Source organism: Alexandromys fortis, unplaced genomic scaffold, assembly GCF_014885135.2.
Source record: "Alexandromys fortis isolate MF-2015 unplaced genomic scaffold, M_Fortis_MF-2015_v1.1 scaffold_97, whole genome shotgun sequence".
NCBI lineage: Eukaryota > Metazoa > Chordata > Mammalia > Rodentia > Cricetidae > Alexandromys > Alexandromys fortis.
Genome location: NW_026067981.1, coordinates 311,433 through 455,611, shown reverse-complemented (window position 1 = coordinate 455,611; position 144,179 = coordinate 311,433). Strand labels below are relative to the sequence as shown.

Below are 144,179 nucleotides of genomic sequence, written 5' to 3'. Positions count from 1 at the left end.
TCAGGGAGCGTCCCTAAATCATGAAACCAGACCAAGGACAAATTCTCCACAGAATGGTGTGATCACAGAGTACACACAAGTTAAGTCTTTGGAGCCAAGTATTGGAGAATCCATCTATGTAGTATGGAAAATGTCTCGTGGAAGTCTCGGGACATTTAGTTAATGGCTACTAACTGGAAAATTAACTTTAGGAGAGAGAACACTGAGAATAGAGCCCTTCAACATACCAATGGTTAGGTCATTGTGTTTTCTATAAACCTTAGGTGAGATTCAGTTGGATTGGACTAAAACAGATCCTTATAGATTTCCTGAGTTACTATGAAACAGGGTCTTATCTAACTTCAAGCAGAGGAGGTATTTTAGATCACCTTTCCACTCTGTGGGAGTTGTACCTCCGTCCCAAAGAGCAGCTACTCTTCTGAAGTCAATTGTCCACCAAGCCGCTCCATTATAAGAGCAGCATGCTACAAAGGATGTAGCATGCATTCTTTCAAGCCTGTCTCTTGAACAGAGGAAACCAGAGAGTGTAAGTCATTCTCCATCAAAATCAACTTGAAGTTTAGGTTCTCTTTCAGGTGGATGAGCTTCAAAATGACCTGAGGCAAAGTCTGGCCGTAGCCAACCTTGCTGAAGCTGAATGCATTGTAGCCAGAGACTACTGCATTTAAGGACCTGGAGAGGTAGGGACAATCTCGTCAGGTTGAGGCACATTGTCTGAGTGGTTGAGGTGTTCTTTATTTGTAATTAAATAATTTATTTGTTTTAATTAAGACCCCCCCAAGTAACTCCTACAGTTCGTGTATTGAAGATTTGGTCCCCAACACAGCAGCATTCAGAGTGTTCAAAGATGGGACCTGTGGGAGGTAACTGGATCATAAGGGTTCAGATGTTATTAATGGTTTGATCCATTTATGGATTCTTAATGGAAATTGAGAGGTGGTAGAAACCCAAGGAAGTATGGGAAGAGAGAAGCAGGCATTGAAGGCATGAACCTGAAGGGTACATTTTACCCCTGCCTCCGGGCTCCAAGTCTTTTTACTTCCTGGCCAGTGGAGATGAGTAATTTCCGCTGTCCTATGCTTCTGCCGTGATGAGCTACCTCACTGTAGGCCCAGAGCTTCTGGGTCAGTCATGTGCTGAAAACACTGAAATCATGAGCCAAAATAAAGCATCCTGTTTTAAAGCGAGTATTTCCTGGGTGTTTTGTTACAGCAACAGAAAGCTGGCAGACACTGGCATTTTCCTCCACACTGACAAAACAGACACATTTGGCAAATCTTTCACACACACCTGCTGTGAGAGTTCCTGATACTACACTTGAGTAGTACTTTGAGTGGCTGCTAAGCAAGACGTTGAACTAAGAGAATTTTGTAGCCATCAACCTGACAGTCCTAACAGTTCCTCGTGAATAGCGAAGAGAACTAGGCTTGAAACATATAAGGCTGTGAACTATCCAGCCAAAAAGGCAAAGTGGCCCCTCAAGCTAAAATGCAGCCTTAGACAAGGATCTCTCCAATTATGGCTAGCTAGGCACGCTTAAGATGGTTTCCTTAGGAGAGCTTGTTACTGGTAGGCGGGATGTTCGCTTCTCTACCTGAATGCCTATCACAGAACGTTCCAGGAATAACCCAGTGGGCAGCTCTACTTTTAGACGTTAGACAAAAAGAACCCAAGAAATAAATTTGATCCCAACTCTATCATTAATTGCACAGTCTGTTAAGAAAAGGAAGTTTTTATTTTGTTGATTATACCATTTGAATTCAAGAATAAGTTGAGGTAGCCAGGTGGTGGTGGTAGAGGCAGGCAGATCTCTGAGTTTGAGGGCAGCCTGGCATACAGAGCTAGTACCAAGACAGATGGGACTACACAAAGAGACCCTCTCTCAAAAAAAAAAAACTAATAAATAAAATTAGTTGAGGCTTCTCCTAAGTGCCAAAATTTGCCTTGCAGGCTTCAGTGAATTTGCAAGTGGCAGAGGGGAAGAAGAAATTGAGTCACTAACAAGGAATGACTTATTCAAAGTCTCTGGGTAGAGGGATGTCAAGATTTGAACTCTTTTATTAGTCAACTTCTTATAACTATAACAGATGCCTGCAATATCAGTGTGTAAAGTTGTCTTGGTTCTGTAGCTGATTGGCCCCTGCTGCTCTTGGGTCTCTGGTGAAGCAGTACAGCATGGGCTAGAATGCACCCAAGAGCAAAACTACTCATCTTGTTAGCAGGAAGCAAAACAGGAAATGCAAGGGTTTGGCTTCTCTAGCCTGTCCAAGGACGCAGGCCTCAGTGGCCTAAATGCTTCTCATTAGGCCTCACTTTTTTCAACATCTCACAATTGCTACCGCTCTGGAGACTAGATCTTTAACACACAGGCCTTTGAGGGGAGTTCAAGGCTCAAGCAACAGCACTTTCCATGGAGACTCACTAGTGTCAGCAACTTTTCTATGCCTATTTTCTGGAACACTCATCCTATCTCCTAAGAGACATCAACTGGAATAATAGTACCCTAAATCTCCTCATGAGGTAGAACAGTTAGAGCCTAAAGAATGGTAGCCAGCGAGACCTGTCCACATGGCCTAAGAAGGTTAATGGGGGAAACCCAGAACAAGGTAAAGCAGGAACATTGTATGTATGTATCCTTTTTTCTTTAACTTTAAAAGAAAACCCAGCCTGTGAGAATAGCACTAGTACGCTGTTGTGGACTTGAACCTGAACCACTTAGACTTGTGTAGGGATCTTAACTCAGCTGCTGTTCTTGGATCTTCTAGCATATGCACAAGGAGACCACGCTTCCTGGAGGCAGCCCCCAGCCACGGTCTGATGAACCATGCAGGGACCATTAAGGCCCACTCATTCCATGTAAGAGGACGGACTCTCCCCATAGGTGAGTTTGGCTTGAGAGCAGCCTATCAATTTGACCAAGAACTGTTTTTTAGTTCAAAGATCTTTCTGACTTCTTCTCTTCCTCTGCCCTTTCTAGGTTGGTAAACCTGAGATCATAGTCTGCTTGCTCTATTTACCTTCTCCTGTGTCCCACCCCTCCTTATCTCTCTCACTGGCTTTGATTCCAATAAATCTCTTACACACTAAGAGATCAACTAAGAACAACTTCTCAGAAATCTGAACTAACATATTCAATGAAAACTGTATGATTATCATCAACAATAATCTAGTAATTACATTTTTCTATAAAAGATACTACCAGAAGTGAAGAGTAGAGAAAGAATATTAAGAGATACAGATCTTGGTTCCCACCACCAGAAAGCCGTTCACTGACTAGGTACCATGAGTCCTATAGATGAGCAATGATGAGCAATAGAAAAAACGGGGCATACTTCTTTTAGCATAGTGTCATTACTTGTTTTCACAATACCTGTATCTCAGCAAGACTAATTTTTTCCCAACTCTAAGATGCACTATTTGGCTATGAAATGATAGCAGTGAGTCACACGAAGCATCATTTAAAACAAAAAAAGAAGATTCTAGAAGACAGCATGTATCATATGTAATATGACAGTATGAAACTTTTATATGTGCACATTTTAAACCATCCACACACATATACCTGGACAATGGTTTACATTGAAAAATATGCTTGTTAGGTCAGTTAAGAACGGAATCGCGGGTTAGCCCGTGTGCTCCTTACAAGCAAAGGCAGTGATCTAGGGCTGTGTCCCAGCAGACTCTGAATAGCTGTAGGTTCTCAACAGTTATTTAATGATGGTGTTTGCTGAGTAAGGAAAGAGAAAGTCATCTTTCTCTTTAAGAATAGGCTCCATTTAGAAAAGTAGAGGAAGAGAAGGAGGAAGGACATGCCAGAGCTATGACATAATCGTAGACTCAAAGGTCAGAATACTCAGGTCTTTTTCAGTGAACTGGAGATTCCACAAAGTCGGTGGATCTCTAGATTAACTAATCTATCTGTACAGGGAGAAATTAAGGAAGGAAATGGTGGTCAGAAATTAATGTCAAAATGACCAGTAAGCTTCCCCAAGCATGATTTTTTTGTGATGAAGTAATTAAATAATAATGTAAAAATCACATACATGCAGAGTTGGGGGGTTCATTTAAAGATCTCAACCCACATTTCTTTTTAAGATTTTAAACATTTTTACTTTATGTGAATTAGTATTATGCCTTCATGTATATAACTACACCACATACATGCAATGCCTTTGGAACTCGGAAGAGGGTGTTGGATCCTCCTGGTATTGGAGGTATGGTGGGTTGTGAGCCACCATATGGGTTCTGGGAGCTGAATCTTGCTCTTCTACAAGAGCAGCAAGTACTCGTAACTGCTGAGCCGTCTCTCTTGGCCCTCAATTCATACTTTTGTTACAGACTTTTCATTTCAGACATTCTGGGAAGCAGAAACAGAGAGGCAGCAATATCTTCACCTAATAGATGGCAGCGAAGTTTCTTAATTCTGCACCCCCGAAGTGAGCCAAGTTAGACAGCTGGTCTGAAATGTACTTACTCTACGTAGGCTTCCTCTTCTAGAGCCCACTGTGCCTGTAAACGTGTACGACGCTGCCAATTCCTATTCAATATAACTATAGGTGTTTCTCTCTTTTCCAAAACTTAAAAAATAAATTTTATTTACTTAATTATTCTCAGTGGGCGTGGCTTAAGTGCCGCTGTTCCTTTGTGACAGTCGGAAGACAACTTGTAGACATCACTTCTCTTCTTCCAACATGTGGAGCACTGGGAACTGCTTTCATATCCTATCACCAAGGTTGGTGGCAGAAGCCTTAACACATCAAGTCATCTTGTGGACTTCTAAATGTTTATCTCTTGCCGGCAATTAATTGTGATAGATTCAAAGTCATGTCATGACCTCATCCCTTGGGAAGATGGGCTGATTAGATTCCTTGTCACAAGTGTTTCTCGTGGTGCCTAAAATTAAATCATAGCCTTTAAGAACTAAGTCATGGGCTGGAGAGATGACTCAGCAGTTAAGAGCATTGCTTGCTCTTCCAGAGGACCTGGGTTCAATTCCAGAACCCACATGGTAGCTCACAACGGTCTATAACTCAATTTCCAGTGAATCTGACTTCCCATGCAAAGACATGCAGGTCAAGCACCAATGCACATAAAAATTGAAAGTTAAACAAACAAACAAACAACAACAAAAAACTAAGCTAGAACCAAATGATACCTAAATAAATATACACTATGTTCTTATATGTCCACCCTCCATTTTCAGGCACAAGATGTGATATTGTGCCAGCAGTTCCCTAGGCTTACCCCAGATGATAACATGCTCTTTCTTAACATATTCCAGGTACGATACTTAGAATGTTAATTCTCATGTCAACCTTGTAAAAGAGGACTATTAGTCCCACTTTATATGCGTGAAAAATGGAGCTTAGGAATGATTTGTATATGCTTAGGCTCAGAATTAAAGTTCAGATCTGACTCCAGGCTGTGGCTCTCACCCCTTTGTCACAGAACTCTCCTTTCCTCCAATTATGCTGCACGCATATCTCAAAGAAGGGGACAATACCTTTTATTTCTGTATTTCCAGAGTCTACCATGGTACCTGGAATGTATTGGCTGCTAGTAGGTACTCAGCATTGTGTTTGGGGATAAGAAGTAAATACTGGGGCTAGAGAGATGTCTCAGGGATTAAGAGCATTTATTACTCTTTTTTTTTTTTTTTTTTTTTTTGGATTTTCGAGACAAGGTTTTTCCGTAGCTTTTGGTTCCTGTTCTGGAACTAGCTCTTGTAGACCAGGCTGGCCTCGAACTCACAGAGATCCGCCTGCCTCTGCATCCCGAGTGCTGGGATTAAAGGCATGTGCCACCACCGCCCGGCCTCATTTATTACTCTTATAGAGGCCCTGAGTTCCATTCCCAGCATCCACATGGTATCCCATAACCATCTCTAACTCCAGCTCTGGGGATCTGACATCTTCTTATGATCTCCTCCATGAAGCATCAGGCACACACATGGTGCACATACATACATACATACATACATACATACATGCAAGAAAAACACTCATACACATAAAATAAATACATTTACAAATAATGAAATTATTTTTAAGAGGTGATAGTAATGAACTGTCACACATGGTTATGAGAATGCATTACCAATCTCAATGCACACTTGTTAGCTCTGCTGTCTATTTGGCAGGACTGATTAAGCCTGAAAAGGAAAGATAATTCAAAGCCGCCTACAAGAGAATATTCTGTGACTAGAGCAGGCATGATTAGATTAGACTTAAATTACTGCACTGTTCAAAAGCAGGTCGAACGTCCATTGGAAAAATAAAATAGACTTAGGCAAATGGTTTTAATTCCCAGGAACTCACACTAAAGTCTTAACAGAGGTTAATATTCCACTGAGGTCTGTTTAGACAAATAGGTTGATGGCTTACAAAGCAAACAAAGGATTCCAGCGTGACCTAAACTTCCTTACCAGGCAGGCGTTGCTTAGAAAGCAGGTCTGGACTCAGGACAAGCTGGAAACGGTTTCTCTGTTGAGGTAGGAGGAAAGAACAGGCTGCTTTTGATGGCAAAGATAAGGCTGGGGAAAGTTATTAACCCATCCCCCACCCCCACCCTCAGCCATAGGCACAGAAAGGTTCAATCCATGCCGGAAGTGACCAGCTTCTCAGAGATCTCCTCACCTTCCTGGCGGTGCTCCTTAGATGGACAGGGCAGGCTACAGGCCCCCAACTCTTCTTCTTGATTCCTTCATGAGCAATCAAATCAGAGATATTTCTTGTTCCTTGGGGAAATTTTTCTTACAAAAAAAGAAATTAAGCTTGTGTTGACTTGCATGAAATTTGAATTTCCCACCACGGCTGAGGACAGTGTCTCATTTCTGACACCAACTTCTAGAAACATCAAGCACAAATAGACCCTAAACCGACTCATGAAAATCTCATCCCCCCATCCCCCACCCCGTTGCAAAGCAGGAGGGAATGTGTCAACTAGAATTGTCACACTCTCCTAGGGCAGAAAGCTCATACCAATCTCATAGCTCGCTGACAGCCAGGACACCAGAGCGGTTTGGGTTTTCTCTCAGTAGGCATGTCACCAGGTTGTCTGTGGCTTTTTTATGTCTTAGGTGCAGATTAACCGTCCTTGGTGTTCTAATCTAATGCTTCTTAGTCTGCTGTCGGATCTTTCAGCTTTTCCGCAGTAGATTACAGTAGTCTTAGATGTGGGTTCCAGGATCACAGGCAATGGTAAAACTAGGATTGAAGGTGCGGAAGAGGCTGACCTGGTGGATCTGTGGGAAAGAGGTGTCTGAGGATGACTGAAATCACTCGCTTAGTTGCTTAATGTTGATTGGCTCTGCACTATGTACTGGGCAGAGTTAAGGGGAACTGAGAACGATACATAAACTTGTCTATAGGCCAAGTGGGAGGAGGGAAATCATCGGTCTGAGAAGTTTGTAGTGTTAAAATGGGCATTCTAAATCAGAACATGTTTAACCATAGAGGTTGCCTGCTTGTGGGATCAAATTGTTGCTGTGGGGTTTGTACATAAATGCTTTCCCCCTAATAAACCCATGTAAAATTTTAGAGAAACTATACTGAGAAGTTACTGGGATGTAGGATGAGTGTGGTCAGGCCAGCATATTATTTGCTAGGGAGATCGCTTGCTGAGCGGCAGAGCTGGTATCCTGATAGTTCATTTCTGTGCTGAAAATAGATAATATACGAGAAAGTTCCCTTACATCTATTGTCACACATGGACATAAGGAGAGCCGTGCCCTAAAAGCTATGACAGTGGCCACTCTAGTATTCATAACTGGATATGAGCCAGGACCTTTGACTGCTAATATTTTTTCCTGTCACTATCAGAAACATCTTACAGAATTCTCTTGATCCTTTAAGCTTTAGGCTTCTTGGTTGATGGAATGTGTTGTATCTAATCCGCTTACCTCACAGAGAGGTTGGCATAAAGCTCAGCTCCTTGACCTACAGCGTGACTGGTTGTGGGATCACTAAGGATCTGACAGTAGCAAAGGGTGTCTGAAGTTGAGGGAACTAATTCAAACGTGTAATGAATCTAAGGTGTCTCTGGTGGCACTCTCCGCTGCTGTTTCCTGTGATGTCAGTGCAGTCCTGGTTCTGCACGCACTGCATGAGCACTGTGTACCGTGCCAGCTGTCATGCCATGCCAGAGCAAGGCTGTCTTGTCTCAGATGCAAGACTCTGATAGTTATAAATTTTATTTTTGCATATAATAAGTTTTATATTTTTTATTGGATATAATACATTTTAATAGAAAATTTTAATGACAGAAAACATGGCCATTTTCTATCATTCCTTGGTATCAGAACTTTTGGACTAAAATGTATATATGAGTCTTTAAAATTTCTTTCAGACTTGTTAAAAACCTTAATAAAAATAATTAAATAAATTTTGGGTTGAAATTAAGATCTAATTTCCATAAATTTCTGAAGTAGCCCTGAAAATATGTCTGCCAGTTTGTCCTATGCATTTATGTAAAACAGCATTCTCTGTGTTGCTAATTCTAAAATCAAAATATCCACCAACTGTGAAAAATTTTGAAAGTGCTGTTCCGTAGAGTATCAAGTATCCAGTCAAGATTTAATTCTTCATGTAAAAATAAACAATTACATCCATGTTATTGTTGTCCAAATTTGCTTTCATCTTTAGTAGACTGTAGAATGAGATATAAACCAAACAATTATTTGAAATAAATTTATTTGTGATTTATTTTCAGAAAACCCTTGATTTGTATACCTACTTTATATACTTGGTGCTGTCTAAAAATCACTGGGTGAAAGACCTCACAAGGCTGAGATGATTTAGTTGAAGTGTTTGCTTTGCCAAAATCAGGGCATGAGTTCAATTGCTAGTTCTACAATTGAATATATATTGGCACATACTACTAATCCCAGCAGAAACAGGCAATGAAGATCCTTTGGGACTTGCTGGACAGCTAGTCTATAGTGCTTGGTAAACTCCAAAATTGCCTAAAACAGATGGATGATGCTGGAGGAAAGACACCCAAGGTTGTTCACAGATCTCAATGTACATGCTCACTGTCATGCACATCTGTATGCACATGTGTCTAGTGCACTGGCATGCATACATACACACACGGACAGACAAGGGGTTACAAGTGGGTAAAGTTTAAGAAGCCCTGGGATAAAATATCAAATGGGAATTGGACATGGTCATTCTTTTCCTCCTACCCCAACATTGCAAGTCCATTACCGGGATCCCATTCCGCAAAGCACATGTTCGGAGAACGTGAGGTGTCAGGAAGAAGGCTACTTGGTTCTGGCAAACTGTTGTGAAGAAAGGTAAAGAAATGGGCGACTCTGGTTTCATCAGCTCAGAGGGCCTCTCAATCTAAGGGGCTCGCTCAGTCACCTTTGTTACAATAGAAGCAGGTTTCACTCAGAATCCCTAACACAGGTCCCTGCCTCTGCCTAGAACATCAAACACTCATTGTCTACCCCATGAAAGACACTGGGCTTCAAAGACAAAAAGGTGTAGTTTCTGTTTGCAAGATGTTTCGGGAAGGAAGATCTAGACCATGTAATAAAAGAGAGCTTTATTGGATACTTGGATCAGGACCAAGGTAATTTCCAAGAACATTAGAAGTCATATGTGAACCAAGGCTAACCTATTATCCTAACACTTGTCAGGAGGTAACAGGTGAGCTACCATATAGAAGGGAAAAACAAACACCCAGTGTGCTAGAGAGCCTTGCCTACTTTGAAGACACCTAGGATTTTATTCCTGACTTTCTCAGATGTGAGGTTTTGCTGTTGTGAATTCAAGTTCTAGGGTGTGAACAATCAAAATTACAGTGAGATATAATTAAAAATAAAATTGTAGTGAGAACTAGAAAAAAATAAAAACAGGTGGTTGGAAAACCACAAGGTAGTCTATCATCAGAGAGGTACCACAGGTCACTATATCAACTAAGAAATAAGCTGTGGACTCATTTTGTTGCAAAAAAAAAAACTATTTTCCTCAAGTATAGGAAAAGCTTGAGCTTGTGGCTCTTTTTAAATGAGGAATTTTTCCTCTCTGGCACACACACTTGCTCCTAAGCCTGATGATCTGAGTGTAATCCCTGGAGTCCACATGGTGGAAGAAGGGAACTAGTTATTAGAATATGAAAGTGACCTTAACAGAAGCCTGTAAAATCCTAACCTTGAGATGCACGCCAAGGTTTGGCCAACGTGTTACCGACTCTGAATTTTCTTTTAAAGTGCTTGTCACAGGCCCACAAGACTCTACAGTGAATGTGCAGCTGACAAGTTCTTAGACCCACAAGTGTACAACTTATGGGAAACCCGTTTTTGCAGAGCTTCGGAACACTTATCTTTTGGATAAATCGCTGTCAATTCTGTAGAAACCTTGTGAAGCCATGACTCTTCTCCCCTTCAAAATGGGATTCACCCCCAAATACCTCAGCAGAGGTTATGGGTAACAAATGACCTTCCCTCATTCCCCCACACCATGGTCAAATCTACATAAAGTCAATCCCCCACAACTACCTTTGCTAATAGACCATGTAGGAATTTTAAAAAGATAGGAAGATTATCAGGTATTTCCCCTCGGATGCTGGCCCTTCCTGAGTGGTGTCACCTTTTTCTGGAGTGTTCCTTTGTCAGGTTCCACCTGTTTTTTTTGTTTTGTTTTGTTGGGTGTGTGTGTGTGTGTGTGTGTGTGTGTGTGTGTGTGATTCTGAAATGCACCTTCAGATCCAATATAGAACTCTCAGCTACTTCTCCAGCACCATGTCTGCCTGCATGCTGCCACACTTCCCACCATGATGACGATGTACTAAACCTTTGAACTGTATGCCAGCCTCCAATTTATTGTTTTCCTTTATAAGAGTTGCCATTATCATGGTATCTCTTCACAGCTGTAGAAACTCCAACACAGTATGTATAATAATAAAAATTTTATACTTAATAATAATTCTATATTTGTAAATTATTACAAACATAATTATTATTTTATAGATCTGAAATTTTTCATCCAGATCAGCCAGTAATTTACTACATTAGGTAGCTCGTATTCGGAGTTCCATCTGTTCAACGCCTCACTAGATTGCTTGTTCTTTTGAAAGAGGTTTATCCGGGTAACAGGAAAGAAATAATTTCATCTTTCTTTCATAAGGAGAAGGCTGTTAGGGGAAATTTCTTTTTCTGTTAAGACATAGAAGATAAGAGGATATATATGAGCCACTGAGAATGCAGCGGTGGAGATGGAGGTGGGAGATACGCAGAGATCAACTCTGGTTTGATGGAAACATGCTATCGGGGAGATGAAATTCCCCCAAGGAACAGAAAGGGCTTTGGTAGCTGCCGCAGTAAGTACCTTGCAATGCAAGAGGAGAAAGAAAGTGGTCTGTGGACTTGACGATTAGGACATAGTGTTGTTTGAAAAGGAAGTCAGCCGTTAACAAACGCTCTGCTGCTCGCGAGTTACCTACTTACCCTGTCGGGCAGAGTCAACAGCATGCACTTGTCATTTCTAATCATTCTATAGAAACGGATTTAACAATTAAAACTATCTGCCTTTATTATAGAAAAACAACTTACGGAACTCCTTTTTGCTAAGGAGCTGAGCATCTCTGAATAGTTACATAAATGGAACTTTTTGAAGGATCAGAATCTGAACTGAGCTGGTTTAGGCCAAAGGGGACCCACAGCAGATTGGCTGGGTTAGAGCTGCTAGTCTTAGGAGGGCCGGTGATACAGTCTCTATCCACTGCCCTTGGGTAGTCTCTTGTTTTGTACATGGGGAAAGTAAAGAACAGGAATGTTGGGAGATTAATTCACAGGGCTGGTGAGGTGGCTCCTTGGTAAAGGCACATGCCACCAGATCCAATAATGCTCTTCGTCCCGTCTCAGGAACCCACGTGGTGGAAGGAGAGAATCGACCCTCATAAACTGTACTCTGACCTTCAGATGTACACCATTGCACGCACACACACACATACACAAACACACATGCACACACACACATACACACACACTAAATAACTGTAAAAACTTCTTTTAACAAGAAAATTACCTCAAAGAGTCTGAGTCAGAACTAATAACAGACTCAGATTCTTTTTTCCAACTTCGGGGCTAAATCATTCTAGATACTGAATTAAACGCAGGAGTTGGTTTCGGTTGTAATTGTTACTGGCTTCCAGGTTGGCTTCTTTATAAACTGAGGTGTCTGATTAGAAGTTCATTGCTGATTATATCCTCAAAAAACCTCTGGGCAGCTCTGAGCCTATATTTAAAAGCTAACTTCTTTCTTCTCACAGAAACTCACAGGAAATTCTCCTTGGGCCAGCAAGCTTCTGCTTGCCCCAGACTTGCCTTCACCTGGATTATTCATGGTGATCTCAGGGAGAACCCCACCTGCAGTGTCATAACGAGAGAGCAGGGGAGGAGGAACTCACCGACACAAACCTCTGTGCTATCCTTTCCTCTGCCACGCTGGATTAAATAAAGGACCTGTTTCCTCTGCAGCCCCGAGGAAGAATACAAACATCTAGATACTTTCAAATAAGGACATCCTGCTTTCGCTCTGTATCTCTCAGCTTTAGCTATTATAAAAGTATTGCTGGGAGTCAGTAGCTGGCATCTGGAAGTCCATTACTTAGAAGCCTGAGGCAGGAGGATTGTTGTTGAGTTCCAGTCCAGCTGGACTCCAGAGTGAAACTCTGTCTCAAAAACAACAAGGCAAAAGGTCCTCAACATGTGGGTCATGACCCCCAAAGGGTTGCATGTCATATATTTACATTCTGATTTATAATGATATCGAAATTACAGTTATGAAGTAGCAATGAAATAATTTCATGGTTGGAGGTCCCTACAATATGAGGAACTATATTAAAGGAACACAGCATTAGGAAAGTTGACAACCACTGATCTAAGCACGTTTCCTAAGGTCACATAAGAGGCGAGTAGCCAGCCATGAGTTCTGAAAAGTCTAGTCTGTCATTTTAAAATATTATTATTATTATTGCATGTGTGTGTATGTGTGTGTGTGCCACAGCACATTGCAGAAGTTAGAGAAGAACCTGTGGAAGTCAGTTCTCCTTCCACTGTGGGTTTCAGTCCTCAATTGTCAGACTTCTGTGACAAGCACTTTGCCAGCTAAATCATCTCACCGGCTGATAGGCCAGCTTTGTTTTCTGATAGCATAATGTGCTCCTTCTACTACCTCTGCTCTCTCCATTTGTCAGTCAAAGAGCTGCACCAGCGTTTAATAATAAGTGACAATAGAGTAGAAAGTGAAGAGAATAATAGTCTTTCACTGCTTTGATTTTTATGAACAGAAAAATTATATACCATGTCTAGAAATAATAGAGAATAAAAAATCCATAATTGAAGCTGCAAAGAGACAAGATATAAAACCGTCTGTGTCCTTTGGTGGTGGTGGTGGTGGCGGTGGTGGTGGCGGTGGTGGTGGTGGTGGTGTGTGTGTGTGTGTGGGTGTGTGTGTTTGAGTTGAGTAGTGTAAGCAAACTCACTGCATTGTAGAAAAGCAGGGAAAGTAAAACACGCCCATTTGGATTGCAGGAGGTACAGGGCCGGCTAGCTGTCTGCCCCTGGAGCTTTATTTACACGAAAAGCTTTAGGTACTACACGACCGAAAGCAGGTTTATCTTGAAGAAGCACTCTCCCCAGTGATGTGAGAGGGTCACGGAGCCATGTGTGACCTAAAGATAAGCTTTCCTCCACAAAGCTGGCTGAAATCAAGAGGCGTTTGCAAACTTCATGTGAAATGCCCTTTTCGCAAGCACAGAACTTTGGAAGAAATATAGGGTAGAAATGGTGAGAGCTTTGACCCCAAATTAAATATGGATTGAAAAGGAGGAAAAATGAATTATACCTGTGCACATTACTTTAATAATAAAGCTAATTTCATATCTGTATATTCCTTTCACGGGGGCATGGCTGTCTGGAGTCCATCGCTTAAGTCTCCTCCTATAAGGGCAGTAAGGGTGGGACTGCCTGGCCTTCCACTTCATTTTTAGGACAATGGCACTCAGTTCTGTAATTGTTTTATGCAGCCCTGATAGTGTTTGGATATTCCAACAAGCACACTTAGAACACAGCAAGCATGCTACGGAAGAAACACTTCTCTCTAGCCCCACTCTGCCTGGTCAGCTGTGGTGCTAAAGGAAGAAGCCAGCGTCTGCTTCCTGACTGTGTTTCAGTTTCTTAGGCAACTCTAACAGGAAGGCCTGAGGCCTGACTATTTCCTCGGATATGTTTCTTGTTTTTCCTTTTTTTTTTTTTTTTTTTTTTTTTTTGGTTTTTCGAGACAGGGTTTCTCTGTGGCTTTGGAGCCTGTCCTGGAACTAGCTCTGTAGACCAGGCTGGTCTCGAACTCACAGAGATCTGCCTGCCTCTGCCTCCCAAGTGCTGGGATTAAAGGTGTGCGCCACCACCGCCCAGCACTTGATTTTCTTATCTGCTAACTATTCTAGTTAACAGTTCAGCTTCTATCTCATTCCACATTTTTTTTCTGTTTGTTTGCTTGTTTTTCTTTTTTTTTCAGTTTGTAGACTTCTTTTCTTTTCTTTTTTTATTATTATTATTCAAAATTTCCACCTCCTCCCCTCCTCCCAATTCCCTCCCCCTCCCCTCCCTACCCTTCCTCCCCTTTCTCTCTCTCTCTCTCTCTCTCTCTGTCTCGTCCAAAAAGCAGTCAGGGTTCCCTGCCCTGTGGGAAGTCCAAGGTCCTCCCCCCTCCATCCAGGTCTAGGAAGGTGAGCATCCAAACAGACTAGGCTCCCACGAAGCCAGTACATGCAGTAGGATCAAAACCCAGTGCCATTGTCCTTGGCTTCTCATTCAGCCCTCATTGTCTGCCACATTCAGAGAGTCCGGTTGATCACATGCTCCATCAGTCCTAGTCCAGCTGGCCTTGCTGAGCTCCCATTAGATAAGCCCCCACTATCTCAGTGGGTGGATGCATCTCACAGTCCTGACTTCCTTGCTCATGTTCTCTCTCCTTCTGCTCCTCATTTGGACCTTGGTAGCTCAGTCCAGTGCTCCAATGTTGGTCTCTGTCACTATCTCCATCCATTGCCAGATGAAGGTTCTATGGTGATATGCAAGATATTCACTAGTATGGCTATAGAATCGGGCCATTTCAGGCTCCCTCTCCTCAGCTGCCCAAGGAACAAGCTGGGGACATCTCCATGGACACCTGGGAACACCTCTAGAGTCAAGTCTTTTGCCAACCCTAAAATGGCTCCCTTACTTAAGATATATACTTCCCTGCTCCCATATCCAACCTTCCTCCATCCCAACTGTCCCATTCTTCCAAACTCTCCCCTTCCTCCCCTTCTCACTTTTCTCTCCCCATCTACCCTTACCTCCACCCCACCCCCACCCCAAGCTCCCAAATTTTGCCTGGCAATCTTGTCTACTTCCAATATCCAGGAGGATACCTATATATTTTTCTTTGGGTTCACCTTCTTATTTATCTTCTCCAGGATCACGAATTATAGGCATTTTTTTGTTTGCTGTTTTTCAAGACAGGGTTTTTCTGTGTTGCTTTGGAGTCTGTCCTGGAACTCTTTCTGCAGACCACGTTGGCCTCGAACCCAGAACTCACAGTGATCCGCCTGCCTCTGCCACCCGAGTGCTGGGATTAAAGGTGTGCGCCACCACTGCACGGCTCGGGTATTTTTGATTCTGATTATAGTATTCCTCCCCCTAACTCCTCCCAAAGCACTCATCTATAAGAAAAGAAAGAAAAAAAAAAGAATAAACGTTCACACCAAAAATTATCCATTGACTGCTGCTTGCCCAATCTATGGTGACAGCAAAAGTCACATAGCTCTTCCCATGGTCATTAGGCTGCCTTCTGCTACAGATTGATCCTTCAAAAGGCCTCTCATCTGAGTCCCTGTGAAGGAGAGAGAAATGGCTCCTAGGTCCCCGATAAACTCAAAGCTAGAGGCTTGCCACATTCATTATCCCAGCGCCAAGCTCTCTTGTCTTTCTGTCTCTTGTTCGTTCGTAGCCCACCCCCTCCCTTCTCTCTTTGTATCCTTTCATCTCAACAGATTTCTGGTGTTGTAAAAATATTAAGAAAGAACATCTAAGCATTCTAGTGACCTCTGAGCTTTGTGATGCTGGTCAAAATGCCAATAAAATAAAGAGCAGGCCCCAGGCTCAAAACTGACCTATTTCAGTAACAGAGCTGGCTGGGACTTTTCCTTCCTAGGAAAAGCTACTTTCCTTCTTTTCTCCTGTATGTATTTTTCTAAAGAATGGTCTGATATTTAAGCCCAGCAAGCCCCAATTCCTTCTGCAGTTTTCAGCTCACCAGGGCCTTCAAACATCAGCCAAACCCCAGATATACTTATTTCTTGTTTAACTTTTGTTCTCTTGTCATGTACATGTATGTTCTCACAGCAGAGTAATAATACAACCTGGAAATAAAATGTAACTCTGAAAAGCATCTTTGAGTATCCAGTTTTTCTTCTCTAACAGACGTATTTGTGATCACAAAAGTAGACTTTCCAATACCTTTTCCAAACAAAACACTAAAGATATTTATACATCCTCCTTTTTATACATTTGTGGCCAGACACATACCAAACTTATGATGACTGATAATTTGTAGTTTTGAGATGACAGAACTCAGAAGTAAACATCAACTGTGTTAAAAAAGTTTCTTTCTTCCCTCTGTTCATTTTTCCCTCCTTTCTTCTTTCTTCCTCAATTTTCTGAGGAAGAAAACATCTGAGGATTGCAATGTATAAGCGTTATGTACATTTGATTGGGTAGTGTCTGTTGGGCCACAGATTTTCAGTCCCAGAACTGTTTCACGGTAGAGGGAAAGGCACCTAGGCTCAGTGATCCTGCGTGGTATGCATCGCTTTCCCACTAAAGTCCCAGCTTGATTACTGAAATAGGTCAGTTTATAGCCTGGGGGCTGCTGCTTATTCTATTAACGTTATGACCAGCATCAGAAAGCTCTTTCGGGAGTGTCTGCCTCATTGACGTTTACATTCTAGGTTGTATATTATAAACACTGAGAGAAAGCTTTTGCATACAAAAGGACAGAAACACAAACCAGGGTCAACAGAGGGAGCTTGGAAAAAGAGCAGAGAAAGAAGGGATATTAGACTCTAGGGAGAGAAGCTTGGTGGGAAGAGCTTCCTAATATCTTCCATTGGTGTCTGCTAAACTAGATGCACGAGCCATGCTGTTTGCATCTTGGTAGACAGAACACTCTCCAAGCAATAACACAGGGAAAGGACTGTGTCGATATCATTACCCTGAGCTTCTGGCTTACAGGCTTTAAACTTTGATTTATTTAAACTAACTATCACGCAGTTTCCATCTCTTGTGCACCTATGAGAAGCATAAGTAAACCAGAAAATAAGAATCTGGCCTAGGTTGCTGGGTGATGGTAGCGCACGCCTTTAATCCCAGCACTCAGGAAGCAGAGGCAGGTGTCAGAGCTCTGTGAGTTCCAGACCAGCTTGTCAAACAGAGGAAATTCAGGACAGGTTCCAAAGCTACACAGAGGAACCTTGTCTTGAAAAACTAAAAAGAAAAGAAAAAAAGAAAAAGAAAAAGAAAAAAGAAAAGAATCTGGCCTAGCACTTTACTTGATGAGAGAAAGAGACCCAGTAGAATAGTTAAGTGGCATAAATACTATAATACAGCAATATCTGATATATAACTAGATGGAATCTCTATCATCTGTGTATCATCATCTATGCTAGGCATTATCATGGTTATATATATCATCAGATGTTATAATTCCCACAGTGACATATACTATGTTCTGTTTTTCCACACCAGAATGGGAATACAAATTGTCCCTGTGGCAGAACTTAAACATTAACTAGAATTAAAACAGAAAGAATTTTTATCAGGTTTCTTACAGCCACACCTTGAAAGCAGTGCAATAGAGATACCTTATTTCCTCTTGTAGACACAATGCATCAAGAAGGGTGTTCTAGAACAGTTTCTAAACATAGCCGACAATAAAAGCCACCGTAAGGTACAGATCCCAGAGTTCTTTCTGGAGTTGCCTGTTCTGTGGCTACAGCATAATGGTAATGGTAAGGAACTGTGTGAAGACGGATTTGATCTATGTAGAAGAAATGCCTTGTGGTATGGGGAGGTGAACGCACAAAGAACATTATATGCAAAGACAATGCGCTGCTTTGTGAACCTTTCCCAATCCCCTCTACGCTGGCAACACTGCAGAGAGGTATAATTAAAAAAATTTAAATGTCCTGCTCAGTTAGGAAAATATTTCCAGCAGCTGTGTTTGATTTAAAAGCAGGCGCGGTGAATTGCAGTTAAGCAAATACATGCATCATATTGAATTTCTCAGCATATAAGTAGACCCTGGAAGTGGTAAAATTAAAAACACACAAATTTTAAAGTTAACCAAAATGATCTAAAAGATAAATTGGGACTAAAAATTCAATTCTGAGTAGAGGGGGCTGAAGGGATGGCTGAGAGCACTTGCCGCTCTTCCAGAGGACCTGAGTTTGCTTCCCAGCACCCACAAGGCTGGACGCAGGCACAGGCACCTGTGACCCCACTTCCATGGGGATCTGATACTCTCTTCTGGCTTTTGCGAGACCCCCTCCCTCATGTGACATGTACTCACATAGACATGTACATACATGTAGTTAAAAAGAAGGTTTTAAATTCTGACTAGGAAAAAACTACCATAAAAGGGAGAAATAAGGTGCTGAAGAAGCAAGGTGGAGTGGACAAAAGTGACTTGAAAGTAGAGAGGAGGAGGAGGTGGAAGGAAAGGGGATGAGGAGGGCTGGGGGAATGGAGAAGGAACAAAAGCAAATTCTGCTTGAAAAATGTGATCATGAACTCTGTCACTGTATGGTAATTAAAAATGTTTCATTGAAAGTTAAGTTCTGAGTTGGGCAGTGGTGGTGCATACCTGTAATCCCAGCACTTGGGAAGCGGGAGTAGTAACTAGATCTCTGAGTTTGAGGCCAGCCTGGTCTACAAAGTGAATTCCAGGACAGTTAGGGCTAATAGAGAAACTCTGTCTCAAAAAACCCAAAACCAAATTAAAACAACAAAAGTAAGTTCTGTTTAGTGATGCCAAGTTTCTTTCTCATTCCTATACTTGAGAAGTAAACTTTTATGTTTTCTTTCCGTTTCCTTTTGACACAAAGTTTTACACTGCGCCTTACACTGGCAGGGAACTCACTAAGTAGCTGAGGCTGGCCTTCCACTTCTAACTGTCTTCCTGCCTCCACCTCCGGAACCCTTGGATATTTAAAACTTCTCAGATGAAATTTGCTTTCCAATATTATCTTGGAAGATGAAACTAAGTGCTGGCAATCATAATAAAAGCCAAATGTTTCTGAAAAGTCCGCTTTTAATGTTCCAGCTCACAAACAACATAATGAGGATTATATTGCTTGGTTGTATTTCTCCACTTCTCGTTTTTCAGTGAACACAAAGCTCCAACTCAATATCACACATACTTAAGACACAAACATGCCTCTCTCCAAACTGCCATCATTAGCATTCTCCGTATAGGCTTGAGTGAATGCCCCTTTGTTCAGGGATAATGCAGAGCACTGTGGGGATACAGACGTGAGATAACATACAATCCCTGCCTTTCCGGTTGAGGATACACTGACCAGAGTGGAAGGATGTGATGATTCATAGTATGGAAGCTCACAAAGTAGAGGGCTTGTGAAGGAGTGCTCTGTCAGAGGGGCAAACCTTCTGAAGAAAGTGGCTTTTGAGCTTGCCAACAGATCCGATTAAAAGGCTGTGTTGCCAACAGCCCTCAACCTTGCTGGAGAGCGTCACTGTTACTCTTCATCAATTATTTAGTGATGAGAGATAATTAATATTTAATGCTTTCCTATGGACCGGACTTCCCCAATGAATTCAACTAAGCTGTTTGAGTCACTTATGTGTAAGTAAATGACGGCTGTAAAGTAGAGAGAAATTGCAAAGTAACTCAATGCCAGTTGACCTTGAATATCCTCCCTTTCACGTTGACGCTTTAACGCTTACAGATGGGCACACTTTAACACCACATAATCTTCCTGGGAAAAAAGATAAGATGAAATGGCTGATCCATGTAATGATGGTTGCAACTTAGGCCTCAAACTGTGATAATGACTAAATTGCTAAACCCGAGGGACTTTTCCTCAATCACCAGCTAAATACTTAACCGTTAGAAAGACTGTCAAAGATAACAGGCAAGAAAGGAAACTTAAGGCTAGTTGAAGTTCTGAAACTACATATGGCAGTGAGAATTCTAAAACCCTAAAATACAAGAGTCGGTAGGGAAATGTTCCTTTGCTTCACATCTCCACTTGATTCTTGTTTTTTGTTTTTCAAGACAGGGTTTCTCTGTGTACTCTTGACTGTCTTGGAACTTGCTCTGTAGACTAGGCTGACCTGAACCTCAGGGATTTACCTGCCTCTACCTCCTGAGTTGTGGGATTAAAGGCACCATTGCCTGGCCCACATGCATAGTATATGTATATAGCAGATAGTATGGTTTGTCCCACATACTCAGTACAAAGGTATACAAAGATGGAGAGCATTATTAATATATGAACTTATTTTTCCATAAATAGCAAGACGATGACAAATCATTCTCCTAAATTTGGCTATATATACACCTAAGAATCAAATCTTTCCAGTAAGATTATAAAAAATGTTTCTTAACCTTACCACTTCTCACTGTTCAACTGCTTTCATCTCTTATAGTCAATAATTCTGATATTTGCTCCATGTCTTAAACAGTAGCTAATTATTCCTTGTTTTTGTGCTTTAAATTGTAGACACTACTGACTTCAAGGTAGGCAGATGTGGGATTCCCTTCTGTATGCTGTGAATACCATTGGTTAATAAAGAAGCTGTTTTGGGCCCGTGATAGGGTAGAGCAGAGCTAGGCGGGGAAAACTAAACTGAATGTTGGGAGAAAGAAGGCAGAGTCAGGGAGAAGCCATGGAGCCCCTGCAGGAGGCAGACACCAGACAGAACTTTACCCAGTAAGCCACATCTACATGGCAATACACAGATCAATAGAAATGGGGTAAATTAAAATGTAATAGTTAGCCAATAAGAAGCTAGAGCTAATGGGCCAAGCAGTGATTTAATTAATACAGTTTCTGTGTGGCTATTTTGGGAGTCTGGGCAGCCGGGAACGAACCAGCAGCCTTCCTACAAGAGGAGGCCAAGGATTTGCTTTTTCTTCCGTGGACTAGTAAGTCCCATGAGATCTGTGCTCTTCCCCATTCCTCACTTTCTTGATGCAATTAATCACAGTTCTGATGACTGTTCAGTGTTTATATTGAGTATGTCACTGGTATTCACAGACATACTTGTCATGCAGAGCTGTTTTCAGATTATGTTTGTTTTCTAGATGGCTGCTTCAGCGGTCTGATTTTCTTTTCCACACCTTGTTTATTTTTTTAAATATTTATTTATTTATTATGTATACAATATTCTGTCTGTGTGTATGTCTGCAGGCCAGAAGAGATCACTAGACCTCATTACAGATGGTTGTGAGCCACCATGTGGTTGCTGGGAATTGAACTCAGGATCTTTGGAAGAGCAGGCAATGCTCTTAACCACTGAGCCATCTCTCCAGCCCTCCACACCTTGTTTATATATTGAAATCCTAGTCTTCAAGATGATAGTATTTGTGTATGGTTCCTCAGAAGGTGATTAGGTCTGTCTGCCTCCTCAGGGGAAAAAAATCTCTTTACATGTGTTTTGTGTGTCACTATTCATGGGAAGATGTGAATAAAGGTCTACTCACCCCAGAAAAGGAACCAATGACACACTTAAGTAAGGATATCACCAAAGTCCAACTTGGTGAACCAATGAGTTTTATTGGAGTTGCTTAGAGAGCAGAAATTATTCAACGACAACTTCATCACCAAAAGCCCACCCCGACATGGGTGATGGCCCATGAAACCTGGAAACTTGGAGAGATGTGTAGTTTGTAGGTAGTTCAACAACTGGAGAGTGTCCTTTTCTACTGGACTGAGACTCTTGTTGGCTGTCTAGCTTGTCTGAAAGTCTTGGAGGCAGCTGAACTTATACTTTGGTGTCTCCAGTAGTCCTTGTAGATGGAGACTGCTAGTTTGTTTCTGGCTATCCAGACATGAAATAATCACGTAGAAACAATATTAATTACAATACTGTTGAGACAATTAGCTCATGCATACTTCTAGCTAATTCTTACATCTTGAATTAACCCATTTCTATTAATCTATGTATCACCATGAGGCTCGTGGTTTACCAGTAAGGTTCTCAGGCGTCTGTCTCCTTTGGCAGCTACATGGCATCTCTCTGATTCCTCCTTCTTTCCTCCTCTATCTGCTTGGAATTCATGCCTTAATCTATTCTCCCCTTCCTTGGGCCAAAGCAGCTTTATTCATTAACCAATAAAAGCAACACATATACAGAAGGACTTCCCACACCAAATCCTCACTGCTTAGATTTGCTTTCAGGGAGAGACCCAGTGAACCTAAAGATGCTCACTGACTATCTCTGTGAGTCAGCTGTGACATTTGACTATGGCATTGCCTGGAGAATGAACTGATTAAAAAACATCAGATCTCCATGTCTTCTCTCTCTCTCTCTCCACCCACCCACCAACACCTTGGAATGATCATATATCCTCAGATAAGCTTTCTTCCAATTTCCAACATAAACCACGAGTCTGGCAACTGATGAAAGATGGTGGGAGGTCTCCATGTGTATACAGAGGTCAGAGGTCAGCTCTCCTACTTACACCTCTTTATGGGCTCTGGGGGTCAAACTCAGGCCCACAGGCTTGCACAGCTACTTACACCTCTCTATGGGTTCTGGGGGGGGGCAGTCAAACTCAGGTTACAGGCTTGCACAGCAAGCACCTTTACTTGTTTAGCCATCCTGCCAGTTTCTACAGTGTTATCTAGTCCGGTAGGTGGGGGAGGAGATTTACCAAGTTACAGTTTGTTCCCATTGTCATTGGCACCAAACATGTGTACGCACACAATTTGGTCCCATTCCCTAAACTGGCTTTGTGAATATTCCATGCCACGTATCGGATCAAAATTTTCCCTTTTGCTAAACTGGAGTTCTGCTTTCAGATGCCTGGTGTATTAAAGATGACTATATTGCTTACTGTGCAAGCTGGAGCATATTTGAGAGTAAAAGTTGGCATCATTATTAGTTATGCCAGAATTATTAATAGGGTAAAGCGGGCTTGCCAGAGCAGCATGTGGGCACTTTAGGGACTCTCCACTCCTTAATCGCCTTCCTGCTTCAAGGGTGTATTCTTATGGTCCCCGTCACCTGATCTTCCAACTTTGAAACCTTGTGTATTAAACAACAAAACCCATGTCCTATATATAGTTTCGTGGGGCTTGTGAGGTAATTACACAGGTTCAATGAATGTACTCTTTTTCTGACCTTAATTATCTTTAACTTACTTTGGATTCCTTTGTAAGGGCCACATTTTTTAATTTAAATATTTTTGTCTATTCTAATAGAAGATGGTATCTTTAAAACCTTCCTATGACCTGAAGTCTTTTATGCAAGGTACACAATAAATGGTGTATTACTGTTCACCAGCACTATTTCTTTCAAGCAATAAATATCAAATAGGTACCAACAGACTGAAATGAAAAGGTTTGTGATACAGATGATTGAAGTTGTCTTGTGTTCAGTTCTAAGGCTGACTGACCCCTGTATCTAAGAAACTATATTATTTGTATTCTTATCTCTTTGAAAATCCTTGCTTGCTTGTTCCCTTGCTTCCTTCCTTCCTCCCTCCCTCTTTTCTTCCATCATTTCTTTCTCTCTCTTCCCCTCCCAGCACTGTGGGTGGTGTGTGTGTGTGTGTGTGTGTGTGTGTGTGTGTGTGTGTGTGTGTAGGCTAAAGAACAACTTTGGATTTACTTCATTAGGTGTCACATCTTCCCCCCCTCCCTGGCCCCTTTTTAAATTGAATTTCTCACTGGCCTGCGAATGAGTAGGCTAGGCTGGCTAGATAGTGGCCTCTAGCAACACCGCCTGGCTCTGCTCCCAGTGCTGGAAGACAAGCCTTGCCACACCACTAATTTCTGGTTTTGAAAACATGGGTTCTGGAAGTCAGGTTCAGCCCTCATGATTGAAGTCAAATACTTTACTGTCTTCACTGTGTCTCCAGCCCTGTACTATCTTTTATACATCCCATCTTTTTATATAGACCATCTTTTGTATATCCCAAACATATATCTACTTCTTCCCTCAGATAAAATGTAAATTCATTTTTTCCCTTAGCCTCATGGCACTAGCTATTAATATCGCCTTTATTCAACATGTCTTTTACATCTCATTTCTTCTAGTGAAGATTTTCACATTATTTTGAGTGCAATCCATATTTAGACGTATTTTACATTGCAACCCAGTTTCATGAATATATATAACAGAACACACACACCACTGAAATAGGAGTGCCAAGAAAAATCATCTCCATTACAAAGATGTACTCTGATCTTTTAAAAAATGATAATTTTATGCTTTTGAATTGTTTTTCATTCTTTAATTCCAGCTGATCCAGAATTCATTTTGGAGCTTAGATGGCTTCAGACTCTCAGGCAATCCTTCTGTCTCATCGCTGGTAGCATATGTTGTGGCATGAACCACCATTCCTGGCACCATTTACTTCCTAAAAAGTGCTGCTAGGCTTCCTCAAAATCGACCTCTTGACCCTCTAATGAATTGTGACCCAATCTGTTGTAAAGTTTCTTAATTTGAGACATGTAAGCATCCTTTGCCAGTCTAAAAACTTGGGTGAAAACACAATTACACTTTCACTTTCACTAAGTTCTGACTAAAATTTACACTTTTGTTTTATTATATGAATGTAGGTAACAGGCTGTGGCAATATTCTCAGGATATATATTGTCACCAATACAAACAGTACACATGTTCACACCACATGAAGTATATTGTATCCTGAAATATGCTGCTGCTGGATGCTGTTAATTATGCATTAGTTCAAAGAATAGTTAGTATACTGTGGATTCCTTTTGATTATTGCATTCCATGATTGGCTTTTCTGTTATGCTATTCATTCTATGCCTTTATAAACTTTATGCAATTTAACTTCACTAAACCACTATCCAGAAACATGCTAAGACTCCCTCTCTATAAGCAGGTCTCTGCCTTAGTATTTTTTACATAAGGAAGGATCAATAAGTATTTCTTAAACAATTTAGTTTTTCGTGTTGTACAAGGGTAACTGGAACTCAGAAAAATCTAGCCAAACCCAAATCAAACAATATTATACAAATAAAACCTCATGGTCATTAGTAGAGGAAGAGCTAGTTGGCTGGGTAGGGCCTCTGGGAATTAGTAACATCTTACTATTTCTAAGAATTTCAGTAATAGAGCAGATTATATTTAGTATGATTACATAAATCAAATAGTTAAGTAAAAAAGATTACTTGTGCTCTTGTTAAAAAAAGTTATCGTGTTATAAAATGCACAATCTCATAAGAAATTTATGCGCTGTTTGCGAAGATAGAACACAAACAAATGAACATTAGATAAAATGGTCTTACAAGGGCCAAGTATTTCGTGGCATGGAAAACAGTTTGCTTCAGTGAGAAAATTGAGTTTTAAAAGGAAAAAAATGGTAGATAAGTCTTGAACCATCAGATACGTTGAATTATAGAAGGCCTTGAAGCAGGCTTTTATTTATTTATTATTGGCCATTTAGGCCAATAGGAGATTTTGAATGAAATCAAGGCAGGATAGAGCCAAAGTTTTAGGAAGCAATTACCTGTTGTGCAGGAGGGACACAACAGAATCTCCAATACGTACCTTAGCATCACTTTCTGCTTTCTTCCACTTCCTCCTGTGTACCTTGGCATCACTTTCCACTTTCATCCACTTCCTCCTAATCTTATTCTGCAAAGTTGTTGCCAGATATTTCCACAGAGCCTTAAATTTAGTACTGTGTTTCAAAACCAAAGGAATTCTCCTTACAAACAAAGTCTGTATGTTGGAAACTTAATCTCTAGTGCAACAGTGTCTGTGTGTAGGATTTAAAAAACAAACAAAAATCAACAACAAAAAAAAAAAACAAGAAGGAATATCAGGAAGATTGCCCTCGTGAAGGGTTTTATGCCATTACTGCAAAATCAGATTCCTGATAAAGAGCTCTCCCTCTCTCCCTCCTCCTTCTCCATTCCATTACCTCTCCAATCCCTCTCCTGCCTCTCTCCACTTTTTACTCTCTCCCTCCCTTTGTCTCTGCCAAGCTGTGACACAGAGAGAAAGTCATCCTTGGGTCCTCCCTAGAGCCATCAATTGATCTTGAACTTCTCAGCCTCTAGATCTGTAAAACACAAACAAAACAAAACAAAACAAAAAAACCAAATATCTTCAATTTAAAAAACAGTTAAGCCTAAAGTATTCTGTTAGAGAGGCACAGAGTTAACACAGATAACCTGGAGCTCCTGGTTTTTATATCAGTGCTCCCTTTTCACCTGGAAGCTGTACGTTGCTTTCTCCCTCTTTATCACCCACGTTTCCCCTGGTTACTTCCTCTTTGAGCTTATTAAACCTAGCCATCTAAAAAGCACTCATATGTTAAACTTGGGATCTAAACTTGTGAAGCCTGAGTTTGGCATCGTAAAACAAAAGTATAAGGTTGAGGCAGGGCGATGCTATGCAGTTCAGACTGGTGGCATGCTCATAATCCTCTGGCCTCAGTTTCCTGGGTTTTAGGATTCACAAACTAGCACCACAATTGCAGGCTAAATTTTTTCAATGCACAAGTGGTTTTGTTCTTTGAAAGATAAACTGAACTCTACAGAATTAAAATAGAAATAGAATTTCTAACCTAGAAATAGAATTTTTTATTTTATTCCCTTCTAAATTTCACCTTTTCCTCCCCAAATAGTCAAATTATACATGATACTAAGATAGATTGACAAGGTAATGTAAGTTTTTTTTGTAATTAAAAAAAAGTAGCTAAATAAAAAAGGTACATAAGGAAGGAAATTAGGTGGGGACAAATAATAAATTCAATTGTACTTATTCATACATGAAGTTTTAAGTGCTGATTTCCACACTCACCCTTTCTACTAATGGTTTATCCTTTACACTCTGGCAGTTTTCACCCATTTCCAAGCAATTTCTGGCCTAATTGGCTTCTCACCATGGAAGCATCAAATCACACTAGGTAACAACTATACAGAGCTTTCTTAGACACAGACCTCTCAGCATTTTGTTGGCAATAAAAGAAGCAGATAGAGTTTCAAGTCAATCAAAATACGTCAAAGCTTGCTGATCAAAAAACACCTCCTTAAATGGGACAAAACAGCTCTTTTCTTGAGCTTCTTAGGTATGACTGATATGTGAGACAAAGAACAAAGTGGCTGGGCAGAAGGTGCTGGCTTTCTTTCTGAGGTCTCCCTGTTCTTTCTTACCACCAGGGAAGACTTTCTGATCTTTATCAGGGCTGGGGCCTGAACTCTACATAGTTTCTGTGTAGCTAACCTTTGGGGAATGGCTGGGCTTTTGTTCATCGTACAGCACAGCCCTTCGTAAGTTCCAGAATAATCAAGGACCGACAGGGAACATCAGTTACCATGTGTAGGTGTGTTGTTAGGAGTTCTAGACTTTATCGAATTGAGAGATTTTGTTATATCTGATTCTCTTATAAAAATTAAAAAATAAAACAAATAATCCAGTTAAAATATAAGTGAAGACCTAATGGACATTTCTGGAAGGAAGGTATACAATAACTACATGAAAAAATACTTTCACTATTTCTTAGGGAAATGCAGATTAAAAATAATATTATAGAAACTTACTCTAGTAAGAATGACTACTATAAAAAGGACAAAAACATCTAGCTAGGGAACAGAGAATGTGAATTCTTATAAACTCTTCAAGGACATCTAAATGTATAGAGTCCACGCTGTCTTAGTAAGTCAGTAAAGTGAGACAGACTGTGGCACTATGGGAAGTCGGAATGTCTTATATTGTGATGTTGGCCTTAAAATGAGATCTTAAATAAACAAGAAAAGTTATAGTTGAATAGGAATGTGTTTGTGTATCAAGTTGACAAGGAGTTAATTGTCCTCATTGTTTTCTATTTGTTGTTCCTGTTTTGATTTATTGTCAGCTTGGCACAAGCTGGAATCATCTGTAAAGAGGAAGCTCAATTGAGAAAATACCACCATCAGATTGCGTGTGGGCAAGTCTATAGGGCATTTTCTTAATTAACTATTGATGTGGGAATACAGGAATTCCCAGTTTACTGTAGGGGATGTCAACTCTGGGAAGGTAGTTCTGAGCTGTATAAGAAAGCAGGCTGATGGACTGGAGGATTGGCTCAGTAGTTAAAAGCATCTGTTATTCTTGCAAAGAACCTGGGTTCAATTCCCAACACCCAGATAACTACTCAACACCTCTATAGGCACCAGGCACACATGTTGGTACACAGATATACACACAGGGAAAGCACTCACACATACAAAATAATAAGTACTTTTAAAACAAAAATCAGACTGAGACAGCTGTAGAATATCAATAAGCAGTGTTCTTCCACAGTATTTGATTTAATTCCTGCCTCTGGCCAGGTTCCTGTACTGACGTTCCAGCTCTGATTTTCTTTTGTAGTGGACTGACTGTAAACCAAATAAACCCTTCCTCACCAAATTGATGTTGGACATGGTAATTTATTATAGAAATAGAAATCCTAACTAAGATACATGAAAACAGTATGATGCTTTCTCAAAAACAAAGCAAAACAAAACAAAACAACAACAACAACAACAACAACAAACAAGTAGGAGGCTAAGGAAGGGAGAAAGTGGAATTCAAGACCAATCTGCACTACATGGCAACACCATGTCTCCAATATGTAAAAAACACTTGCATACTAATAATTTGGTTTTGTTTTTGAGGTAAATGCTGGTGGGCTGTGGGGAATAGACAAAAGGTTTTTACTGTCATATAACTAGAAATGGCATCAACTGTTAACTATTTAATTGACAGATAAAGGTAATTTAAGGAGAACTCTTCTGAGGACAATATTAGCATCTTTCATAGATTTCCTAACATATGGTTGTATTATTTCCAAGAATTACTCGGTGGGTTATTTGTCCTCTGGAATATAACAACTCATTCAACTTAGATTCTTAAGGTAAACACCATGTCTCAAAAACGGTATTCATTAGGCATTTTCCTTGCGTTTTTCTTATGAAGGCATGAATAAGTCTCGTCACTTTTAAGCCGCCCACCCTACCTCCAATAACAGAAACAACTATATTATGCCCTGAGACAGATAATTGACAGTAACCCTGTGTCCCCTTCCTCCACCTTGTTGAACAGCTTTCTTCGGAAAGTAGTTTTGTCTTGCAGTAGGAAAAGGCAGTAAGAGCAATAAAATTGAGTTGCACTTCTATATTTTGTATCCAATAAAAGAAATATCTATCAGTAACGACTAGTTTCTATTAGTGTCAGAGTAATTATTTGTACTAGTAAGAAGTGTGCCAGCACAGACAAGGACAAATGTTTCTTCCAACAGCCGCGTTTCAGGATCAGAAAGCTCCATAAAGCATTCTGAAGTTGCACGCCAGCGTTCCCTAAATTATGATCCCGGGTTCTCAGCTCCGTACACACTTGGGGTCTCCACGCTGTGAACATCAAACACTGAATTTTCTTTTTGCCCAGTTTACAGCAAGTGTGTGGAGAAGGCGGCTTTCCCTGCTTTTGAGGTACCCTAGGATGCTGAGCGTCTGTCTGCAGTGCCTGTCTCGTTGCAGCGAACCCAAAGCCCGAAATAAAGACAACAAAAACGAATTCTACATCTCAGGAATCTGGTGGGCAGATAGGAATGAATTCTCACTTAGGTACAAGAAAAAAAAAAAAAAAACCCTCAGTCTCCCAGTCCCAGCCAATCCTATGAGAGGAAACCTCGACACGCCTCTTTCTATCTTCCAATCAGCATTTACTTCAATAAGCCAGACCCAATTCCTTGGGTAAACCGATTTTTAAATTACGTTAGTAAGGCTTTCTTCTGACAGTCCCCAGTAATTCTAGGCCATTCCATGACTGTACTCAAAGGAAGAAAACCGGACGTAACAATAACGAAACTAGTCAGCCTGAGAAGTGATAACTCAAAAATTCTAGAGTCTAAGGTTCTAAGTTCTAATTCTAGGTTCTAAGGAGCTAGAAAAGGGGTTCGGGTAGGAGGACTACAACCCCCAGACGGCCGTGCGAGGAGGCGGCGCGCGCAGCAAGAGGGGCGGCCCATTCAAAGGCGGAAAGCCGAGGGTCACAGGACTTCCTGTTCGAACGCCAGCTAGTGGGCGGGACCCGCGTAGGCTGGGCGGCGGTTGAGTCGCTCGGGAGCTTTGTCAGCGGCGGGGGCGTGGCCCGCGCGGAGCCTGGTGTAGAGAGCGGAGAGGGACGTGGGTGACGCGTCTCCTTCCAGCTCAGCGGCGTGCGGGGTGTCGGGGCCCGGGCGGCCATTGGCTGTTGAGAGGCGAGTACGCGGCGGCCGTTGGTCGCTGGCAGCACGGAGCGAGGGCTCGAGCGGGTGGGGCGGGGATGGGGAGGCAGTGGCGGCGACGGCCGGAGGAGGCGGGCGCGGGCGAGCGGGCGGACCCAGCGGCGGCGGCGGCAGTCTCCGGAGCGTCCCTGTGAAGAAGCGTCCCTGTCTGCGCTGCCGTGGGCCTTTCGGGGAGGCCGGGCGGGAGGCAAGCCACCGCGGAACCGCTCCCCTAGCGCCACAGCCCTTCGGACTCTCGGTCCCAGCCTCGCGCTCCTGCTCCGGCTCCTCCATCTTGGCCTCGGCAGTGACTGCTGCGGGGAGGATGTGCCGCCTCCTGGCAGGGGGAAGAAGGAGGAGAAGATGAAGAAGTACCGGCGGGCCTTGGCCCTGGTCTCCTGCCTTTCTCTCTGCTCGCTAGTCTGGTGAGTAGGGGCGACCTCGCGGGACTTTCCGTGGGCACCATAGGGGAGAGGGAGCAGGTCGGGTCACACCCCCAAGTCATCTTGGCTTTTGGGGGTTGCGGGTGCTCCTGCTCCCCAAGCAGGGGACACAGCGGCCACCCGGCTCCTCCTCTTGAGATGATCGAGTTGTGTTTTGGAATTTACAGAGTCCGACGGGGGGGGGGGGGGAGAAGGGAACAGAGGGGGATCACTTGGTGCCTTTGTGCTCAGGTGCTCCCGCGCTGCAGAAGGGGCAGTTTGGGTAGTGTTTAGAGAGCTGGCGAGCGACTAACTCGGTTTTCCTGGCAGTCATTTGCTTTCCTTATGAGGTCAGGGCATGGGCGAGTCAGGTGTGATGCGTTCCGGACCTGTGATTTTGAAAACGTGAGTCGGCATGAGGGTAAGAGTACCGTATAAACAGTTGTTCTTCTGGTCAGTTCTCGCGCAGTCTTGACCAGTGGTCTCTTTTGGGCTGCTGTTCTTGAAGCACAGGTCTTATGAAGCCCTTTTCTGGTTACCTTGATGGAGAAGGTATCACGGAGTGTCTACCGTAGTTTTCGGTCATGGCCTTTGGTACTGGTAGAGTAAACTAATCAATCTGCTACCTGTTCCGTTCTTTGTCTCTGAAACTTTTAAGTTCGTTTTAAGCATATCTCTGGTTTCTGAGGAGCAGAAATAGCTTGCGAGCCAAAGGATTGCCAAAGGTGTACTTGGGAAAGCCAGTCTTTCTGAAGGAATTCCTGGGAGAATTCCTTCAGCGTCGTGACGTTTGGTGACCGAAAGGATGGCCTTTCTGTTGAAGTGATTTTGTTTCTTACATTAAAATCTAGATAGACTTTCTTATATAGCTTCTTCAAAGCACTAGCAACAATTCCGTTTTATGGGTGTGTAATGGAATCCAGGGACTCTGAAGTTGTAGAGTTTTTGCTCCTATAGAATAATATATTAATAAGGGTGAAAAGAAATCTCCTGTTTGAGAAAATCTGACTGGAAGGGTCTGTATTTTGGAGAACAAAATGTTTGGTCTCCTGTTTGTCATTCTGAGCCCTTTAAATACTCGTTAACAGAAACAGGTATCTGAAACGGGTGTGGGGTTAGACAGCAATTTCTTAGAGTTGATGAGCTTCTCCTTGTGGCCATTTTTCTCCTTTTGTCCAGAAGTTGTCTCCAAGTTGTGTTACCCACTTCTGTTTTGTAGATGGAGTGTTGAATGTTCATATTACCTCTTTACCTTCTAGTATTACTCATTTTAGTCTGATCTTACACTGTCATCGTTTGATAGATTGTGATAAACCTTTCTGTTTTTGTCTTTTCTGCTTAGAGTATTATAGATTTACCTTAACAGAAAAACAAACCCAGCCTGTCCATCTCATTCATAATGGTTGCCTTTTTTTCTTTTGCACACTGTTAATCATAATTCTTGGATACGTAGGACAATGTATTCTAGGTGTGATTGTAGCATAGCTACAGAACAGCAGTGGTAGCCAGTATTTGTCAGCCATACCAGGCATGTGGCATGTGTACATTTTAGCATCTTTGTCAGCACAGCCCACTCAGGTAGGTAATGGTAACTTCATTTTGCATTTTACAGATGAGTAAGTAGAGAGGCCGAGTTAAGCTTGTAACTGAGAAACATGGTTAAGGTTAAGCAGCTACTTCATTCTGGATCTTAGATTTGAACCTCTTTTGACTCTAGGAAATAAGGCCTGTGTTGTAGACAGATATGGTGCCATCACTTACTAGATACAACCACTCCAACATGTTATATAACTTCTTTGAACTTTAGTCATTGGAGTCTCAGTATGATAAAATTGATCCATTTGTATTCAAGTTACTAGAAGTAAATGAGGTAACACATAGGCCACTCTTTATAGTAAACAGTAAGGACATCGTATTTATGTACTTCATTACTAAAGCATTCAAAGGTGTTTTCTTATGTTACTGTGTAGTAAACATTGTGACTCTTAAAAGTGAGCAGTCCATCTTGTTTTCAGTACTGAAGAGATAGTGGCTAAGAAGCCCCTTTGTTAGTTCCTACTGCTGCTGTAACAAATTACCAGGAATTCAGTGGCTTACATGTAGTTATTTTATAGTTCTAGGGTGTGTGTGCAGCAGTCCAAAATCAGTCTTGCTAGGCCAAAATAGTTAAGAAGCAATAGCTGGTTGGTTCATCCTGGGGGGGATAGGGGATTCCCATTTCTTTACTTTAACTTCTAGGGGTTGCTTGTATTCTTTCTCCTGTCTCACATCACTTCAACCTCTTTCTTCAGCCCTCAACATCTGCTTATGACTCATCTTATTGCCTCCTCTTTCTCCTCTAAGGACTTACTATATTGGGTGTACTCCTGGTCAAATCTAGGAGACTCTTCATGTCTCAGAACTCTTAATTTGCTGAGGTCTTCAAAGTCTCTTACAATATAAAGAAAAATGTTCAGATGCTAGAGATGCAGAACTGACAGTCATTGGCATGGGAAGTTGATCATCTCACTGAAGTGGAAGATGTGATCCATGCCTTTGAATAGATGTTCTAATTACTAAAACTGTGCATGTGCCTTTAAAATGTGTCTAATTTTTGTAAGTTATATATGTGTGCTAATATGACATAGTATATTAGTATAAATAATTACATAAGTTAGGTATTTAAGAAAGTTAAACATTGTTTTAATATTACTGTTTGTTTCCATTAAAGTTGTAATTTTCAATGAGATCTGTATGATTGACTAGATTATTTTATATCAAATGTAGATGAGGAATGGTTTATATTGGTTAGTCTTCTTAGCCTTTCTATTTTCTTAATGGCTTATGCTTGTAATACTATGTTTGTTGACTGTTTTTTGAAAAAAAAAATGTTGTAAGGGTTTATTTAGTTAAAACAAGATAAGATAATCCTTCAATCTAATTAGCTGGACACGTGTAAACCACAGTGAGTGAATCATGGTATGCTGGAGGTAAACCCCACTGCTTTTGAACTTCCATTCTTCCTTTGGATTTCTGGCTATAGGTCCTGCAGTTTTTGATGTGTGTCCAGCTAGCCCTTAAGATGAATAAATTCGTACATCAATCTTAGTAAAGTCTTGTTTTTAAATAGTAACAGATCTCTCCTGTCTGGGCCTCAAAGGATGATCTTGGAAGAGCTAATATTTAGACCAATGAGAAGAGCTTGACATTTAACCAACTCTGATATATTTGACAAAAATATAAAGGTACATAGAAAGGACATTAGAAGCATCAAATGAAGAATTTGTATTTTACGGTATCCTTCCTGTTATTCTATCATAAATTATGCCTTTGGGTCAGTTATTTCTATGAACCTCAGTTCTTGCCTGTTTATATTTTCCAAGGTGAATAATTCAAAGAGGGAAACTTGTATTACAAGCAAAGGGAACATTTTTGTGAGGTTATCTAGTGTTTAGGAGGGATGTAGAAAAGTCTAAAAGGAATGTTAGAAGTAGATTTTTGAAGAGATTTGATTACAGTGCAGGTGAACTCTGATTTTAACCAGACAGTGAGCAAGTGAAGTAGGTTAAATGAGAACAAAAGAGGCAGGCCATGTTGATATTTTAATTAGATTACTAGCAAATATAAAATTGATTGACAGACTTTGGAGGTGGTAGGTCATTAATGGAGATGCAGTAGGAGAGCATTGGGAGCTGTGTAAATTAAGATGTGACCTTAGACATATGTCAGTCTAGTTTTCATGGATGGAAGAGGTTTTTTTATTTTCTTTTTCACTTTTCCCCCTTGGGTTATGATTCTATTTCTGTATTCTTAATTTTTTCCTCTCATAATTTTTCAACGTCTTATTTTTGTTAATATATGGACAGAAAAACAAGAAACATGAGCTATGTGTAAGCTTTTTCTCTTTTTTTATTTGTATAAACTTTGAAAATTTCTGTCTGTCTTTTACCTGGAAATTTTTATGAAAGATTGGGAAAAAATTGGGGTTTGTTCATGTATAGTCGGAGAATAGCATGTGGTACTTGGAAGCGGTGGTACATCTTTATGAAAATCTGTAGCATCTGTGTCCAGACACAAAAAGGCAAATGACTCTTTTAATGTTCTTTGGATTATTTTTAGGAGCTGGAGATGTGGTTCATGTTGCCCTTTAAGGTTAGACATTTGAAGATATTTTAGAATGTAAGTAGAAATAAGCTTGGCAGATAATGAAAAAAGAATCAAAGATATTAACACTTTATTTATCTTTGAGCATTATCATTTCATATTTGCTTGTGACTAGTAAATTATTCTTTCACGTCTCAAGCTGAGCAGAGAAATGAACCCAATACATGTAGTTAACGTTCTTGCACTTTTAATGAAAAGCTAGATGCTTAGAAAAGTACTAAATTGCCTTTTTCCCCCTCTCAAGTCATGTTCAATTATGAATATTATACATATAAATACAATATACACACACTTATTTTGTAGCTTATTTATATATGGAAATAAATAAAACACCCTGCTTGAAACAGTGATTTACACATTTCAAATTGTTCTTTAGTGCCAGCTACCTAATACATAGAGCAGAAAACACAGTTTTTACCTGCATTATCTATTTTGTTTTCAAGACCATATTATGAAGGGTTTTCACAAAGTATAATTCTACACATGTCACAAGGGAATGGGAAATTGCCTTTGAGTATTTTCAGTATAAAAATACAATCCCTTGGGTTATACTTGTTTCATAAATGGAGTGCTTTTTTGTTGTTGTTTTGTTTGCTTTTGAAGGACCTGTCTTTTTGTGTGTGTGTGTATAAAGCCTTGGGGTTTCTTAAGTGCTAGACAAGTACTCTACCTTGTTCTGCACCCCAACCCCATAACTTTGTTTTTGTGATGAATTACTAGCTAAAGTGATTTTTTGTATTTTACATACAAGTAAAAGTGACACCTAGCTTTATTTATCAATGTTTTATAATGTTGACAGGGTTCTTAGGTATCTTGTACTAAGTACTATTATTATGTCTGTTCTGATTCATTCCCTCTGGGTACTTTGGTAGCTTATTAAATAAAATAGGAAAATAGGAAAGGCTATAGATTAGTTTTATTGTTGTTTTTTTGAGACAGGGTTTCTCTCTGTAACAGCCCTAGCTGCCCTGGAATTAGCTCTTGTAGAACAGACTGGCCTCGAACTCACAGATATCATCCTACTTCTGCCTCCCGCGTACTGGGATTAAAGGCGTGCGCCACCCCTACCTGGCTAAGGCTATATATTAGGATTTAGAATATTCCTCATTTTTTCACAAATTTATTTAAAGTAATTATTTGTTAGCTGCAATATATTTGGTACAGAGAGGGAAGCAGTAAGTGTGGGACTTGAGCCTTGTGTACAAGTTGCTTGTCATAATACAGGTAGACACCTGTATTAGAGTAGTGGAAAGGGTCTGGTATTCATTTTATAATCATTGCAACTCTTGTGAAATATACAGCCTTTTAGTATGGACATTTTCATTTAAAGATGGAGAAGGAAGACACATGGACATTAAGCAACTTGGCCAAGTTTTCTCACAGCTAATTTGGGGTGGATCCAGAATCCAGGTAGCTATGAGTTGTGAGCCTGTGTTCTCTTAACCGTCATTTTCTGCCTCTGTGCCAGTAGAAACTTGGACTAGTTTCTTTGCCTCCTTTTTTGCAGACAGATTTCTTATTGAAAAGGTGCCTGGATGAGCCAAGAGAGGATTTAAGAGCAGGAGTTAACAATCTGAAACTCTTTTGAAAAGCACACTTTCCAACTGGGTGGTGGTGGTGCATGCCTTTAATCCCAGCACTCAGGACGTAGAGGCAGGAGAATCTTTGTGAGTTCGAGGCTAGCCTGGCTAGAACAAGTTCCAAAACAGCCAGAGCTGTTACACAGAGAAACCCTGTCTTCTTTGGGCTGACGAGGGAGGGGGACTTAATTGGGGGAGGGGGAGGGAAATGGGAGGCGGTGGCGGGGAAGAGACAGAAATCTCTAATAAATAAATAAATAAATAAACTAAAGGGAAAAAAAGAAAAAGAAAAAAAAATTCCTTTTTCCTAGGATTCTTACCTTATGGGTATTTGTGTTTTTGTATTCAATTTAATGTTACTGGATTAAATAAACTCAGCTATTTTAATACAGCCAACATTCTAGAAATATGATTAGAATGCTATTGACTTGTTCAAAAAGCTGAGTTTCATAGTAGTTATTAAATGTAAAAAATAGGACTGGAGTTGCTAGGAAGGCTTGAATGTATGTGCCGGTTATAAACTCTCGTGTGTGAACAGGTGCTTCATGAGCTGAAATAAGATGCTCTGATGATGCTAATATGAATGATGGCTTAATCTGTATGTACGTGTTTCACTGCCTGCAGTGAGCAGGTGGTATTTAATTGTCAAGGGGAACGAGTATGGGTAAATTGATAATGAATGGATAGAAGTGGTAATGCAGTTAAGCCTAAGAAAAATGGCAGATATATTTGTGAGAGTATGATAAATTTTATAAGTAAAGCCAAAGAACTAATGATAAATATTCAACAAGGGAATTTATTTTGAGAAGGTTTTTGTTTTGTTTTGTTTTTTGACATTGTTGTGCTAGATGTGTTTCAGAAGAGAGACTTAACGAGAACAGGTACTTTGAAGCACAGTAATTGAGTTTGCCACAGCAAGAATGAAGAAAGTAAGTGCATTAAGCACACATTTTATGGAAGTAAATGATCTGGTTATGTGGTTGTGAATTTGACCCGTAGTGCAACTGTAGAGTGAAAGTCACAGCATTAAGCTAGTATTCAAAAGAACTTCGTAGTTTGTGTCTAGCCTGCTCTTGTTGAGCACTCCTTTCTGTTACTCATCTCACCGTCAGCAGATCTACCAAGGCTCCTCTGCGTTCTTTGTAGGAGTCTGCCAGACAAGAAAAGGTAGTTTATTGAAACATGTAGATGAGAACATAAACCCTTATATCTTTTTTTTTTTTTTTTTTTTTTTTTTTTTTTTGATTTTCGAGACAGGGTTTCTCCATAGCTTTTGGTTCCTGTCCTGGAACTAGCTCTTGTAGACCAGGCTGGCCTCGAACTCACAGAGATCCACCTGCCTCTGCCTCCCCAGTGCTGGGATTAAAGGCGTGCGCCACCACCGCCCGGCAAACCCTTATATCTTAAATTATCAATTTATGAAGAGAGAGAGAGAAATGTGTGTTTTATGTTGGTGGTGTACAAAAAGAAATGGAGGAGTTAATAAAAGATTGAAAGAGGAATGATCCGTTAGTTGGAGGGGAATGGACTAAACCCAGAATTGTGTAAGACTTAAAAAGGCAGGCCTGAGAGATTGAAGACTGGAGTTGTCTTCATAGAGGAAATTATTTTTAAAGCGGAATGTTTGACTTTTGAAACATTTTGAGCTTCTTAGATAATAAGAGTCAAAAATGACAAAGAAAGAGCTTTGAAGACCTGGTATGCTGCTGCCTTCCTGCAATCCAGCACTTGGTGGGAGGGAGGACAAGCAATTCAAGGCCAGTCTCTGTCACACAAAACAGTCCAAAGATAGGAAGGGGGAAACTGGAAACAAGGGTGGAAAGACCTTTAAGATCACTTTGTCCGCAGTTAGTGTCCGATAAGGTTGAAAAGTCTGAAAACAAAAACACCTTGTTTTTTAAGAGGGAAGTGTTGATAAACTTTTGGGAATTGAAAAAGATGATGTTTGGGAAGTGGCAGACATGCATTCATACATATTTGTTTGGTAATCTGAAGGAAAAAGAATTCTTAGAATATTTATCACAAAAAAGTTAATGGCTACAGTGGCCTTACACTTTTTAAAATTTTTTTATGGTTTATTTAACTTTTTATTTTATGTGCATTGGTGAGAAGTGTCAGATCCCCTGGAACTGGATCTTCAGACAATTGTGAGCTGCCATGTGGGTGCTGGGAATTGAACCCCAATCCTCTGGAAGAGCAGTCAATGCTCTTAACCACTGAGCCATCTCTCCAGCCCCAGCCTTACACTTTTTTATTTTAATTTTTAAAAAGGATTAATTAAATTTTGTATATATGTGCGTGTGTCTGTGTGGGTATGTACAGTGTGAATGCAGTTGTATATGGAGGCCAGAAGAAGACATGGAATTCCCTGGATTTAGAGACTGTTGTAGCTATGCAACTTGAGTTTTGGGAACTGAACTCTGGTACTCATCAAGAGTAGTATGTACTTTTAACCACTGAGCCATCTCTCCAGCCCCATACTTCTGATATTTACCAGTCCCTTAATGAAATTCTTTTAAATATTTACCTGAGGATGAAAATTTGAAGACTTAGTCTCGAACCTACTTTTGAGGCTTTTTATTGTTCTATGTTTAGATTTCTGTTTTGTCCAGACTATACTGTTACCCTGGCACTGATTTATTTGGGAACTTTATTTGTATTTTGAACTGAAATTACTATAGAAAAATCACTGTGTTCTAAATTTTATATGATAAATACATCTTGCACAATTTCTTAAAATATGCCATTTTAACTATGATTAGTGTCTGTTTATTTTCAGTAGCTTAAAGAAAAATTTTATTGGCAAAATTAGTAATGGTAGGTTAAGGTATAAGACATTGCATACCTTGCTCAGTGCTTCTTCATGATGGATTACTGAAATTATAGATCAATCTTTAGTCATCAATCATTGAATAGATTTGATATATGGAGTATAGTGACTTGAGAAAATCCAAGACCAGTTCTTGAGTGATGGCTAGTAATTATCTGAACTTCTAGATTGAGAGGTTTGATTATCAGCAAGCAATAGAACAGAGTTTTCTCAGCGTGAAAGGAGAGGGGACACGTTGTGCTCTTACCTACAAAGAGACTAAGAGACCAAGCAGAAGCAAAGCAGTTTTTAAAGAACCCCATATACATATATACATCCATATCTATATGTGGATGTATTTTAAAAATTTAAAACCAAGCATTTGAAAGAAAAAAAGTTTGTGCCTATTAAGCAAGACTCTGGAAGCCAAATGACAGTTTGGAACTATTTCATCACCAGTGTTTAACCAGCATGACTTCCGTGTCATTTACTCTTTTCTCATAAGTCTTGTATTACTTAATAGAACTTTGTAGTTAAAAAAATAATTTAAGTAGTAATGTTAAAGAATAAAACCTGTATTTTTCACTGTTAACTTGAACCGTACTGCCCTAAATGAATGGCCAGCACTGTATTTCTGTATGAAGAATGAGGTGTGAATTTGGTATTGGAAGCATTCTTTAGCATGAGTGTTAACTACTGTTCTACATAGTGTAGATGATTAGATTCCTTTACATGCTTCGAATAGTTTAGGTATTTAGTCCTTGTATGGTTATGGCTATATAAATGCTGTTCACAGCCGATTTATGTTGTATAATCTGATAGTTCCCTTTTTCCTATCATCTCCCCAGAAGTACTGACATGCTTTTACTAAATTTGCTTTTTTTTCTTTAAGTACAAAATCTTTCCAGTTACAGTGTATACTTGAGACTTTCAAAGACTGATCATTAGGTATGAATTTTACCTTCTGTCAGGCTCATGACCTTCTGATAACCTTCCATCTAGACTGGTTCCCCTGCGTTCCTTTTTTTAGCTGTCGTCCTGAAGCTACTCTTTCTAGACAGAAGATAGAGTCCCTTTGATCCTTCTATCTCAGAACCATATTGCTGTAATTGTAGCTTCATAGGTTAGTCAGTCCTTGTGTGCATTAGAACTGTCTTTACTAGCACTAGCCTACTTTTATTTTTTCAAAAGGTATCCATCCTTGTAGTTTCTGGATGTGGTTTTAAAATCTACCTTATATGTCAATATTTTGAATTGTGTTAAAAATGACATTTTTTCAAGTAAAGCAGTTGTCTTGATATTGGCAATCTCAAATAGTTTGATTTAATAGTTTTCATGTTAAGTTTCTATATTTATTGCAAGTAAGGACTTATATAACATTTTATAACTAGGAATGTAATTTTTAATATCTAATTTGTAATAGTTAATTCCTTTATATTTTACACTTATGTGAACTCATATGTATATGATAAACTTATTATTTGTAACTCATAATAATTTTATTGTTACTTTTCCACTTTGGTACTTTTTTAAAATTGAAAATAGATATTCCCCCCATACAGTATTTCTGATTATGGTTTTCTCTTCCCTTTTCTCTTTCCCAACTCTGCACCCACTCAATTCCACCCCTTATCTTTCTCTTTCTCATTAGAATACAAACGGACTTCTAAAAAATAATAATAATATAAAGTGAAAATAAGCAAACCAGAATAGGATGAAACATAAAATGGACTGGGTAGTGATGGCGCACACCTTTAATCCCAGGACTCAGGAGACAGACAGGCTCAAAAAAAAAAAAAAGATAATAATTAAAAGGAAAAAGAACCAAAGAGAAAGCCTAAGAAGCATATGCAAACACATACGCACAGAGAGAAATCCCAGCAAAATTAATATATACACTGAAACTATAAGAGGGGAAAAAAAAAAAAACAGTAATGCCCAGACAAAGCTGTCTAAGACAAAATGCCATTGAGTTCATTTTGTGTTGGCTATCTGCTGATGGGCTTTGAGTCTGTCCTGAAGAGTTGTTATACCCAGTGAGATTCCATTGGGGAAAACTCAGTTTTCCTTTGGAAGCGATTATCAGTTGGAGATAGCTTCTGGGTTAGGGATGGGAGCTTGTGTTGGCTTATGTTCACTTCCCCTCTCAGTGCTGGTACCCCATCTGGCTTAGACCTGTGCTTGCTGCTACAGTCTCTGAGTTCATATGAGCATTAGTCCTTCTGGTGTGTAGAAAGCCTAGTATCCTTGATGTCCTTCATCTTCTCTGACTCTTATAATCCTCTTCTGAAGGATTCCCTGAGCTCTGAAGGAAGAGATTTGATGGAGGCCTCTCATTTAGAGCTGAGTATTCCAAGATCTCTGACTCATTCACTGTACATTGTCCTGTTGTGGGATATTTCTTTTTTTTTCTTTTTTAATTCTTATAGCATATGATACTAGTAACAGTAGATAGCGATGCTGGTCTTGTTTCATGATTATTTTTGTTTTTTTTTTTTATACTAACTTTCTATTATATGGCATATATGTTCCTATACTATATATGTGTGCTTTTCATTTGAAGAATCTTTATAGCTGTGTAAATTTATCCAGTTGTCTTTTAGTGGGAATGGTGATGGTCCTAGGTATGCATTACAAATAAAATAGATTTGTATCTCAACCAGTTTGACAGTCTGCTTTCTAATTTGTCTTAATTTAGAATGAAAGTAACATAAATACTAGGCTAAAAATTTGGTAGAGATTTTTCTATTTCATTGTTATGAGGAACTCCTGAGATTATTTTGACATTAAGATAGCTCAGAGATGTTTGTGTAGTTATTTTTGTTGATTGTTTTGAGCTAAATAATCATAAGGTATTCTATTCTTCCTTGCTAAATTGGTAGAGAATTTTTTGCTTTAGAAGAGCTGTATTTTATTTCATAATATTATCAACCTGTAGTATTTGTACTTATACAGTTTCTGTTACTTCTGGCTGTCAGAATTCTTTATGTAAAAATAGTTACAAGTTTTACGTCCATGCTTTGGAATAATTGATGCAGGTTTTAGAGTTATCTTTAAATATTTGTAAATGTCTTTGACATCTGGACACTTTCTCAGGAGGCTAACTCTGATAACTTTCTGTACCTGCTGTGAGAATTATCAGATGCTGCTTTTGTGAGGTTGTTTTTATTGCACTCTCTAGAAATATTTGTATTACTTGGCAGTGATAGCAATAGAATTATTAGCTTTTTTCCTTTTAAGATATTCATACTCTAAATTTGTGTTCTTGAGATTAGAACAAGAACTTGTTTTTTATTGCCTCAGGTTGTAGTCTATAAGGAGTGTATGTTAATTTCCTTTCTGTGTTGTTCATTGTTGCTGCTGGTTGGTGTCTGCAGGCTTCCTAGTTGGCATGTGTGCTGTAAAGAGAGTTCTTCAGCTTCAGCATCGTATTATCCTCAAGACGACAATTGTGCATTAGAAAGTGAAGACGCACAGTCCCAGAAAAAGGTACCTTAAATGGAATTGACAGTCTTGCTTTCCAAGACTGTCTTAATTTAGAATGAAAGTAACTTGAGAAATACTAGACTACAAATTTGTTGGGGATTTCTGTTTGTTATGAGGAGCTACCAAGGTAATTTTCACATTATGATAGCTCAGAGATATTTGTGTGTTAATTTTTGTTGCTGTATTTCAGATTTTGGTAACATACCATGTTCTACAGTAGGGAATAAGAATGATGTATATTCAATAAGATTGCTCTTTTATTGCTAAAGAGAAATATACTTTTATAAATTAAAAGCTATCAGCAGTAAGTGCTTAGAGAAGTTGTAGTTGGAGGCTTTGTAGTTCCTTAGAAATAATTAGGTGCAGTGAATAGATTTAAAATACCTGATAGTTTTGAAATCATTTATAACTATTATTTCAAATGATAAAGGTAAATATTGTATTTGTCTTTTGCATCCAATTCTGTGTATTTTGAATTATAGAAATAACTAAGGCAACTATAAAACAATCCTCTTTGTATTCCCAAAGGAACTTTAGTTTACTGCTTGTTGTGAATGTTCAGGTGTTTTCCTGTGGGTATAGATATACATTTAAATAGGAACACCTTTCATTTCCATTGAGATAACAAAAATGCTCCACAGAGTGATTTCCTTCTTTTTCCAAGGTATATCCTCATGCTCTTTGATCGTTTACTGTTTCTTCAGAATGGCTACATTTTCGTTTTATTATATAGATACATGAGAATGTATCTTTTTCTTCAATGGATTTTTGTGTTTTTCCTCAGCTTGCCTGCATGTATACCTATATAGGCATGTTAAGCATATGTATTATGACATATTTTTGTTTACATATTTGGAAGCTTGAGATCTGATAATTTGGATAAGATTATTTAATTTTTTGAGTTGTATAAAATTTATTCCTGGGATGGATGATGTAAACTTTTTGAAAATTTGTCTAAATCTTTAAAAATAAAACATAAAATTTTATGCTTTTGTTCAGAGTCCATAAAACTTGTCTTTAACTTCTTCTTTGATAATATATTTAAATATAAAATGGTATAAAATGAATTAAGTAAACATTAAGTGGGGAAAAATTATTTCCGGAAACATTTTGATATTTTGTATATATTAGATAAGCTCAGCTTTAAAAAGGTGAATATAACTTTCCTTTTATGAAATGTGTATCCTAGGAAACATATTTAAAGGCACAGGTGTAGAAAATTTTAATGAGCATATCAAAAGAGAGGTGAAATAAAAACATGTATATTCCATGTAATTATGAAAGTTTTACGTTGTGTCTGATACATACTACTTCGTGATGTTTATTAAACAGCCAAATGAGGTTCTTAAATTCACATTTTATATTTTAAGTGTGGTGGCAAGGATAGGGATAGAAGAAGATAGAAAATAAACATGTAAATATAGTTGAGAATCAAACGCATAGAAGACTGGTTCTATAGCAAAGGAGGAGATAGATTTGATGGCTGATTTTTTTTTTAATAAAATAATTTTCTTAGTCATTTCTTTGTCACAATGTAGGATGAAAGAAAGGAACCTAGTAATGCTGAATTATCAGGAAAATTGAATTCATATTTACCTATCCTTCCAGAAGAAAATAAATTAAAAGATGACTACACTGTGGATGTACAAGTAAGCTTTATATTGCTGTTGCTTTTTATAATATACCTTTGTTATATAGGATGGGATGCCTTTGTTTTCTCTTTCTTTACTCTAAATTACCATATAGCAGAATGTAAAATTAGCAATATAAATAGTAGTATTTGTAATAGTAGTACTGATTTTGAGAAAATGTAAAATTACAGATTTAATAATAAATATGATTGTTTTCTTAGAAGTAAAATTTGAGTGAAAGTATTCATTTCTTCCTTTGTTCTATTATTTAGCTCATAAATATTTTCTTATTTTTAGGTACCGTAATTTTTTTTTCTGACCTGCTTTATTTTACAACAGTAGTTGTATGTAGAAGAACACAGAGCAATTTTGATGTCAATATTTAAATTTATATAGGATGCAAAGTTAAAAGAATAGATTAGATAAAATGTTTTACCCTTTTTCTTCAGATGATTGTTTTCTATTTTATGCACCAGAATTAATGGAAGATATTAAAAACCTGAATAAATATATTGTAAACCTAGTAGAATGCTGATACACCTGTAAACCATTTAATTCAACAGTATTTGAAAGAACTGGGGATATTGGATTTGTAGACAGAAAGATTAAGAAAAAAAGCAAAACATCTTACATATTAAAAAACATGTTCATCACAGTATGAGGGAGTTTTGCTTTATTAGCTTTTGGAAAATATTTGCCAAATATTTATTCACAGACTAAAAAACTGCCATTTGTTTCCCTTCAATTACATGAATATTTTGAAGCATATAGAACAGCAGTTCTCAACCTGTGGTTTGCGATCTTCACAGGGGTCACAAATCAGATATTTATATCACAGTTCATAACAGTAGCAAAATTACAGTTAAAAAGTATCAACAAAATAGTTTTATGGTTTGGAATCACCACAACATGAGGAGCTGTGTTAAAGGATCACAGCTTTAGAAAGATTGAGAACTATGCTCTAGAAGCTTTTATCTCTAATCTTTTGAAATTTTACTGTTAAGTACAAAATACATGTTGAGTTTTAAGGACTTGGATTAAAAAATATAAAATCACTTCAGAAAATTTTGAGTATATGCTGAAATAATGTAGTATTTTATAATGTTCTTTCCTAAAGACTTCCTGCCTTAAAGAATAAACCAGTATTATTTGTGATAATTTCTCTGCTACTCATTCTCCAAATGATCCCACACATTGTAACCTGTTACACTGTCCAATGTCTTTTTTTTGTTTCCATACTGGCTCACCTATTTGGCAAGGCCTACATCATCTAGTCTGAAATAGTTGATAGTTTTCCTCTTTCCTTGAACTTGATATAAATTCTTCTCACTTGTTATTCTTTGTTAAACCTTTAAATGCATTGTGTGATAGACGCTGGGGAAATTAAAGTCAAAAGAATGTTTTCCTTTTTTAATGCACTTATATTATAATTGAAAACAGGAGGGAGAAAAATAATAGCAATTGAGCTATTATGGATGTAATAAGTCTGAGTAGGTAATAGTGGAAATAGAAAGGATGGGTACTAGCTAGTTCTATTGTAGCCGGTTTGGGGGGCTGATAAAGGTTTTCAGATATGAGAAATGTTTGATCGATTTCTGTTTGGGAGGGGTGAATGACCTAGAACATTCTAGACTGAAAGAAAAGCAAATTATTTATTGCATTGTAATACTTGTGCATATGCTATATTGTTATTTAACTGATAAACATTTTTCCATAAATTTTTAGGGATATAATTACTGTATCATACCATTTTATATTTACATAGGATTCTTTTTTTAAAATATTTATTTATTTATTATGTATACAATATTCTGTTTGTGTGTCTGCCTGTAGGCCAGAAGAGGGCACCAGACCTCATTACAGATGGTTGTGAGCCACCATGTGGTTTTGGGAATTGAACTCAGGACCTTTGGAAGAGCAGGCAATGCTCTTAACCTCTGAGCCATCTCTCCAGCCCCCTACATAGGATTCTTTAGTTACTGCTAGTATTCATTAATTAAATAGAAGTGGGATTACTTGTAGGACCTGATATAAAATAGGAAGGAGAATGGGCAAGCTGTGCCTGCTGTATGAAAAATGCACATGTTCTGTATTAGAGTAACAAATTTATTAATTTATGAATAAATAATACATTTCTTAGGGTAGTAATGTTGGAAGAAAGGATTTTGTGTGTGTGTAAAAGTTTTTCTTTGGTAATTTTCTTTTTTTAATTCTGGAGAATTAAACCTAGGGTTCCAGGTCTCATGTATATTAAGCATTTACCATTGGACTAAATACCCTTAGATTGTGAACATTATATAGTCATTTTTCAGCTTTCTATGAATTTTTGTCCGTCAAAAAAATGATTAATCTTAACAGTTAATAAAACCTTTAATAAAACAGAACGTGGAAACAACAAAGTCAAGTCTACCTGTGGTTGACTCACTCCCTACGGTTGATTTACATGAAGATTCTTCCAGTGTAGTTGTGGGCAGTGAAGACATTGAAAATAGCTCCAGCTCATCTACCTCAGAAACGACTCCAGTCTCAAAGCTTGAGTAAGTCTTTATGAAGAGAAGGTTGGGTTGGGAGAGAAACCAAAACAACAAATTAGAAAGATTCCATAATAGGACATCTTAATATACTCAGGGTTGATATTTGTCCTAAATAACAGATAAGATTTTATAGTGTCTAATTCGTGTGTACTGAATGTAATCTTAATAGTGAGCTTATTTACTTAGCTGAGTAAATGAATAAAATCGATTATGGCCCGGCCATGAATCTCTACAAAGCACAAGTTCTACTCAGGAGAATGTATGTGTTTGTTTGTTTGTGTTTTTTTTGTAATCTGTTTAGTTATTCAAAAATTAAATGTCAGTTTATTTATTATTACTAGTTTTCAGTAATAGTTGTGACTAGTTATCTTTTTCTAACATAATAATATTTGGAATATTTAAGCTTAAAAGTTATCTTTAGTAAATCAATTTTGTGCTTTTGAGTTCCTTCAGCTGTAATGCAGAAAGCAAATCCAAACACCATCTCTTAATATTACGTTATGTATTTACTCTATCCTAAGATTGACAATAGTAGGTAAAAGAATACGTAAGAGCAAATGTTATTTATTGCCACTTTAAAAAATTTTATACTGCCGGGCAATGGTGGCGCACGCCTTTAATCCCAGCACTCGGGAGGCAGAGGCAGGCGGATCTCTGTGAGTTCGAGACCAGCCTGGTCTACAGAGCTAGTTCCAGGACAGGCTCCAAAGCCACAGAGAAACCCTGTCTCGAAAACCCTCTCCCCCCCAAAAAAAAATTTATACTGCTGCAAGTCGGTTGTTAGTGGGCTGGTGAAGTTGTACACAAAGATAGTGCCAGTTTGGAATAAATGTTGCTTAGTTAAGGAACAGAAAGCGTGTTGAAAAAAAAAAAACTAGATGCTATTTCAGAAACAATTTAAGACCAGGATACTGTTTATGTAAACAGTAGGTTCTTAATTCTCCCATATTGTTAAAAAGGATTGTGAATTACAAGTAAGGCAGGAGAAAATACTGAAATATTATCACAGTTCTTTCAAAAGTAAAATTTTAAAAGTGCAGTAAAACTTTAGCAGAATGGCCTGAGATAATTGGTAGTTTTGCTGTATGTAACACTATTAATAGATTCAGTATGAACAGAAATTGAATGTTAGAGAAGATACACTTAGAAAAATAACTTAAGGTCTTATTTTTTATTAGACCAAATACTAATTTAATGTGTTTTAAAATTCAGTAGTGTTTTAGAACTAGGTACACTCACAGATGGTTGGTTGTACATGATTTAAAATAATCAGCCTAGGCTGGCCTTGGCCTCTCAGTCCTGTTTTAGCCTCCTAGGTACTAGGATTAAAAGCATGTGCCATTGTGTCCAATTTAAAAATAATTTTTGAAAACATTCTATAGATCCACAAAAACATTCTTCTTTTGGAGGCTTAGGTTATGTTTCAGTGCCACTATTAGAATTTTAAACTTGCATTAAGTCAATTAAATTATTGGATTATCGTTTTTTCTTTCCTCTTTTAGTGAAATAGAAAAATCTGGTACTTTATCTCTAGCCAAGCCTAGTGAAACGGAGCAGACTGAAGTTGACTGTGATGCTGGTGAGGCTCCTGATGCAATTGCTCCAGTTGAACAGCCTGCTTTTGTCAGTCCTCCTGAAAGGTGAGTGTAGGCATTTTAGTACAGTTCTTTGTTGTTTTCATTTTGTGTTTTAGCATGACTGCATCTTGTTGTGTAGACCACTAGAACTTAATGTAACCCAGGTGGGCCTCACATACAGGATACTTCTGCCTGGCTCAGCCTTCCAAATGCTGGGACTCCAGACCTGCACCACCACATCTGATTGTGATAGGATTCTATAATAACTACTATTATAACTGGAATTTTGATAATCATAATTGTATAAAACTTTTTATCCAGCTAAAATGTGTTTAATATATCTTTTGCTTTTAAATAGCCTCGTTGGCCAGCATATAGAAAATGTGTCATCTTCACATGGCAAAGAAAAAATAACAAAATCAGAATTCGAATCAAAAGTTTCGGTGAGTGAACAAGATGGCAATGATCCAAAGTCTGTGTTGAATGCTTCAGTTACTGTAAAAAATGAGGTGAGTTATAACCTTGACAGTCTCCATCCATTATGTAATGTACTTTAGTGGAATCTTGAAAAAAATTGCTAACTATATTTGTTATAAGATTAGAGATATTATGCATAAAGCTGATATGAACTCTGCTTCTATATATAACATACAGTTTCTATATAATCTGACTAGTTTTTCCATATATAAGTGTTCTGGTATAGATTCTCTTTGGTTTTATATATAATTATACATCTTTCTGCCCACCATCTCAGCTATTTGGGGCCATATAGGTAAAGTCCTCACTTAAGCAATGTTTTAGAGCTATAATAGATGCCACGACCATTAAATTGAAAATATCATTTAATTCAATAAGGGCAAATACATGCTTCTCAGCTAGAATATTTTAAGGGCACATTTTTGTTACTTATGTGCAAGTTGCAGCTAGATTTTAAACTTCAGTCTTGAAACATTATTCTTACAGTAAGGAGGGACTTTATATAATGGTGAAGCAGAGATGAGAGCTTTTCCTCATCTTGAAAGCAAATTAAATTGAATGAAAGAGAAATTTAAAGTACCACCCACTCATTTTCATTTATTCCTTTTAGTTTGGGATGTTCTATTCATTTTAGTGAATTTTCATTTAAACTTCCTAACCTATATTTCAGAGCTTTATACTATTGATAGGACCAGATGTGTCTGTCTGTGGTGCTTCCTGGAAACACAAGAACTCAGTTTTCTGTAGTCCAGGTTCTTAAAAGAACTCACTTTAATTTTTTCAGTGGAACCAGATCATCTGTTAAGGTTCTTTTGTCAAATATCACACCCCTCAAATAGGCAAACATTAAAAATGTCTCCTTTGGAGCTCTTTCAGTATCAAATACGAATTGAAGCCTGGCAGCCAGCTCTGTCCTAAATTTACTTGTTTTCAACTAGTAGCCAACCCACAGAATCTAAGGCCTTAGACTGTGAACTTGTGCTAATAAGCAAAAGAATGAAATCTTAATTAAATGTATAATTACCTCCTGAACAAATTAGTATCCCAGAAAGACTGTTAGAAATAACACTAGTATTCAATTCAGAATAATTTTGCCCAGTTAAGTTCATGTGAGCCACTTGGGTTTCCAATAAAAGCAGCTCTTTGCAGCAGCTGTTATTTAAGATTTGCAGGATAGTGACACCATTAGACACATAGTGTTTTAGAAAGTGGTTCCATTTGTAGACAGTGCATTAGAAATTGATTTTATGGTTTTGTTAGATCTGTTATTTGGTGAGAGGAACTTTGTTACGTAGAACTCAAAGAATGTACATGCTTTTTTTGTTTTTGTTTTGGGGGCTTTACTATCTCAGCCAAGTGACTTTTTATAATTAATTATTTACCAGAGCTAGTTTTCTAAATAGACTTTGTTAATAGGCACATTAAGGTTTTTTTTTTGTTGTTGTTGTTGTTGTTGTTTCTGTAATACCCAAATGGATAAAACATGACATGACTAGGTAAGTAAATTACTCTGCTTTAGGAAAAGAAAAAAAAAAAAAAAGAAGATCGTGTGCCCTTTCCTGATTATAGCTCCTCTTCAGACCGTGCTATCATACATTTGGGGATTTTATAATTTTTTATTTGAGGACTTTGAAACAGAGTGTTTTGATGTTCTTGTCTTTATATGGACTTTTACTCAGTTTTGACATTGGGATTTGTCTCTTGTGCTTCTTGATTATTCTGTTACAATTATTCACTTGAGGAATATTTAAGTTTCTGTTTTCATTATATTAAAGTAGTGTTGCAGTGTGTAATTACACATGTTTAAAAAATAACATACGAGCATTTTTACTGACAGTGCACAGAAGTGTGAATTAGTGGGTATATATATTTTGCAAATACTGTTTTTAAGATTCCTTCAGCAATCTGATAGATTCCCCATGATGCATTAGATATGTCACACTTTGCCAAGACTGTCACACTGTAAACTGCCATCAGATTGGTAGGATTTGTGTATCTGATTTTATTAGCTTTTTGTGGTTATTTTTATGATTGTATTTTCCTTTTGCTGAATTTCTTGCTTCTATTTCTTCTGCTTATTTATTTTCATTCATTCTTGACATGCATTTATTTGTTGGTTGAAAATACTATAAATCACTCTTGAGGCTTGTTTCATGCAACTTATTGGCATAATTTTATTTTTAATTTTTATATAACCAGTGCATGGAGTTTTTAAAAGTGCATTTCATGCATCAATTTTTTTTTTGTTAAACCCCTTTACTAGCATGAGATATAATCTTTTTTTTGTGTGTGTTCTTTTAAAGTAAAATAATCTTGGGGCTTTTAAAATAACATTTTAAAATTACTTTAAAATTTTTGAGCCTATAATACTTGTTACTTCTTATAAAAACAATGTTACATCTAAAATTACTCCTTTAATAAGTAGGTGTGTACGTCTTAGATTTATTTGAAGGTGGTTGTATTGCAAGTAAATATATATATGTATATATTGAAAAAGAAATATTACTCATTCAAAATACATTTTTTCTTTTTGAATAGAAATATTTTTTGAAAATATATTTCTATTCCATTCAAAAGAAATATATATGTTTTTTGAATGAGTAATGAATTTGCTTAGGATATAGAATTCTGTTTATTTTTTAAGATAAATTATGTTTATGTCACTAACATGTAAAGGAATGTATTTTGTAATGCTTGAAGTTTCATTTCTTTTATATGAACTTGAATTTTTAAGTAAATTAATATTTCATGTTAAAATAGTTTTCATTACAAAAATTAAACTTTAATTTACTGTTGGAGAAACATTTGTGCTTACACTCATTATTTATTAATCTTTTTAAAAGATTAAAGTTTGTTGTTTTTGTTTTGGCGTTTTGGCATTTCTTTCAGAGCTCTGATTATACAAAGTTGGGAGAAACTGACCCTGCACCTGTCACAGGTCCCAAAGATCCAGAAGATATACCAACATTTGATGAGTGGAAGAAGAAAGTTATGGAAGTAGAAAAAGAAAAAAGTAAGGAAGCACTGGGATTTGATTAACTTTTTTCTAATTTTTTAATTATTTGAGGGAACTCTTTAAAAATGCTCTTTTCTAAAAACTTCATCAGAGAGATTCATCACATGGTAGATTACCTGCCATTTACTGGTAGTGTACAGTTTTAATCTTAATTAAATTCCATTCTTAGAGATTATCCACTGATAGTAAAATAAGAAGGAATAATGATATCACTTCCGATTTATGGGAAAATAGTTTGAATGAGGAGAGTTTGGTCAGAAAGCTTTAAACATTTTGTATAAAAATTCTGAGTTAAGAATTGTTGATGTTTGAGTTAGAAGTAGAAAAGGTAAAGCATAAAAAGTCAGGCTTTATTCTCATGGATGATCTTCATTTTATGCTCTCAGACATAGCTCAGGTAATGTGGATTTTTGTAGTTTATTACAAATATGTTAAAGCACTTTGAATTACTAGTTAGTTAGTTTTGAGATAGGCCCCTGTGTGACCTTGGTCAGCCTTGAGCTAACAGTGAAGTAAAGCTGGCTTCACACTCATGGCAATCCTCTTTGCATGGCATCCCAAATGCTGGGATTGCACACATATGCCACTATACCTGGCTTGAGTTTCCTCATTTATTTTAAAGCTGTATTTCTAAGAGTTAAAACCTGTTCATTTCTGGAAAGCAGCCTGTTTGCTACTTTTGAGATCATTGTGTTGCTTGGGGGATATTTTCATCATAATTGTTACATATATGTTTATAATGAGGTTTGTCTACAGGTCAGTCGTTGCATCCATCTTCTAATGGAGGTCCACATGCTACCAAAAAGGTCCAGAAAAATAGAAATAATTATGCCTCAGTAGAATGTGGCGCTAAAATTTTGGCAGCTAATCCGGAAGCCAAGGTATTTATAGTATATAAGCTTTTTAAAAAGAAAATACAAGAAACTAGCAACCTTTTAAAAACAGACATTTATGATAACTGTCTTTTAATGCGAGTTATTTTACAACTTTATTAATTAGTACATTATGCTTTTAAATACTTTGTAGTGTCGATTTTTGGTTATATTGGTTGATAACATTGCACCTTTAAAAGTATCATTTAATAACCTTATTTAACTTTTAAAATAGCTCATAAAAAGTTATTTTTCCTTTATAATAACAGACATTGTAAGTTTCAAAATGATAATTAATATAAGGCTAATTTAATGCTATAGCCTTAATGGAAAATTTTAACCATTTAATTTTTTTCTACTTAAGTATTCCATCATGTGCTTATTTTAAAAGCCTAAAATACAGGAATCTCGCAAAATTTTAGAATTAAAATATTTTAAACTTTTTCTTTAATATATATTCTTTGCCTTGAAACAGAGCACATCTGCTATTCTTATAGAAAATATGGACCTTTATATGTTGAATCCTTGCAGCACTAAAATTTGGTAAGTAATGTAAAATTTTACAAAGTGTATTTTATATGTGTGCATTTTTTATTGGGGTAAGATTGCTATATTTATTAATTTAATGAGCATTTATGATTTATTAGTATTGATATCACTTCCAAATTGAGAACAAACTGTTTTTCCTTTTAAGGAGATAACAGAAGTGCTAACACTGACAGGCCTGATCATAAGTACTGTTGGAGTTTTCTAGAAAAAGAAAACTGAAGGAGAAATTCTTAAAAGAGTGTAATTCCTTTGCTGAATCTTGAAGGACACATAGGCAATGGTAGATGACTGGATGACTATATAGAAGCAATTTAGTAGTGGCAAAAATAAGAGTGAAATTATGTATGACAAAAAATATAGGTATTATTATGATGAGGTCAGAGCATTAGTCTAGCTACAATCAGACCATTTGGTGCTTGTATGTACTCAGTTTGACAATGTGCATGCCTCCCCCACCCCACCCCCTATGTGTGTGTGTGTATGTGCTTTACTCAAAGTCTGTGTGGGCATACATGCTTGCTCTGGATGGAGGCCTGGTGTGTTTTCTTTATTCATTCTCTACTTTAGATATTGAGGCAGGGTCTCTCAGTTGAACCCAGAGTTTGCTGATTCCATTATCTAGATAGCTACCTTGCTCCTCGGATTTTCTGGGATTATTGGCAGTTCTCTATATACTCAACTTTTACCTGAGTGCTGGGGATCTAAACATTGGTCCTCAAACTTGCCTAATACTTCCCCATTAAGCATTCTCCTCCAGTTTAACAGTTTGTAAGACCTGTAGGCTAACATTTATTTTAAAGAAGTGACATTATCTCATTAGCATTTAAAAAAAGAATGGCCTACAGGAAAATGCAGTGGAAATAGAGAAATGAGATGGAAGGCTGTTCTCACAGCCTTGCTCTGAAATCACGACCTTGAGCTATATAATTGGCAATTTGAGTACAGAAGAGAGCACTCTTATCTGAAATACATTTGAGCAGGTAAAATTGACAGCTCTTAGTAATTTGGTATGTAGAAGAAAAAGCCATCTAAGAAATGCTCTATTATTTTGGCTTTACAGCTTTATAATTCTTTGATTAATGAATACTATAGACATGGGAACAGATTTATGGGGAAACAATGCACTTTTATTACAATTTTATTTATTACTTATTTATTTTTGGTTTCTTGATACAGGGTTTCACTGGCTAGCCCTAGCTATCCTGGAACTTGCTCTGTAGACCAAACTCACAGAGATCCACCTGCCTCTGCCTCCCTAGTGCTGGGATTAAAGGCGTGTGCCACCAGTACCTCGCATATTGCATTATTTTTTATTTCTAAAAGCCAATTGAAGGGACTGGAGATCTGACTCACAGCTTAAGAGTGCTTACTGTTTTTTTAGAAGACTCAGATTTGGTTTCCAGCACCTACATGACAGCTCACAATCATCTGTGACTCCATTCCCAATGTTTCCAACATCCCCTTCTGGCTTCTGGGTAGCAGGCAGTGTAGTGCACATAGACATACATATGTTACATATTGTTACAAACACTTTGCCAACTAAGCCATCTGCCCAGCCTCTCTATAGTATCTTTTGATGAAACTTTTCACTTGGTTTTGATCTCTCTGGAATTATTTCTTACATTGTGTTTAGAAAGAATTCTTTCCCAACTTCCTCATTTTCCTCTTGAGATAATTTTTTATTCAGTACTTTATTCTGTTTCTTAGCTTCAAAACCATTATCACAAAGTTTCCTTACATGCACTTTTGTTAAAATGCTTCTGTCCATTGGTCAGTTCATCATTATTTGCATCAATACCCTGTATAGCCTTACAGATCTTAATATCTAATAGGGTAAATTATTGTACATTAGGACTTTTTATTCTTTTGCCTCTTATTAATTACTGTTGTTTTTAACTTTTCTTGTTGAACTCCTGATTTCCATTTTATTTTATTTGAAATTTTATTGAAACTTTAAATGATGGCTACTGAGTTTTTCTACCAGTAAATAAGCATCCTTATTGTTTAACATATTTAACCCTTTTCCATAACTTTTCTGAATTTTGTACCTCAGCAGTTTTTTTGTTACTATTTTAAGAACCTCTGTTGATGGAAGTTTCTTTCCTTCCTGGTCCCACAGCCATTCAGTATCAACAAAATACACAGAGGCTTATATTAATTATAATCTGGTTAGCCTATTAACTCAGGCTTTTTATTAATTAGCTTTTATGACTTAAATTACCCATAATTCTTATCTGTGTTTAGTCACATGGCTTGGTACCTTACTCAGTGAGGAATTCCTATCTTGCTTCCTCTGTGTCTGACTGATGACAGCAGACTGAGCCTTCCCTCTTCCCAAAATTCTCCCAGTCTATATTTCCTGCCTGGCTACTGGTCAGTCAGCATTTATTAAAACAATACAAGTGACAATAAAGTACCTTCACAGGGTACAAGAACATTATCCCACAGCAAACCTCTAAAAACTGTTATATGTAGAGATACAATTAATCTATTATACATAATCTATTATGTATAGACTATATTATATACTATAATGCACAATATTATATATTATTAATATTATATATTATATTAATGCACTATACATAATCTTATGTATAGACTATATTATATGCTATGGTGTACAATATTATATACTATATACTACATATATGATATATGTTTGTATATGTATATATGTATATGGAGAAAGAGAGCTGCCTTTTTTTCTGTTGCTTACAGAAAGTAGTCAAGAAGCTTCTATGTAGGGAATTCTATATAGTGTTACTATACTGTAAAGTAATCTTTTAAAACTTTCCAGTTCTCCTTATCACGTTGACCTTTTCATCATCATGATGATTCCACCTTGAAAATTGTTGAATAGAAAGTGACAACACACATTCTCAACTCATTCTGTATTTTAAAGGCAGTGCTGCTAACTTTGCACCTCTGTTATTGTTTTTAAGATGTCTTAGGAGTGTTTTGCCTGCATGTATGTGTACCACATGTGGGCCAGGTATCCTCAGTAAGGCCAGGAGAGGGCATTAGAGCCCCTTGAAGTGAAGTTACAGATGTTTGTGGGTTACCCCACGCTAGCTCTGAATGTATATTGTAGCCCAGACTGATTTCATACTCAAAAATTTTGCCTTTTCTTTTTATGCACTGGGATCATAGAAATGTACTATTCTGTCTAGGTTATATTGTAAATATTTAATTTTTTCTGACTAGATTTTCTGTTCTTCTTGAGTCACCTTTTGTGGTAGTTTCTCTTCTGTAATATAAAATGCCTTAAAAAAAAAAAGCCAAAGGAGGAAGAATTTAATTTCACTTCATTGTCCAGGAAGACCATAAGTTTTTAACCTTTTCGGCTTAATATTTATTAGGACAGACATTTTTGCTTTTTTTCAATAACCTTTGCAAAATGTTAATATAAAGGTGACATTTGGGGCAGTGTTGCCTTCAGATAATTTTAAAGAGTATATTGCTGAATGAAAGACTTTCATACTCTGTATATATCAGATTATTCTTGCCAGTTTATAATGTCATAGAATTTTTTTGTAAAATCATTTCATTAAAAGAAAGGTAATTTTAAGATGCTTGTCCTGATCAAGACATTTTTACTATGTGTAAGTTAGGTTACTAATGCTACTCTTTTGTTACATTTTAGTAACTTGTAGATGTCTAGTTTATACAGATGTTTAATATGAACCAGTTTGATTGATTTATTTAAGTAACTGTCTTATTTTCTTTTAAAGGTTTGTTATTGAACTTTGTGAGCCAATTCAGGTCAAACAGTTTGATATTGCAAATTATGAATTATTTTCTTCTACTCCCAAAGACTTTCTGGTTTCTATCAGTGACAGGTAAATAAATTCTTAAACTATTTCTTAAAGAGTCCATGATAGAATTTCAGAATAAAAATTAAATGCACATGCCAGTCTGTTGTCTTATATCATCTTAGTTTTTATTTTAATATCAGTTTGTAGTAATATTTTATTGTGGGCTCGTGTTAATGATTTATCTTAGCTCTTGTAATATACAATCTGTTATGTTACTCCCTCATAAGCTGAAGACACAGATGGGGGTTAGTTTGCTTAAGTCACATGATTAGTTATTTGGGAGAAGCAAGATTCCAATCTAGAACTATGTAACTTTTAATCATTATGTTTATTGCTTTCAGACAGTTCTTTAAAACTTACTAAAAACATGCTTCATTTTATATCACAATGTTTATTTTTGGTGAAGGGTTTCAAAAACTTGTTTTACTTGCATGATTATGGAAGAAATGAAAATCTTAAAAAATTAGAGAACTATATTCTGTTCCTGGTAATGAAAATTTACTATTCTTAGGATTTTAATATATTCTTTCCAGCTTTTCATGTGTATATCTCATTCCACTAAAATGTGCATCTTCATATTTCTTACATCCTGAGACTTTTGTCTTTTACGCATAGCAGTTTTAATTAGAATTTAATTTTATCTGACAGTCAGGGTGTTTATCTGCTCTACAAGTACATTAGTGTGCTAGTGATTTGCTGTAAGCGTTGTTGTGACGTCACTATGTGCTGCCATTGATTATCGAAGAGTTGCAGTGGTCTTTCTTTTCTTCACAGTCGTTACTGTGTCTGTACAGCTTTTGAAAGCTTTCTCAAATTTCTTCAGAATTGCATTTACTGTTTTGTTATTAACCTTTTTTTCAGATGACTCCCCCAATACTGTATGTGTTAGATGATAATACCTAGCTCTGATTTTGAAGTATGCATATTTTTTAAAGATGAGAAGAGAGAACTCGGTATTTTGAGCTCTTTAAACATTACAAACAATAACAGGTGTAGAGTTTGAATGCTAGATTCCCTTTTAAAGAAATCAGCAATGGAGGATATCAGTTTTAATACAGTAAGATGATGTTGTCCCTTGTCTTTTGTTTGTTAATATGATTGTTCAAGTAGCCCTTTTTCAGTGAAGTGGAACTTGTCAGTTTAAAAAAAAAATAACTTAAAGGCCTGTTTTATTTAAATTCAGTGTGTTTAACATGAGAAGAAAAACTGTACATGATACATTTATTTTTGTTTTCTAGATATCCCACAAATAAATGGATCAAGCTGGGCACTTTCCATGGTAGAGATGAGAGGAATGTCCAGAGTTTCCCTTTGGATGAACAGATGTATGCAAAATATGTGAAGGTAATCTTTATGCATATAGAACTATGTCTTTCCTGTAATGAAAATCTTATAGTTGTTCCCCCTGGTCATTTAGAAATCAGAGAAACTAAGAGGAAATTTATAGCATAATACTATTTAATTAAATACATCTTACTAGTATGCATTTTTTATGAGACAGATGGTACTCTGACATTTTTATATTCTTGGTAACCTAGAACAAAAAAATTATTTCTGGCTCTAATAAAATGCCAAAATATAAGTTTTGTTTTGGAGTTTTGTTTTTGTTTTGAGGCTGAGTCTCTTGTAGCTCACTTGGCCTAACTGACCAGGAACTGTGAAGTACAGTAGTGCAGCACCATGCCACCATGCTTTAGCATCTGTAAGTTGTCATCAACCTGGAATTGTATTCTATTTTGAGACTTAAAACATTGCTGCTATTGGAATCTTTTAAGTAGGTCTGATCTGTTTTTAATTTTTAAAATCTGATTCAATTTTATTTTCAATTTATTTATGACTCCACTTTTTATATTCAGGTGAAGCATTTTATGCCCATTTAGCAGTTTCAGATAAAAATTTAGACACATAACTATTCCCATTGCTTCCTTCACCAACTGTCTTGAGTTGAATTTAAATAATATTTGGAAGTTTCTGTGCCTCTCTTTCCTGCCCCCCTTTTTCTGTAACAGAAAGTAAGAGAGGTTTCTTAAAGTACCATAATGTTAATAATAAGGCCTTTTAGAATTGCAGAACTTCTAACTTCTATTCATTCTTCTTTAAATTGTAAGAACTTATAGCTACTTGATTTTGTCTTCTGGGATTTTACTCTCTCTGTTGAAAGCATGACTCAAATTGATTTCTACAAATGGGTAAACTTGTAGTATTCCTAATTTCAGTATGAAAGTGCTAGATTCAATATTGAAAATGCAGTTGATAATCTCAGTATAAAAATTGCCATGTAAAACTCCCAATTTTATGGAGAGAAACTGTATAGAATGTTTTTTTTTTTAATATTTATTTATTATGTATACAATGTTCTGTCTGTGTGTATGCCTGCAGGCCAGAAGAGGGCACCAGACCTCATTACAGATGGTTGTGAGCCACCATGTGGTTGCTGGGAATTGAACTCAGGACCTTTGGAAGAGCAGGCAATGCTCTTAACCTCTGAGCCATCTCTCCAGCCCCCTGTATAGAATGTTTTTGAATTGTTTATGACAAGTCTTAAAAACCATTTGCTTGTGATCTGTACAGTGATCAGTGCTGTCTATGCACACAAATTCTGTGTTTCTGCTCCACTAAAGGAACTAAATACAAATACACAAATTACTTTTTAAAATTTGCATTTTATAAGTGAAGCATCTTTCACTTGTGTTAGTTATATATGAAAAACTTATGCTTTCCCTGAAACACATTGTATATAATATTTTAAAACCACCAGAAACACTTCATAGGAAACTAATTTGTTTAGTAATCTATACATTTATTCATAGATATATACATTTCAGATGGCAATTTAACATTGGTTTTAGAATCCTTTTTTAATTTAACAGAAAGCAATAGCAATGGCTATAGAAATAATTTCACTATTAACTTAAAGCTAATCTATTACATGTATTCAGATTATGCTTTTCAGTCATTATGGTATTAAATGGAAATTATGACTTTTGCTTCTGCAAAGAATTAAGAGTACTACAATGTTACCTGTCACAGTGCGTTGCCTTCTACACTTAATACCATATGGGTGCGGATACTTAGGTTACTTATGGCATGTTATCCAGACTTTGGAACTGATTCCTTTTTCTTTTCCTTTCTCTTGCTTCAGATGTTCATCAAGTACATAAAGGTTAGCAACCTTCTCTTTTGCAATATTGAATAACAGAGCATGGCATATTAATGCATTACAAAAGAAATTTTCCAAAGCTTTACAAGTATTGATTGGGGGAAATGACTTTACTTTTAGAAATGCTATAATGAGAAGACTGAGTATACTGCTCACCTCACAGAGGCACTGCTGGTTTCCAAGTTCATCAACTTCTATTTTTCAGGTGGAGTTAGTATCGCATTTTGGATCAGAGCACTTTTGTCCTTTAAGCCTAATAAGGTAATACAAAGCAAAATATTTCCTGTTTTTACAAGTGATATAAAAAAAGCTAATGTTTTTAAAGTGAAGAGATATTTTTTCTTATGTGAAGTTAATACTATAGAGATATAGGGTATTGAGCCTCCATTTAAATTTATTTTAGAAAAATACCAAGATAGTCTGAAAAAAATTATTTTTTGCTGTTTTTCTGTTAGTAAACTTTCTGTTTTATTGCGTTGATAATACATAGAAGCACAGATTGGTCCTTATATTTCTAAATGCTTTGTTACATTTATATTTTAATGAAGTAGTGGATGAATAGTTGTAAGAAATACATTATTTTGATTGCAAAAGCTAGTGTTTGTGACCTTTTTACTCATGAGTTGTGAAGTGTTGAGCCTTAGTAACTTCTGTTTTAATGCAAACCTTCAATGAAATTGTTACTAGGGTTTTCGGTACTAGCATGGTAGAAGAATATGAAGAAATTGCTGACTCCCAGTATCAGTCAGAACGTCAAGAACTATTTGATGAGGACTATGGTAAGTGATTTTAAGTAGGTGACTAGTGGGAATTTTCTTTCTTTTTCTTTTTTGTAATTCAATAGTAATGGATTACGTAAATCAACAATTGTGGTCACTTTAGTTTATTTTATTGTTTTTAGCCCTAGTAACCAAATCTGTCTTAAATGATGTTCTAGTGTGAATGCTTTGTGCCCTACATTCCACACTCATCAGTGAGTTCTTTGTACCTTACATTCCAAACTCACCATTGAGTTCTTTGCAATTGGGACTCTTTTGTAATACCAGCAATATAAATTTTGAGTATTCCCAATTCTGGGCCTAAGAATCTGTTAAACTTATATGATACTGAAACAGCAGAAGTCAGTATTGAGTTCTTTGCTATGCCCTGTGCCGTGGAGCAAGTACATTAAGACCACAGTCTTTTAGAAGCTCCTTTGAGTCTGGGTTTAATCCCCTGGCTACTTTGTTTACTGAAAATGGTATAAACTGTAATTTGAACAATTTAAAGTTTCTTTTGACATTTTCCTACAAAAAATACAAAGGCATTTGCTAAATGTTGGAAAATGTTAAAAATATGTTTAATACTTTTAGTCAGCATTACATGTATTTTCCTTGATTTACAGCAGCTAAAGGCTTCTGAACTTATTTATGTGGACATGTTTTAGATTTATAATTAATACTTACTATATAGTGTTTTATATTTCAGTTGACTGACAAAATATAGGTACTTTGAAATGCTTTTAGTAGAACTAGTTCTCATTAAAATTATTTTTGTCTTAACAGATTATCCACTGGATTATAATACTGTGGAGGATAAATCTTCAAAAAATCTTCTTGGTTCTGCTACAAGTGAGTATTTGGGGTTTTCTATTTATATTATTAAAGTCTGTTTCTCTTGCTCTTCTTCTGACAGGCTGTTTGTTGCAATGTAGTTTAGAATGCTTATACTCCCACTTTTGAATTATATTAGCTTTCGGATGGACTTTCCATGGAAATGAAATACAGTAGATGAAAAGGAGGAAAACGTAAGCATCAGATATCAAATTTGACGAGCTTACTGAAGAAAGGACTATAAATTTCTTGGGAGAAAATTAAGAAAGCAGCACGCTAGTAAATTTTTTGTGAGTGAAGGCTTAGTAATCTATACTTATGCCTACTTTTCTGTTTAATTTCAAAAATATAAAAGCTGTTTCCAGTGTTCACCAATAATAGTAATAATATGATATGGTGTTTTCAACTATAAAGAAATGACTACTTGGTGGTTTAGTTTGTTGGTCTTCCAAACTAGTGTGAACCTAGGGGTAGGCTCGCTAAAGATACTTTTAGATAAATCCTACCCACTGGAATATTATTTTTGTGGTTAATACAAAACTTAACTAAGAATTTTCTATTTATTTAGAGATTAATAACTGAATAACTAAAGGTCATACCAGTGTGTGTGCAAACTTTAATAAACAGCTTATATGCCATTTATATGGAGTTGAGTCACTAATTCTTTTCATCTCTCCTTTTCTCCTACTATCTCTTTTCTTCTCCATGGAGGATTAAAAAGTTTAGCAGTCTCCTAGGGATGAGAATAAAAATAATAAAAATACCTGGGAGAATAGAACCCATTTATGTAATGTTCATTACATATTAGTTCATTATACTTCATTTATATTTGTTTATTTTGTTTCCTTTCATGTGTGAGGGTAATCTCTATAGCACTGAGCTTAAACCCTAGCCTCTGTTGATAATTTTTGGCTTTTTAGGTTTGAGCAACTATTTTCACTTAGGATCCAATTTTATTTTATTGCTTGTATAAAAATAGTGCTGTGATACAACATTATTCTAGGGGTGAAAAAAGATGGTATGTTATATATGAATTTTACTATGATTTTAAGTATATATTTGTGTTACATAATAGTCATTCTTAAAGATGGTAAGCTAGTTTTGAGGAAGCATCTTTTTCTTTTCTTTTTATACATGGTTAGAACCAGTCTAAATGATCTTTAGCTTTTAATGGTTACCAGAAAGGAAAGGGTGCAAGGGAGGTAGTTTCTTACCATAGTTTGAGGTAAGAGAAGAAACCCTGTTAATATTCTGTGTTTTATTTTTTTTTTCTTCCTATGGTGTTTGTTCACAGCTACCATTAAAACAGGTAGTTATATGCCAGTGTAGGACATTTTCCTGCATGTAGTCTGTCATATACTGTTTTAATTAATTATATATAGACTATATTATTTTGGTCTAATTTTTTTTTGCCTTTATCTTTGATAAATGTGTTAGTTGTTAACACTTTATTTTCTTTTCCTTTATGGGTTTTGAAAGGCTGTCTATTTACCTTTGTGTGTTCTGAGTATTGAAAGAATTTACATACTGAAATGATAGAGACAGGGAGATATTACCTGATCTATAGTATGGAAATTAACTTTTTTTTTTTTTTGATTTTTCGAGACAGTTTCTCCGTAGCTTTTGGTTCCTGTCCTGGAACTAGCTCTTGTAGACCAGGCTGGCCTCAAACTCACAGAGATCTGCCTGCCTCTGCCTCCCGAGTGCTGGGATTAAAGGCGTGCGCCACCACCGCCCGGCAGAAATTAACTTTTTGAAATGACATATACCTCTTAAAGTTTCAAAACGAGTGGCCCTAAAAACAGTCTTACTTTGCTGTCATGAAGTTTACTGACCTGGTCTGTATAGTCTTCTCTAAATAAACAGGTTTGCCTTTGAACCTGACTAGTTACATCCTCTATGATAGGATAGCTAACAGTGTAAGAAGTGTACAGCGTGTAGAATTAGTCTAAAGAACCCGTGTTTAACAATAGAATATCCAAGTTTTGCAGTTCTAAATGAGCTTGAAATCGGGCTTATGTGGAGCCCAGTGTTTTGGTGCTGGAAAGTGGCCCTATGGCTTTGCACATATTAGGCCAGTACTCTATTACTGTATTAAGTTATCTTCCCACTCTTTAGATTTTTGAAACAAAATCAGTGTAGCCCAGGTTGCTTCAAACTTGCCATCCACCTGCCTCTACTTGTCAAATATTGAGATTAGAGATGTGGACCAACATACACAAACTTTTCCTTTTTAAAAATTGTACAGAATTTGTAACTTTGCTCTTAATAGAAAATCCTTTTTCCTTTATCTATTGGGTACATATTTAGTATCCTTTTGAGATACTTTGAACCAGAAGTATTTCACAGTTTAGATTTCATAATATTTGTGTTTGCATAATGAGATATCTTGAGGCTGGGATATAAACATGAATTTCTGTTGTAGCTTATGCACATAGCTTAAGGTAATTTTATACAGTATTTGTAGTGTGTCTGACTTTTGACTATGATCCATCATATGAGGTCATATTTCAAATTTCATGCTTTTGGATGTAAGAATTGTTAGTGCTCAAAAGTGTATTTTGGAGCATTTTGGCTTTCAGGCTTTAGAGTTTTGGAATAGGGATGATTACCCTATAGTTACTGTTCATAGAAAATATACATCAGTAGACATGCTTGATACTGTAGAATTTTACAAAGGGAGAAATGGCTGTCATAGAGGAGCATGTGTACATGCCTGTTTTGACAGCTCTTGCGACTTGCTTATCTTTTAGATCAGTAAGAATTCTCCCTAATGCTTCTGCTTCACTGGTTGGTGCTTTGTCTTGTAGATAAAGATGGCCATCTACTTTGATACTCTTATAAGCTTATCTTTTCGCTTAGATATATGTTTTACATTTTATTGAAATCTCTATATCTCCTAAACACATATGTACAGGTTAAGGACAAAATGCAGATTTTAAGTCAATATATTTTAATTTTGATGTGGTAAAATACAATAGTTTGAACAACTTGGTTACTGAGTAAGTGGATCTTGTGTTGCCATTTTTTTGTGTTCCTATAAAGAGGAAGTAAAGTAATTATTGGGAGGGAACAGTACACATAGAAGGGGGTTGTATTTTGGTTAGTTTATTTCGGAATATTGAAGCATAGACAAAAACTCCCCATTTCTGCATTGTAGACTAGAAAAGAGTTTGTATTCTGTAGCCAAAATGCCATCGAAGTATTGGAGACTCAGCAATAATGTAAAAAAAGGTGTTTGGTCATTAGGAATGTTTCATTCTTAAAGGAATAATGTGGGATGTGTAACTTGCCCAACGCAGAGAAATGAGGGAAATTAATCCAGTCTGGGATTGTGCTTGATGCTACTACTTTAGTAATTCTAAAGAGATTTTAGTGGCTTATGATGACAAAAGCTGCCCACATCTGGCTCTAAGTGGGAATGATCAGAATAGACTATTTACAAAGTTGTTTTGTTTCCAAAGACCGAAAGAGAGAGAGAGAGAAGAGTAATGTTCTATGAAAATAATGGAATTGTTTCTTTTAGTTAGATGAGCTGAGAAAATAGAAATCTCCCAGATTTTGCTTTTTTTTTTACTAACCAATCTCCTAAAATGATGACAGATAAGTCTTAAGATGGAAATACTGTGTGTCTTATTGTTAAGCTATTAATAAAATTAAGTTCAAAATAACAAAAAAAAATAAGTTCTTTGTACAGATTAATGTAGGTGTTTGTTTGTTGAATTTTTAATGACCTAAATTGGAAATCTGAAATACAAGTTTACTTTGAATACAAGAGAATATAAAATTGAAAAATTTGATTTTTGTAAATCAGACAGATGTGACTGAACTTTGGATGGCAGTGTAAAGCAGGGGATCATGTCCAAAGGGTGCTATTATTGGCATTCAGAGTGGGCTCATAAAGAAGCAGGAGTTTCCATTCCTGATGAGGTTTGTGAGGTGATGGGCATTCCTATCATACCTCAGCTTAAGTTTTGTCTTAACGTGAGTGACAAAACAGGGCTAGGTCTGTACTTCTCTGTTCTACTTCTCTGTTCACCAGCTTGTCACATCCAAGGGCAAGACATTTAAAAGTGACAGCCTTTGTGTTATTCTGATAAATATAAATAAGTACATTTTTTGTTTCATATGCAGATGTATAGCAAAATTACTCTGCTTGGGAATCCCCTTTAAAACAGTCAGAAGTCTTTTTCCCACCCTGCACACACATATATGAGTCTGTGACCACGCTGAGCTGGCTTGCAGGCTTCTTGATGTGCCTTCTCTTAGTACTTTTCACATCTTTGATTTTTGTTAAAAGTGTCCTGCAGACTCTATGGATCACTTTTATGATGAGTCTAAGATGGAATACCTTGGGAGGCTTAGTACAGCTTCTGCCTACTCAGTGCTTTAATAGAAATGCATGATAGTAAAGAATTGACTTCAAATGGCAGTTCTCGCTAGACTGGGGAAATTCCTCTGAAATATTGTTACATTATTAGAAGACTTCACACTCTGTCACCAGATTCCTGTGGAATTCTGCCATTTTTTGCTTCTCATGTATTATATATGTCTTAATATAGAAATTGAGGTTTATACTGTCTTTATTTGTTAGCTAAATATTCCCCACTGAGGGGAGGGGGGCAAAAAATCAGAAGGACCAATTTCACAAATTGTTCTACCTATTAACTTTAGTTTTGACTTTAAAAAATTTGAACTTTCCACAGAATCAAAGATATTGGGGGCTTTATACAACCCCCAAAACATTGTTTTGCCTAATTAGTTTTAAAAGTCATCAAAGGAATTTAATTGTGTATTACAGGTTTATGTAATTAATAGATTATATGATAATATAAAATTAATAATAGTAAATTTCTGCCTTTCTTTGGATAATAATCTTCCCATTTTATTTTTAACCTATGTAATCACTCTTTAGAAATTGCTTTGTTTATATAAGTTTTTTTTAACTATAGAACCTTTAAATAACTGAAATATGAATTTTGAGCATCTCATTTTTTTCATGTTCCAGTCCAGGTTATATGTTGAACTGTAATTGAATTTTATAATGTGCTAAACACAGTATTTCGTAAAAGATAGGAGGAAATTTTATTTTAAAAAACTGCATTCAAAATTCCTTCTGAACATTAAAATTTCAGCTTACTCTGGTTAAAAATCTGTGTCCTTTATTGGACTTTGATAGGAAATACAAAGGTAACTAACCCAAAGAAAAAGGCTTAAAGACCTTTATGGACTTTTAAAAAACTATATTAAGATTTTAATGAGACTGTTTAGGTATATTGGTATTGTTTTTCTGATTGAATTCTGTTTTAGATGCCATTCTAAATATGGTGAATATTGCTGCTAATATTCTGGGAGCAAAAACTGAAGACTTGACAGAAGGTACCTAATCATTTCATGCATCTTTAAAATAGCTGGTACTTCATGGATCCTTTAAGTTAGAAAAAGGAAGTAATAAACCAATAAAATAGAATTTTCATTTAGAAATGGAGAGACCATTGAAAAGAACTTAGCAGTCCTCTATTAATCATTATTAATTGAACTTCACAGATTCTTTTGTTAATGAAAGATCTACAGCTGCATAAAATTCATGAATTGATCCCTGCCCCCTCTACACTCCTCTCTCACCCTGGTAGAATTGATCAACCCAGTTCATCACATCTGCTATACAAGTACTCTTCTACTGAGCATTATACCTAGGCTTTAAATTTTTTTTAGTTTTGAGACAGGTCTTATTAAATTGCCAGACTGGCCTTGAACTTAACAATCCTCCTACCTCAGTCTCTCTAGTGTCTGGGTGGTGGCAGGTGCTACCACCCTGCCCAAATGAACTTGATTCTTCTTAGCTATGACAGTAATAATTCCATGCCCTCATCTCTTTCCTGAGAATTTGAAGTCCTAGTGATACTTCGTATTGGGCTTTCCTTTGTGTAGCAGAAATATTAATGTAGTAAGCCATTTTTTTTAGAGAATGGCAAATAATATAATTACCAAAGAATAACGGTGCCTTTTATTTAAAAAAAAAAAAAACCACTAAGCCAAGTGTAAGCTTAAAAATTACCCATTTTGCTTCCTCATTTTCTAATAACTTTCTGGTCTAGAAGCATATTAATAATGTAAGACTATGCAAAATTTATAATATCAAATAAGTTAAGGAATAACATTCTTTATAGTTGTAATCGTGTACAGTCATGTCTTTCTAAGGGAATTTAGATTTAAAAGAAAAAACTCCTTAGTAGCAAATGTGTTTGACCTTTTTCTTTCCCTTCCCCAAGAGGCTAAAGCTCTTTTTAATTTGTTACAATAAAATATTTTATGGTACAACTTTTAAACATTGAACTCAAATGTGGGCATCTTTCTTAAAATAGGAAATAAAAGTATATCTGAGAATGCCACTGCCACAACTGCACCTAAAATGCCTGAATCAACTCGTGTTTCAACTCCTGTTCCATCACCTGAGTAAGTTATATTGTGACATTAGTTCTATTAAAACAGAACTGAATGTATTAATACAGCAAAGAGCTTGTAATATATATGCAGTCATCTATGAAAGCCTGAATCATAAGACGATATCCCTACAGCTACTTAGAACTTCAGTTACTTCTTTTCATTCCTGTATTTGTGTATTAAAAAATAGCACTGCATTCCACACCACACATTGGTTGTTTTGGTATTGTGTATTATTTTCATACATTGAATCTTTTTTTAAGAAAAATATTTCTTTACTAAAGGTGATTGTTCTAGGCTTGAGGATAGATTTCAAAGACTTGTGTTTTTAATTAATTTTGAAAACATTGTATATATGATACCCCTAGGGTAGCCAAAATATCTAGAGCAGTAGTGGTTCTTGAATTACATTTGTCACCCAGCAAATTAAGTTGTTCCCTTTCTCAAACTGATTTGTATGTTTTTTTTTTTTTTTTCCCAGTGGAACACTTTGGGCAGTGTTGTGTATATAGGTAACATAAAGTATCTTCATTTGAGGGGCTTTCTTACCAAAGATAGTATAGGTACATATTATTTGTAGGTACATACTATCTATAGTAGACAATAAATTTAGTTATTTGGCTGTTGAGTTGTGGTTATTGTGTAAAATCTGAAAATCTTTTTTTCTCAAGAACTCTAGTAGAGGGGCGTATATAAATTTGAACTATTTCACAATAGTAGAAAATCAGAATTGCAATGTGTATGCTTTGAACTGTAATAACCAAACAGCATGATAATTAAAAAATGATTTTGTGGGGCTGACAAGATGGCTCAATGGTTAAAAGCACTGGCTGCTCTTCCAGATGACCTGGGTTCAAACATTCCCAGCACCTACATGGCAGTTCACAACTGTCTGTAACTCAGTTCCAGGTAATCTGACACCATTACACCAATGTGCACAAAATTAAATAAATTATTTAAAAAATGATTTTGTGCTTTGAAGAACAGAGTGAGATATTTATATTCTGAAAGTGGCTGAAAACATTTATTAGGTGATTGGAGTGAAAAATAAAGCCTATGTGTTACTTATTCTTAAAAAGTCCTAAAATATGTCTTAGTGATAGAGACATTCATAGTATTTCTTATTATCTGGGGGTATAATTGCAGCTTTTGATTTTATAACTAGGCTTCTTCAGTTAACTTTTTGGTTTTTCAGGACAGGGTTTCTCTGTTGCTTTGGAGCCTGTCCTGGAAACTAACTCTTATAGACCAGACTGGCATCGAACTCACAGAGATCTGCTTGCCTCTGTCTCCTGGGTACTGGGATTAAAGATGTGTGCCACCACCGCCCGAATTAGCTCACTGTTTTTAACAAATTAAACAAATTACTTATATACATATATATGTGCACACATGCAATCATGAATATTTGAAAGGGGATATTGTTGAGACAAACATCATCTCCCTATGTAGTTCAGCCTGGCCCCAAACTTGTGATCCTCTTTGTTCTTTCTCCCAAGTACTGGATTTATAGGTACAAGCTACCACATTGACTTTTATTATATATCATTGCATAGTAAAATTTCTTCATTTGTTTACTCTAATTTTCAAAAATGATTTTAGAGTAGTCACTTGGTGAGATAAAAAAGACAGTACTCCATACACAATATTACTAAAAGTTATGGAAAGCTATTATTTTCTTTTCCTATGCTTAAATTTTTTTTAACTGTAAGACTAGAGTATGTACAACAATATATAGCTAAACATTTTCTCCTCCGTCTCTCCAGACTGCTCCTTTTTACTGTCATAGTTTGTTCAGTAACTAATAGATGATGTGCCCTTGAATATGTAAGAAATACAATTTGGTACTAAATGGATCTATATGGCTGTAGATAGCTCTTTCTGTTTAGAGAAGCATAACCTAATTGTTTTATCTTAACTGGTTAGTACTTTGCTCTCAGCAAAAATGAAAGTCTCCTTAAATGCTCTTTGTCTTTGCTTTTGTAATTGTGGTGACAGAAGTCTGTACTTGGAAACATTAACTGGTAGTAATTTTTTAAGTAGGAGATTTTTCATGTAAAGATAATTTAATTTTGGTATTGATATTACCTGAGTTCTTCAGGTTTTTCATTTGTTCTTTAAGATTGTACTCAGAAATCATCTTTGTCTCAGACAGAACCATGGGCACTGTAACTTTCTACTATTACTCCACCCTGCTAGGCCCAACCACACAGGCCTACTCTAGAGACAATGGTGAGGCAGGCTTAATGACATTGTTGGTTTTTTATGAGCCAAGACTTTTTATTAAAGTGGTCATATATTTGTCTTTTAGTAAGAAAACTAGCTCAGATGGTAAGATTGTATTTCCTTAAAAGCAGACAGTCTTCTGTATGTGTGTGTGGGGGGATCCTCAAAGCCTACAGAAACGTCATTGAGAATTTGAGCTACCTTCTACAGATGATATTAAAATCCTGGATTCTAGTTCTAGATCTTGGGCATCTTAATTTCTAGTCTATAAAGAGTGGTGGTAAGGCATGTAAAGAGTAAGTCTGTTATGGAAAGGCACACTGTATATTCAGGCAAGAGAAGTATTCACTTATTTAGAGTCAAACATTAAAAGGAAGCAAATTTGATGTGGTAAAATACAGTGGTTTGAGCTACCTGGTTACATGGTAAGTGGATTTTGTGTTGCCATTTCTGACTTACATACATTTTTTTAAATATAATGAAAAAAATATTTTATAGGAAAAGCTCAGTACAACTTTGTACTCACCATTACTTCTGTAATCCCAGTCTTTATGTTGTGCTAAGACATTTTCCTTAAGCTTACTTTAACATTAGATTTCTAAGTGATATGTAATTATATCTATGTGTTTCTAGATATGTAACCAATGAAGTCCATACACAGGACACAGAACCATCAACCTCAGATACTCCAAAAGAAAGTCCTATTGTCCAGCTGGTTCAGGAGGAAGAAGAGGAAGCAAGTCCATCCACGGTGACCCTTTTGGGCAGCGGTGAACAAGAGGATGAGTCATCATCCTGGTTTGAATCTGAGACACAAATACTTTGTAGTGAACTGACGTCAATTTGTTGCATTTCTAGTTTTTCGGAGTACATTTATAAATGGTGCTCATTTAGAATTGCTTTTTATCGACAACGCAGCAGAACTGTTATGAGTAAAGGAAAAGATTTTGTGCCAGTTCAGCCATCGTTACTACTTCCAGTCGAATCAGTAGAGGTTTCAGTATTGCAGCCTGCCAGTGGAGATGTGGACAATGAGAACATGGAAAGAGAAGCTGAAACTGTTGTTCTTGATGACTTAAGTAGTGTGCACCAAAGTGATTTGATAAATCACACAGTGGATGCAATTGAAATTGAACCAAGCCATCCTCAAACTCTTTCTCAGTCTCCTCTCTTAGATATTACTCCAGAAATCAATTCACTGTCTAAAGTAGAAGGATCTGAGTCTGTTAAATATGAGGGAGGACATACACCATTACAAGTAATGCCCCAAGAGAGTTCTGTTGAGTCTGATGATGAAACGGAAAAAAAGCCTGAGAGCTTTAGTTCTGTAGAGAAGCCTTCTGTTATTTATGAAACAAGTAAAGTTAATGAGTTAGTGGACAGTACTGTGAAAGAAGACATATCCTCCACAGAAGTTGTCATCAGGGTCTCTGAAACAATACCACTACCTATAAGCACAGCCACTGTGCCAGACACTGAAGACGGGGAAGCCAAAATGAGTATAGCTGATACACCAAAGCAAATAGTGACTCCGGTTATGGACCCTTCATTGCCTGAAGGAAAAGAGGACGATCAATCTCCAGAAGATGCCCTTTTAAGAGGGTTACAAAGGACAGCTACAGATTTCTATGCTGAATTACAAAATTCTACAGATCTGGGATATGGTAATGGGAATCTCGTACATGGATCAAATCAGAAGGAGTCAGTATTTATGAGACTTAATAATCGTATTAAAGCCTTAGAAGTTAACATGTCTCTCAGTGGTCGCTATCTGGAGGAACTTAGTCAAAGGTAAGCTTTCTTATACATGAGCACAACCCATTTCACATGGTAAGTTTGGTAGCTGAATAAGATCTACAAAGACATTTTTATGGTAATGTAATAAGGATGATTTTAACTGGAAAAAGAGGACAAGCCACTTGGATGGTGTTCAAAACTTTTCCAGAATTGTTATCTGTTTTGTTTTTATAAGTTCTTAGTGACATGCTGCTATTATTATTAGGCTAAAGCATTTTCTGTATCACACTTTCTCCTTTATAATTTTTGTGTTCTTACTGTGTCGCTGAGATTAGTCTTGAGCTCTTAGACTTATGTGATCTTATCAACCTCTTGATTAACTGCGACTGTAGGTGTGTGCTAGCGTATTCAGCATCACTTTCTCCTTCTGTTGCTTGACTTTAGCAGTTTTTACCGATTGCCAGAGAGAACATGGGAAAAGTACCTTAAAGGGCTTGTAGTACGTCTGGGTCAGGTATTTAAGAGTTTAGATGTATAAAGATAAGGAAAAATCAAACAAGATTTCATCATTCATATATGCAGACAAAATATGCAGCATTTACAATCAATACATCTTTTATGCAGATCACAAAATCAGTTCCTTTGTCATAATTTATATCCTTTATTCCTTAGTGTCAGTGCACTTAAACGGTGATTAAGACTCCAGGCACAATCTTCTTGTCTTTATACCTGTATTCTGTTTCATATTCCGTAAATGTCCAATATCTGTCCTAGAATTTCTTTCCCTTACATTTGCCATCACTTGGGCACCAAATATCTAGAGTTCTCGACATACCACTTTTTCTTATCCCTCTTAATTTGAAGTGCTACTAATGAGATGTCAGTAAAATATGAGAAAAGATATTTGCTCCTGGTCTTTCCTCACTCTACTTCATCCCAAAGGAATCATACTAATTTTTTATAGCAATGAGAATAAACTTGATGTTCAGGATCTATTGGTTAATACCTTTTGTATGTGTTACTGTGTTTCACAGTCCTGAATAAGTCATTTTAAGATAAGTGAATTGTTGAATCTTAAAATCAGAATTATTTTTCCAGTACTTAATGATAAGTGAATTTAAAGGAATTTTTACTCTGTAGGTACCGAAAACAAATGGAAGAAATGCAGAAAGCTTTCAATAAAACAATAGTAAAGCTTCAGAATACTTCAAGAATAGCAGAAGAACAGGTTGGTTTCTTCGTTATTGTATATTTATTTTTTAGAATGTAATATGATATGCATACATCTTTGTGGAGTGTATCGTAATTATTTTGCATGTACAATGTGTAATAGAAAATCAGGGTAATCGGTCAGTATTCTCTAGTTTCAAATGTATCATAAATTATTTTAACCAGTAGTTTTCCACTGTGCTATAGAAGAAATTCTCCTACTCTATTGTGCCCTTTATTGAACATTTTTTCATCTTTTCACCTTTCTGCCTATGTAGATTTACTTAATAGTTTGCACAGATGAACATGTCTTTCTGTGTGTGGTTCATTTCACTTGAAGTAATAGCCTCCATATTGATCCACATTTCTACAAGAAATGATATTTTATAGCAGAATAGTATTCCATTGTGTAAATATACCAGTGTTTTTTGTTTTTTGTCTTTTTATTCACAGAAAGTCAACTTGAGTTAATGACATATTTTATCTGTTATAAATAATTCTGCCATAAATGCTGGCAATTGTTTTATCTCCTTTGGCTGCATACCCAGCAGTGCATTACTAGGTGATATGGAAAGTCTGCTTTAACATTTCGAGTAATTTCATACTATTCTCTATAATGGTTCTTCTGATTTACATGTTGCTTTTGAAGTAGATACTCACTGACTTTGGTAGGATGTAAGTAGCAAAAGTAACTTATTCACATTTTCCTCCTAGCTGTATATGATGTTGTGCTTTGGAAGGTATCTAGCTATTCACCTAGGAAAACATTTTTTTGAAAATTGAATTCATTTTGTCTATACAACCTTTCTGCAACTTTCTAAAAACTGCAGAAATGTTTTTGTGGTTGTTCTCTGTAGTACTCTGGTTCATTATAGAAAAGAACAGCTTTATTTCTTTTTTTGATTCTTCCATCTTTTTTATGTATTTATCTCTTGGCCCAATGTAGATAGTGATAACAGTATGACTGGTGATAACTTTGCACCTCTGTCTTAGGGAGAAAAATTTCAGTATTATGTGTATATCACAACCAACAAATATTATATTGAGTTTTAATCTGATAACGCCTTTATTTTCTCTTACTTTATAAATAGTAGCTGTATCATATGTCTCAAAGACCTGTATAAATACTTTTAATCTTAGCAAGACGTGTTAACCAGTTTAGACTTGTCTTTAGGCATTTGTAACTATCTCAGGCTGATCTGTGTATGTTGAGTTTTCAAAAGAAGTGGTTTAATAAATCACTAATACTATTTTAAGAAGGTAAACTATACTGGAAAGAGTCAAAGGTTTGCAGAAACGAACCCTTTTGATAGTTTTATATACCCCTCTTTCCTCACACACAGTTAACACTTAAAAACTTTTTTAATCAAATTGAAATTCATAGGTCTAGATTAAAAAATGGTTATGTAGTTTCTATGAGGTCTTATGTTTGAGTTTTCAATTTCCTGGACTTACTTCCTCCCCTCTCCTCCCATCCCTCCCTCCCTTCCTCCCTCCCTCTCTCCCTCCCCCCTTCCTTCCTTCCTAGATTCATTAATAGGTTTGAAATTCTAGTACCATTTGTCTAGTATACAGTATGCATGAGAGTGATAATTTAAATAAAGACATACTGATTGTAAAAGCTTCTGAAATGAATACAGAGAGGTGGCTTTGAGCTTATTTTCATCTGTAGGAGTATAGCATCAATTAGATGACCACTCATAGGTATGACATCCTTGGTTGATTGTATTTTGCTACGAAAGGAACATTTTTTTTTTTTTAAAGTTAGTTTGAGCATTTTTTTTTTAACTGACTGTTTTACCTTTAAAAACACTTAGTGAGAGTAGCGGGTATGAGACTGGTGATCCACTAGTTTATACCTATGGAAACACCATTAATTTGGACAGTAGTTCATTAGCTTCTGTTAGATGGTATTTTACATCCTGAGAGCGACAAAATAATTCTTTTTGAAGGGAAGCTAGACCACAACCTAAGATTCTTTTTTTGTTTTGGTTTTTTTTAATTGATTTTTATTGAGCTCTATATTTTTCTTTGCTCCCCTTCTTGCCTCTGCCCTCCCCTCTTCAATCCTCCCCCAAAGGTCCCCATGTTCCCTATTTACTCAGGAGATCTTGTCTTTTCCTACTTCCCATGTAGATTAGATCTATGTAAGTCTCTTAGTGTCCTCATTGTTGTCTAAGTTCTCTGGGATTGTGATTTGTAGGCTGATTTTCTTTGCTTTATGTTTAAAAACCACCTATAAGTGAGTACATATGATAATTGTCTTTCTGGGTCTGGGTTACCTAAGATTCTTAAGGGTTTTATATTTTTTTAAAACTTTTCATCAAAGTTTGTGTTTACCCATTAAGATTTTTGTAAAACTACATTTTAAAAGAACTTAGTGGTTTTTCCAAATTATACATTTTACTGTAATGTGGTTAATGTACAGATGAAATATAAAGAAAAATGATAATCTTCTGTTACAGGATCAGCGACAAACTGAAGCCATCCATTTGCTACAGGCACAACTGACCAACATGACACAGCTTGTTTCAAACTTATCAGCAACTGTAGCAGAATTAAAACGGGAGGTAATTGTTCAGCTGCCTCTCTTGTAAGACACTGTGCTCCTAAGAAGGTTGTCAGAGGGGCAAGCTTATAAACATGAACATGATAGTTCAAAGCTTGAACCAAACAAAACTGTCACTTACATAGAACTTTTTCAAAACACCAAAATGCATTACTTTACTGTCTGGGAGCTATACTATGATAGTCTTTTGTAAAACATGACTTTCATTATTTGGTTTTACTTATAAGGCAGGTATGTTAATTCTGTTAGGTCTATTAAAAAAATTCAGTTAATTTTTATTCTGGGCATTGGAAATCATTGCAAATCAATTATTAAGTAAAGAAATTGTCTATGTCTTCTCAGTAATGCTTAACGTGTTGAAAAATTCTCATTTGGTGCCCTGTTGGAAATGGTCTGTTTACAGACAAGAACAGAAACAGGAAAGGAGCTTATTAGAAGGCAATTGCAGTAACTTAGGTGAAGTTAACTTGGACCAGGATTTTAGAAGTACAAAATAGTATAAGGTTAGTTGACTTAAGTATATATTTAAAAGATAGAAAAGTGAGCCTTAATGAAGTATTAAGTATGTAAAGTTAAGGAATTGAGGTTGAGTCTGAGGGGTTTAATAACTGAGTTATATATATTGGGAAAGGCTACATGTTAGCATGCTTATCCCTGACGAAGGGAATACAAATGGAAAGACAAGCTACATGTTAGCAAAGCATTGTTGTGTTCATTAGATGGGAAGAAACAGCAAGAACAAACTTCCAATGGTTTGTTCTTAGGCAGCATGCTCTGTATTATGGCTTAGGAGCAAATTGACTGTTTAAAATTACTCATTCTCTGAATTTTAGATTCCATTGTATATCCTTTAAAGTACTTTATTATAATTGTTGTTTATCTTTTTAGGTTTCAGATCGACAGAGTTACCTTGTTATGTCTTTGATTTTATGTGTTGTCTTGGGACTGATGCTCTGTATGCAACGTTGTCGAAACACTTCTCATTTTGATGGGGATTACATTTCAAAACTCCCAAAAAGTAATCAGTATCCAAGCCCTAAAAGGTAAGGTTAGCATCATAGATCACAGTTTTCTTCTTTCATCCCTTTTTCTTTTCCCCAAAGAAATGCTGAGAAGATAAAAGGACATGAAGTAAATCCTTCTTGAAATCAGAATATTAAAAACATCCTGGTAGCAAGAGGGTCACTATAATTATATTTGGAGATAACTTCATCGAATAATCGAGAGAAACTAATAATAAATGCATGAAACCTTTGAGTCATTTTGGTTGAGAAGGGTATTCGGATGTGGGCTTCAGAGATGGAAGAGAATCCACATTGTAAGATACGACCTTACAGATATGTTCTACTCACATTAGCAGTGTCTGGTGTGTTAATTTAGGCTTGTTCCATGTGTTATGCAGTTCTCAGAATCCTCCATTTAAATGGGCTATACAGTAAGTTAGAGATCATATACTCATTGTATGCAATGTTTTCTTAATGTATTAGGTGTTTCTCTTCCTATGATGACATGAATTTGAAAAGAAGAACATCGTTTCCCCTCATCAGATCGAAGTCTCTGCAGTTTACTAGCAAAGAAGGTAGATTTCTGTGACTATGATATATGTGTTTATTATGTGTATATCTATGTAGTATGAAACTGGCTTCTGGCATGTATATAATGTACCTGCTGTGTTTGTGACCATCTGCAATCAAAAACTGAATCAGAGTTATCTTTGTGTTTGTGCTAGTCAAAGCCACTCTATCATTTTCATACTTTAAACCTCTTTGTTTCTTTGCAAGCCCAAAAGGTGGGAGGGGGACTTAGTTTTAAGTAGCAATGAGTAGTTTTATTTGCACATGCTCCTGTTTAGAAGTATTTCTTTTTAGAAAGGGATGTTTGAGAAAGTTCAGCAGCTATGGAAAACCTGAATGCTCAATGTGCTCCCATAGCATCCTGTGCTTTTCTGCCTCCTCTTCTTGTGCAGGTAGGACCCTTTTTGTCTCTAGTTTAGGACTTTTGAGGCACTTTCATTGTCCCAGAGTTTATAATTGGGTTTCATTCAAGACATGCTAACATTTGGGTGAACAGATGAATACTGAATATTTATTTTCCTGTTTTATTTTCTTTGTAACTAGTACTTAAGAAACTTAACAATTTATCCATATAGAAAAGGTAAAATAACCAGTTGTTTATATATTTCATTTAGGGGTGCTTTCTGTATAACAGCTGTTCTCCCTTTCCTTAGGATTTTAGTTATTGATCAGAATGTTAACATTCTTATGTCTTGCAAATAATCACTCCTGAGCCTGACTAGTGTAAGCTTTCTGTACTTAATCCACTCCATGTGCAAGCTTAGATAATTTTTACAAACTCAGTATGCCTGTGTAATCCATATCCTAATTAAAAAATGGAGTGTATTCTTAACACCTCTAAAATACTTTGTGCATTTTCCCCTCCCAGTATAGCCAGTATTTTAACACCTAATTGTTGTGAGTCACCATACTGTCTAATATAGTTTATTCATTCTAATTCTAGTACAGCATTCCACTGTACAGATGCTGCCCATTAACACATTTACCTTTGGACTGTTTTCATTTCGAGATTATTACATGTCTTTAAGTCAACACATACATGCATCTGCCAACAGAAATGGAAGTAGGAGGGCTGGATCATAGCATACGTGTCAGCTTTAGTAAATATCAACACATGGGTTTCTGAATGTTCTATGGATGATGTCCCATCAGCTTTGAATGACTTCTTCCCAGCTTTTTCAGTTGTTCCACATTCTAGTAATCACTTAATAATTTGGGTCTTGTAGTCATTCTGATTGGTGTGCATGCATTTTGTAATTGAGCTAGATTCATGCATTTGGAAGATAAATTTGTTTTCATCAGTTCTAGTCCTATTTCAGATTAAGTGAACTAATATATTTTATTATTTAAAGACAAATAGAATATGCTTTGTTCCTGATAACAGAATTGCTTCTGTTTTAAACAGTGATGTAATCTTGACGTATCCTTGCTTCTAAAGAAAGTTGAGGACAATAGGCAGGAAGGAACTGACTTTAGTCCTGATTCTGTTATTCATTTCTTTATTTTTCTTCAGTTAAAACTCTTGGGGCATTTATTTAGTCTGCCTTGAATTTTTCCATTTTGTACGTATTTTCACTTCTTAGCTTAGAAGGAAGGAACCATGTCAAATTGTGTGTTTTTTTTTTAAGCAACAACATAAAATGTATCATTTTAACCATGTTTTAAGTATGAAATCCAGTAATAAGTTCACATTTTTGTCAAACTGATCTTCAGAATATTTTTATCTTAGAAATCAGAAAATTGTGTCTGTTGTCTATAAATAACTCAGTGTCCCCTCTACCTGACCTAAATACTGTTGTAGTTTATGTTCCTTTTCATTTAAATACTTAAATACTCCATATTCATGGTGCTGTCTTGGTTTTTCTGCACATAGTTTATTTTATATAGCATACCTTCAGGGTACATCCATGTTGTAGTATGTAATAAGATCTTTTTAAAGCTGAATAATTGTCTACTTTGTGTATATACCACGTTTTCTTTCCATTTTTTTTCCCGTTTCATTAGTGTATGCACTCATGAATGCATACATGTGAAGGGCAGAGGACAACTTTGAGAGTCAGTTCTCTCCTCTGCCATGGACTTGTGGATCCTAGAAATCAAGCTCAGGTTGTCAGCCTTGGTTCGGGTGCCTTTCTTTACCCAGTAAGCCATCTCATCAGCCTCTTGTCTTCTGATGAAGATAACTGTAGCTTTCTGTTTTTGTTGTTTTAAGTAATGCTCCTTGCTATGAGCATGCCTGTACAAATGTTCTTTGATTAGCTTTGACAATTCTACAGTCAGTTTGTCTGGATATATAACTGCAATGGGATAGCTAGATCATGTGACAGTATTTTTCATTTCTTTTTGGGTAATCTCCATACTTTCCATAGTTACTGTACTCTACCCAAGCAATACTGTTCCATTGTTTCCATATTCTCATACATGTTATTTTTTTTGTTTTTTTTTCTAATAATAGCTTTCTAATATATGTGGGATATATTACTGTTCTTTGATTAGCATTTCTCTAATTCATTATATGTGCTTGTATATATATATAAACACAAACATAAACATAAACACAAACACTTGCATATAAATGTAAGTGTCATATATTATTTAAAAATATTTTCTCCCTTTCTGCACATAGCTTTTATCCTATCCATTTTGTTTTTATTGTCAGTGTCCTAACTAGGAAATCTTTATGAAGACCTGAATCCTAAAACTTTTATGTTTTTTTTCCCCTTAGGTTTATAGGCTTAGGTCTTTATTCTACTTGGTGTTGATTTTTGTGTATGACATAAGGGTCCTTTTCCCTCTGCTCAATTTGCTGACTAAATTACCCATTTCTCACTGATAGTAGTCTAAGAACCTTCTCAAAAATCACTAGACTATATGCCTCCATACTGTGATGCCCTGTTGTTAAATGTGTATGCACTTATGACCAGTATGTCTTCTTGGAATCATTATGTAATTTTTATTTCAAGGTCAAAAGTCTGCTTTGTCTCAAATGAATGTAGCTGCTCTTTATTTTGTATTTAAATTGTATTTTTTAGTGGTAATAGTTGGATCTCATTACCTGATTGACTGGCAGTCTCCGTTGATCAGTTTCTTTAGACCATTGATTTTAAAGATGGTTTTGACTTAGTTAGAACATTACCATATTATTGTTTTCCGTTTAAGTTTGTTTGTATTTTTGTCCTCTATATTATTTCTACTGTTTTTGGTTATAATTGAGCATTGTGCCTGATTCTTTTTGTTAGCAGATCCAGCATAATTCTTCATAGAGTTACTTTAATGATTGCTTGTTTACAGTATACATTTACAACTAACCCACCTCCACTTTTCAAATAAAGCCATACCCTTCCACAGGTATGGTGATAGCACCAAAGTAATACTAAATCCTGCCTCCTATCACTTGCATTATTATCATTCATTCCATTTATACATATACATACTTACACACACACACAAAATCATATTGGTATTAATTTTAACATAATTATCTGTTAACCAGGTAAAGATGAGAAAAAATGAGTTTTTCTTATTATTTCATTCTAAACTATTACTATTTCTTGCAAAGCAGGTCTGTGGGTTCCTTCAGTTTTGCTTATGAAGGTCTGTTTTTTCTCTTTTGAAGAATGCATAAGCAAGATAAGAACTACATCTGATATTTTTCCTCAAAAAACAGAATTTCATTATTTCACATCTTACTGATTCAGGTGTTGCTTCTCTCTCTTTCTTTCTTTCTTTCTTTCTTTCTTTCTTTCTTTCTTTCTTTCTTTTTTTCTTTCTTTCTTTCTTTCCAATAAGCTTCTCTTTCATCCTGTTGAGATATGCCATAGTTAGAGACCATAGGCTTCCTTTTTAGTTAGTAGAGTTACATGGGTATGCAATTTTCTTTGTAAGAGTAGTTTAGGGTGTTTAGCTTAAGTTGTGGTGATGAATTTTTCTGGTACTGTTAAATCACAATTCCAAGAATGTGACCATTTTCTAAGTATGCATTAGCACACATTTAGAACATTAGGTGTTGTGGTGGCTTAGTGTACTCTCCATCATCATCACTGTGAGGAGGCTTTTTCTTAGGATGCAGTGGATATTCAGTTCCCTATTATAACACTTAGGTTGAAAATTGTTTACAGTCATTGTTCTTTATAGGTCATTTCAGAAAGGTACAAGTATTTCCTGTCGAAAGGAACATTTCTATCTCTTTCTGAACCAATATAATGATCTTGTTTATTAACAAGCAAGTCCCTGTTTATTATGCTCAGTTTTGTTTTACATTAGTTCTAGTTTTTCTGCTTAATTCTAACTCATGACATTAAATTTCGTATTGTTTATTGAAATTTGCCTGCATATTTCATTTCATTTGTCATTAGATCTCTAACCCTCTAAAATACCTTTTCCTTTTTTTTTTTTTTTTTTTTTTAAAGACTGGATGTCTCTATGTAGTTCTGGCTATAAGGTCTGCCTGCTACCATACCCCTTAAACTACTATTTTAATTTTTCTTTAATCCTATGTTAGATTTGTTGAGTTCTTTAGATCTCTACATAGATATTTTTTGAGTAATGGACAATTATCAGCTATGGTTTTTCCCCCTACGTAATTACTTATTCCTCAGTGTCTTAAGTCTCCAATTTCATTAATGTATTAATCCATCCCTCTGTATTCTTTTTATTTTGTAAATTTTGTCATTTTTATTTTTAAGATTTATTTTACAATGAAGTATGTGTGGCTGTATGACTGCAAATGCAGTTCCCTTGGAGGCCAGTGATCCCCAGAGCTGTGAGCTTCTGACATGGGCGCTTAACCAAACTCAGGTCCTCTACAAGAGTAGTACATGCTCATAATCCAGCCCCTTTTTGCTTCCTTATGATACATTTTTCATGATTATTTCTTTTCCTAATCCATTTTCTAAGTTACAGTCTACAGCTATATCTAATCTGTTACTAAATTCATCCATTGAGTTTTAAATTTTATTTACCACATTGTCTATTCCAAGAAATCTTTGTGTTTTGTTAAAAAGCCTTGTTTGAGTTTCTTGGTGTGTGTGTATGTGTTTCTTGAGATACTTTCCAGCTTTTTAATATTTAGATACATTTAAGTACAATGTCTTTATAGCCCACATTGGAAATCAGGCACATTTAGGGTGGTATGGGCTTTAGATGATACTAGTCTGTGGTCATCCTGGTATCCTAAATATTTACAAATCTTCATTTATTTGTGTTTATAGGCCCTTGCTTACAGTGTACTATGTCTTTGTGTGCTTGTTCATTTTTGTGTGCTTTTCCATTTTGAAAATTATTTGTAGGTCTAATCTAAGAATTAGGTTGTGGTGTCCTTGGCAGGTATTCAGTGGTGTTAGCTTTGCTTTTTTCCCTTTTCCCACCACATTTGTTTACAGTGTGGAAGTCATTCTAACAACAGGATTCCTAGAGGAAGACATCGTGATGTTTTTAAAAAGTAACTGGAGATTAATGGCTTGATAGGGATGGCTATTTAGAGGAATATTTGTATGCTTTGATGTTTTTAATGGCTTTTTTAAGAGTCTTTGAGGAATAATTATAATGCAAATTGTCACTGATTGGATCATGTTATTAATATGTTTCAAGTATGTGTAACTTAATGATAAATTTGCTGTTTACTAAATTAGTCTGTGTCAGACTGTGAGTTGTTGAATAGGGCTAAAGTTCCATAGCTCTGATGAGAGGTTTGTTGTAGGGAGGGATAGGAGTGTCCTGAGTAACAGAATTGTTTAAACAAAGAGATAAATCATCTAATGTACTCATCATGTCAGAATGTTTTTTCATGAGTATGTGGTCACATATACTACATGTTCAAACTGTTACTGTATTTTAGAGTTAATAATTTTAATCAGAACTATAAAAGGTTAGAAAAAAGCATTCCCGAATCTCTCTTTATATTCTTCTAATTGGCATCTATATGTGATTCCAAATGCTTGACATATATCATTAATGCATCTTTCTGACTCCATCTTTTAGGAATTACCTGTAGGCTTTGTATTGGCTTGCCCAGTAATGTTATTGTTTTCATCATGTGGGGAATGGATCTGATTCAAGAAAGGGACCCTTCCTGTATCAATTGATGACTGTTAATTTGGAATATAAAATGGAAAATTTTTGAATGTTGGTTGTCTTCAGGATTGATGACCAGCCTTCAAATAACTGACCAAATTCAGAGCCCACCTTGCCCATTCTGGCTTACTAATTTTCAACATAGAAATATGGTTATCCTGTCCTGATACCTGTCATCCATTTCATTAATAAAATAATCACTCATGTTGTTTTGGGTGTTTAGTCATAGCATAATACACTTTTCATTTTACACCCCCTTTCTTACTTACAGTAGACCCAAATGATTTGTACATCGTAGAACCCCTCAAGTTCTCTCCAGAGAAAAAGGTAATACTCGTTTTCTTTTGAAGTCTTTTGTAAGCCGTGTGTTAGTAAGTAAAAGACAGATACTGAAAATGTTAATATTTATTCCTTGGCATAATGTTTATTTTAATTTTTATTTTCCTTTTTAATTGTTTTGGGTGATTTTGTGTTTTTACATTTATTTAAGGTGTGAAGGCCAGATGCTGATAACTTGGAGAAGTCAGTTCTCCACCCTGTGAGTTATCAGCAACCAGTGACTTTACCTGCTAAGACATCTTGCTGGCCCTGCCTTTTTTTTTTTTTTTTTTTTTTTTTTTTTTTTTTTGAGACAAGTTCTCACTCACACTGTATTTTCTTGGACTATAATATGTAGCCCTGGCTGGCACCCACCTCACTGCAGTCCTCCTTCCTCTATCCCTCCTGCAAGGGCTGAATAATTGATGTGAGTGAGACATCATACTCAACCATAATGTTAATTTTCTTTCTTTTTTTTCCCCTTGGTTTTGTTTGTTTAAGATAAAGTTTTATGTATCACAGGATGGCCTCAAACTTGCTACGTGCCTGAGAATGACTGATTCTCTGTCTGCACCTTTGAGTTCAAATGCTAAGTTACAGACATGCATCACCATATTTTAAGCAGTATTCGGGATCAAACCTGGAGTTTCATTCCTATTGTACAAGCACTTTACTAACCGAATTGTCTTCTCAGTTCGTTTTCAGTTGTGATAATGGTATAAATAATATCTAGAGAGGTCATCAAACTGTAGCCTATTTTCTACATTATAGGAGTCAATAAGTATTTTCTCATTTTTAAAAGATTACAAAGTAAAAATCAAGAATACATTAATGAGATGTTTAAGAGGCCTGTGATGCCTAAATTATTATTATCCAACCATTTAGAGAAGAAAAGTGCTGATCCTTAGGTGAAAGTCATTATTTACTGAGCTTCTGATGCATGCCAGGCACAGTGCAAGCACTGTTCTGTAATCCTCTCAATAGCCCATTGGTGCTGACAACCCCATCTTAAAAGTTTCAGACTGGTTTACTTAGATGTCTCATTAGATAGTAGGCAATCTTTACGGTCTTGAGATTTTCAAACAAAGTTACAAACTGGGATGTCAGTGATTCCATCTGTTCACAACAGAAGAGTGGTGTGTGCGTGTGTGTGTGTGTGTGTGTGTGTGTGTGTAAAACACTGCTTTACTTCTCATAGGCAGTAGTACTTTCCTCTTTTATATCTCATATCTAATAAGGAGGAGTAATTTCTGTGCTTTCTTTTATTTCTGTTATAGAAGAAACGTTGCAAGTACAAAACGGAAAAAATTGAGACGATAAAGCCTGCAGATCCATTGCACTCTATAGCCAATGGAGACATAAAAGGAAGAAAGCCCTTTACGAACCAGAGAGATTTTTCTAATATGGGAGAAGTTTATCACTCTTCTTACAAGGGCCCTCCATCCGAGGGAAGCTCAGAAACTTCATCACAGTCAGAAGAGTCCTATTTTTGTGGCATTTCAGCTTGTACAAGTCTGTGCAATGGACAGACCCAAAAGACAAAAACTGAGAAGAGGGCTTTAAAACGAAGGCGGTCTAAAGTCCAAGACCAAGGAAAATTAATAAAAGCTCTTATACAGACTAAGTCAGGATCATTGCCGAGCCTGCATGACATAATCAAAGGAAACAAGGAGATCACCGTAGGAGCATTTGGTGTTACTGCAGTCTCGGGACATATCTAAAAGGAACTGGACATTTGTACTGAAGACTTTTTTTGTTGTTCTTTGGAGAACAGTCTGTGGTATTTGAAGGGTTTAGGGGAGGGGTAAAATATTGGGGAAAGTATTCAAAAAATTATGTTTTTTTGCCTTTTTAGAAAGGAAACAGGATTGTGTCAATCTTGGCTGATGAACTACAGTTTTACAAGACTGATCTCTCCCTATAAAGATGATAGACATTTTATAAAGATGTTTTTTTCACAGATAATTACTGGGACAAAAGTTAATTTGGAAGCCCAGTTCTTTGGGTGGGATAGGAATGAAAGCCTAAACCTCTTCCTTCAGCTTGGTTACTATTTCTTGCACCTTCCCATATTTATGTGCCTTTGTCTATTTATAATGCCACTGGAAGAGGAGGGAGGATTTTTTTGTCATTTGATTTGTTTTGTAACTTTATTAGGTTTTTGAAGCTGCAAACACTACAAGGCTTTAAGGTGGTCCGTGCCTGAAGCTCAGCATTGTGAGTCATTTGCATAAAGATCCTAAAGACTTGCCAACTTAGAGTTGCTCAGTAGTCTCACTGGAAATAAACACCTGAAATTTTCTTAAATCCTTTTCCATAAAAGGTGATGATTCATCCTTGCTTTCATTGAATTTAGTTGGATTGGGTTATTTGTTTTCTTGAGTTACTAACTCAGTGAAATGGTAAAATATTTTCTTGGGAATAACAGATACCAGAAAACAAATTTATTATAAATTCACCTTTCAACACACTTAACTGCTTGTGATGATTTTTTTACATTGCATTCTGAATGTTCACAGCAAACACTAATCCTCCAGATGTTCACATCACCAAGACCAGGTTTCCCATGGCCCAGTCACTGCCATTGTACATAGTCACAGAAGCAGCCAGTGAGTGTGTCAGGCCTTACTCAGTTAAATTGGTTAAGTCTAACAGGATTATGATTCCTTGATGTTTGCTTTTGTTGGCTACAATGTGCAGATATATATGTGTGAGGTGTCAGCGTCTGTCTCTGTTGGTCCCTTTTTCCCTTAAGAAATTGGCAGTGTCTGAGTAAATTGGTTTCTTGATGTGCGATTGTACAGAGATGAATGAAAGCGAAATGTGTTTCTTTCTGAGAGAATTGACCATTTTGTGTTGTAAAATTAAGTTATAACTTATTGAGCACTTTCGTTAATAATTGTTTTTAAATTTGTCTAGTACCTTTCTTGGTATTGTTTGTAATGTGATTTATTTAAAGCCTTTTTTTGTTTAAGTTGCTGCTTTAGGTTAACAGTATGTTTTAGGAGATGAACTTTCCCCCCTTCCCGTCTGCACAATTAGCTATTCAAAGCAACAGGACCTGAAGGTACAGCAGGTCCTTGAAAAGAAATCCAGATGAGAGCCAAGCTAGAGTGGTAAGTCACACTGTTGTGTGTTGTGAAGAGGGTTTTAAATATGTAACTACAAAGCTGTAGTACCACTAGAAACTGTGAATTTCCAAATAAATCTGAACACTCGTCTTTATTAATTATTGACTCTTCTGTCCTTTAAAAGGTTGCACACATTTATCACTCATAGATTTAAGCTGGTCTTTGTTTTCGTTTGCCATCTTTCAGGCTCACATTTCAGGCAACCATAATGTACACTTTCACTTAAACATTATGTTCCCTAATAATCATAGTTCACCTTTTCAAACACTAAAATTATGGTTCTAATAATAAGATGCATTATCTACCCAGAGAATTAAAATTTTAGTCTGCATCTTCTTTCTCTTTCAGAATACTACTACACATAAGAGGGAAAACAACAATAACCCAAATCTTTAATCAACCTTATTTTATTTGTGGTGCTAAGTAAGGTATTAAACCCAAATGAAATTTACTGAACTCAAGCAAAGTCAGTTCTTTGGGTTCTTAAAATATCTGTTGAGGGTTTTTTGTGCATATGATTTGAGGAATTGTATAGTTTTTACAAAGCTTGTGCAGAGGTACAACATTTTCTCCCTCGTGCTGTCTCACCTACCTCTCGCCCCAGCACATCTTCTCCCCAGCAGCATTTAAGTCCCAGTGCCTACCTTGTGTCAATCATATGCACACAGGAGCAGGCATAAGACAGATGTAAACCTGTATTTGTTTACCTAGTCTAATGATCCAGTTTAAACCCACAGTAAATAATATAACTTAGAAATAGTTCTTCTTAAACTATATTTTATTAAATAGGTATTAAGACCCTGGCATGCTTTTATTCTACTGTAATCTGAGAAATTTTGAAACTATGAAAAAGTACCATAACCCATATTTACCAGTTGTTTTTCGTTTTCTTTATGTTTATATATGTATGTCTGTATGTATATATACACACACACACACACACACATATATGGACATAGATGCAATATATATTATGGGTATATGGTATGTGTGTATATGTAAGACATTTGGTAGATGTGCTGGGACATATTGGTACATCATAACCCTTCATATTGGATAATTTCGTGTGTTTTCTAGAATATTCACCTTACATGACTATATTATTCAGGATTCTCTAGAGTAACAGAATTTATCAGATGAGTCTTTATATTTAAAAAGGGATTTCTTAGAATGATAGGTTGTGGTCCAGCTAATCCAACAATGGTTGTCTATGAACAGAAGAAGTTCAAGAATACAATAGTTCTTCAGTCCATGAAGCTGAATGTCTCAGCTGGTTTTCAGTATATGCTGGAATCCTGAAGAGGATTCTCTAATGCCAGTGAAGGAATGGACTTGTTAGCAAGGCAAACAAAAACAAAACAAAAAAAAAGGCAAAGCAAAAGATTCCTTATATTCCAGAAGAAGGCATGACCCAGGTTAGAGGTGAGTCTTCCTACCTCCAAAGATTTAAGATATGTCATATCAAGTAGAGTTCTCTCACAGGTATGCTCCTCCATTTTTGGGTTTTAGTTAATTCCAGATGTAGTCAAGTTGACAAACAAGAATAGCCATCACAAGTCAATCCTTTGACAGTTTGGCATACAATCATATATCCTTGTGATTAATTTCCAAATGAAAACAATAACAAGGTCATAATTACACCTAAATTGATAGAACTATTCCAAATATCATTGCATATGAATTATATATTTAACCAAGTCATAGTTACACCTAACATGATATAACTGTCCCTCATATAACCACAAATGCATTATAAATTTAAACTAGGTGTCAATGTCCCTTGAGGGAACATAATTTTAGTATATAAAATATAACCATTGATATTCTTGTAATTGACATTACATCACATGATAAGGAAAGAAAACACAAGTATCTGTACCAATGCATTCTTAATACACCAGAAATACTCAATTATAATCCTTGTTTCTGCAACTGATCATGTGGGCTTAGCTGATATTTATAACTACGTTCCTCTACTACTTGGGTTTATACAGTTTATACCATATTTCTCTAGCTTTCATGGTACCTGTGAATGTAATTTCATAGTAGCTACAGCTAGGCACGGCTTCGTGTGACCAGTGTGGTGTGGCTCATGTAGCAGATGTGTTCTTTGCAAAGAAAAATTCTGCTTAGAATTCTGTTTTGATCGTTCCCTTAGAGCAGTGGTGTAGTGATGTTTCATTTGTATTTTAATAAACAAAGCTTGCCTGAGGATCAGAAAAGTAGAGCAGCCAAGCCACTAGAGAGCTCTTACCTCTATAAAATCTTCAGACTGAAGAGAGAGAGTTCCTGTCTTACCCCGCCTTATATTCCTCTCTAGTGCTAGGATTAAAGGCGTGCACCACCACTGCCTGGCCTCTATGGCTAACTAGTGTGGCTGCTGGGATATAGGGCACCACCACAGCCAAACCCAAGCACAAGCTGATGCCCTCAGTCAGTGATGTCTGTGAAAGCCTTCCTGTCCTTTTCACTTCACTCTCCACTTGGGAAAACATCTCACTCTTCATCCTTTAGCAGAAAAGACTAGCCGAGCCACACAGTGGTTCTCAGCCTTCCTAATGCTGTGATCCCTTAGTACAATTTCTTTATGTTGTGGTGACCCCGACCATGAAATTATTTTCGTTCCTACTTCATAACTAATTTTGCTACTGTTACGAATTTAATATAAATATCTGTGTTTTCCCAGGGTCTTAGGTGACTCCTGTGAAGGGGTCTGTTGATCTCAAGTTGAGAACCACTGTCTTAGAGGATCTGTCAGGTTTAGTTTTGATTTTAAGATTTATTTTCGTGTGTGTGTGTGTGTGTGTGTGTGTAGGAGAGAGTATGCAGAGGCATTTGGATCATCTGGTGCTGGAATTGCAGGTAATTGTGAGCCATGCAATGTGTGAACTAAGGACCAATTCTTGGTCCTTTTGAGCTGTAAGTGCTCTTAATTGCTGAACCATCTCTCCAGCCTCTGTCTGATCCAGAATTCATTCTCCCATGTTCACTGTTTTAATGGCTGATGTGTAATTATATAACTCTAAAATGTTTGTGGTAGTTTTTATCCAAATGAATATATTTATATTAAGAATTACTTTGTCAAATTCTCAAGACTTTCTTTTGAACTTTTGTTTTAATTAAAATATAAAAATCAATATGTAGAGAAATGTTTATTTCAAAATGTCTTTTTGAAGCTATGTAATTATCAGGGTTGCTGTAATATGCAATTCTCATATTGTTGCCTTTATGAATGAGGTGCTTTAAATATATTTTCCAATAATTTTTTGATAATATGAAAAAAGACAGGTGTTATTTAAACATTTTATTACTTTACTGGATTAGGCTTTTTTCTTCTGTTGATTCTTTTCCATGTAAGTCTGCCCACATCACATTTCCCTCATTTCTATACCTTTACCTATTTTCCTTTGGCTTTTGCTTCACATTTTCTGGGACTTGATAAACAATGCTTAGCAATAGGGATGCTGGTAGGCATCGTTTTCCTATGTATAAATTAGAAATTTTACAGTGGTTTGTAATTAGTATTAGTGGTTAGTTTCAGATACACGCTCTGATACTTGGGTGCAGTGGCTCACGATAGAATAGTAATGCCTAGGTAGGCTTATGGAGGAAAACCACTGGGTTTGAGGTGAGCCTGGACTACAGAGAGAGACCCTGCCAAAAAGCAAAACAACAACAAAAATTACTTTATTATTTTGTTGAAAATTCTTTCTTAGTTTGGAATACATGGTAGATTTTATTAAAAATGTTTTGAGCATCAAGCAAGTTAGCACTTTTCCCATGATCTCTCTTGTGAAATGAATTATTTACTGAGAGGTTATCCAGTACCAAGTCATCCTTCATTTTAGTTAGAGAAATCAACTTGGATTTTGACTATGCTATTGTATATTGGCTCTGTATTAGTTGACTAGGGTAAGCTATATTTTTATAACAAATTAAATCTGAAACCTCAATGAATTAACACATGAAATCTGTTTGTCATTTATGTAATGTCTGATAGAGCCTGGTGGCCTTTCTCTGTTGTCTTAAGACTTTCGGAACACTCAGTCTCAAAAACTTGGGCAAAAATGGAAGAGTGGGCACAGGGACAGCACACCTGTTTGAGAACCTCAAATGTGGAAGGAAATGTTGTTTATATTCATATTTCAGTGCTGAAGCCAGTGAAGTGACATTGCCCCAAATTAAGCAAACCTAGGAGCTCTCCTGTTTCTCTGTCCCAATATGTTTTGCAGTAATTTTGAATAGTGGGACAGGCGGAGGTTTGATTTAATCATTTTAAACCATTTGCTGAATTCTCTTCTGTGGGAGGCAGTGTGGTAAGTAGGCTCTGAAGCATTTCCAGTCATCCCTCTTCTGATTTCTGTGGAAAGCTTTGATGCTGGTACCCATGCCACAGTCTGCTCAGGTGCTGCTCTGGGCATATTTTCCCAGTTAAAGTTTGCGCTGCATCTTCACTATGTTCTTTCCTTGCTTTTTTCTCCATGGGTTATTAGACACTTCCCTTATCCCCACCTTTTAAGAGAAAAAGGGCACATTCAGAACTGGTTCTTGTGCCTGTTTACATTCTGTTTGGTGTAATAGGAGAACTGCGCATTGGTTTCCCAGCTGCCCAAACCCAAATAATCACACAGAAACTATAAAAATTGAACACTGTTATTTCTCACTAATCAGTAATGCCTATACTGATTATTCTGAACTAGTGGGCTATATAATTGTTTATAATTTTAATTCCAGGATAGCCAGAGCTATTATGCAGAGAAACCCTGTATCGAGAAATAAAAATCAATTAAGAAAAAAAGAAATGAGGAATCAGGGAAGTCCCCAGTGGCTCTCCTTTTAGTTCTTCCAGATCCAAACAGCCAAATATAACCAGCACAACTGTCTCTAGCCTTTCTCTGCTCCTTCAGGCAGCCCAATGGAGAGAGCCCAGCTCAACCCCTGCCAGAAAGCTCTTGTGTGGGATTGGTGTTTCGTCTCCAGAAAATGTTCATTCTTGGCACATAAAATCTGAGAATGCTGCCCAACGCAGTAGCGAACCCTACATTCATATTATGGGGGTAGTTAGCAGCAAGCCTTTAAACTTTCTAGTGTTCTGGGCAGTATTAAGATTTTAGCTTGTACTGCTGAGTTCCTCACAGGGACAAGGACAGTGTCACTGTAAGTACAGTTCCTGGCATGAGGCCAGCAAAGCTTTCCCCATGTTTTGTAGACAGAGCCAGTAAGGCTTAGACTCAGAAATGCACTAACTTTATACCCAGTAGCTACTTAAAATGTTACCTCATTTTCTTTTTTTTTAATTGAAAAAAAAAATTCCTGCCTCCTCCCAGCCTCCCATTTCCCTCTCCCTCCTCCCGCCCCTCTCCCCTCCCCCCACTCCTCTCCCCCTCCCTCTCCAGTCCTAAGAGCAGTCAGGGTTCCCTGCCCTGTGGTAAGTCCATGGTCTTCTCCCCTCCATCCAGGTCTAGGAAGGTGAACATCCAAACTGGCTAGGCTCCCACAAAGCCAGAACATGAAGTACGAACAAAACCCCATGCCATTGTCCTTGGCTTCTCATCAGCCCTCATTGTCCGATGTTCAGAGAGTCCGGTTTTATCCCATGCTTTTTCAGTCACAGTCCAGCTGGCCTTGGTGAGCTCCCAATAGATCAGCCCCACTGTCTCGGTGGATGGGTGCACCTCTTGTGGTCCTGACTTCCATGCTCATGTTCTCCCTCCTTCTGATCCTCATTGGGACTTAGAGACTCACACTGGAGCATCGGACTAAGTTACCTCATTTTCTATTTGTCTTGTTTCCTCGTTGGCTGGCTAGCCTTTGCCTGACTCTACCTTCTTTCTCCCTGCATTCAGTTTAGTTTTCCTGCCTAACATACTCTGCCCTGCCATAGGCCAAAGCAGCTTCTTTATTAACCAATAGTGATAAAACATATTCATAGCATACAGAGGGGAATCCCAGCCTAGCATGATAGCTCAGCTCTGTAATCCTAGCAAATGATCATGAGTTTGAGGCAAACTTAGGCTGTATGGTGAGACCTTGTCTCAAAAAAGAAAACAGAAGAGTTTCAGAGTCTGGGGATGCAGTTCAGTGGTAAGCCTCATCCAAGAGGTGTGAACCCTGAGATCCATCCCAGCACTGAAAAAAAACATTCTTTAAAATGATATTTTCCAATAGTGTTTAGAAGAAAAAAGCATAATTTTCTTTGAATTGGTTGTGGGCAACAAAAAATTTACTAAGATGATTGCTTTGCACACACATGAACATTGATTTAGTGTAGTGGATTAGAATTATGAAAATGTTCCTTAAAACATTCAATTTATGGGGAAAACATGTTCAAGAATATGTCTAATATTTACTTGTGACAAGTCCATTGAAAGAAACATTTTTGTTCAATGAGGTAAAACATTTCTGAGCATAATGTGCCCATCCATGTCTGATCTCCCACCAAAATCCCTGAACACTAGTGGCATGTGTCACATGTGCCCCACCTCAGCTTCAGTAGACGTGGTTTGCTTATCTCTGTTCTGGAGTAATTGGACTGAACAAGCTGAAATACACAGTTGTACTGCCCATGCAGACTGCCTCTCAACAGTGTTGTCTCCATAGTTGAAGTTCTAGAAGATAAATAAAGCTAGGTGTTTTGTAGTGCTCAATTTCTTCCCTATGAGATGTTAATTTAAAGGCATCTCTTGCCATTTACTTAACATTTAGTGGATCTCTGTATGTTACCAGGAGTGGAGTTGGTGCTAGCTCTCATATGGTAACTCTTTTAAACTGATACATACACTATTCACTAAGAAATGAATAATTCTATGTTTGAAAAGTCCTGTGGGTCTGCATCAACATTTTATTAATGTTTATGGAAGAGGCTCTAGTATAATTAAAAGGTCATGCATTATGCTGAATGTGAAGAAATGAATTCTCTTCAGTATTGTCACCGAGGGGTATAATCACTTATCCACTTCTCTAAGACCAATACAGACACACACACACACACACACACACACACACACACACACACACACACTTCCACGGGTAATTAAGTGTGATAATGTTCCTCGAGTTTGTAATCTGACTTCAGCACAATTTTATAGGTCTCAGGGCTCCTTCTCTATGGAGTATAAATAACAGCCAAGTATTAGCCATCTTTTATTGTTTGGCCCATATCCAAACATTTCTTCTATAGGTCAGCTTAATCTTCACAAGTCAGTAATTCAGCTGTAAGAGCTGAAAGAGCTCTGTGAGGATCCAGAAGGTTCAGGCTGTGCTGGATAATATATTACTCCATGGTGGAGCCACAGAAAAGAAACCAAAGCTTAATTGTTCCCCAGTCTTGGTCTGGGCCTGCTCCTTTCCCCCAGGAGAATTTCTCAGGCAAGTCCTTAAAGACATATGCTTATGCATGTGATCTATGACTTTGGAGGAAAAAAAATGTGTAGCTTTCAAATGAGAAATATGTGCACATTTAGAGAAAAAAAGTTCTAACCCCCGTCTCTGCGAACATACCTGTGTTCTGTTTAGTTGTATGTGTCATGACAGTTTGCTTATATGTCAGTATACTTTTCCTGGTTACAGCAGTGAGGTGGAAGCCCAGAACAATATGAAGATTGGTATAATTCAGTCAAATTCCTGACTCTTAGTTAAAATGTGTTTGAAATTCCTGCATTTGCATTTAAGAGGCTTCATCAAGACCAGTGAAGCATACTTTAGGGTGGCAGAGTGATTTTAAGTGTCTGTTATATGCTCCAGACAGTCTTTTTTTTAAAAAAAAAAATATTTTTTTATTATGTATACAATATTCTGTTTGTGTGTATGCCTGCAGGCCAGAAGAGGGCACCAAACCTCATTACAGATGGTTGTGAGCCACCATGTGGTTGCTGGGAATTGAACTCAGGACCTTTGGAAGAGCAGGCAATGTTCTTAACCTCTGAGCCATCTCTCCAGCCCTCCGGACAGTCTTTCACTTTAGGAATTTCATAGTCTGAAGAGGAGGCTAGATAAAAATAATGTGAGCAAATACCCATTAATATATATTAATATAAATGTTCAACAAGCGCTATAATTGAAAATTAGAGGAACAAAGAGAATAATTCTCCATGGGAACAATGATCTTTGCATAAAAATTGCTCTTAGTTGAGTCTTGAAGGATGGAGTTTATGAGCAATAAACTCAGCCCTGATAGACATTGCCAGAAGAGGGTAGGTGTTGAGAGTGGGCATCTGGAGTATGCCATGCAAAAGGAGTTCAAGGAACCCCTGCCCTAGTTAGCTTCTACTCTCAACTTTACAAAACCTAGAGTCCTCTGAGGGATTCTCAGTTAAGGGATTGCCCACATCAGATGGGTCTATAAGCCATGCTGTGGGGCATTATCTTGACATGATTGGTCTAGGATTCAGAACATTTGGTGGCACCATTCCCAGTAAGCTGACCTTGACTATAAATATTTGAAAACTAGCTGAGCATGAGTGATTGAGGGAGCCAGAGAGTGAGTCTGTGTAAAGCTGTGGATAAGGAAGTCATGATTTTTTTTAGATATTAGAGTCATTAAAAATAAGCCAAGTAGTTTTCATTTGGACAATAGGAAAGATACCTTGAAGGTTTTGATGTGGTGAGACTTCACAAACTTAAGGGTCCTGTAAATTCATTTAAAACACTATGGGACTGCTAGTGTGGTCTGCTCACAAAAGGCCACTTAGGGAAGCATTTTTTTGTGTTTAGCCATCCACATTCACAAGTCACTGTAACTAATGTCCAAGGGATTCCTGGATACTGCTTGAGCTGTCAGCAGGTTGGTGTCATCTGTGCTGGTTTTGCAGGCATAAACATGCATGAGTTACAGGATCCTGGAGACTTCCACTTAGGTTTCAAAGAAAGGCCTGGGAGGCACAACAGTCTAGCAGGTTAGGGACGCCCTGAGAAGGCAAGGGGTGATACTGTGACAGAGCCAAAGACGCAGTGGACTTTCTGGGATGTTGATGTGAGGAAACGGAGACGGGTGTCTGCTGAGGAAAGCTTAGGCAGCAAGTCAAGCATTGCTTACCAAGAGAGGCCACATGAGCTGCAGATGGCAATGCCACAGCAGAGAGGCTGTCCGCACCCTTCAGAGCTCACATCCTGTCAACATCTGTCCCAATGCTGAATATGGAGCTGTGCATTTAATGTTTCCCCACTGAGTTCTGATCTTTCCTTGCTGTTCTGTTCAACCCTCTAGAGATGGAGATATCTGTACTTTGAGCCTTTGAACATTGCCAATAAAAAAATGTTCTTTTGGAAACTCTTAAGGACTCATAGCTAAAAGTCTTCCTGGAATCTCAGAAACTTTTTAAAAAGTATTTATTTTTTGGATGTTGGAACTCTTAAAAAAAACACCTTTACTTTCTAAAATTAAAATACAATCATATTTTCCCCTTTTTTCTCCAAATCCTTCCATATACCTCACTCATCACTCCCTTGCAAATTTATGGTATCGTTTTCTTTGTTGTTGTTACATATATGTATAAATACAAGCTGTTGAGTCTGTTTAATGTTGCTTATATGTATATGGTGTAAGGCCTGACCAGTTGTGGGCCCTGTGAGAATTCCCCCTGTGGTGATAACAGCCATATTGTTGAGGTATGTGGGTATAGCTCCCCTGTTATTCCTCAGAAAGAGGTTCTCACTGCAGACTTCCGGCTCTGCCGGCTCTTACATTCATTCTGCCCGCTCTTGGGTGATGCTCCCTGAGCCTGGGTCCCCAGGAGCAGTTCTCTGCATTTGACCAGTTGTGGTTCTCTGTAATGGTCTCTGTCTGCTGCAAGGAGAAACTTCTTTAACAGAGAATGAGAGCCATGCTTGTCTCTGGGTACAGACATTTAGAATGCAGTTAGGAATTGTGCTGGTTTAGTAAAGCGATGGTATAGGGTTTCCTCTAGAAGTGTATTTCAAGGAGTGGGACAAAGGCTCTCAGGCTGGCACACTGTGAAATAGCAGAGAGTTTTGTGAGCAGGAAAGATGATGTCCTAGGTCACACTTTCTGACTCACGCCACACAGTCCCGAGAGCTTCAATGCTTTCCATTTAGAAAGGCTGTGAAAATAAAAGAACAACAAAACCAGAGATAAAAATAATACTGAGAGAGCTTTTCAAAATGAAACTAGAGGACCATGGCAGCAGGCCTTATGCGTATCTCCAGCTGCTGCCCGGAGCGCGAACTTTGCTTCCCTTAAACTTGACCATAGACAGCTGGAATGGCTGATTACAAGTTGCCCAGAAATTCAAGATTCCTATCAAGAAGTCACTGGACACTGTTTTATGATATTTCCATGTTTATACAGTGTTGGTTTTAAACCTTTTGTCAGTTGCTTGTCCCAGTTCTTAACGTTTCACTGTGCTTCCTACAAAGAAATCACTTACCTCCATAGGTTGCTTTCTTTGGAACAATGAGTCAAAGATGCCCTGAAGTGTAATTCCTCGAAGGAGGAAGTCAGATAGGAGCAGCTGTCAATGGCACTGTGGCCAGATCCTTTCCTCATAGCCCATAGCCTGAAAAGCAAACAAACTTTAAAAATAAGGTGCTAATTACCAGTCAGGGGAAGGGGACCCAGGATCATATCTTTGGTCCTGGGAGAAGATGTGACATCCTGAAAGTCATTAATGGATGACTAAGTTCAGCTCTGAGAGCCCTAAATCTTCTCTAACTACTGTCCAGCAGGAGGCTTTCTGAAATGAATCCATACATGCCATTGTCCCCTTTGGTAATAGTCAATCCAAACAGGCCTGCCCATCACCCAGACAGGACACGGTCATTTGGGAAGGTTGCTAGTTCTAATGATTTTAAAGACAGAATAAATTAGCTTGCCTTGTGTAGTTCAAAACAGTGGTCCCGTTGGCCACATGTCTACTCCCACTTCTTGACAACAGGTGAGCTTTATGATAATGTCTGCCTATTTTTCCATACCATTACTTTGTGTATCTCAGTTGAATACTTCTGATGGAGACCACAGGGGCTGAGGAGCTGAAGGGAGTCCAGATTTTGATCTTGTGACACTACAACTTCAAATAAAGTTTTTTACTTTGACACTTTCTGAGTTTAGGTTGATCAACAATGATTTCTTAGCTAAGACTGCCAAGATAAAATACCATTAAATGGATGGCTTAGACAAAATCTATCTCCATTCTAGCAGTAGAGTGTCTAGGATAAGGGCTGCCAACACTCTTTCTGATTTTTGAAAATCATTATGCTGTGTCTCCATGACAGAAAGCAAGCTAACAAATGGGCGCCTTCTGAAGAAAGGCTAATCCCATTCATAAGACTGCAACTCTCATGATCTAAGAGGGGGTTTCAAATTAGGAATTCTGAGGGACACTGCGATGTTCAATTAATCATAAGTAACATATATTTTATATATTACTGGTTCACCTCAATCTCATCAAACTAACTCATTTGGACATTTCATATAAATATTTACAGCGGTGGGGGAAATATTCTAAACACTGCTACTAGCGCTTCTGAGATAAAAGCTTGGGTTTCAGCAGCTCTTCCCCAACCTGTCAAAGTGACAAGTAATAGTAAAAGACAAAGGAGAATTACTCAATGTGGCCACCTTGGGAAGAGCAACAAATAAAGGGGTTCAATGATCCCCCAAGTCTGTAGGGACTACTGCATGAAGTTTAGGCTTAAAGAGCGGGAGGTACATATAATGAAGGAGCTCTGGTCAGGGTGTAGTCATGCCAATTGTAGGCTCATATTAGTCATGCAAAGTGACCCATAAATTATTAAGCTATCAATCTGTTGATCTAAGAGTGTAGCCTCTTCTTTGTGACAGTTGTCCTCATGTAGGGAATGATCTTTCCTGGGAGATTTTGCTCCTTTTGGAATTCAAAGTGATGCAAGAGGAAAGGTTAAAGATAGTAATTTATCTCTGTGCCGTCACCCAAAGTACAGGTACAAAGTAGAGATAGAGATGCCAGACTTTCATCCTGTTCTTAGTTGCTGAGTGATAAGCCAGTGCCTTTTAGCCAAAGCAGCTTCTAATTACCTGTCTCTGTACCCGCTGGAAGCTCAGGTCAGGAATCAAATTAATTTATGTTTTGCTGTTAAGTGAGTTATGGAGAAAAGGTTCTCTGATCTTTAGGGAAGAGGGATTGTAAGTTTGTGTGTGTGTGTGTTATACAGTAGATCTCTACAGCTCAACAAGTAAAACACTATCGAGACCATCCATTAAAAATCAGTTGGGTATTGCTCTCCAGTTTCCCTAATGTCTAGAATTAGTCTGAGCACTGTGAGTTGATGTGATAAAAAAAAATTAATCTTCGGTCTTTCCTTGCTCAATAGCACATAACTCCTCAACTTCCTAGACCCTCAGGAATGATAGACATGTTCTTTGTATGCAGAAAGGATTCTGGATGCTATAGACCCATAGAGAGCTTCGGGGTGGGAACTGGCAGCAGAAAAGCCAAAGTGTGTTAGAGCATTTCCATCGAGACCCTACTCCATGAACTTGAGGAAAGAGTAGGACTCAGAGATTGAGTTAATCACTGTGCACCAATGATATAATCAGTCGTGTCTAGTGAAGCCTCTATAAAATTCATTAGGATGACTCACAAGAGTTTCTGGGTTTTTGACAGGACCAGAAGGAATTGGTCCTCACCAGAGCAGCGGCTTTTCATTAGGGACTCTTCAAAGGATACGGAACCTGTATCCTTTATAATACCCTGATATATAAATGAGTAAATATGAGTAATTATCCCTAAATGTATGAACAGAACTGCTTCAGAATTCTTATGTCCTAAGCACTCATATAAGATAGCATGTTGTTTGCATGTAGCCTATATTCTCCTGCACACTTTCATCTTGTCTATATCACCTGTAATATCTACAGTACAATGCAAATGCTGTGTGAATTAAACTCTGTTGTTTGGAGATAACATTATGAAAAAAATGTCTACATATTCAGTACACCATATTTTTTCAAATATTTTTAAGATGTGGTCAGTTGAATGGTAAATTGCTATTTCTATAGCCATGTTTCCTATATACATCTGTCTGCTGTTATGCCCAAATCCGCACAGAACCCCAAAACCCAACAAGGAGACAGAGTCCCATATGTAAAAACAAAGAGCCTTTATTTCATGCATTGATTGGCTGACATTTGTCTAGGGGTGTCCTGGTGAGTGTGTGCTGGCAGGTGGTCCTATCTACAGCAGTTGGAACGTTAGGTATTTCCTTTGGATGGTCTGTTCTTGGGTGGTGCTCAGGTAATCTCAATTGTGGTTCTTCCTGCAACCAGGTATTGCTTCAGGGTAAACTACTGAGACCCAGGCCTCCATTAAATTTGTCGATGGGGATGCTGAGTCCTACACTGGCAGGTGATAATGGTTGGAAGTAAAGAACTTCCTTTGGGTGATCTGTTTATATTTAGCTTCTCATGGCAGGCTCCTACATTTGCCTGTCTGTACATCCACACATTTATCCGCCCATCTGTCTGTCCATCCATCCATCCACCTATCTACTTACCTACCTACCCATTGCTTTACTGATAAATTATCAAATACCTGTCACCTCTATTTATCAATATGTTTACCTGTGGTCCATGTTAAAATATTTATTAACATCTATTTTATTTTAATTCTAAGCACATGGGTTGCCCACACGTGCACTTACCCTTAACTTTCTCTAGCTAGTGAATCATGAGAAGAAGGGATGCCTTGTGGGCTTGTAAAAGAAACATTTAAAAGCAAATTACCTATACTTCCACCTCTTCTTCTCTCTATGGTGACTAGCAATGCAAATGATAGAGCCTCGGCTGTTGAGGGTTCCTTGACACAGCAGATTACCAACTGTAGATTTTCTAGAAACAAAAATACACAATCACTGTCTTGCCTGTTCCAAAAGTATTTCAAACAAGTCATCACACAATAGAAAAAATGAATCAATGCCAGACAGGGTTATATAAACCTGTTGTCTCAGCACTGGCAAGGTGGAGGCCAGGGAATCATGAATTTGATGCCAGCTTGGGTTACAATAGTAAAGTCGAGGCCAGCCTGGGCTATAATAGTGAGACCTGGTTTCAGAAGACAACGATAAAAATGAATAAGGATAATGGATAGTGACGTTTGCCTTACTGAGCCATTGGGGAAAAACATAACAATTGTGTGACTGGTAACTAGCATATATAACAGTATAAGAAACAACCTTTTGTATTTTGGTTCTTCAGTATGTACAGTTGACGATTCGTCTCTACTCAGGTACCTTTCCCCCTTTGTATTATAACAGAGGAAACCTTCCTCAGCTTACCTACTCACCATCACAGTCCTGTTCCCTCTACTCATACTCGTGTCCGCCATTATTTCCTCTCCCCGTCACATGTATCACTGCACACCAGACTCTACGTTTTATTTCCTTTTAGGTCTGTTCCCTAAGGCTAGACTGGAAACTTCATGGAAGATGAGTATCTTTATTTACTGTTACATCTCCAGCATATAGATTACTGTATGATGTGTCAACTTGTATTGCATACATAGTTTTAAATATATTATGAGCTAATAATTATTTTGTAGAGGAGTCTTAGTACTGACTACCAATGGGGTGAGTAGCCACTTGCCTGAAACCTGAGTTTGAGATATGGAGACATACACACCATTTGAAGAACACTTTCCTTGAGCCTAACCTTCCTGAATCTTCTATCTTTATCTCCTCTTTCTGAATTCTGGATTTAGACATGCTTCTCACTAGATAAGCTTCAACAACCATAATGAGAATCAAGTAAAAGGATGGTAATTATGGAACACTTGTGATTTATTGACTCTATGTAGTCTAACTTCAAGGCTAAGTATTTTTCCATTCATGATCTAATGTGAGTTTTAATAATCCCTATAGTCAGTGCCATTATGATTGATCCTCATTTGTATGAAAAAGTGCATAGAGGCACACAGCTAATGAGTGGCGATATGAGTGTAGATAAGTATGTTGCCATGTGAAAAGACACAATATACAGTGGTTCAAAGCAATTATTTCTCATGGTTCTGTAAGCCAAATGGACACAGCTGAATTATTCTCTTAAGATCTCTCATGTACTTATATAAATTGTAATTAGGTGGACGATTTCTGTCTTGGAAGCTAATAATTGACCCCATAGTAAACCCAGCTTTCACACATCTGGTGTCAGATGGCATGGGAGAACACTTAGGGATTCCAGGGCATCTCTCTCTCCTCCCCGTGGCATCTTCAGTGGCCTCCTCATAGCATGGTGGCCACAGGGTAGGCAGCCTCTGCTGCAATGGCTGGGTTCTTCACAGCTGGTCTCACTTCCTTTGCAGTCTGTTAGTCACACCTGAATGCTTCAGATTCCGTAAATACCCTACTGGAGGCATGGCTCCTCGGGAGATAATGACAAAGACTAGTAATTAGGGTGGAATTTTCAAACCTCACACGCTAAATCCAGGCCTGAAGTTGCAAGTTCTCTTTGTCCACCAGGAAGGAGAAAGCTATGTGTGTGAGGAGCACACGAGGCAAGACAATCCAGATGAGGCCAGACTATGGTGACCCGGACAGCACAGGCCGTATTAAAGAGACACTTGCTACTCATCACCGGACTTTGCCTTCAAGGTTGCCGGCTTCATGGTACTGCATCCTCTGAATCTTTAAGGGAATGTATCAATTCTATAGAAAATATTCTAGTGGAAATAAGTTATTTGTCAAGCAAAACACTTCCATGACTGACCCATGGGTTTCCAGCTTGGAAACACTGCTTTACATGTCCAAGGCGATGCCGACACTCAGCATAGCACACAAGGTCCTGTGGCAACTCCCTCACCTGTTTGTTTAGGGTCATTTCCAGTCCTCTCCATGTGCACGCATGCTGCACGTGATTACTGACTCTTCCTATGTGACCAGCCATGTTCTAGGTGTGTAGATACAGCGTAGAATAAAGCAGTCCCCGCCTTCAGGGAGCTCATATTCTAGTTAGGGAGACAGTCAGCAAAGAGAATTGCAATGTCAGATAACACCAAGTACCATGGGGAATAATAAACTTGGCTGGGTTCCAGTGTGGGAAATAGCAGGACGTTCCTTTCAACTGTGTCATGCTCTTTGTCTACCTCGACCGACCCTCCTTTCCCCATGACTTAGCTGCCTCCAACACCTCGCTTGCACCGTGGCTTGACTGTCCCATCTGCTGAAATATATTCTGTCTTCTGCCTCCATCTTGCCAGTGTAGAATTGGTGACCCCCTCTTCTTTCTTCCAAGTGCCTGTTCCCACTCATTCCGCATGGACATCACTTTTTAAAGTTCACTCCCGCATCCTCCTTAAGTAGAGTAATTTGATGGCTTCTGCATGTCCCTTTCTGCCTGTGTTGATCGAAAGGACTTCTTTCTGAAGATGTTCAGAGAGGGAGCCACTTCCTTAGAGGGAGCCTTACTGAACTGTTTTCTACTTTCATTTCTTCCTAAAGAAAAGTACGTTCTTTCCTGTGCTGTCTCAAGGCAGAACTGTGCATCTGGTGTTTTGGAAAGCCAACTTGAGAGCCACTGTGTATGTCCCTCATTTTAGGGTAGGTTCTCCCTGAGAGTGTTGTCTATTTCCAGTGTCTCTGGAGCCCATGTTACCATCACCAGGTGGGGAGATATCAGATGCACGTTCATATATATCCCATGCACACAAACACGTTAAGCATGTGGCCATGACATCTAAATGCAGGGACTTAACTATATGCACAGACACTCTTCCACTTAGACAAACAGGATGCATTTTGACCACAGCAGGCAAACATAAAAGCTTCTCCCAGCACAGCTCTTTCTTCACTCAGTGTCCGACCTGTGCACTGTGGTTCGGTCTGACCCTGGCTGCCTGTGTTTCCACTAGTTAAGCCTCCCTAACAGTCTGAGGTACCTGGGGACCAGCTGGGGTTTCTAGAAGACTGGAGGCTGAGGCTCTGTGGCCTCTTGTGGTGCTGCTCCATGGAACAAGATGAAGCCGAATTTCTGTTTTTCTGGGGAGGACGCACATGTTCCACCGTACGCCGGAACGCTTGAGCTTTTGAGCTAGACCACAGAGTGCTGTGGGCAGATCTGTCTGCCTCTGATCTCGCTCACCTCTGGAAACCTTGACTTTCAAGCTGCTTTGAGCCTCTCTAAAAGAAAGTGGTCAGAGTTGAACTCTGCTCAAGGACAGCTAGCTGCCCTGCAAGTCCGTGGTCTGAAAAGGTGGCTGAGAAAGAAATGATGGCCAAGAGGTGTCTTTATGTATCTTCTCTTGGAAGAGGATGGTTGCAGGTAGGATAGAACAGTCAAGTGAGGAGGCCAACAAGCAACCTTAGCAGTCGGGCAGGATTCAAACCACATATCAGATTAACTTCTGTTGCATTTTTTTCTTCATATGATCTTTTTAATGTACCAAGTCAAAGTGTTTACTTTGTTTAAACAATTAAATAAAGATTATGAGTTTTTTTTTTTTTTAAAAATAGGGTCTATCTGTGATCCTAGCTGTCCTAGAACTTGCTATGTAGACCAGGCTGGCCTCGAGCTCACAGAGATCCTCCTGCCTCTGTTTTCCACATGTGGGATTAAAGACATGTGCCACCACACCCGGTAAGATTAGGGACATAACATCAGACATGGAGGCAATCCAGAAAATCCTCAGGTCATACTGTGATCTTTTTAAAAGCACCATTTCACACGTGACCTCCTCCATGAATATTTTCCTTAGCTCCCAACTTTGTCCATTCCTCCAGCATCCTGTTCCAGGATGATCTTTTCTCGTTAAACCAATAATAGCTTATTGGTTTCTTAGAGTGTTTTTTTGCAATTAGTCATAATAGTTACTGGCACATGGGTACCTCCCAGGTTTAATGCTGTGGAGGGCCAGAACACAAGGGTTTGGCTCTCTGCAGTGTTTGATGTAGAGTCTATCTTCAATGGTCAATGACAGAGCCATGGGACTCATCACCTGGCCACCTGCTTGTCTCCTCAATGGACTTGTGTCCTATAGTTGTCACATGCTGTCATAGGAAAGTCAGACAGTTCTAGTCACACTTCAGACCTGAGGGGGTTTCGCAGAGCATACAGTATGAAACAAGCTTTAGAAACTTGTGCTGTCTTGTCCGCCCATCTTCATAACTATTTTATGATCAAAGACTTCCGGTAAGACTCCAGTAATACTTTTCTGCCTAAATTCCTTAAGGATAGGATAGGATATTTTGCATTCTATCGTATTTCCTCAGTGGGACATGATGCTCAGAAGAAGTTAGTGAGACAAGTAGGTGAGCAACCTGGCTTTGCAGAGGCTCATCTATCTGTAATTTGTACCACTTGCCCTCAGCCGTGGTTGGAGAGGATAGACTAATGGTTAGCACAGATCACCCAGAATAATGGGACACAGCTTTAAAGTATGTACTCCTAATAAGACAGAAAGGTTGCCGTTGTTGAGTTGTCCCTGCTTGTGGGTGGGTGAACTCTAAAGGGAGACAGTCATGAGGCAAGAAGGGCTTTCAGACCTGGATTTTCCTCATGAATGGAGGAAACTTAGGTTACAGTGATCCTGAAAATATGTCTGGTGATGAGCTACCATTTCAGGCATTTTGAAATGCCTTTACATTAAAAGCTGTATTCTAGGGACCCAGAAAGCCTTGTGGGAGCCAAGCAAGCAAAACCTCATCAAGAGCAGTTTCATATTCTCCCACTAGAACTCAGTGGAACGTTGGGTGGGTGTAGGACGAGGTGTCAGCTGAGACGAGCCTTCTCCTCCTGGGGAGCTCTGCTTTGCAATGGGGTCTCCTGGTTAGGATCAAGTACTCCCATTTGGGTGGGGCCAACTTTCTGAAGAACTTACCAGAGATCCTGCCAGCCGCCCCAGAAACTGTCACCCCCGCCCCTTTCACTGAAATCTGTTCAAGCATCCCCAGTGTCTTTGTTGTGGGTGTGGATTGAATCTCTCATTCGAAAATCACAGGAACCCAGCACAAACTGGCTTTTGCTAAAAATCTAAAAATAAAAAATAAAAATATATGACTTTCACAATTTATAGAATTGAGGACTTCTCAAATTGGAATCTGATACCCCAAGGAGATTCATGAGTCTCTCTGTCCATTTCTCTACAGTCTTTAGATTCCCCCATATATGTGGTTAAAAGAAGCAGCCCAAGACTCTACATCTACATTATCAACAATTCCAGTAGCACAAGATCTTTTTTTTTATATGCTACCCCCCACTCTAGGTGCCAAAATAGCTCCATAATGAACCATCTTAGAGTACCTGATGCTATTAGGATTCCGGACAGTATTGGGACACAAGGGGTCCTAGAGTTGAATGGAGTTCATCTTGGGTCATTAGCAACTAGACCACAAAAATGGGGAGAACAAGGGGTTCTTCAAAGAAAATTGGACTGTTGTTACCAAAGATGGGGTGGTGGGACAAATTTATATTGCAATGAACACGTTCAGCCTCTCGATAAGGACCCCAGGTATAGCAGTAAAACAGCGTTGTCTGTAGAAACATTCATTTCACCTCAGCTGATCTTTAAAAGCTGGCTTCTTAAAGTTGGGTCTTACCTTCTCTCTGCCATATAGAAGCAGGTTTAATAAAAGATGGCCATGTTCCGGCTTGGGGGGGGGGGCAATCACCAACAGGACAAACCATTTAGTTCTTTTTCAGGCCAGAGAAATAAGAAGTATAATCTTTGCTTGTTGACTAAGGAAAATGTGTAAGTTTCTAAAACCAGTTATCTGAACAATTACTTCCTATATTTTCTAAATGGAAGCAAAACTGCATGTAGTTTGAGGCCCGTCTCCAGACCAGGCAAGGCTCTTGGAAGTCCTGTGGGCAGAATATGTTGGGAGATTGGAGGTTTGAGTTCTCTGAGGGTCTTCACCTGGATTTGACTGAGTAATTAATGCCCCTCCCCCAATTTAGCTTTCTCACCTACAGTATTGTTTTGAACTCACCATTTTCTTTCCAGTGTAGTCCATTTCATTTCTAAATAGTTTTATTTTGTGTTGTTATTGATCCTCAAACACTGTGTCGATCTGGGCTTCAAGCCTTCTTGCTTCCTTTATATTCTTAGACAGGAAAGCTTAGGTAGAAGGATTAAGCAAAAATAGGAAAGGAGAACATGTCTAGATGACACAGAGGTGGGAGTGAGTCTGTGAGTGGTGAACAACCCTTCCTCCACGGTAAGAGGTTTCTCTAGAACACTGTGATCCAAGGAAGACCACACTTGATTTTAGAGACACTAAGCCATCAGTGTCTGATGACCTTATGAAGTGGAACCACTGTGGTGGTTTGAATGATAATGGCTGCCGTAGGCCCACAGATTTGAACACTTGGTCACCAAGGAGTTGTGCTAGTTGAAAGGATTAGGAGTTTTTTTTTTGGAGGAAGTGTGTCACTGGGAGTGGGCTCTGAGGTTTTAAAAGCCCATGATAAGCCCAGTCTACCCCCTTCCCCACCCCTCACCAGGAGGTCAGGATGTAGCTAGCTCTCCACTATTTCTCTAGCACCATGTCTGCTCTGCATGCTGCTATGCTCCCTGCCTTGATGCTAATGAACTGAGCCTCTGAAACTGTAAGCCAGTCCCCGATTAAATGCTCTCCTTATAAGACTTGCCTTGGTCTCAGTATCTTTTCACAGCAATAGAACAGTAACCAAGACAAGCGCTCACCAAAAATGATCCAATAGCCCTTGAAGTCTGGAATTTTGGAGGGCAGGAAGTAAAGGAGAGATCTGTACACAGACCTAATAAGTTTAATGTTTTATATTTTCCTGTTTGCATGGAGACATTTCACTGTTGGGGACAATACGGTACTAGCCGTAATGCTAGGTACAGTTTGGGAAGGCTGTTCCGTTTCAGATTTTCACCTAGAGCAGCTGATCTTACTGTTGGGATCTAGAAGCAGGTCCTACATTTAGCACTGTGATACATTATATTCTCACAGCAAACGAATGAATGAATGAATGAATGAGTGAATGAATGAACGAACCCATGGCTGGATTCTGTGAACTGGAAAGAATATAATGCAGAAGAGAGTTTTTTCACAGAGAGGTCATGCCACTTAGCTTCTGCCCCCAAAAACCTTCTGTCACAGGAAATGTCTGCTGCCACCTCTTTGACTACTTCCTCAGTAACCCACCAACCTGTTGGCTACTCCTCCTTTACCCTGTTGAGGTGGAACCCAAAGAAACATCCAAAAGAGTTGGGGGGGGGGGGAAACTGGTTCCTTAAGTACTTTTACTCTCTGCCTCCTGCTCTTCTTCAGCCCTTCTGTGGGAGTGCTGTTGGTGAAAAGGAGTTTTTGAAGCAGGGCAGGTCACGTGCTGTGTGTAAGGAAACAGATAGGGGAGGGCAGGGAAAGAGGAGAGATAGAGGAGGGAGACAGAGACAGACAGACAGACACAGAGAGAGAGAGAGAGAGAGAGAGAGAGAGAGAGAGAGAGGAAAGGAGAGGGGAGAGAGAGAGAGAGAGAGAGAGAGAGAGAGAGAGAGAGAGAGAGAGAGAGAGAGTTGTAAGAATAAAGAATGTTTAGCACTATGAGAGAGTGAATTCAGAGGAAATGAAAGCCCCAGTACTGCTGTTCCTTCTGCTGAATCCCCATGGGTGATAAATGTCAGAGGAGTGACGGGGTCCAGAGCCAGTTCACCTCCTCTTTATGATCAACAACCCTTGATATGTGAGAAGTTCGAGGGCAAAGGAGGAAATGCGTTGTTGGATTGGTGGTTTTCAAAAGTTCCTTATCTTTGATGAAGCAGCTGACTCATCCTGCTGGCTCTCATCTTGGAAATAAATTCAGGTGGCCCAGGGTATGTTACAAAAGATTCCATCTGGGAAAGGTGGACCAGGCGTAGGCAGTGAGCTGCAAACATTTTCCTCTGTAGCGACAATGCAGATGGATTTCTGATGCTGGCAGAGAAAGTCCGGCAGGCTGACCTCCACACGGCCACGGAAGGGAGGAACTCTGAGGCCGGCCGTGTTAAGGCATGTCTTAGGGTGTTACATCAGCAAACCTCAGACAGTAGGCGACAGAGACTCGATACACATAGGAGACTCTAGGGCAGAAGACCAGCATTTGGAAGACTTGAAGAAGTAGGAAGGGCCCTGACTTGGAGCAAAGCACAGGTGAGCAGGGCTCCAGAGAAACAGGGAGTAGGGGAGCAAAGCCATGCTATGGACACTGAAGCCTTTCAGCCTGTTTTGCGTTCTGTTTTTTTTTTTCTTTCTTTCTTTGTCAACTTGACACAAGCTGGGGTCGCAGGAGAAGAAGGAACCTCAGCTGGGAAAATGTGTGCGGCAGATTGGTCCATAGGGCATTTTCTTGATTAGTGAGTGATGCAGCAGGGCTCAGCCAACTGTGGGTGCTACCATCCCTGAGCAGGTGGGCATGGGTTGCATGAGACATCAGTCTGAGCAGGCCAACGCACAAGCCAGTAAGCAGCAACTCCTCCAATGTCTCCATCCACCTTGAGTGCCTAATTCCAGTTTCCTGCCCTGAACTCCGTCTCTGGCTTCCCTTCTTGGATGGACTCTGAAAGGTAAAGTGTAACAAACTGTTTTTCCCTACATTGCTTTTGATCAGGGTGTTTACGGCAATAATAACAAGCAAACTGTGACACCAGGAATTGAATCATTAAAAACATTTTCATTTTATTTTGTGTGTATGTTTATGTGTGTGGGAGGTGGGCACATGTACCATGGTGTTACATGTGGAGGTCAGAGGACAGCTTGAGGGAGCTGGTTCTCTCCTTTTACCATGTGGGTCCCAGAGGTTTAATTTAGACCCTAAGACTTGGCATTAAGGACCTCCACCCCTTTAGCTATCCCTCCAGTCTGGGTTTGAGCCAAGACACTGCCATTTGATAGCTGCCTACATAACTTTGTAAAAGCTCCTGCATCTTTTGGAACCTGCCCCCCTCTTCTGCCAAGCAAGGGCATTTGCAGTATGTGCCATGCTGTTTTATTCTGAGAAATGGGATAGTCCATTCAGAGGATGCAATTCAGTATCCCACTCACAAGAACCCTGTAACCATGCCTGGAGACATCAATGGAGACTGGTAAGCACCTGAGGATGAAGGATAGACAATGAAGGCAATCTTTTTCCAGGTTCCCTTTTCTCTGCCTAGGAGTTTGATTGGTTCCCAGGCATAGGATGGCCCGAGCCTACAGTAGGACCACATCATCCAGTGATCAATTCAGGTGGGTCAGAGTGTGTTTTAAAAGGCTCTGATAAGGATAGACTAGGTATGTGTGGTTGGCTGCAAGCTCACCTTTGTAGTGACAATCTAGGTGGATTTCCAGTGCTGGCAGTGAAGTGCAGCAAGCTGGCCTCCACAGCACCTACAGGAGATAGAGTGGAGGCTCCTGGAGATGGTGACAGAATGTGCAGGTAAGTTCTGAGAAAAGAGAGAGCTAGGGTATGCAGCCCATGGGTCACAGCTTACGGGAGGGTGGTGGTGGTTATGCCATCCCATTATTTTGTTGAGGTCTGATGCTTCTAGGTGGTTAACTTAGGGTTGGCGAGGGTATAACAGACAGGAGGAGGCTAGGAAGGGATTTTGTGGTTTTCCTGTGGGGCTTGCTTTCCTTGCACTTTGGGTACGGTGGGCGTTAAATCTCTTTAGGACTGACATGCGGTAGCAGCATCTTGCAGACTCCAGCTTCACTGCTGTGACTTCTGCTATGGGCTAGAGAGACCCGGGAATCTAATCACGCCCCGTAAGCATCTATATGGGGAAGGAGACAGGAATGCCCACTCGCTGTTCCGCCATGTTCTCCTCTCCAATCGCCTTCCTGTCACCAGTTTTCACTTTCCCTTTCCTCAGTGACTCATTTCTTTTCCTTCTTACACCTCTTTTCCTTCCATCCACCCCATCTTCTCCTCACCCTTTACTCAACCTCAGCCTGGAACCATAGTCTTTGGAGAGACAGGAGGGATCTCAGAGACCTTTGCTACAGGTCTGTGCCCTGAACTTTGGCAAACCATAGCTTATCTGGTAGTTGGAATGTCTGGGACAGTGACTGCTCAGGGCAACTCATTCTCCGTGTGGCATTCCTTGGTGATTATGATAGTGGGACAGAGGGTCAGAAGCTGTATTTCTTCCAGTCCTCTAGTATCTCAGTCTAATGGAACTAACTGCCTTTGCAGTCTGGCTCCAGCTCTACCCATAGAGTCAGAACAGGACAGCAGTGACCTCAGCCAAAGGCTGAGAAGTGATATTAGCAAGATCTTGTTGAGGATTTCCTATGAACCAGCCTCTAAGAGATGACAGATTCTAAACTTCACACCTTGGAACATCCCCCATAAAGAGACTTGAGTTTAGAAAATAGAGACTTCCAGTTACTTGGTATAGAGACTGTTGACCTCTGAAGTGGAATATGCTGGAGGAGGTGGTCCATTGGGGGCGGAGCTTTCAGAGCCTTGTCCCACCTTCTGTCTAGTCTGGGTTTTTCTGACTGTATTGTAATGTGACCAACTGCTGGTATGCCATCCCCGCCAGGATGGACTGTATCTAACTGTAAGCCAAAGCCCAACAAAACCAAAAGCCTTCTTCCCTGAAGTGACGCCTGGTTGAGTGTTCGGTAACAGTAAGGAAAGTAAGCAACCTTTGGGGAACTTTGCTTTTGAAGAGCATCCTGTGAGGGTGTGAGAATCTGCAGGTGAGAGGAGACAGGTGTGAAAAGATGAGGTCTGCTAGACAGACTTAAATTCACATCCAAGTTCAACTGTTTCATGAGTTCTTTAACGTCTCCGAAACGTTTGCGAAATGGAGATAAAGAATATTTATCTAAGACGGCTCCTTGAAAGTCAAATAAAGTTGGTGTGTATTGTTCCTAGAACCCTGCCTGGTGTGTATTAGACAATAAATACATCTTTCTTTCGACTCTTCCTCTCAATCTACCTCAAAAGACCATTGAGTTCATATTTGATCATGAAAACCACGAATGTTCAGAAGTCGAGAGGGTGTGGAGAACCATAGGAACATGAGCTACCGTGAGTGTCTTGGAGTGCTGGAGCTATGGCCTCTGTCCTGCGCTTACATCCTCCACGATGCCTCGAGTATACTAGATGCTGAACACACGTGAGAATGAGCCGAAACAGAGACCGACTGTTGTGTGTTTTCATTTGCAGACATCTGAGTTAGTGGGAAGGTACCAGGAAACAGGCTATGTTTTCTTCCCGATTCTTTCTGCCTGTGAGACCTTGGAATCTTGAGGAATCCTCTTAAGTCTCTGAAGCTCAGTGTCCATCTTTGTGAAATAAGGGGCAAGGTGAGAAGAGGGGGCCTCAGAACCCGCCGGCTGTGGTCAATCTGACCTTGGACTTCTGTCCTTCTGAACTGGGAGGAAATGTGTTTCTGTTGCTTATGCCCCCCAAGTCTCTGTTATGTCTAAGGCAGCCGCAGTAGTGAGATCATTTTCAAATTGGGCTCTGAGGAGGCTTATAAAATAGTCACTACAAGAGGCTCTAATTTCCCTCTTCCTCCAATGTCCCTGAAACACAGTAAGTAAATCTATGACAAACAGATTAAGTGTGTACTTAACAGTGATTTCTCATGAGATTCCCCTAAGGTTGGGAAAGCTCTCAAAGCATCCAGCTGCGTACACTACCGAGTGTCTGCAAAGCACCCAGAGGAAACAGTGGGTGACAAAAGCAACGACCTTGACATTTAAGTCAGCCTTTGGTGAGCCTGCTTTCCCACAAACCCAGCATGACATGTGTTTTTGTAATGAAGAAGTTCAAACATCAAAAAGAGTCCCATAAAAGATCCCTCGAGATAGTTAAGTGTGGTGGTGCAGTTATGCCGTCCAGGCACTTAGGGTGTGGATGTAGGGAGACTGGAGTTCAGAGTTACTGTTGGCTACATATGTAGTGAGTTTGAAGCCAACCTGGGCTACGTGAGGCACTGTCTCAAAAATAGATGCCCATAAGACCCCCACATTTCCATTCTTAATAGATATTTGTGAGGTGCCCCACCCCGTCTCATTTCCTTACTACCCTATCGGCACCAGACTCTTCGTCCTTAGCCACTTGAATATTTTTATGGTCGTTCTCACATTAGGTCCTCTCTGGGCTGTAATTTCAGCTAAGATGTCAACTTGTGACTACAGAGCCTAGATACTTCAAGGCCTTGGAAGTAAAGAAGTTCAAATAAGTGTAGAGTTCAAATTTTACCTAAGACCAAAGGGACGTCACTGATGTGCTATTTGAAATGGCACAGGGACAAGAGCACATTCAAATTTTCAGAAGTGGCAACCTCAAGAATCGTATGACACACCTTCAGGGAAGAAAGGGAGATGCAATGTCATCAGGCCCCAAAGTAAAGTCACCTGCTGACTGATGCCTAACACCTACAGTGCCCTTGGCTCCTGGAACACAAATTATTCCTGGCTGAGCTGGCAGAAGAATCTCAGTTCTTATCAAGGGATCCTGTTCCTGACCCAGGACTCTCTTGCCTTCATCCATCAGCCAGGGGCTACTTAGGAATTCATTGATTATGGATATAAATATGGTTATAATTATGAATGAGTAGAAACAAAGCACAACATACCATTTGTTAATGTTCAGTGCTGTCTCCATCCTTCTACCCTCCCACCCCATGCCCCGCCTCCAGGAATTTAAGCCTAGAGATTATAATGATCATTCCTATTCTCCATTACAGGGAGGATCCCCTAATTAGAGTCCACTGACAAGTGACAACTGAGTGGAGGGGGAAGAAGCACCCGTTCTTCACGGTAGCTCCTGGAGGACCAGTGAATATAACAGAGGCCAGAGGGGGCTTCTTGTGGTCTTTGGTGGCTGCTTAACCACCACCAATCTCAGTGCTGTTAGAAACTGGAATTTTTGGTTTAACAAGACCTCCGTCCCTTCAAGGTTTTAAAAATTGACCTTAATAACTTAAAAAAATAGCCTTTAATTATATTAAATCTTTCATTGTTACTCATCCTTAGAGTAACTTCCATTTTCCTGATCAGCCCTGACTGATATCCACGGACTGCAGAAGGGAAGTAAATAGTTCTCAGATCACAATACAGTTGCATGTGGTATAAAGGCTGAAGCATAGGGTCCATCTATTGCTACTGTCATCACAGGCTGTTTACAGCCCCCTTCAGTCTGGTGTAATAAGAAACAAGTTACCCTTGATAGCTTTTCCTTTCACATTAGAAAAAGACCTATCAAGCTTCTTCCTCTTGAAGACTAAACCTATTGAATTTAATGTACAGGCAAGGGCTAGACATTTACCTATTAAGTTGAATAAACAGTACTCTTTCTCTAGTAAATTTTCTTAAACTAATTGGATCACGAATGAGGGAATAAAGAGGGTTCCACACATCAAACAGTAACAGAAAGATTGCATATCACAGAGAAATGATACGTTTGGCATGAATAAATCCTGTTATCATCACCAGGATTATCTTGGTTCTCTGGCTCATCTACAAAGAGAATATGCTAATGTCCGTAGGATCACCACACATACTTTCAGTGCTGGTAATGATACTAAGTACAGCAGTTCTCTTGGGTTATTTCAATTACAATTACTAGTCTGCAGGATATTTTTTTTAAAATAGGACAGTTTTCTCTGCTAACATGTGGAAGATTAAATACACAAATAGTTAATTAAAAAAAAAAAAAGCAAAGGATAAGGAGATTTTTGCCTAACTAGGTGTCAATAAATTTAAGACGTTTGCAAATTTGGTAGGCATGGTGGTGAGCCTCTCTAATTCCATAATTTAAGGAAAGGAGATGGGGGTTGCTAGTAGGAGGGCAGGCTGGGTGCATACTGAGTTGGAAATCAGCTTGTCTCTATAAAGAAACAACAACAACAAACAAGCAAAAAAAAACCATATCTACAATGCTGTGACTAGGAGGACTGTATAATTTATTACCAGGAGAGTAGGATAGACCAAACAAAACTAAGAGCTGCTAAGATGAATCAGCTGAACTGATTCAGCAGAAGAAAAGATGCTTTGAGTTGAGGGAACTGGTTCACACACAGTACAAGGTTTGCATTTTTAAACTTTCATTATTTTTAATTATGTGTATGCATGTATTTTTATGTCTCATGTGTGGGTGTGTGCACATGAGTGCAGGTACCTGTGGGGGCCAGAAGAGGGTGCTGGATCCTGTGCTGGATCCTGCAAGTAGTTGGAGGGTACCTGACGTACACGCTGGGAAGTGCTCTTAACTGCAGAACCATCTTTCCAGCCCCTGCTTTGAATTTTAAACATCTCCTCAGGGCTCATGCACTGGAGGTTTGATCTCCAATGCAAAGGGGCCTCTAGGGGCTGAGTAATGTGATCGTTACAATTCTGATCTCATGAACTGAATAACTGTGGGAAGGAAAATTGTAATAAGTGCAAGTCCTGTGCTGGTTGACCACCATGAGGCGATCAGCTTTGCTCTACGATAAGCTCCCTGCCATGGTGCTTCCCATGCACTGACACGACTCCCATGGACAAAAATGAACCCTCTGAAGTCACAAGCAGTCACAGCCCAGCTGCAGCCTGGGTTCAGGTCCTGAGATGGGGAAGAGGCGTTGGTGTGAAGAAATGAAGTGTCCGACCACCAGATAAATTTCACACAAGTGGCTGGACCCCAAAATAGCTCCAGCCATCTTTATGTATACATAAAAAATAAGCATGTTTTTTTCCATACTGACAAACTAGTTTTCCCCATCCTCCAACGTGAAGCTCCAGCAAAACCAAATAAATTTTCTCCCAACTTTTACATCAAAACATCTTTAAACCAAAAACAATACTTAATGTTAGCTTGGCCAAATATCCAGCCAGGTACATCCCATCTTTACAAAAACTATAAAGTGATCGACAAGGGTATGCGTTTTCAAGACCAACAATCTCATTCAAAACATATTTACAGAATAGGGTAATCTGCTTCCGATCCTGCCAGCACTGATTTAGAACAGCTCCAGGGGCATCCCAAACCTAAGGAGCATCACTTCCCAAAGAATTTTAGGGGAAGATGTTTGAGAAAAAAAATGGGTTTTCCAGGAATGATCACATCTGTCCAAAGCATTATTGACAAAAATGATGCTAAAACCGCCAAGAGAATCATCAATCATAAGAGAGAAGAGAGCGTGCAGGCTGTGTGGTCCCAGCAGTATTATGCACTGTCCCCAAAGTCCGCTGATCCTTGCCGAGTGAGACTGTCCCCGTGGGCTTTTGCCTCATCTGGAGACCCATTAGATAAGCACTCATATACTGTCTGAACCCTGGTCACACAACTCTCAACCATGAATCTGTCTTCTAAATAGATTTCTCTCAGTTCTTTTTGTCATGCACACAGACAAAACTATGGAGACTCCTCCTGACTCATAAGCAAAAGTGAGGTTGGGGTGTATTAAAACCCAAGTGTGCATCTGCATGGGTATGGGAGAAGACATTGCCAGTGTCTGAAAGCAGCCATGGGTTGACATCTAAAATATATATGAAGTATAAGAAGATCCTGCAAATCAGTAGGGAAGATACAAACAACTTTTAAGAGGCAAACAAAATACACATATAAGGAAAATAGATCACCCAACAAATGCATAGCTGATGTTCAAATTCATAAGAAAGCAGAGAGGAGGCAATTAGTAGATGGTAAGGTTCCTTCATAGGCATAATGCTTAGCAAAATCAGAAAGGTGGATACTACAAAGCAGGAAGCAAAGCAGAGGCTGGGATGGTCCTTTTGTAACTGCTAGTGATGTCAAGGGGCTGAGCTGCTAAGTGAGCATCTTGGAGGTACTTAGAGAAGTACTAGGCTCATGCTCATAAATAAACTCAAACTTGGAGGGTACTGTGGTCTTTGCTCACATTTGCGATCTTCCTGTCTACTTGACAGAGGGCTTTTCTAGGGCAGTTACGGTAATCAGCAGGTTTTCTGCATCCCCCTCTGCTGAGTCATCTCCAGAGCTCTGGCCTGCAGTCTACTGAGTCAACTCTCCTGCTGATTCCCAGGTATCAGAGGAGATGGAGAGAACTCAGCTTGAGGTTCCAGCCTAGAGGCTCTTCATTAGTTTCTCCTTCAGCAGCCGCAGTGCTAAGATCTACTTTGAATAACGATTTTTCTTTAGTAATATATTGGTACCAATAGAATGGGTCTCTGTGACTGTTCAATAGGGGTGTTTCTTCTTTCTTCATCTTGCCAGGGTGTACAGCTGGAGAGCACTACCAAACTCCAAAGCAGTTTCCAGAAGTTTCCCTCTTGTCTCTTTCAGCTAGGAACTCCTCTCCCTGAGATTGGAGGGTGGTAGGGTAGGCATGGGCTTCTGATTCCTCTATCAAAAAAATAAATGAATCAAAAGAAGGGCAAAGAGAGACATGGAAGGACAGAATGATTATTGAAGAACGTTGGGAGTCTGAGGTAGGAAAGCAAGGAGAGGCCAACCAGGACCAAGAGTCATGGGAATAGTGAATGAGGGGAAGATAAGAACTGTGTCTCAGGTGAAAAAAAAAAGGAAGAAAGAAAAAACACACCTGGATAATCAGGAATGTGAACTGCCAGCAGACCTCATGAGGAAGAGGTTAGATTCACAGCTGGGGTGAGCAGGATGATAGCAACAGGAAAATGACACTTATCAGTAGGGTTAGCAGGTGAGAGATGCAAGGATGATTATCTCAGAAATCCTGAAACATGAGATAAAAATTAAGACTATCTAAAAAGTAGAGCTTCCTTCAAAAGGCAGAATATAGAACTTTATTGGGATTTATATGGCTTATATGGGAAAATGAAGGGAACTGGGGCTGAGTTCTTAGAGGTTATTAGACATAAATGCTGTGTGTGTGTGTGTGTGGCCAGAGAGTGAAGTCAATCCAAGTGGGCAGTTTTAGAAAGGCATAAGACATATATTTGATTTTGCTGTAGATGTTGAGTAAAGCTTTAGTATGTTCTATGTGTTGCCATAAAAATTATTTGTGGCTTATCTCAAACTCGTCTGAGTTGGGCACCTCAAGTTTCATCTGGTGACCATCACAGGGATTGCAACAACAAATGTTTACAGAGATGTGGAAGGCCTCTTCTCAGGGGAAGTGGGATAGGAGGCACAGTGGGGCCAGAGTAGTCTGGAACACCCGCGCACATTTCTGGTGGAAGTTGATTGACATCCAGAGATGGCCAGGGATGTCTAATGTTTTACTATTTTCAATGAGAACAGAAGTGTGTATTCTTAATGTGTGCGATCCCAATTTTGAGAGTGGGCAGTAATGGAAGAAAACACTGTTGATAGTAAAGCAGTCCTGTGGTACCACAAGACATATAGGCCCCTAGTTTGCAGCCTCTGATCTAATCTGTGGGATGGGTGGGGCAGGTTTTACCCTCTTAACTAGGAATGATGGCAAGCTGCAAGGCCATGGTAAGTAGTAGTCAGTTGAGGGAAGGGACAGCAACAGGGGATTAAATTCCCCATGCAAAAACTAAGATAGATAGCTTCTCTGGTCAAACTCCACAGTCTTCTTCCAGAGCCTCAGCGCCAAAACGCCACACAGGACATTTCCTTGCAGCTGGGGACCAACTAATGTCCTCAAGGTGAATCTGGTGCCGGCTGAACGGGACCTCAGGCACGCCCTTCTCAGCACAAAAACGCTAATTGGAATTTCGAAGACTTTCGTCAGAAATTTGTGGGCGGAAACTTCCTGGGGTTGCTAAGAGCCTTTTGAGGCTTCTCAGCCTCGGATGCAAAGTGAGTGGGTGTCTCACAGAGAAGTAAAGAGAGAAAGAGGTGTTTCCCTTGACAGTGGAAACTTTATAAAGAGAACTCACCCGACTTCTCTGGAACAGTCAGCGTCAGGAGCTCTGTTCTCCACACTTCAAGAGTCTCCGCAAGATTGAGAGAAGAAAATCCTTTCCTGGGGCTGGGTGCCATGCAACAGCCCTTGGATTATCCATGTCCCCAAATTTATTGGGTGGACAACAGTGCCACCTCTGCTTGGGCTCCTCCAGGGTCAGTTTTTCCCTCTCCATCTTCTGTGCCTGAAAAGCCGGACGAAAGGAGACTACCACCACCTCCACCGCTACCACCTCCATCACAACCACCACCACCACCGCCATCACCGCCATCACTGCCTCCACCGCCCCCTCTAAAGAAGACGAAGGACCACAACATAGACCTTTGGCTACCGGTGGTGTTTCTGATGGTGCTGGCGGCTTTGGTTGGACTAGGGTTAGGAATGTATCAGCTCTTCCATCTGCAGAAGGAGCTGGCAGAACTCCGTGAGGTAAGCCTGGAACGGGCATTAATAAGGCCCCCAAGTCCCTGGGTGCAACACGACTTTGCTGTATGTGGGCCATTGCGTTGCTTGCAATGATTTGGGTGTATGTTTGCTTGTTTATTTGTTTGTTTTAATGGTAAAGATCATTTAATCCTCTCCTTTTAGGAAAGGGTTGTTATATTATTTCTATTCCATAGTTGGAGAAACAGGCTCATTCTCCAAAGATATGTGGGTCGCGACCCCTCAGGATGGTTGAATGACTTTTGCATGGGTTGCACATCAGATATTCTGGATATCAGATATTTACATTGTGGTTCATAACAGTAGCAAAATTACAGTTCTGAAGTAACAAAATAATTTTATGTTCGGGGATCATCACAACATGAGGAACTATATTAAAGGTTTGAACCATTAGGAAGGTTGAGAACCACTAGTCAAAGGGAATAGTTTCTATCTTTTAGAGAATCCGAGGCAAATAGTTAATTCTTTCTCAGTTGTCAAGAGGATGTTGAGCTTTTTACAGCTTCACATTTAGCGATTCAAGGGTAAAAAAAAAAATCAATTTCGAATTTTTCTTCAAAGTGTAGACTAAATCTGTTTGGAAAGACTTGGAAGTCTTAGTACTGCTCTGAACACCATTGTGTGGCCCAATCTAAGTCAAGCCAAGATCCAAAGTATCTGAATTCTCTCTCTAGGGAATGGTGGGATTTTTCTGCCTGCTTGGCTTAAATAATTCCATTATTTATTGTATGAATCTTTCTCTTTCACCAGTTCACCAACCAAAGCCTTAAAGTATCAACTTTCGAAAAGCAAACACGTAAGTACTTTTATGTGTGTCTTTTGGGTTCCCCGAAGTGGTCCTCAACACTGAACAACGTTGGGAGGATGCCTAGGAGTCTGCTCCAGTCTTGGGATTGTGATTCCTAGGCAAACGATCCTGGGGACCTTAGACTCTGAGATCAGCCTGGTTCTGTGAAACACAGGAAATGTTGGATGCCGTTTATTGTTCAATAGTCATGTATTTCAAAGAACACCACACATAACTCAAAGGAACTTGGACTTGGCTTTGGAAAGAGACAAACATATAGCTCTGGACCTTTTCCCCTGGCTCCTTCCTTGGGCATATTGGTCCCATCTCTCTTGGTGGTAACTGTGATTCCTCAGGACAGTAGAGGAGTAGAGGCAGACACAAATGTTTCTGAGGATGTCCTCCCCTCTTTTCAAACTAAAAGTAATTACTCACGAATCAAGCTGTATGTTTTAATTATTTTCTATGATACAACAATTTTAAGAAGTAGGCTCATTCATTTGATTAGTGTGCTTTTTCTGAAATTGTAAGAAGCTTGGGGAAGACTTTAGACATTGTTCATAGGACTATACACCTTTCCCACAGAGGACTTAAGATACCTTTGATGAGTCTGAGGATAAAACACCCACCACCACCACACACAGGTGTATTAGATCCAGGCTAAGGGGAAGATGACAGGTTTGAACATAACATCTCAGAGCATGGTTCCGGAGAGTTCAGAATCTGCATTGTTTGTCTTGGAGTCAAGTTAATGAAGCTTTAAATTTGAATTAGAAAGGAGCTTATAGAGAAAGTGGTCTATTGTCTATTTTCAAAAAGGTACAAAATACTGGATCAGTTAGGTGCAATGCCCAAGCTTCTTGGTATGAAACTGGCTCTAGGAGAACAGTCTCCTCCATGCCTCGTTATCTACAGGGCTTTCTGAGTCATAGAGAAACTCCTACCTCTCATTAATGGCCCTGAAATGATAAAAAACAAAACAAAAAACAATAAGCAGTTACCTTTGCAAAGGCAATAGAGCAGCTTTATCCTAATAACTTTGAAGAAAGCTGAAGGGCAACAGACAACGATGGCCATGCACTAAGGAGAGCTGGCTCCGTATTCAGAAAATGATCACTCAGCTCCTGCCCGAGAATACATGCTCTTGCAGGGGCCACTCTGGTGTGCTCTGGCTTTTAGCTCCACATTCAAGTCTCTAAGAACCAGAAAGTCCAGATTACGCAGGCACAGTGGAAATAACTTGTTAGAAAAATGAAACCTCTCAGGATTTCTAAAGTGAAATCACTTTGAAAATTAGTGGAATGTGGCTTGTGTACTGGTGTTAATCACTCCCAGTCACCCACTCCATGGAGTCATTTTAGTGAACAAAGGTCAAATGGACAGATGAGTCAGGTCTACCTACCCTAGTAGTTATCGTCTTTATATCATGGTAGATGGCCAGAAAGTGATAAACTGTCACAAGGAAGTCAGAATAGTAACTTTACTACTAAGAGAAGCTGATTTAAAGAAAGGGATATTTATTTCTTCCATCAAACTCACAAAAACAAGAAAACAAAGATTTTCAGATATATGAGAGAACAAAAGGCCGTATCTGGTACAAGTTTCATCCAGCATGCATGGAAATTGCTGTAAGTATCCTGAAGAACACTAGGAAAGTTCATGCCAAGGGTTTGAATTGTTGGTTTGCTTTGCAATCTTAAAAGATTTTCTTTGGAAAATAGTTGGAGGTATAGATAAAAATTTATCTCTGTAGTGAAGTGTTCATCTCTTCCTTCTTTCCTCCCTCCCTCCCTCCCTCCCTCCCTCTCTCTCTCTCTCTCTCTCTCTCTCTCTCTCTCTCTCTCTCTCTCTCTCTCTCTTTCTCATCTTGAAGGTATGCACCACTACCACTTGGCTTTTTCTTTTTTTTATAAGATTTATTAATTTTGTTCTATGTGCGTTGGTGTTTTGCAAGCATGTCTGTATGAGGGTGCCAGATCCCCTGGAACTGGAGTTGAAGACAGTTGTGAGCGGCCATGTGGTTGCTGGGAATGGAACTCAGGACCTCTGGAGGTGCAGTTAGTGCTCTTAACCTCTGAGTCATTTCTCTAGCCCTATTTATCAGTTTCTTATAAAACAACAGTTTGAAAGAAACCTAGCTCTCAGAGTGGGGAGATGTGTTGAATACATCGTGGCACATTAATAGGAGACCACCCTGAATGGCACTAAAGCACCTAGTAGGACCAGTTAGTAGGACTTTTAATGCCATGAATATTGTGTACTTTGTATTGTTAGGTAAACAGACAAGTTATCAAAAGCAGTTTTTAGATCAATACTCACTATGAAGTACATATGCATGTTTTTAACTTCGAAGAATCACAAAACAATATAGGAAGTGATTTTTCTAGAAGATACTATAGCTATTATAGATTTTTCTTTTCAGACATTTATTTATTTTATTGTGTGTTTGCATACACGTGTACATATGTATGCGCCACAGCTTGTTTGTGGAGGTCAGAGGACAACGGATAGGGTTGGTTCTCTCTTTTCACCTGTGGGTTCCAGGGATCAAACTCAGTCCTCAGGCTTGGAAGCAAGTGCCTCAGTCATCTAGCCAGCACTATTTACTTGTATGCTGCTGCCTTCCCCACTGTTAGGTAACTGATATTTTATTCATATATAAGGATTTTAGAGAACCACCTATGACCGAGGCTGAGTCTTAGTTGGTGTTGGAGGATGAGAGAAGGATGGATGTCTGTTCTCATGGACCTTATAGCGCAGTGGAGAAGATGAACATAAACGAGTCAACAATACAGTTTCCCGCAGAATCAAGGGTGATTCAAAGCAGAGTGGTCTGGACAAGTCCTTTATAAGGTTGTCTATGCTGATGCATGAAGTTGCATGTATGGGTCACGGAGCAGAGAGAACATTCCACATTGCACATGGAAAGAGCCTGGGGCAGGAAAGAGTCTTTTTTTTTTTTTTTTGTATTTCTAGACATTTCTAAGGCCTATCCAGCAGATAATCATAGGAGTGTATTTTATGAGAGTAACATTGTACTTGTCTCTGTGAGAAATATAAAGATAAGCAACATGTGGTTCTCTGCTCCATTTCCTGTTAGTGCATGGCAGAATGCCAGGTCATCTGCTCAGGTGGTTTGTGGTATATATGAGGTCCAGTCTTGCCTATCCTATTCACTCACACTTCCTTCAAGATCTGTTCTTCTAGGTGCCTGAGAGGTCATGATTGTTTAGATAATGTTTTCAGTAGACTGAAATATTTTCATACCCCATGTATATTTTATAGTCTAGTCCCAAATCTGAAGTGGACAAGTACCTTCCTATAAATATTTTTTGAATGTATTCATTAGCTCAACTTATGAAGCCTAGTACTAGATTTCTACCTTAGCTGAAATATTTAAAATTAGAGAAACAGTGTTTATTTGAAAAGATATGTCAGTTTTCGTGGCTCTGATTTTATTTACTGATGCTATGCTAGACAAGGCTAAAGGCTCTTGTGACTTTACTATATAGTAAAATAATGTTAGAGAAAGACTTGGTAGCCAGGATCCCAAAGTCCAGCAGTGTTAACACTAGTTTAGACTGTAAATGGTTTATTCCAGAGAGCTGCTATTTTCCCGGACAAGAAGGAAATAAAGACGTTTTGATAGTTGCCCCAGCAAGGAGGAGGCACACTACAAGAGAGGCAGACAAAGGGATCTTAGGCTTCAAAGGTTGAGAGGTTATATTTGACAAATGGTGTGGAAGGGTTTCCCAGAGGAAGAGCAGTGTAAGGTTGTCATTAGAGAACTTATGGGAATTTAGCACAGAGATCTCATCTGAAGGGTGTTCCAGACAGAATGAGCAAAAGCCCAGAGAAAGGGAAGAAGGGGGCATAGTCAGGTCATAGGATTCATGCTGTGTGCGAGTATCTGATAGGATGGAGTAGGGAGAGTAAGGCTGATGCCATGTTTCAGAGAACATCAGGCTACAGCGACAAGATGGAATAAAATTGTGGACAGCCTCTTGGTCCATAAGGAGGTCTTAATATAATCAATTTGGGAGTAGACTGTAGAATAGCGGCCAAGAGATGAATGAGTCCTCTTTTCTAGACTCCATCAGTCAGCAGATCGGGGTGTACAGAACCCTGGATTCACAGTTAGCCTGAGGTGTCCCTTGCATCTACTGTTATAGTCAATCAGCTTCTAGTATCTTTTGCCAATTATAATTAGGCAATAATCTTAATCTAAAGGGGCCAAGGGAAGTCCTAAATGAAGTAACTGAAATGGCTACTTTGTGCAGCAAAGTTTGTGTTCACTATGTTTTATCATTATATAATTTATGTATAAATGTCTTTCCCTATCTTGTCTTTTTAAACTATTTTTGAATTACAGACTCCCATGAGTCCCACAGTTTAGATTTTCTTAATAATGAGTATTTCTTCCTATGCTCTGAACATCTTATATTTAAATGATGGGTATAGTTTCAGTCAAGATGGTAATTGGCATCTATCATAATAAATTTCATATGCCTTTTATCTCTCTGTCATGCAGAACACCAGAGTCGACCCTCTGAAAAACAAGAGCCGAGGTGTGTGGCCCACTTAACAGGTTTGTGTCTGGAAGGACTGGGTGAGGACAGAAAGTCTTTGGGAAAATGTCAGCTGCCATTCTGGACATTCTGACCTTTTGTTAAGGAGGGGCCCGCAGTTTTGCCTTGGAAGTTTAGCTTGTCAAATCTGTGAGACTCTCTGGCTGAAAGTTCCTCTCTGGTTTATTACAGGCAACCCCAGCTCAAGGTCCGTCCTTCTGGAGTGGGAAGACACATATGGAATTGCTCTGATCTCCGGAGTGAAGTATAAGAATGGTGGCCTAGTGATCAATGACTCTGGGTTGTACTTTGTATATTCCAAAGTATACTTCCGGGGTCAGTCTTGCAAAAACCAGCCCCTAAATCACAAGGTCTACCTGAGGAACTCTAAGTATCCTGGGGATCTGGTGCTAATGGAGGAGAAGAAGTTGAACTACTGCACTACTGGCCAGATGTGGGCCCACAGCAGCTATCTGGGGGCAGTATTCAATCTTACCAGTGCCGACCATTTGTATGTCAACATATCTCAACTCTCTCTTATTAATTTTGAGGAATCCAAGACCTTTTTTGGATTATATAAGCTTTAAAAGAAAAAGCACTTTAGAGTTATCTGTTATTCCTTGTCATGGGTACTAGGAATATTGTCTTGCATGAGAGTCTTCTTAAGACCAATTGAGATTAATTGAAACTGAGCCACAAAGACGTCGTGATCACAAGGTTCAACAGGTCAGCTATCCTTCATTTCCCAGAGGTCCATGGAGTGGTCCCTACCACTCCCATCATGAGCCAGATGGAAGGACAACTGTGGCCAAGGAACATAGAACTTTGGGCTGCCACGTGCTGATACAGAGGCACGGAGAAGGAACTGTCTGATGCTAAATGGCCAAGAGAATTTTAGCCATTGAAGAGGACACTTTTAAACTCACCTTTCAGGGTGGGTCTGCTTACTACCTCAGAAAAGGCCATCTTTTAGACACATAGTTGTGATCTGAAAATACAAGGGATGGGAAAGGGGGCCGGGTTTGAATGATAAGCTACAGACTGAAAGAGGCCAATGTCCCATTGGCAGCATCTTTACTTTTAACTGGTGTTTTTCTGAGCCAACCTTTGATGGTAACAGAGAAATAAGAGGGATGTGTACCTCCAGTGCAATGGTGTCTGTGTGTGTTTGTATGTACAAGAGAGCAGACAAACTCATATGAATAGAATGTATACATTACAAAGTACATATCAGAAGCATGTGTGTTACATTTGATGGTAGATATCTAAATGTTTCTTGGCAATAAACTCTAATAGTCTTCAAAAATCTTTTATTATCAGCTGCTGATGCTGTTTTCCTTGAATATAACTAGTATTTATATATTTTGTGCATCTTAGTGAAGGAAAGACAAATAAAAATTCTATTGTAGATCATAAAAAATACAGTGTTTGGAAAACAGTGAGATGTGCTTGTTGTTTCTGTTCTCCATGGTTTCTTCATCCACAGTGACTTTGGAGCATGATGAGAAGTTGTAAAGGTGAGTGGAGCTGTGTGACAAGTTCTCCCCTCGTTGTCAGTTTGTTTGTTTCTTCCCCCTCTCTCTAGTTACTTTCCTCTGGACCTCACATTACTCTGAGGTTTGATTACCAACAATGTCAATGTCAATGACAAGCTGACCCAAATTTCCACATATTTGATGGCAACTCATCTTCTCTGGGGGCAAAGCCATGGCAAAGTGGAAAGGATACATGCTTTGTAGTAGAAGGCCTGGAGCTGAGCTTTGTTCTTCTTCTTAGCTCACTTTGCAGTGGGGTAGATCACATGCCCTCTGATGTGCAGAAGAGCTGGTACCATTGCAGCCTCTTTATAATGTGTATGTTTAATAGAACTTTGTGCAGACTATCCAAAGGGGATTGGAAGCCACAGATGGGAGAGGAAGTTAAAAAGAAAACTGAAACATACCCCAATCCCTAACACTAGATACAAGAAAGATATTACTAGGTAACCAACATTTCCAGGAATTAAATAGGGGAGGAAGAAGGGAAAGTGCCAAGTCAACAGAGGCCAAACTGCCATTCAAAAGAGTCAACAAATGTTTCCTGAAATGTGAGGGACAAAACCAAAGCTTCAGGTTGGAAAGTATCAGCATCTCATCTTCAGACTCTTCTGTCTGACATCTGTTTTGGGTAGGTTGGTTCCTTTATGGAGAATGTCTGGGAGGTATTTGGTCTTTAGTTGTAGATTTATTTTTCCAGCTATTATGATGAAATCCCCTTCATCTTTTCCCTTATATTTTGACTTCAATCATCAAAGATGCCTATTCCAAGGGTCATGGGATGTTTTCTGGATATTTTTAAAAAATATTTCATATTGTTTATTTACTTTATTTTATGTGCACTGGTGTGAAGGCGTCAGATCCCCTGGAACTGGATCTTCAGACAGTTGTGAGCTGCCATGTGGGTGCTGGGAACTGAACCCAGGTCCTGTGGAAGAGCAGTCAGTGCTCTTAACTGCTGAGCCATCTCTCCAGCCCCTTTTCTGGATATTTTTATGTTCTTTGTCAAAGGGCATTTCTAGACAATCGTACTAGAGCAAAGAAGAGGTGAGAATGGGGCAGAAGCATCTTGAGATTGGTGGATGTTATAACCTGCCAGTCAAATTACCCTCATATTCATCTCTTAAAGGTGCCTTTGGGGTATAGTAATAGCTCACTACACTTGAAGTATTCTGGCACTTGGCCTTTTGGTAAAGATCAAGTATAGTATTAATTCCAGTGAGGAGATGCTACCAATGCCTTTAGAAACCTTAAGTTGTTTTTCTTTAATTTAAAACACAAGGAATGTTAAAACCAAAATGCGTTTGAATGTATTCATTGAAAATGGGATCTCCCCCATTGCTTCTTAGCGAAAGATGATTAAACACGAAGTTCAACACAGACGTACACAGTAAAGTCACTTCGAGTTCAACAGTTTGAGGTTTTCTTTTCTAACATCTAACAACACACAACACCCCTTCTTTTTTAGCCCCTCAGACTGGTGGCTTTGTGTTCTCTGAAGTAGGTTTTTTTCTGACCGCAGCTTAACAGGAAAGAGGTCTTCTGTGGCCATCATCAGAAGGGTATCTATTCTGAGCCTCTTTCAGAAGAGGGAAATGGAGGGGGACGCCTGGCCCCTTAAACCAAACTAGATGTTTGCCTTTATGGGTTAAGCCTAAGACATGCCCTGGCCTTTATTGAAAGAAGTGCAGAGGCCATGTGTTAAATTATATATATTTATAGGGGCCTGGGTAGAAGTTCTACTTTATGGGCTCCTTTACCTAATGTGATAGGTCACGAGTGATCTAGAAAACGAGAGGCAGATCACATCACTTACGGTGTTTGTACTCAGCAGTGAGCCCAGCTGAGAGGTGATGAAGCCTTTGATGGTGCCAGGGACCTTTAGGGTTTCTGATTGGAAACCCGTCAGACTTGGCCACGTAGGTGCTTAAGCAGGTGTCTTGTTCCTTGCAGTTCACTTAGAAGGTAGCAGAGTGTCATCTCAATGGTGACCTGCTCACCTCTGTCCCCAGATCCGCCAAACTGTGACACAGTTCTCCATACTCCTGAAAATGCATCTTCAGAATAAGGCAATGCAACTTCCATCCTGTTCCACTCAGAGGTTTCCTCAGAGCTGTGGGGTCACCCTTTCTTCCAATTCTATAGAAGGACAGACACGAACCTCATGCTCATGTTCTATAGGAGCTCTAATCTTCACATTTTCTAAGACTGTCAAGGGAGATCCCCATTCTCTATAAATGGGCAATGCCCATTGTAGCAGGTTTCCTGGCTCCCGTGAGTTCTAGCTATGGGTGCTCTCCTGGGACACTTGCCACTCTCACTGTAGAGTACTTTATTGCTTTCAAGGCATCCTTACAACAATGTGTGTAGACAAAGCTTACAGAAGGTGTACAGTAATGCAAGAAGATAGAGTTATGTATGATACACATAGTATAAGCTACATGTAGAATTGAGTATTAGATGTCACTGTTTCCAAACTCACAAATACCTCCTCAAGTAGACACTCAAAATTCTGGTATTTAAAGTAAGTATTTGGCATTCATTTATTCTACAAGTGTTTTTTGCTTGTTTTTGTTGACTGATTTTATCCTTTGACAATTTCATGCATGTATATAATGTAAGCTGATTACTTTCTCCCTATACTCTTCATTAATTCCTTTCAACCTCCCTTTACCCCTTACCAGTCCCATTCTAAGACTTTCAGTTTTGTTTTGTGATTCATTTAGTTTAGCCCAGGCCAGCTACGTGAACAATTAGAGTTGATCTATTTGAGTTTGGTGGGGCCATCAGTGAAAATACAACTGAAGGCAATTACTACCTCTCTCCATGCATCTATCAGTAGCGAACTGTTCATCAGGGAAGGACAGGGATGTATGGAACGCTCCTCTATCTGTGTTTGACTTTGTTGATGGGCCTAGTCTGGTGCAGCTCCAATGCAAACATATGCAGGTATCGTGGATCTATGGTACAATTGCCATGTCTTACCCAGATGATAGCATTCTGCAGCCCCTCTCTCGATCTTCTGGCCCTGACACTCTTTCTAGCCCTCTTTCATAATATTCTCTGAGTCTTATGAGTATGGTATAAATATCCTGTTTAGAATTGAGCACTCATTCATCACTTGTCCCCAGCACTTCGTATACAATGAACCTCTTCACTCACTACCATTCACCGAGAAAAGAAGCTTCTCTGATTAAGGAGCCACATTTGTCTATGGGTATGTTATAAATATTTATAAGACAGTTTGCTGCTATAAAAATTTAGTTTAAACCATAATATCCAACTTCCCCTGCTAGGGTCTATGATTCCCCCAGTAAGGATTTTTGTTTGTTTGTTTTTTAACCAGATTTATATTACTAGAATGGCTTCCCTCCTATGAAGCAAGTCTCAAATCCAGTTGAAGAGTTGTTTGTTACATCTGTAATGAAAGTGCCACTATAGCACAAACGGGTGCATCTTGCCTGGAAGTTAGCAAGAGTCCTTTTTTGTTTTTTGAATGTCAACCATATAGGAGAAAATTTCCTAGAGGATGCAATAATTGAGCTCTTTATGGGGTTTATTTTAATGACAAAGTGGAAAACAGGCAAGAAAAAAAATAAAAAATGTATAGCTGTTATTCATATACTTAGGAGACCAAGGTAGGAGGATTGCAGGGTGAAGTGAGTTTGGGTTACATGAGTTCCTGTTGTCAAGGAGAAAGCACACAAATATTTAATGTCATGTGGTGGTAAGCGTTATGAAGAAAATTGGGTAAGGTGGCAGAGTGATAGAAAAATGGTTATTGGAAATAGGGAAAACAAGGCACACAGATATCTAGGGCAGAGCACCACAAGCAGAGAAGTTGCACTTGCAGAACGTTAAGATAGAAAGTTGTTAGGTTTTATCCTAGTGTACTATAGACTTGTATGTTGATCCTTGAAGTGGTGGCTTGGGGATGTAGGACCTAACTACTAAGAGGTTGCTGGGCTATGAAAGCAGAGCCCTCATGAATGGATTTATTTTATTTTTTGCAGCACTAGACTGATAATCGGTCCACTATGTTTTCATTTCCCTTTTGTAAATGTGTGCTCTTGTCCTTTCACTTTCTGCCAGGTTACAGAAGCACAGAGACTGTCGTCAGATGCCACCACTATGTCCTGCTCATAGTTATGCCCAACTTATGCCTATGGCCTTCCCAGCCTTTACAACTACATTCTTCACCTTATAAGCTACTCAACCTGTGGCACTGTATTGGAGCAATAGAAAACAGAGTTAGAGTAACTATATAGATAGAGATCACAGGATCTTAGAGTTGTTCTTAGTTTTTCTCTAGCTTCTTCCTAAGAGTTATGTACTCCCTGCTTCCATCTGACACCCAGAACAACCACTCTGCTGTCAGTAGCAACTGGTTTGTCTCAAGGTAAGAAAGGAAGAGATTGAGCTCAGGATAAGAAGGCCTGGGTTGTGTCCAGACTCTGCTACTTGACTAACTATGTGTATGATTTAAGTAAATCCCATGAACACTGTGAGATTCCTATTCTTTGTGTGTGTGTGCTTCAGCCAAGACTATTTTTTATTTAAAAAGTCTTTTTCATATAATATATTTTGACTGTGTTTTTCTTTCTGAATTCTTCCCAGATCCTTCCTACCTCCTTACCTACCCAACTTTATGTTACCCCTCTCTAAAACAAATAAGCAAACAAATATAAAACCGACTCTCTCTCTCTCTCTCTCTCTCTCTCTCTCTCTCTCTCTCTCTCTCTCTCTCTCACACACACACACACACACACACACACACACACACACACACACACACACCACCTCACCAAAGCAGACATCAAAATAAATGAGTAAACGACCAATAAGACCAAAAATGCTCACACAAAGAAAAAGGAATCAAAAGCCCACACCAATACCATTGAGTTTGTTTGATGTTGTCCGACTGCTCCTGGGCATGGGGCCTGCCCTGATGTGTGTTTTATGTAAGACTACATTGGAGAAAGTTGATTTTTCTTTTGTCAGTGGGTATCAGTTACAGGTAGCTTCTAGGTTAGAGGTGGGTGTCCACGTCCACTCCCCTCCCTTAGTGCTGGAACTCCTGCTTCACCCTGTGCAGGTCTGAGCATTCCACCACTTTTTTAGCCCTCTATAGAAACGCTGTTGATGCCCAACAAGAGAAAATCACTTCATAACTTGGAAAGACTACTGGCGGGAGACCAGTGGCACCGCCGCAGTACTTAAGAACTTTCTTCATAGTCATGAGTAGATAACTTTCTGGGCAAGTGAGAAGGCTCTGCAGGCAAAGGTACTTTCCTTATAAAGCTAGTGACCTGAGGTTAATCCACAGAAATTGTGCAAAGGTGGGAAGAGAAAACTGGCTCCACAAAGTTCTCTTCTCACCTCCACATATGTACTGCATACACATACACCATGTATTTATAAACACATACACAGAGAAAATTTAGATTTCTTTCTCTTTGATTTTTTTTCATAAGATCCATATAGAAATACCTCATCAGCTGTAAAAATTACCTGGATGAGCAGCAGATAGGAAAATATCATTTTCTGAGGTATGAAAGTAAAAGAATACAATTTTATATTAACCATAGTCTTTAAAAATTATTTTATAACTCTTGCTCTTATTTTTAAGCATGTCATTATACATATAAGAACAACTGGTCATGTCAGACTAGTATACATGATAATTGAGATGCTGAATATATTCTGTGCTCATTGGTTTAGTATCATTAATATTTTAATTTGCATACAAAATAATGGGACTCGTAGCATACTCATAATCCATATCATGTACTTTGTTCATATTAATTTTCAGTTATCTTCTCTTGTTCCTCTCTCTCTTTCCTACCAGTCCTTTCCCCCCTTCTAATTTCTAGTCATAATACATATACTTAAATCTATGTTCTCAATCTGAAATAAGTCATTATACTTGTCCATTTGGCTTTTTGAATCTGGTTTATTTTGCCTAACATGATAATCTACAGTTGCTCCCATTTTCCTGCAGATAGGATTAGCTGTCCTGATGATTATGTCTTCTTATTACTAAACTACAATTTTAAAAGATTATAATTAAATATTTAATTGGGGTAACATGACATTTAAGCTTAGTACTATCCTTGATGGTAGCTGCCCTCTTCATTAAGCCTGGGATCATATCAGGAGATGAGAGCTGCCAAGGGAATCCCCCTCCTCCAGTACAGCTCGTCATAGAGGGACCAGAACCTCTTCGTTCTCATGTTATAGCCCCACTTTCTGTGGCTGAACCACTTCAAAGCCCATGTGAAGTTTTGGTAAGAGACACCCTCGATACTATCACCCTTTAAAGTGTTCGAAAATGTAAGGCAGGCAAGACAAGAACCATTGCAAATGAGACAACAGTCATTTGTTGGAGTTGCCAAGGCTCCTATGAGCATGGATAGATCTTTTGGGTTCACACACCACCCTGTTACAACCCAACACTGTTCTTACTCTACTTCTAATCTGTAGCAAAAATACGTATACAATTTTTTGGAAGGAAAAGTTCTAGAGGTTGTCAATCATTGAAAGAGAAGGTGCATGAAAAGTTCATGGAGTTACAAATAGACTTTTTCTGGCCTTAAATAAATGAACTAAGATCCCTAGACCTTTACCAAAAATATTAAAGTGTAGACTGAAGAGACTTTAAATTCTTTGAGAAGAGACAACACCCTTTAACTAGCTGGTGAGAAAGAGACACGGAGGTGTTAAACAGAACTCTGAAGTGTGAGCTCTAATGGAAGAATTATCTCAACCTCAGCATCCTCTTTGCATCATTTAGGTGGCTGTATTCTGGTTTCTAAGAAATTCGAAGGCTTCTGCAGGGGTCTGGGAAGGGTGATGACGAGAAGAAACCAACAAGGATGGAGTCTGCTCAGAGTTCCTCTAGAGTTGTGTTTTGGGGATCCTTTTGTTGCTGACTAGGCTGGCCAGCCAGCTTTTCCAACCTGTCCAGTGAATGTGAAGATTGCTTCTGCTCTAGCAGGGAATGTAGCAGGCGTCGAGGTGAGCGCATACTGGATTCACATTTGCTCAGGAATGCCTTTCTGCCTTACAGTCAAGTTTATATATGGTTCACTGGATGGGTAAATAGGACCTTTAACTGAAAAGTGATAGAACATTTACTATAAGACTTATTGTTGCCCTCAGAGCATGGATATGCACATGGTAAGAATGCATTGCCTCTCTTTGAATGAGAGTTATATAAAGTGCCTATATTTAGGTTAGGTCGTCCTCATAACAGCCACCTTAGCCAGGCATTACTGACTGCAGCTTGTGAGAAAGCCGTTAGACATTTGCAGAAATTATCTTGCAGAGTAGCAGAGTTAGAACTCAAGAATAGGCTTTTCAGGATAAAGACTGTTACCCATGTATCATTTTGCCATATAGCCTCATTATAATTACCAATATTCAATTATTTAACAACCACTTGTTAAGTACATGCTAGGAATCAAGTATGTTTGTTTGCGGGGTAGAATGGTGAACAAAAAAAAATGATGTTGATTATTCTTTTATTAATTTTTATTTTGGGTCCTGGAGAGCAAACCCAGGACTGGGAACTTGCTAGACAAACCCCATTATTACTAAGTACACCCACAAATTCTGGTTCATTCTTATTAAGCTTAATCCTAAATGTGGGAGAGAGAGAGAGAGAGAGAGAGAGAGAGAGAGAGAGAGAGAGAGAGAAACTAAACAAGAAAATAAGCACACAAACTTAAAAATTACTAGGCAATGATAAATTCCATTTTGAGAATTAAAATAAATAAGAGACTAGATAATTACACTAGAGAGAGGAGTCTCTAAGGAAGAAAGTAATAAACTTGTGTAAATACAGTCAAAATACATGATATGAATGTATAAAAATGCCTTCACGAAACCCCTTACTTTATATATTCAATATATGCTAGTGATTATAGCAAATAGAGTATCAATGAAAAAGAACAATGTAGAGATGAAGATGTAGTTTAGGAGTATAATGCCTGTGGGAGTCACTGGGTTTTGTTCCTAGCACCGTCATAATAACAAAATCATAAGATAGCATACATAAAATAAAATGATAATACAACCACTGGGTAGAGAGCATCGTATAGAGCAGAAATAGTCTTCTGTGGGCCAGCTTTGGGCATTTTGGATCAAACAATCCATGAAGGCAGAGGATTGTACAGCCCATAGCAGTATGCTTTTGGGAGCATTCCTAATGCCAGGCTTAATCTACCTGTCATTGTGATATCAAACATCTGGGCTGATTTCCAGATTCCCGACTGGAGGGGTCTTTCTCCTCTCTTCTTGCTGAAAGCCGCTAGCTGATGGATCTAAAACAGGAATGTACTTCGTATGTAGGATGGATAGAACGAAGAACCATGTGGCTGGACTCCTGGGGATGGCAAGAAATGGATGCTGGAGAAGTAAGCAGGGTGACAACCGGGCAGTGCTTTGGAAGCTGGGAGGAGGAGTTCCAGCTATATCGATAGGACTGAGGGAAGCTGCAGGAAAGAGTCAGCGAAGGGGAATGGCGGAGAAATGGAAAATGTTGCTACACATTTTGACAGCAGAGCTTTCAGGTCTGATGATGGGGTGTTGGGTGCACTGGAAAGAGATGAATCAAGGATCACGCCCACCCATTCTCTGTTTCCTTTATAGCACTTACCATAATTATTTCCTAGACTTATTTTTCTATTTGTCTGTTTCTCCAATGAGATCCACAGCTGTTTTTATTCTGGTGCTAAGATTAGGTGCCCCAATAAAAAATAAAAACAATAAAAATATCTCCTCTCCACACAAGCAGAGCTTCCTTCGTCTTAGTGCACATAGTCCGTCATTTCCCTAAAGGTACTTAGGTTGCTCTCAAATTTTTATTCTTTCAAAAAAGTTTACAGTGACTATGTTTATGTGTCAATATTTCTGCTACTCTTCCCTTAGGAAAGAATTAAATGGTCTAAACACATACTGTTACTACGACGTCTAAACTGTTAGTCAAACTGTTATTTAAAATGTATCACTTCATACTGTTTCCTTATTACAATTTACATTTAAAAAGTACTTGGGATGTTGGTATTTTTATTTTTATTTATTTTTTATTTTTTGCCAGTGAATTATCCAATATGATTTTATCCTTTAAAAATTAGGCTGTTGTGTTTTCTTCAATGGTGCATGATTTTTTTTGTGTGTGTTAATATAGCATATAACATCAGTTGTGTGTGACAGCTATTTCCTCCAAATATATCATCTGCCTGTTAATTTTTTCCATGTAGAAATGTATAAGTTTTGAAAGCACACCTTTTTCTGCCTTCTATAGCTTCTTAGACTTACCTCATTTTATAATTATAACTTTTTTTTCTTCTGTGTTTTGGCTCCACAATGCCTTTAAAATCCGTGTTGGTCCAGTGTGGTGGAGGGAGAGAATGGGATTTTCAGAAGCCAGAACCGAACACAGCAGCTTTTGCTGCTTTGAAACGACACCATTGTCTTAGTCTCGGCTCCCCTTGACGCTGATGTCTGGTCTGTCTCTCCTCTGGACCTCCTGAAAACTGTACTACTGGCTCTAACAGCTGTGTCTTTACAACATTTTCCTTCAGAGTCCTCTGGTAACTTTTGTTTGGAGAAAATTGATTCTTCCTTTCCCAGAGGGTGGAAGTGACAGTTCAGTTGTCAACCTTAACCTTTGCTCTAGTGGTTAAGTTTTTATTCATTTAAAAATTATAACAAGATAAAATATAAGATAAAACAAAAATTGTCACATCCAAGTTGGGCAAGACAAACCAGCAGAAAAAAAAGAGATCAAGAGAAGGTATTAGAATCAGACTCACTTATCCACACACTCAGGGAACCCATAAAAAATGTACAATTTTATATATGGTCACTTTACAGGAACCTTTTGTTAGAAATATTCTAGCCTTAAATGACTGAATTTTCTTATTTTCTTGGGCATGGCTTTCATATCTGTGACCCCAAACCATCTAATCCTGCTTCCTCAGGAGCTCGGACTTTCGGATAGCCAAGGTTAGAAATATGTAATAAAACGTTAACTCTTAGGTAAGGGGTTGGGCCCAGTAGGAGGGGCTCAGCAATCCTTATTTCTTACTCCCTTTTGTCTTCAAATCAGTCCTTTAACTTTTCCGCTCTGCCGAGCAGCTGTGCTGGGCTTTCTAGATCCCCAGAGGCTTTGGTGTGGGTGGTGGGAGGTCAGGGGAGAGCAGGCAGGACTTCCGGTCCTTTCCTTCACCCCTTCTTCCCTTACACCATAGCACCGAAGCAGCTGCAAGCTAGCCTGGCTTTGTATAATCCATGAGTTCACACGTTAATGGTAGACTGGTGATATCAAACACATCCAAAATTCCAAGGGACAGATACTATGGGTGGAAAAAAACACAAAATATCATAGGAAGACCAAGAAGGGGCCCTTAAGTCAGCCTTGGTGAGCAAGAAGGAAGGTCTCTCAGGGAAAACCAGTCAGGCAGACCACTAGTCTGGCAAAAGCAAGAGGCCCTTCTTCAAAGTAGAAAGTCAAGAAGGGATGCCTAAAAGTTGCCCTCTGACCTCTAAAAACTCTCTGTGTCATGTGGTGGCCATCCCTCCCACCACACATTTCTTGATACAAGATACAAGCAGCTAGAGCACAGGGTATTTGTGGAAGAGCTGCAAGCACTGTAGCAGTAGGACGAGTCATGAAGGGTTTTGCACAGGCCCCAGTGATGTAACATTTACTTAAAACATCTTCTATTCACCTGTAAATTCCCTTGCCCTGGCACAATGAACTGAGATGGTTCCACCTTAGTGAAGGGCTATTCTAGAAACATTTTCTAAAGTGTGATTCTATTAGTCTATGAACAGCCAGGATGAAACTCTTTCTCTTCAGGTCTGTATCCTGAACCTCCGACACCTGGTCCATAGTAGTACTCAATGCACTTTTACTTCCTCAATGATGAAAAGAATCATATTCTTAGTGACCATGTGGCAACATATTATTTTGAATTAAGAACTTGTGTTTCTGGACTATCATTTAGTCTAAGTCTCAATGGATTCCAATAATCAAGCTAAGCACAAGTATGATTGATTTGGAAAGGTTGATGATGGGACTTTCTTATCCAATATGGGAAAATGTCTACTTCTAGAGAAGAAAGACAATAAAATCTCAAGAGTAAGAAATGTCAGTAGTACCAAGGCTGAGAACCTCTGAACTAATGCTTCCAACCATTGATGAGCTTTGCTTGACACAAATATTCTGCAAATTTGTTATTTAGTCTGTTTATTGTTTCAAATTTGGTGAAGATCCCTTTATCATCATCTAGCCATACTTGATTACTCTGAGATTCTCATTTTAGAATGATATAATGGCTAGCAGTAGACTGGGATGGTAGGAAGAAGGGTCAGAAAAATATAAGTTTCTTTGCATCACTGAAGTCCGGGTAGTTGAGATTTGGTAATATTTAGCAATTAAGTAGTTGCTACAGGTAAGCCCATGTCTGAAGCTGAGACTTTCTTACTGAATGGGCGATTGTGCTAGTCATTAAATAAAAGAAAAAATGAGAGGAGAAGAGATTTAAGAGGCCGAGTTTGAGACAAAACTATCACTCAGCAAGTATTTTCTTCCATTAGAATAATTTTCTTGAGCCTTTGATGTGTTTGAATGACTTTGCTTGCCTACTGGGAAGTAGAGGAAATTTGGTTGGGTTTTCTTTCTTCTTTCTTTCTTTCTTTCTTTCTTTCTTTCTTTCTTTCTTTCTTTTCTTTTTTCTTTCCTTTAATGAGGCACTGCATATTTCTTCTTGGGGAATTTCCACCATAAGAAGAATATATCCCTTCAATCTGGGCTCCATAACCCATGTGCACACAGAGATCTGAACTTCTCTCACAGCCTAGAACAGAGCTTCCCAAGCAAGTCCAATCCGGATGAACTGAAGTCAGCCTGCTGTTCATGAGCTGGAGAATCAATGTTTTTCATCACTGCCTTTTGAGAATTATTTTTTTTTGTGAATTGTTTTTGTGAAACATTAATAGGGTGGCAACTTTTAAAGCTGAAGGATATACACATGAAATCATATAGTAGAGAATTGTATACACAGATCTCACAATCAGATGATGATGATGAAGTAAAGATGGATAACGTACTAGAGACAGAACCACAGGTGATATTGACATATCAACCATCTTTCTGTTGGACATGCTTGACTCTCAGCAGTGGTGGTGGCTTCTATTGGACATGCCGGATCCTTAGTAGTTTGGTGACTTCTGTTAGACATGCTTGACTCTCAGTAGTGATGGTAGATATTCAGTGATGGGTATTACCAGCTTTAAAATGTAAATCAGGATGTAGACACAATAAGAATCCTCTGCCTGTACTACTGAATTATTTAAAACTAAGTTAGTCACACAGACTGTGGATTGTCTAAACCTAGTTAAAAAAATTACATCATTTCTGATTCAGAGTAAAATTTGCTATTCTGGATTTGAAGGAAAGTAATTCCCACTTCTCTTGACTTTCTACTCTAGCTTTTGACTGAATTATATCTCTACAACAAAAGCTCTCTAGACTCATAAATCAGTCATTATTAGATACCACTTAATATCTCCCCTGGAGATAAATTTGTCCATTTTTATTAATCTTTTCTCAACATTAAATCAAAATAATATGTCCTGACCAGCAGGATACGAATCAGGAGCCGGACCCTGAAGGAGAGGAATGGGAGGGACAAGAGACACGAGAAATGGACAGCAAGTCTGTATTCTGATTAAGCTGCAAATTTTATTTTTTCTCAGGAGCATTATATAGCAAAAAGGGCAGGTGGGTGGGTAGTTTGCCAGAATGTCAGGTCTGGAGACATCCAGGGCTGAAAGGAAGTGATAAGGAAATGCTGAGGGTCTGTAAATGTTTATTAACAGGGGAAATGCTAATTACTTCTGGAGCCTGCAGGTCAGCAGGCATACTTAACTCACAGGGGAAGATAAGGGTTATTTCCTGGGCCCAGAACTTGCCCTAAAGAGGTGAATATCTTAATTTGTGAACTAAAATGGCTTGACTATAACAAAATATAGGTCTTTGCTCCCAGCAATAATGGATTGTTTTTCCTTTAAAATATTGAAAAGCTCATTTTATTTCATGAGATTGGAGATTTTTATTTTATGTTAATGTTCTATCTTTTCCTCCCTGGTATTTTTCTCTCTTCTTCTCCTCCCCTCCCTTCCCTCCCTTTCCTTATTCTCTCCTCTCCTCCTCTCCTCTTCTTCTTTCCACTCTTGTGTCCTTCCTCCACAACTGTAAAGGTTTTCCTCTCTCCCTTTCCTTCCTTCCTCTTTCCCTCCCTGTCTTTTCCCCCTGTATTTCTCTTCCTTTCTCTCTCTCTCTCTCTCTCTCTCTCTCTCTCNTATACACGTGTCAGAGTGTGCATGCTTGTTTGTACACCTGTGCAGGCCAGATGTTTGACACTGGTCATCTCCCTTATTTGTTATCCATCTTGTATTTTGAGACAGAGTCTCTTATTGAATATGGAGCTTGCCAATGTGGAGTACAGTGCTGTGGGATGAACTTAGGTCCTCGTTGTTATATAGCAAACACTTTGTTGACAAAGTCATGTCCTCAGTCTACCCTTCCTTCCTTCCTTCCTTCCTTCCTTCCTTCCTTCCTTCCTTCCTTCCTTCCTTCCTTCCTTCCTCTATCCCTCCCTCTCTCCCTTCCTCCCTTTCTCCCTCTCTTCTTTCCTTCCTTCCCTCTTTCTTGTCTTTCTTCCTCCCACAGTTATAAATGTTTACTTTCCATTTTAATTGCCACAGTTTTTATGTGCCAGAATTACAGTCATACCATGGACCACAAATATATTTTATCTTGATGGGGCCCGGACCCTCTGCTCCCTGTCTAGATGGGACAGAACAACTGAATTTAAATTAAACCTCACTCCGTGGGTTGATCTAGCTAACCTTAGAGAAACATCTTCTATGGAGGAACAAACTGAAATGAATTGTTTAATGCAGGGAAGGAAGACAGAATAAAGGCCGTGCCATTTCTTACTCTGAGGCTGTGACTTGGCTGAAACCTGCAGCAGAACAGGGGAGCCCTAGTAGACGGGGGATTATGAGGAAGCAGACACCTTTGACTTTAGAAATAGCATCTCCCAGTTTGGAAATTGATGCAATTAGTCTGGCTTTGAGCACTCTGGGGTTGAAGTCAAGGTGTTTTCATATGGTGTCCACTTGGCATGACTGACACATGAGGAAGATGTAAGATACGTGATTATGATATGTATTATACATGGTTAGGGCTTACCTGAGATTTTGAAGTTTTGAGAGATGATGGGGAATATGGACTGGAAAACTTTGGAGGCTGAGGATTGAACCTTGGCTTGTGTCAGCCCTGTCAGATGATGGAGTAAAACCAGTGAAAGAGAAAGGTTAGCTTATAGAGCTAGAGAGTTGTGGCAATATAGCCCCTTTCATGCAAATGATTGGCAGAATTCTGAGAAGGAACGTGTGGTTATTAATGTCTGGGACTAATGAAAGATCAGGAGGCTGAGAAGTGAGTAGAAGTCATGTGACTAGATGACCAAAACCACTGGGTCCATTGGAGACAGTTTCAGTAAGAGGGTGCAGATGGAGACTGAGCACTTAGGATTAGAAAGTGACTCTGTGGCGAGGAAATGGGAGACGAGGACAGGCAAGGTTTCCAAAAACATCGGCAGGAAGTGAAGAGAGAGAGGAAGTCTAGAATGTAGTCACTGTGAGCTGGGAAAGAAACTCTGGAGTTCTTCACTTCTGGTTCTGCGTTTAGTGCATTTGCGCTATGATCAGCTTTGCTTTTAAAGCATAATTTGGAATCATTTCTGTTCCGACTCTAATGCATGCTTTGATGTGTAATTTTTACTTTTGTTTTTGTGTTCATTGTTTTCTGAAAGTTGCTGCCTGAGTTGTTTAAGCTTTAGGTACCCAAATCCGGATAACCCCCAGCAAGGAATTGTGTTCCTGTCTTCTGTCCCATCTTCTCAGGTTGAAGACCAGTTTGTGTAGAGATGAGAACTGATTCTCCAATGACCACACCAGCATGGTGGTCCCAGCCAAGCAGATACACTTGTCTGGTGACTGAATGCTGACGGGGTATTTGAAACCCGCTTTTTTTTTTCTAAGCTTTTCATTAGCACAATCGCTAGATCAGATTTGTTATTAATAGTGTGGAAGATTACCTTAATGGGCGAGATTAAATAACTGTTTTTTGTTTGTTTTGTTTTTGTTCCAAAGAACATGGGTGAGGGACTTCATGGGGATGGAGGGGCAGAAGGAGAAAGTGGCAATAGTGAGGCGAATGGATCTGAGAGGACCCTGAAGTGGACAGGATGAGAGGTTTTGTGCTGGTCAGTGTTCTAGGATAAAATGGCATGGTTTCCTGCAGATGGCAGGACACGGGATCATCTGACAAGAAAAGGGAAGAAATCAAGTTGAACCCTGGAGGGTTTGCAGAGGCAAGTGTGGGAAGGTAAGGGTGATGTCAAGTGTGGGTGTGGCCACCTCAGAGTCACAGAGACCTCACTCACAGGAAGCCTGCTGATCACTGACTCATTGTGTGGCCAGCTCTTCCTGTGTGTTAGTTTCCTCTCTCTAAGTAAGATGAAAAGAGCTACATAGGGCTGTGGGAACCCAAACTAAGCAAAATAACCTCCAAAACACTGGTGCTGTATAAAAGTCATCCGTGGTTTCTATGGTAATAAGCTTGGGCTAAAGTTAAATAACAAAGTAATTAAAATGCTATCAAGTAAGAAGCCCCCCCCCCCATTGATTAGCAAAATGCTTCCTGTGTTCCTTCCCTCTTTCCTTCCTTCTTTATTATTCTGAGGACTATCACTAAAAAAAAAAATAATATCTTGAAGAAAAATCAAAAGCAAGCCTCAGGGTTGCTCACTGCCATGAGAATGTGGAATTAGGTACACCCTCTTTGCAGTAGGAAAAGAAACGATGAGTAAATATTGGTTCTGCCATTCAAGATAAGATCTGCTGAGTGCACACCGTGAGCTGGTCTTTTGGTAGTGCTTAGGTTGCAGACTTGTAAAGGGTAGATTTAGCTGCAAAGAAGTGAGAAGAAAGCTGCACAGCCAGTAGTGATTGCATGAAGCAGAGGTTCTCTATCACTGAGGGAGATAACCAGTGCTCTGTGAGGTCAGGCAAACCGGCCACGAAAGCTCCGAAGCCGGTGAGAACCCGGCATACAACAGCTTCTAGCAGGGTAGAATGGGGAGGTTCTTAGGAGCCGACACAGGGTAGCAGGATATGGAGAATTGCTCCACTCTGGCAATATGCCTCAGGTCAGACTATTCAAATGACAGTTTTGATGACAGATTCACCTTTATGTGTCCCAGGGGTTTTCCCCAGACTTTTCCCCCACTGGGAGCCTTAACAAAGATTTCTGCTCAATCCATTTTGTTGTCTAAAAGAATTCAGTGGCTTGCAACTGATTATGAATATGCAAAATATTCACCAACTTCTGGACTATGAAGATTTGCATGGTCCTCACTCACCTGGAGTTTCCATTCACCCAGTTGACCCTATCAATTGTCCTGTGACCCCTACTGTCTAGGTGTCTGTGGAAAGCCCTCCTTTCTAAGGGTCTGTAATGGCCAGCTCATCTAGGTAGATTCTTCATATTCCATTAAAATGTTCTTCGTCATTTACATGCTGTCACTAAAAATTATTTCAATATTAACTGAAGTAGTAACATTTATTGAGTTTTACTGTGACACTATGCTCTTTTCTTATTAAGTATTGCCTTATTTGGTCTTACCACGGAAGATCTGTTGTTATTATATCTGTTGCATTGAAATACAACAGAAACCAAGCAAACTGGCCCAGGAAACACGTCTAACACCATCACGACAAGCTTAGGAGTAAGGATCTTAGATTCTGTACCATTAAATATACTGTTCTAGGGAATCTTAAGTCAAGTTGACTTAAGCTGGAGTTGCCTGAAAGGAAGAAACTACAACTGAGACAATGCCTCCATGAGATCCAGCTGTAGGGCGTTTCCTTAATCAGTGATTGATGGGTGAGGGGCCCAGCCAATTGTGGGTGGTGTCATCCTTTAGTTGTTGGTCCTGGGTTCTGTGAGAAAACAGGCTGAACAAGCCATGGTTAGCAAATCAGTAAGAAGCTGCCCTCAGTGGCCTCTAAATCAGTTCCTGCCTCTGGGTTCTCGCCCTGCTTGAGTTCCTGTCCTGACTTTCTTCAGTGATGAACAGTGATGTGGAAGTGTAAGCCAAATAACCCCTTTCCTTTCTAACTTGCTTTTGGTCACGGTGTTTCATCGCAGCACTAGAACACATGGCCGGATAATTTTAAATGCTGCCCTTTGAATGTTTACAATTTCACACAGTATTAGGAAGTGACCATGCATTTCTTTCGGACTGGAGTTGTGTTTCTGCATTTTCAAGTAATCTGGTACATTAAACTAAAACTTTCTTGATCACATTTCTTTTTGTCACTCATGATATCAGATCCGTGGTCTTTAGGAAAGGGGAAGCCTAAAGGGGCTTTCTTGCTTATCTACTCACCAAATTTTTCTTGTACATAATGTATGTGATAGCAATGAACTTGTGTTCTAGATGTGGGGGGTGTTCCAAGGCAATGAACCACAGACATTTCGCCTGGGGATGTCACTGAAAAGCATC

General features: G+C 38.6%; 2 protein-coding genes and 1 long non-coding RNA gene across 6 annotated transcripts in view; 2 read left to right on the top strand and 1 right to left on the bottom strand.

Annotated features, from left to right (window-relative positions):
- LOC126511331 (uncharacterized) overlaps positions 1-7,682 on the bottom strand; it is a 10,298-nt gene extending 2,616 nt beyond the window's left edge. The window contains exons 1-3 of the long non-coding RNA XR_007594664.1: positions 6,981-7,682; positions 6,636-6,751; positions 6,425-6,482 (exon numbers count right to left, since the gene is read on the bottom strand). This is a non-coding gene — a long non-coding RNA (uncharacterized lncRNA). The remainder of the gene's footprint in view (positions 1-6,424; positions 6,483-6,635; positions 6,752-6,980) is intronic.
- A 22,925-nt stretch (positions 7,683-30,607) lies between these two features.
- Suco (SUN domain containing ossification factor) lies at positions 30,608-87,550 on the top strand. 4 transcript variants are annotated; one of them, XM_050158319.1, is made up of 24 exons: positions 30,608-30,931; positions 42,838-42,949; positions 44,485-44,595; positions 46,960-47,114; positions 48,614-48,751; positions 49,047-49,197; positions 52,055-52,178; positions 52,938-53,062; positions 53,529-53,596; positions 57,337-57,444; positions 58,659-58,764; positions 60,563-60,583; positions 60,786-60,841; positions 61,268-61,359; positions 62,125-62,190; positions 67,483-67,551; positions 68,538-68,628; positions 71,476-72,633; positions 73,720-73,807; positions 76,254-76,358; positions 77,246-77,400; positions 77,845-77,936; positions 84,278-84,330; positions 85,599-87,550. In XM_050158319.1, the coding sequence occupies exons 1-24, from the start codon at positions 30,870-30,872 to the stop codon at positions 86,040-86,042; spliced, it is 3,750 nt and encodes a 1,249-aa protein (XP_050014276.1). In that variant the 5' UTR covers positions 30,608-30,869; the 3' UTR covers positions 86,043-87,550. The 4 variants fall into 4 exon arrangements, with proteins under 4 accessions (XP_050014276.1, XP_050014278.1, XP_050014274.1 ...); XM_050158317.1 differs by having other exon boundaries at positions 30,610-30,931; positions 84,275-84,330; XM_050158321.1 differs by lacking the exon at positions 85,599-87,550 and having other exon boundaries at positions 78,226-84,330.
- Positions 87,551-119,120: 31,570 nt separating this feature from the next.
- Faslg (Fas ligand) lies at positions 119,121-126,364 on the top strand. Its single transcript, XM_050158372.1, has 4 exons — positions 119,121-119,623; positions 120,389-120,434; positions 124,957-125,013; positions 125,186-126,364. Exons 1-4 carry the CDS (start codon positions 119,270-119,272, stop codon positions 125,578-125,580), a joined length of 852 nt encoding a protein of 283 aa, XP_050014329.1. The 5' UTR covers positions 119,121-119,269; the 3' UTR covers positions 125,581-126,364.
- The last annotated feature ends 17,815 nt before the right edge of the window (positions 126,365-144,179 follow it).

Coding starts and splice junctions, on each gene's coding strand:
- Faslg (XM_050158372.1), top strand. CDS start 119,270: ATGCAACAGCCCTTGGATTATCCATGTCCCCAAATTTATTGGGTGGAC. Junction 120,435..124,956: donor AACTTTCGAAAAGCAAACAC/GTAAGTACTTTT, acceptor TCTGTCATGCAG/AACACCAGAGTCGACCCTCT. Junction 125,014..125,185: donor GTGTGTGGCCCACTTAACAG/GTTTGTGTCTGG, acceptor GGTTTATTACAG/GCAACCCCAGCTCAAGGTCC.
- Suco (XM_050158317.1), top strand. CDS start 30,870: ATGAAGAAGTACCGGCGGGCCTTGGCCCTGGTCTCCTGCCTTTCTCTC. Junction 57,445..58,658: donor CTGGTTTCTATCAGTGACAG/GTAAATAAATTC, acceptor TTTGTTTTCTAG/ATATCCCACAAATAAATGGA. Junction 62,191..67,482: donor TCTTCTTGGTTCTGCTACAA/GTGAGTATTTGG, acceptor ATTCTGTTTTAG/ATGCCATTCTAAATATGGTG.